Genomic DNA, 144,179 nt, shown 5'->3' on the forward strand with positions numbered 1-144,179 from the left:
AAAAACCTCAGAGGGAGACCAGGCCTAACCAGGGGATTCCAGTTCCCCTCTGGCAAAAACTGCAGCCTCTGCACAAGCTCGACAGTGCTTGCACAACAAGGCAAAATAAAAAACAAAGTTAGATTTAAAATTATCATTAATAATCTAAAAGCGACTGAAGTTTTGTAGAGTCGCCACGTCCTTCGTCAGGCATTTGTCAGGTCTGGGAATGGATTGCGCCCTGCCCGCTCCGGTAACCTTGGACTGCGTCCTGCCCGCTCTGGTAACCTTGGAACAATGAGACAAGACTGGCTGAGAGTAGAGTACTGTTCTGCACTCTTTGATGCAACAAATGCATCAGTTGTTATTGGAAGTATAGTTATTGGAATAAAGCCGAGCGACTTTTATGGTACCTAAAACCCAGGGTTGCCACAAACTAAACTGAAACATAGCTGGCTAGCCACCTAAACCAGCTTCATGGTACAGGCCCCAGGTCTTGTACAAATTCTATAGGTTGGCCAACATCTCCAATCTAATTTTACTGAAATGGGGGTGCGCATTGGAGAATCATTACATTGAACAATAACGTCTTCCTTTTACAGTATTTCAAAAACAGGCGATTATCAGACCTTGTAGTTATTGTAATAGCTTCACAATTATTTATCCATCCTATGTACTATTTATACTGGCCCCAAAGACAGGTTGACACCTCTGATAGCTGGATGGATTTCTGATGCTGTGAAAACAGCCATTAGAGGGATACAACAATATGCTATTTGGTCAATATTACGTTTAACTGCAATCTCATCTTTGTGAAGACATCGATAAGCACATAAAAACAACTTCACAACCTGTTTTCACAAACATGTCTCAAAATTCCCTCTCACTGTCTCCATCAACAGTTAGTGAAACATGTGGCAAAGAATTCTGCACTTTAAAGAAAACAGACTGGCATTCAAATAAAATCACACTAAGTGCACACGAGCGCACAGACCAGAATAACCATTGCAGAGAGCGATAGCTCTATAGTTGTATTTGTTTGTGTGTGTAGGTAGATAGTTACCACATCCGCTGCACACCCAGAATCTCCTCCTCCCTTCTCTGCTCACATAGTCAGTCTGCTTTCTTCTTCAGATCACTACCTCTGCTTCTACAATCCTTTGCCCAGTGACCAGTTTTCCCACACAAAGAGCAATGACCACAGTCCCTCGTCCAGTGTCCATCTTTCATGCAGGATTTACAATCAGGATGATCTTTTTTACGGATGTTATTGCCAATGCGATCAGATTTTCGCCCGTACAAGTTCCGCATTTTTGTCATCACTAGCTATAACTGTCTTTCAGGGTTGTTCATGCTTTTTCTCTTGTCGGACATCATGTTTCTCTTGAGCATGTACACCTGCCAGCATAGTAATGTGGGGTAGAGATGGGTTTGATCTGGGTTGTCATCTGAGTCCCAGACAGTTTTGTCCGTTCCACATGGGTTATCCCAGATATAATGAACACTGCTTAGTTTATTTTTGTTAAAATTGTATTGAAATAATAAATTGATAGGTTTGATGTCATCAATAGTTGAAAAGTAGTTTCTCTTTGGGGATCAGTATGCCTCCGGCCCTTCGGTATCACCTGCTTTTACCATGCCACAGCCATTCATCTCCAAATGTACCTCAAATCTGTCTTCTGAACTTGAAGTGGTAGAAAAATTGTCACAAATGTGTAAACTGGCATTTACAAAATTGATTGGCAGATACAAACACATATTTACACATTGTCCTAGATTCAGATTTGAATTGCAACCAGATTAAATGACCACTGCTTGGTGTCCATACTACAGGCTGCTAAATGTGACATTGAATAGAAATAAGATAATGAAGTGATAACAAGCAAAATCACTGATGGAAACAACTACAACTGACAGCTCAACCACAGCTTTTCATGGAATCAACTGAAGAAAAAGAAAAGATTAAACCTCTCGCCAGAGGAAGATTAAACGCCACAAACATTTGGTCATCTTTAACTCTTTATATTATTGAGAATTTTTTTTTATTGTTAACGTTTGGTTGAAAAGAATTGTTAGGTCTCTATCACCGTTATGGTGATCACTGTTTGCTCTAGTTGGTCAGTTTGACTTTTAACCAATTTTCTGTCAATATATGTTTAGATGCGTTTTGATTGATACGTATGCAATCATCAGCTCATTAGTTACATTATATCTTGAGTAACTTTTATAAATTATAGTCAAGCTATATTGTTATGAGTCTGGAAAGAACTGCATACGAAAGGAACAAGTTTTAAGTACACCAACCACATTAGAATCCTTTTACACTTGCCCACACACAGACTTCAAGAATCAGCAAATGCATCTCAACAATGGGGGAATGCTTTATGTTGCAATGCATTCTGGGAGTCAAGAATCAGTTTTGTATAATGCACCCACAATGCATTGCGGCATTACCATTGTGAAGATTCACAAGCTGATTCTTGATGTTTGTGTGTGAAGAACCCCACATAATTTCTACGTTTTTTTTCTCATAAAAATCTCTCAGTGTGGAAAATCACACAACATTGTGATGATCATGACAATTTGAACGACCAAAAGCCAGGTTTTATTTACACACAGTTTTAACACCATAACAAACTGTCAGAGAAGAATTTATACTAATATGTCAAGAGTTAAACTGCCCAACTAAAACAAACACTGATCACTATAATGCAGTTTCGCCAGATTAGCCTCTTGAATGTGGAAGGAAAGAATATTTTCAGCTTTGTGGCCAATAGACTAAGGATTTCTGAAGAATAACAACTTCATTGACACTTCGGTGCAGACGGCAGGCATATGGGGTTTCTCTGGATGTTTGGAACATGCTAACATCATCTGGCACCAGTTGCAAATGGCAAAAAAGGAGAAGAGAGACTGCATGTGGTTTTTCTAGATCTTGCCAATGCCTTTGGATCAATACCACATGAGCTGCTGTGTACAGCCTTTGTTGGAGGAGAGCTTCTGAAAAATGGGATGCGCCTACCTCCAATCAGATCATACATCCGGCTTACCAATGACAGGTTCTGTATAGAGGGTGAGCCCATACCAACGGTCACGGAAAATCTAAAGCCTTGGACGGTGGTACACCGCAGTCCTTAAAGAACTACTCATTCAAGACACAGTCAGTGGACTCAAGAAAATCAATAAGACAGCTCTTCCTGGGAAGCTAAAACTCTTGTGCTTCCAATTTGGCATGTTGCCACCCACTGATGGGTGGGTACACGTGTGAGGAAATGGTTTGGACTACCAAGATGCCCTAGCAACAAAGGCCTGTACGAGAAAGGAGCTCTCTCTCTTCCCATTTCAAGTCTTGTGGTGGAATATAAATGCACCAAAACAAGGTTAGAGATGACGCTCAAAGAATCCTGTGATCCCTGTTATAAGACACAAACATTAGGACGAGGTTAAGAACAAATTCATGTGCTTAAGCACGTGTTGTGAATTAGGCGGACAGTTTTCGTGGGAGGTTAGTGTGCATAAAAACGAAAAATCTACGCAATTACAGAATTAGTGAATAAGACCCATTCTCTCTCTCAGTCACTCACTCACTCACTCACTCACTCACTCACTCACTCACTCACTCACTCACTCACTCACTCACTCTCACTCACTCTCACACACACTATCACACACGCACGCACAATAGTGCACGCACGCACGCACGCACGCACGCACGCACGCACGCACGCACGCACGCACACACACACACACACACACACACACACACACACACACACACACACACACACACACACTAGTTACAGTATTTTAAAAGTACTTGTTATGTGTTTTTAATATTAAAACTGAGAGATTATTAATAAGAGAGTACAACAATGTGTATTGAGAGTTTTGTGATGAAACCTGAGTGGGTTTCTGTAACAGAGCCATTTCTTTAAAACCCTCTGACTAACATCTTTCCATAAGATCTAAAAGGTCTGTCTATGCCAGTTTCACTTCCTTTCTGCATTGCAATGTCATGCACAGCCTAAAATAGTTTCTTTCTGGTTTTGATATACCATCATAGAATTACATATGTGATGCATACATTAGAAACGTCAATGCGTGCCTTTTGAACTGGTTTCTTGAGAAAATGACACAGTTTCTCTCTGACAATTACTAGATATGTGGTAAAATGCATGGGTGGTTATGAAACAGAAACAGGATTCATACCATGCGAACCAAATACATAGTCACTTCCTAAAATTGTTGTAAAGTAACAATGAAGACTTGAGCTTGAACTCTGATGTGGATGCTTTCACTCGCTTGTGACAGCCCTTTGACAAGTAGAATCGTTTTTTTTCTAAAAGGAAGGTGCCTACATTAACTTCCTCTAATACTGTTTTTACTGGAATCACACTTCATTGTTGTTCCCTGAAGATGTGAGATTATATATTTACAATACCATAAACTGCCAGAGAATTATATGGGGTATATCCACATAAGTGTAATAGCATCCATAATAGCAAGCAGCCATTGAAATAATGTTAAGAATTGTGGATTTGAATTAATGTTGAAAACATTTGAAATTTCAATAAAATCACCATTTTTGTGATTAGTGTTTGCTTGTGACTCCTGAACCTTAATGTCAAGTTGTCATGCAAACGGCATTCATAAGATTATTGGGATCAGGCGATGATGATTGTAATTGTTAATTAAGTTGTGTTGTTAATGGGTGAATATTGTGTGATCCTACATTGTGAAGTTAATGCAGATTAAAGCCAACTATACACTAACAGAAAATAACAATAAAAGATTGTAAAATTGCTGAATCAATTAGAAATCAATAGTCAGCGTATGGAACGCAACAACGGTGACAATCAACAAAAGAAAGCATCATGCTGCAATGCAGGCAGGCTAACTCATAGTACAAAACTCATTTGAAACTTACAGCATGCATTGCAGTTAATCTGTTTATCTGAATTAGTTTGAAGACGGTCACCATTGTTGAGGTTTTTCTGATGAGTGTTGATGTCTGTGTGTCAGCAAACTATTCTGTTTATAGTGTCACAGCATATTTGAATATCTGAAATTGCAATATGGTATATATTGTTAATATGCAAAATACATTTCTGTATTAATTTGTGTTATTTCTCATCTTTATAACAGCTTAACAGCCATCACAAAAAGTAACCTACTACAGCTTAACTTTAATATACATTTCTTTATTAATGCACGAGTGTTATTATTGAACAACTACCGTAGGAATTTAAATAGGAAAGAGAATACACAATAATGGTGGCTTGTTAAAATTGCTTGATAATTTGCAAGACTGCAGTCTTGCTGGGAATGAACATACAACTTATATGCTGCAGTGAGGAAACACAGACCCTGGTGGGAGGTGGAGACAGATTTAGAGCTTAGAAAGCCCCTAAACCTCAAACAATCTTGATGATGTGCATTTTAAAGGTCGCGTCACAAGCTCTGGTGTCGTGTTATGTTACCCACTTTATTGTGTATCAAAACAACTGCGAAAAATATATTTACAGACTGAGACAACAGAGCAAGTTTGAGGAAGTAGGTTTTTCATCTTGTTTTTGCTGTATCTGCTATGTCAGATGCCTCAGTCATTTGTTTTTAGCTTTTAAACATGAACATCATTCAAAAGACCTGCTCCATTTTAGGAATTATTTTGGTATTACTTCAGCAGGGTAAGTACTTTAAGAAATAACTTTGTTTTAAAAAATAAAATGTAACTTTATTCTGTTAAATAGTAGCACATGTTATTTTATGTAACATAATAATCTAATGTCACTGAAAAGAAATAGGTCTGCATATTTTGTTGTTTTTAAGTTATAAGTCATGTGTTTTTTAATTCATTTTCATTATGCATGGTGTGTGTATCAGTTTAGTCAATGCAAAAAGGCAGCTGAGCTCAGGAAACCTCAAGCCTTATCTACAGACAATGCGGACAGCTCTAGTAGAGTGTCATACATTTTCTCTTGCATGACAAGTAACGAACTTTAAAACCCAGTTTCACAGACAAGACTTAAGACTAGTCCCATAAAAAAACGATTTTGAGCTGTCTTAAATGAAAATTATTTGCCAGGACATATCGTAAAATACTGTATGTCAGTGCCCTTGTTTTGACTTAAGATGCACATCAGTAATGTTTTTTTCAGGCATTTCAACAAAAGCGACTAAAATAGCCTAAATGAACTAAGGCATAGTCCTGGCTTAGGCTAACCCTTGTCGATGAAACCGGGCCTAAGAGCAGAGAAACATCACTAACCTCAGCCGATTCATGTGTGAAATCAATCACTTTTCTGGCACCGTCATACCTGTCAGAATTAGTACAGTAATACTTTTAGGTCACAGGTCCGCTGACCTTTCATTGTACATTGTCAACCGTGCAAGATTAAAGAATAGAGGTGACCGTACATTTAATGATAACGATGATTCTTTAACATTGGAAGCCGATTACCGACACAGTATATTGGCCGATACAATAATTGTAACATATTAATGCAACAAGACTGAAACAAAAGGCAAAAAGTGGACAACTGCTTTTATATGAAAACATTCACTGCAGAAAACAAGGAAACCTTAGTTCCCTTTTTCCCCTGAAAATCATGTACCAAGCTCACTTTACACTAGTTTAAGATTATTTTACCTTTAAACTTTTGTGTGCCTCTCTCTTCAACATCAGTGAATGTTTGCACCTTTTGTATTACCATTTGTCTCAGTTCCCTTTAGTGTAAAACAAGGATCTCAATGTACAATATCAAATTGAAATTCCTCTCAAATTTGTAAATTGTCATTTTTAGAACAGGTCAAATGCAAACATAAAAAGTTTATTTCAAGGTTCTACTGTATCTTCACTGCAAACATGATTTGAGGTTTTAGCTACCTCAGCTCATCTTCCTGAGTTAGTTCAACTAAAATGTTGACTGTTTCCTTAAAATATTGAGTTTACACACACTGTTAGCCCTTATCTGCTATTTCTACAGTAATATATTGGCAACACTGTTGCCAGCTCGTGACTACTGGAATGACTGTTTGAAGATACATCATTAAAATCTACACATGAAATCTATCAAGATCTCACCAGAAGAGAATTAAACACAAACATCATTAACATCTTGACTTCTTATAGACACCACTTTCACTTTATTTCAGTCATCTGTGTAAGATCTTTGTTAACGCTTTAGATTACGGCCCACAATGTCCCGCATAATTAAACAGAATTAAAAGCGTAACTAATTGTCAAAATAATGCACATCTACACTACATATCTGTAGGTAATGGGGAACAATTTGCAAAGTTTGGGGAATAAAGTCGGGAAATAAAAAAATATTTATACGTATTTTAAAACTAAGAGGTAATCATTTAAATAAGGTGGCATGCCTGCAGTATACTATACAACAATCTTTGTGTGAACATACACTACATTTTTGTAACCACAATGTACCCATAAATAGCTACTGTGGATATTTACTAAGTACGTGGTTCTTATTTTATTATTCTAGCAAACATTCAATAAGGGGAAATGCGTTGTGCAAGCAAAACGACACAAATAAAGCAAGCAGACTGTCTGTCAACTGTAAATTTGACTTTAGGATTACTTTTGATATGATTGATTTTTAGGATTGTTGTTTACAAATAAATTATTTTAATTATGAGATATTATTGTTATTATGAGATATTTGGATGAGTTTTAATGTGTAAAATGTGCAAAACAATATTCTTGAATTTATTGTTGCTTTTTGTCCATTTTGTTAGTTGCATTAGTTTTTCATGAGTTCATAAATTCATAAGTTGATAATTATATAATAATAATTGAGCATGTGTGATTTTTTAAGATAGGTTTAGTTAAGTTAATACAGCTGTTGAAATAGAAAGACCTGTCAAACATTTTTGAATTGAGACTCTTAAACACTTGACATACAAGTCTTGTCAATGGTGACAAACAATCAAGAATGAGTTTTGGACTATGCACCCAGCATGCATTGCAGCATGATGCAGTTCAGTTGGTTGTCATAATTGTTCAATTGTTCACATATTTTACTGGTCTAATTCCTTCTTGACAACTGTCCTACCATATGGTTAGTTTTGACCATAATGTCATCTTCCAAAACAAACATGTTTAGTGCACACAGTCAGGAAAAGTACATTTTAAAATGAGAGCCAACAGTCCAACTAAACGAAACACTGATCACACTAATGGCGACTTACAAAATTTCAGCATTTTCTGTAGATGTTTTACCTACAGTAACTGGCAACAGTGTTGCCAATATATTACTCTAGTAATAGCAGTTATGGGCTAACAGTGCATGCTGTTCAGTTTATTTAAAGTAGTTCAGGCATCTTAGATTTCTTTGTGAAGCCTCTTTTGTGAGCAAATTACACAGTTGGAATATTGAGTTAATTCAAAGGATTAAACATAAGATAAACAAAAAGGTTAAAAAAAAGGTTTCATTGTTTTTTTCAGAATTTATGCTTGGTTTAAAGAATAAAATCAGATGGATAGTTGTTAATAAAATGTCATAGAGGTTTAAACTTAATATTATTACTAATGTTGTTTTGTAGTAAAAATACAACAGCAAAAGAGAGTTTTATGTAAAGTCACCATTTAGGTGATTTGCTTTGGTAAATCTGGATCCTGTTTGCAGCATTTTGTTTACCTCCGAACACATTAGTTAAAATGCAGTTTGTTGTGTATTTTTGTGGAAGTAAAATCTGACATATGTCTGACATATAGTCAGTTGTAAACTCGTTTCAATACACTCTGTTAACATTCTTAAAGACAAACACACCCTCAAATCATTGGACAACTCTAGGACATCTGTTCATCTTCCAAACCAGAATTAAGGCTGTGCCACATACTTACTTGAGTATATTCTAATAGTAAATCTGTACTTTTACTTCGTTACACTGCGTGACGTTCCTTCGTTGCTTCATTTAAAAAAAATATGCATTATAAAATGTGTTGTTTACTTCAAGGTTGTTGTCTCTTTTTACGGGCATTCCCGAGTGATTGATTCCTTTTGCAGTCTATTCTTTTGAAAGCATTTATTGAGTCAAAACTGTTTGAATAAGTTCATGAATCTTTTCAAAAGATGTGTTCAGTTCGCTGCACGCTCTGAATCATCGGAAGCGGCGGATTACTGACTCCTCGTGGCACGAAACTGCCTATGAAGCCTGTCTGAATTGGTTTCTCTGAGCTGCCTTCAGGGCCGGATTAGGCCTCATTTTCAGCCCTGGAGTGGAGTTTCATGCCTTAGTCCGGCCCACTTTAGGTTATGACTGACTATATTAAAATAATGATAATTTAAACCTCAGAATATAAGTCTGCAAAAGCGCACTGTTCTCTACAGCCTTTTAATTCATTGTTTTTTTCAAAAATATCATAATTTCCAATTCAGTGAAAATACAGTAGCCTAAGTTTAGCTTCACAGTGAAGATTTATTAGAACAGTAAATAGCAGGACAGTATCAGAATCTATTTTCTTTAAGAATTAGTGTTCATAAATATCCAAACATTGAAATGAGGAAAAAAATCTAACAAAAACATAAAACAAATTAAATAAAAAAAGATTAAAATAAAATGTATTACACTGTCTAATGACACTATAATTTCTTTTTCAATGAAACGTCTGCTTTACAACTTCAAATATTTTTCACAAATATTAGAACATTAGTTAAATAATAAAACTATTGTACTGTTATCTGACTATTTTCACAGTATAACTTTCTAATGATTGTTTCATCTCTTTTTCCTCTGCATAAGTGTAGCTTCAAGGAAACATGGACAACCCTAAAACATTAATAAACGCCTGAGCCTCTGCAACTTTATCTATCACGGTGTCATTGTCCAAAGACATGATAATTTCTTTCTGCTGCTGAAGAGCTACAAGAAAAAGATTGATACATGAACCGTGGTTTGCAGATAACTTTGTTTTGCACGGCCGCTAGCATCTTGCAGTGCTCCTATTCCTAACTACCTTAACGTTAGCTTACCGGCCGTCTCGTCGTCTTCATTTGTTTTAAGAAAAAAATGTGGTCAGCTTAGAACATTTGGCCGCGTCAGTTTCCAGAGCTTTCTTCCTTTTTATTCAAGCCTTTTAAGTGCTGCCTTTGCGCTTTCAGTTATCCATTTTTATTTCTGACGGTTGTTCATTTTGAGCAACTTGCAGTGCCGCTGTCGGGGGCGGAGCCAGGGAGTCAAAAGATAATCATGTCTTCATTAACCTGCACGCTGCACTCTGAGTGTGGCTGCGAAAAAATATTAAATAAAAAGAGTGGGGCTGCGGTAAAATAATAAATAAAAAGATTAGGGCTGCTGTGAGTGCAGGCAGCCTAGGGAAAGCAGCATCCACATTTCAACCGTGCCATGACAACACCGGCCCTCGCGGCCAAAAAAACAGAGCAGCCCACCTTGAATTCTCCTGGTGCTCCTGATTAGCCAATCCGGGGCTGGCTTGGCTGCCTTCGTGCCCAAATGCTACCTCCCAAGTCATTGCCGGCTGCTATTTGTAGTCATAACGCTGCAAGCTTATTTTTACAAATAAAACACCATTGTCACCTTTTTCTTGTCAAAAACGAAGTCAAACGTGAACATAGCCAAAGAGTTTTGATGAGGTTTGGGAGCTTTGTGACTCTCACTCAAAGACAGCAACCTAACTGACAATTAAAGCGCGGAATCTCAGTTACGTTGCTATCTCTAAGGGAGTCGGAAAGCTCCTGAGCCTCATCAAAACAATCTTAATTTGCATTACATGGATGAACGGATGTCCTAGGGTTGTCGAATAACTTTACGGTAGTTCATCGCAGAATTTTAACTTTTCTGCAGAGTTTACCTTTAAAGGGATATTTTGGCGACAAAAACACATGGTGTAGTAATGCTTTGGTAAATAATATCCCTTTAAGTATGGCATATGAGCACCAAGTAAAGTGAACTTAAAAAAGTTTAGAGATGCCTCAGCCAACTGGGTACAGACAGCTTAGTATCAGGGTTTCTTATTCTAATTATGCATCATTTTATGTTTTACTGCTCACTTAAATATATTTAATTAATAGAGTCTGTTTGATTCCATGTTTTTGCAACAAACACATGTACATTGAGATGTGTCCTTGAGTCAAAGCAACAACATGACTTAAAGGAATTGTTCACTTTCAACATACATTTTCATGAATATTTACTCACCCCTGTGGTCATCCAAGATGTTAATGAATTTTTTTAGTCGAGAACATTTTTTGGTTTGTTTGAAAACGTTCCAGTATTATTTACCATATAGTGGACTTCAAAGGACTCCAAACGGTTGAAGCTCAAAATTACCGTTTAAGTGCAACTTCAAAGGGATATAAATGATACCAGCGGTGAATAAGGGTCTTATCTAGCAAAACAATCGGTCATTTATAAAAAAAATGGTATGCTTTATAAACTCAAATGCTCGCCTTGTTCTGTTCTGCGCGTTCACGACTTCACGTATTACGTTATTATGTTAAAAAGGTTACGCTTGACGTAGGCGGAATCCAGGACACGAAATTAGCTTTTTAAACAAAAAACAGTTAAGCGTGACCTTTTCAACATAATTACGTATTATGTGAAGAGCAAGGTTAAATTAGTAAATTATTATGAAAATGTATGTTGAAAGTGAACAATTCCTTTAACTAAGTCTAGTTCGGTAAACAAATTATTTTTTACAAAAAACGCAATCATTTTCAAGCACCACAAACAGTTTTCTTATAACAGTTTTCTCTAAAATTTGTGTTGTGCTGATATGTATAAAAGTTACATTATGCCTTCTATGACATTAATTTCCATTTTTAGGACAAATAAATAAGTTAATTATAAAAAGGTAAATATTGTGTTTAGTGCAGATGTTACCTTTATACAGGAACCTACGTGTTTATCAAGCATCTTGAAATGCCATTTTAGTGCTGAGAATTCATGACATTCATAATTACAAGTTATGATATATTTATCTATTATAAACTATTTTTTCTTTATTGTAGAGTCATGTGCTAAATCAAAGCCAGAGATTGTACACAAAGCTGTTGGGAGTTCCCTGCATCTAATGACGGATTATCCAAAAGTAAATCTTACTGACGTTAAGTGGAAATTCACTGAGACCTTTGCTGAGTATTATGAATCCAATTTCATCACAGTTAAATCCAAGTTTTTTGATGGAAGGTTACACACTAATAAGAATGATATAAGTGTTACAGTTAAAAACCTTCAGCTCAATGATTCTGGAATCTTCAGTATTATTCAACAAGGAAAAAATGAACAATTTGAAACAAAAGTAATTCAGCTACATGTGCATGGTAAGAGTAATATCTTGAATGTAATAAGTTTAATGGCATTACAACAATAATCAGCAAATACCAAATCAATGCACAAACATTCAGAAGTTAAAAAGAAATAAAACAAGGTTATATTATAAAAATAATGATATTTACATGAATAGTCATTTCATAGCGTCTTAATTTGTTTTCTGTTGGATTTTCTTGTAACAGATCCTATCGGAGATGTAAAGATTCAGAACAATGTAAGTTGGCTGCAGTCACAAAACATGTGTACATTTCATCTTCACTGTCTGGCGTTTGGCCGTGTGAATGTGAATGTGGATGCCTCCTTTCACTGGAGTGGCCATCAGGTGGGAAATGGATCACACCTGTCTTTCAATCTCACGGCAAAAGAGAGAGCCACATTTAACTGCACAGCCAGCAACATCATCAGCGTTAAGTATATTACTGAAACTGTGATGTGCAAAAAGGAAAATAGAACAAACGAGACATCAGGTGGGTTTGCTGCACAGGGGCTGTATTCACAAAACATTCTTAGGAAGAAAATTACTTTCAATCTTTGGAAAAAAATTAAGAGGAATCCAAATTCTCGAAAACAAAAGCTATTGTAAATTTACAATACCTTTAACATTAATACAAATAAATATTGTATTGAGCCAGAATCTTAATTTTAATATTGATATACTAGTGATGAGGTCTAGCTCCCTTACTTTAGATTTCATTATTAAAAACAGAGTGCTTTTTACATTTATTCTGGGACAAAGTGACTCGAAGCGGAGAGGGTCACAGACATTATGCAGTAGTAACACACAAAAAGTATTATGACAATTATAATACAGATCACGCACTAATATATAGACATAAGAATAAGAGGCACACATAAATGTAGTTTCTTGAAAAGATGAATATATACAGCAGCAGATACACAAGCAGATGAGTGTAATCTTTAACAGCATATGTAATTTATTCGTACAAAAAAAACCAATATGGTCTTAAGAAACTATTTGAGAATCGCATTTTGGAACATTCTTACAAATTTCCTATAATTTATCTTAAGAACAGTTTTGTGAATCATTAAATTTAGTTTAGTAAATAATTATTATAAATTAGCTGTTGTACTGGTAATCACTAGCTTTAGATCATTATAACAAATATTGTGACAGTGTTTATAGGATATGGTATTTGTAATAATTATAATCTGGTGTAATTAAACATTGCAGGTATTCCTCAGGACTTGTTGCTCATTGCAGTTGGGACGGGAATTGTTGGTATTGTTATGATTATTGGAATTATAGGAGCTTGCTACAAGTGGAGAAAACTGAAAGGTGTGTTTGGGAAAGTGTTCTGTTGCCAAGAAATGCTGTGCAACACTTTATTCTTTATGACCAAAATCATAAAAAAATATCATTTGGTCTGGTGTATTTCCCAGATTTACCATGACATTTCACTCACCCTCATGTCATTCCATGATCTATTGTTTTATTTTCAAATAGATTTTTGCTGATTGTTCTTTTCCATGTCATTATGGGACTATAAATAGAATGCAAAAGCATTATTAAAGTTGTCTAAACATTCCAAGCCATCCAAAAGTGATAGTTCACCCAAAAATAAAGCACCAAATGTTTGTTTTAAACCTTTAAAAATTAAGATAAACAATAGAAGCAATTAGAACAACCCAAGGGGAACAATGCAATAAAGTGCAATAAAACTGGTCTCAGTTAGCCTACCACAGTATACATAGCTAAGTACTTTTTGAAGGATAAAAGAAGTCAAAAAGAAGTAGAAAAATAAAAAGTCTGTATTAATTGGTTCCATGTTGATGGATTTAAAAAGTACTACAGAATTTGCTGATCTTGTAGCAACAGGCATATGTCAGAGAACAGACAGGCAAGGCACCGATGGACAGATGTAGGAGGTCTGAGTGGACTGTTGAGCAGGGAACTGGAACAGTGCGATAAGGGAGACAGCAAGGTGGAGATGATGAGGGCGGAGCCAAGGCAGTGCACTGACAGGGCTTCTGGGTGAAAAACAATATGGAGGAGGAAGAAAGAGAGAGCCTGTGGAGCATAAGGGTTCATGGACCACGAAGCCAAGGCGAACTCCGAGCCAAGGCGGTTTCAAAGGGCTGATGCGGCGAGATGGAGTCAAGGGCCTGGAGGACCGAGGAACGAACAGGTGGAGAAGAAGCCAGAGCCAAAGAGCTGAGTGTCGTGCAGACGGGGTAGAACTGAGGAGCTGCGAGTCAACAGCAAAGGCGGTGCATCCCATGGAGATCCAGAACGCTGGACAGGGCCAGCAGGAGCACAGGAATCATGGTGCTGGGCAGACTCAGCCATGACACAGGACCCATGGAGACGGGCAGGACCAGCGGGGACACAGAATTAATGTAGCTGGGTGGGACCAGTAGTCATGCAGGATTGGACATCAATGTGATCCGAAATGACTAGTGGAGTTGTATGTCATCCCCATAGCAGTGATAGGACAAGCCATGGTTTCGAATGACAGAACCTAGGGATGTGATGTATTTGGAAATATATATTGTATGTATAATGGTCCAAGCACTAAGCCCTGAGGCAACCTGGCATTGAGATGTTGGGACACCTCTCCAGGATACTCTAAATTACCTACCTTAGAGGTAGGACTTGAACCATTGTAGCGCTGTTCCAGAGACACCCATAGCCCTGTGGGGGATGTGAGGAATCACAGTGTCAAAAGTGGCAGATAGATCCAATAGGATAAGTACAGATGATTTACAGGCTGTCCTTGCCAGTCTCACAGAGTCCAGTGGAGTCTCGGTGGAATGACCCCAGAAGGGTATTCTGTGCAAGAAAGGAGGAGAGCTGGTAAAATTATCTAAAAGCTAAAACAGTGCAGGATTAAGAGTTTTTAACATTCTTACCAACATTCTTCATAATATCCTCTTTTGTGTTCTGCAGTGGAAATACGATTATACATGTTTGAAATGGCATAAGGGTGAGGAAATTATGACAGCATTTTCATTTTTGGGTGAGCTATCAAACAATAAAAAGCCATATAGGTTTGGAACAATATGAGGTTAATCATGGCAGACATTAGGTATGTACTGTTCTTTTAGGATGGTGTAAGGTCTTTTCTCACAGTTATTTTTTTATTCTTTTAGGAATAGGGAAGGATGAGGCTGGAATTACAGTGTATGAAGATGTAAATCATGAGTCTGTTACAAAGGTGAAACACTTGCATTCCATCCTTTTTTTCCCAGACATGAAAATATCCAAATGTGTCAAGTAAACCATTGAAATAAACATTCTACATATTAAACATAAAGGTTCAAGGATTTGTTTGGTAACTAAATCTCGTTGTATTACAGAAGCGGTCAGAGAGTATGAGAAATGGAATGTCTATTTATGAAACAGTGGATGACATGAAAGTCACTCCAAACCTGGTGAGTATTCACACATATAAACAACATTATAGCAATCTAATAATGATGATAATAAAATAATTAATCACACATTTTTGACAATTTATTAATCAAATTTAATCATTTCTATTAATGCGAGTGGCTTTAGAAATCTTATGAAATATGTAAATGCAATGTAAAGCAGGAGCCATTGCAATTGTTGCCCTTACGTGCTGATTTCAGATGTAAGAGTGTACGATGGCTAAAGCCCTTTAATGGCAACTTTCCAGTTTGACTCAAGGCAGCTGATGTCACATTTCTACTTAATGTATTTCACCTCTTGTCAATCGCTCAGAATATAGTACATACTACATTAATGGAGTTGCCTTTTACATGGTGTTGAGCTAATTGGGTAATAAGCAAACCAGCATCACGTTTCTGAAACAGTGTGTCAAGTTTACAAGGATCCCCTTGTAGAATGCATTTACTAACTAAAAGTGTCCTTATTTCCTTTGTTTTTCTGTTTTGTATGTTTCATATGTACTTTTGTTTACCGACCACGAACAGATTTATTTTGCTTTGGAAGTTTCACTCTCTATTAACCTTCAGCTCATACAAAGTACATTACATTTAATTCCTCAGGAAAGAACAAAGGACATACAAAATAAAAGGATTTTTTATCTTTTCATTTGTGCTTTGTGAAAAATATAAGATAGCACAAAGGAAAAGTTGCAATCATAATTAAGCTGAAATGTGTTTCTCGGAATTTGATCTGATGTGACCCACCTGCTTCCCTTACAGCCTCTGACTCTTTATGACAAAATCAGCTTTGACCGTCACCCTGCAGTCACACCCACCACTTCCTCTCCCTACCAAGTTGTTCTGTGAGTTACACAGACACAGACTATTTATGCTTCTTTTTAAATTACTATCTATTCATATGTATTATTTCCTTAATATGATTGCATTTAAATTCTGACTGAACCCTTGCATTTAAAGTATCTTAATATGTGCTCAAATATGTGTGCTTGGCTGGGGCTCTGAAATGCTCGCCTTGCTCTGTTCTTTGAAGCATGATCACGACTTCACGTAATACGTATTAACATTGAAAAGATCACGTTTGATGTAGGCAGTACCGAGTCAGTGTCTACAAATGTGGAGGAGGAGGACAGTTCAAAAGTTTTTGAATGATCAGTGACACATATTCAATTGTCTTCGTGTCAGTTTTTTGTTTTAAATGGTCATTTCGAGTGTGTCCTGGATTCCGCCTACGCTGTGACCTTTTCAACATAATTACGTAATATGCGATCGTGCTTCACAGAACAGAGCAAGGCAAGCATTTGTGTTTAAAGCATATTCATTTTTATTTAGTTTTGCTAAATAAGACCCTTATTCATCGTCTGGTATCGTTTAAAGCCCTTTGAAGCTGCACTGAAACTGTAATTTTGACCGTCAACCGTTTGGAGTCCAATGAAGTCCACTATATGGTGAATTATCCTGGAATGTTTTCATCAAAAAACTTCATTTATTTCCGACTAAAGAAAGAAATACATATCTTGGATGACAACGGCTGAGGAAATGATCATGAGAATGTATGTTGAAATTGAACACATCCTTTAAATCTAAGATGCAACAGCCCATGAGCACTTCAGCAATGACTGAATATTCTAACTGAACAGTAATTGTTTGACTGTTTTATTCTGAAAGCCATTAAATGCAATTCATATTTTATCCATCTGTCAACCGTGAAGAAACTTTACATTATGACTTTATGGCATTAAACATGTTCAGTTGGTGTAAGGAGTGTTTAGTGACATATTCTATGATCTCTACTTTCTTCTTTTAAATTACGATTAGCATTATTTTACTCTCCACTTCTGGTAAATGATGCTAAGTTAAAAAAATCTGGATACACAAATTGTTAACTGTAATCCTTTACAGTTTCACCAGAAAACAAAATAATCTGATTATAGATACAGATTACAATATTTTAAAACTAAATAAATCACATCTTAACATAACAAAACAGAGGGAATTACACTTAAACAAGACTTAAATTAACTTTAAACATAAACTAGATTAACTAAACTAACACAACACAGGAACACACCCAACAACCACAATGTACCAGCACAAAACAGAAGACACAAGGGCATTCAATAAGGGACCAAATCAAGAGGGGAACAGGTGAAGGGCATGAATAAATAACGAGGAACCGAGAGGATGGGAACAGAGACTAGACCGGAGAGAGCATGTGCCAAGCTAAATAAACAATAGTCAAATGAATACATGTAAATGTAAATGTAGACCAAGAGAAACATGACATGATGCGGCAGAATCATGACACATTGAGCATTACAACCAGTATTAAGTGCATCAATGAGATTCATTGACTATAACTGGAGTTTTGTATCGTCATCTTAAGTCATTACAATAGGAGTCTGGTAAATCCAGCTTTATTGGGAAAGTAAAGTCATATTTGCGACAAAGTAACTAGAAACAGGGGAACTGTCTCAGTGGTTCCCTTTCTGTCGGTCTCTCGACGTTGTGTCGAAGCCGACAGATGGGGTTCGCCCTTGAGAACCAATCATCTCTGACTGTTTTGAAAGGGCCAATGAAATTGGTGAATTAAATTTGCATGCCGGGCTCCGCCCCCGGATATCCGGGTATAAAAGGGGAGCCGGCGTGCTCATTCATTCACCTTTTGTTCTTCGGAGCCTTCGCATCGAATGACTGACAGAGCTGAATTCTTGATGTGGTGCAGCGGATTGTCCCTTCCAAGCGATCATCCCCCCGGCGTTTCAGCAGTTCCAGAGGTGTTTACTAAAAAAGATAATTTCTTAAAAGAGCAAATTTCTTCAGCGTGGCATGTCCCGCTGCTCTTGTGGTTGCGGTTCCCTCATTGAGGAGGGGGACGGACACAATGCTTGCGTCAGGTGTTTGGGGGTCCAACACGCTGAGGCAGCCTTGGTGGAGTCATCCTGCCCGCACTGCGGGCGGATGGCTATACAGACGTTGTGGTCACGGGTGGCTGCGCTCTCTCGAGAGCCGGCCACCACCTCGTCTACTTCCCGCTCTGCGACCGCGGTGGCCACGGCCCCGCCGTCAGCGGAGGCGAGCAGCTTGGGTGGCATGGGGATTTCTGTGAGCGTAAATCCATCAGCCGATAGCTCGCAGACCGTTCATGCCCCGTCTCGCTCGTCTGACCGTTCCCAGGGAGACGGTATCACACCGTCTTACTCCTCCGTCACGCAATCGGGCTCGATGCGTGACGACGATGAGATGTCCCTTGCAGCATCGGAGGGCGACCTTCTGGCATCCGACCCTGACGATTCCTGGAGATAGAGTTCAGGAAAAAGCAGACGTCGAGATGTCGGCCATGCTCTATCGGGCCGCCGCGAGCATCGGGCTGCAGTGCACCGCACCGCCCACGCCCCAGCGCTTGCGGCTGGATAATTGGTACATCGGGTCCGAGCAGGGGTCCGAGCACGGCTCCAAGCCGCGCACGCTCCCCGTACCTTTTTTCCCCGAGGTGCATGAGGAGATCTGCAAAACCTGGAGCGCCCCCTTTTCGGCTCGCTCCCGTCAAGCTGACTCTGTCGCCATCTCTTCCCTTGATGGTGGGGCAGCTAGGGGCTATGTCGATGTTCCCCAGGCTGAACGTGCAGTCGCGGTGCACCTGTGCCCGCAGACTGCGGCCACCTGGAGGTCTCGACCTAGACTCCCGTCTAAGCCGTGTAGGGTTTCGGCATCACTGGTGTCGAAGTCCTATAACGCTGCTGGACAGGCTGCCTCAGCTCTTCATGCCATGGCCATCCTGCAGGTCCATCAGGCCAAGGCACTGAAAGAGCTCCACAAGGGTAAGACTGACCCAAATATCATGCAGGAGCTCCGCACTGCCACCGACCTTGCCCTCCAGGCGACGAAGGTGACGGCGCAAGCTTTGGGTCGGACGATGTTAACACTAGTGGTCCACGAGAGGCACCTCTGGCTGAACCTTGCGCAGATGCGTGAAGCCGAGAAAGTTCGCTTTCTTGATGCTCCCATCTCGCAAGGGGGGCTGTTTGGTGACACTGTCGAGGACTTCTCGCAGCAGTTCTCGGCAGTACAGAAGCAGACGGAGGCCATCAAGCACATCCTGCCCCGCTGGGACCTGGCCGCCTTTCGGCCGTCAAGGTCCCGTGGAACATCTGCCTCCCAGCAGCCCCTCCTCAGGCGCCCCCCCAGAAGAGGACGGCGAGGAAGCGACCACCTTCTCGTCAGCAGCCGCCGTGGAAGCAGAAGCGTTCCTGACAGGCCGGACCCGGGGAGATCGAGATCGGGCCCGACCCCAGCCATTCCATCGCTGGTGGGTCGGAAAGGGACGGTCCCTGCCCCGTCCCAACATCTGCTAGGCCCCTAGCCTGCGAATCGCCCTCCCCAGGGGCGATGAAGCAGGTCGTACCTCTAGTGCCCCTGTCGCAGTCTTTGAGTGCCTGGTTAGCACTCACCAGACCGTCAAGGTGGCTGGAGAACACGATCCGTCTCGGCTACTCGATCCAGTTAGCCAGACCTCCGCCAAAGTTTCGGGGCATCCTTTTTACCTCGGTCAGAGGCAGGGATGCTCCAGTGCTGCGGGAGGAGGTGGCAACCCTTCTGGCGAAGGGAGCAATCGAGCCCGTCCCCTCGGCCGAGATGTCCAGCGGGTTCTACAGCCCGTACTTCATTGTCCCCTAGAAGGGTGGTGGGTTGCGCCCCATTCTAGATCTGCGTACCCTGAACAAGCACCTTCAAAAGCTGCCATTCAGGATGCTCACGCAGAGGCGCATCTTGATGTCCGTCAGGCGTCAGGATTGGTTCATGGCTATCGACCTGAAGGACGCGTACTTTCATGTCTCTATTCTCCCTCGTCACCGGCCGTACCTACGGTTCGCTTTCGAGGGGCGGGCATATCAGTACAGGGTCCTCCCATTCGGTCTGTCCCTGTCCCCACGGGCCTTTACGAAGGTCGTTGAAGCCGCCCTCACTCCCCTCAGGGAGAGAGGTGTGCGGGTACTCAACTATCTCGACGACTGGCTTATCTTGGCGCACTCGCGAGATCTGTTGTGTACAAACAAGGATATGGTGCTCCGGCACCTAGACCGTTTGGGGTTACGGGTCAACCGAGAAAAGAGCCAGCTCTCCCCTGCACAGAGCACCTTTTTTCTCGGTATGGAACTCGACTCTGTCTCCATGACGGCGCGACTCACTTCAGAGCGTGCACAGTCAGTGCTGAACTGCCTGAACCTTTTCAGGCGGCAACCAGCGGTCACCCTGAAACTGTTTCAGAGGCTCCTGGGCCACATGTCATCCTCTGCGGGGACAATTCCCTTCGGGTTGATGCACATGAGACCGCTTCAGCACTGGCTACAGAGACGAGTTCCCTGGAGAGCGTGGCACAAAGGCAGGAGGCGGATCGTCATTACGCCTCTCTGCCATCGTATCCTAACCCCGTGGTCATCAGTGACCTTTTTACGGACTGGCATCCCTATGGGGCAGGTCCCAAGGCGCGCCGTGGTGACGACCGACGCCTCCCTACAGGGTTGGGGTGCGGTGTGCAAAGGGCACACAGTGTCGAGGCGCTGGACGGGGGCCCACCTGTGTTGGCATATCAACTGCCTAGAGTTGTTAGCTGTTCTGTTGGCACTGAAGGGACTACGGTCCCTCGTGCAGGGCCAGCACGTACTGGTCCGATCAGACAGCACGACTGCTGTAGCGTATATCAACCACCAGGGTGGTATCCGCTCACGGCAGTTAACGCAACTTGCCCGACGCCTCCTCCTGTGGAGTCAGCAGGTGACGGAGTCTCTGCATGCCACTCACATACCGGGCGACCTGAACCAGACAGCCGATGCGCTCTCTCGTCAGTCGACGCCCCGTGGAGAGTGGCGACTCCTCCCCTGTGCAGTCCAGCTTATTTGGGTGCAGTTCGGGCGGGCACAGGTGGACCTGTTTGCCTCCCTGGACACCACCCATTGCCCGCTTTGGTACTCCCTGACCGAGGGCCCCCTCGGCACGGATGCCCTAACGCACAGCTGGCCATGGGACAAGTGGAAGTACGCCTTCCCCCCAGTGAGCCTCATTGCACAGGTCCTGTGCAAGGTCAGGGAAGAGGAGCATCAAGTGGTACTAGTTGCGCCGTACTGGCCCAACCGGACTTGGTTCTCGGAGCTAGTGCTTCTGACGACAACTCCCCCTGGCAAATTCCCCTGACAAAGGACCTTCTCTCGCAGAGGAAGGGCATGTTGCGGCACCCGAGACCAGACCTCTGGAACCTCCATGTCTGGCTCCTGGATGGGACGAGGAGATCCTGAGTGGTCTACCCCCCGCGGTGGTGGAGACCATCACTCAGGCTAGGGCACCTGCCACAAGGCGGCTGTACGCCTTTAAGTGGCGCCTCTTCTCGTTTTGGTGTTCTTCTCGCAGAGAAGACCCACGGATTTGCTCGGTTAGGCACGTGCTGTCCTTCCTGCAGGAGAGGTTGGAGAGTAATCTCTCCCCTTCCACACTGAAAGTGTATGTAGCCGCTATCACCGCTCATCACAAACCAGTTGCTGGAAAACATGTAGGGCAACATGACCTTATCATCGGGTTCCTCAGGGGCGCGAGGAGGCTTAACCCGCCTCGGCCGCGCTCCGTACCCTCTTGGGACCTGAATGTGGTCCTGGCGGGCCTTCAGAGGCCTCCCTTCGAGCCCCTCGGAGAGGCAGCTCTTTCTCATCTCACGATGAAGACGGCTCTCCTGATGGCGCTCGCATCCATCAAGAGGGTGGGGGATCTGCAAGCATTTTCCGTATCCACGGATTGCCTAAATTTCGGGCCCGGTGATTCTTACGTGACCCTGAGACCCCGGCCCGGCTACGTGCCCAAGGTTCCCACTACTCCCTTCCGCGACCAGGTGGTGACCTTGCAGGCGCTCCCCACCGGGGAGCAACCCTATCCGTGTTGTGTCCAGTACGCGCCTTGCGCCTCTACGTGGACCGCACTCAGAGCTTCAGGGGCTCTGAGCAGCTCTTTGTTTGTTTCGGAGGTCAGCAGAAGGGGAGAGCTGTCTCCAAACAGAGCCTGGAGCACTGGATCGTGGACGTACCAATCTCAGGACTGCCCGTGCCCGCTGGCAGTGAGGGCACACTCCACCAGGGGTGTTGCCTCCTCGTGGGCACTGGCTCAGGGCGCCTCTCTGGCAGACATATGCAGAGCTGTGGGTTGGGCTACGCCCAACACTTTCGCGAGGTTCTACAACCTCCGCGTGGAACCGGTGTCAGCTCGAGTCTTACAGGGTAACACCAGGTGAGACCGGCGGCCGGCAGGGCGTACGCCTGTGAAGAGCGCCATCCCCTCGTGGGTCAGTGCGCGATCATCTGTCTCCCTTCTTTCCCCTCGGGCGAAGAATAGGCATTCCATCCATCACTAAGCACTCAAGGCAGTGGGCTGGGCGGAGTAGCCTGCCACCTTTGGCGGGCCCAAGCTGAGTTAGCCACGTGTAGCTCTAACCGACCTCAGTGCTCCAGACGTAGTAACCCCCCAGCAGGGTGGTTCCGTCTAAGATTTCGTCATGACTTGGTTCCCCTTCTGGAACCCATGACCTCCCCCAGGTGGACATCCACCTTGCGGCATCCTGCACATACCTCCCATGAGTTCTTCCCTGCCGGTAAGACCATGTTGATCCTCCACTGTTTTCCCCCCTAAGGGTGGGAACTGGTCTTCGTAGCGCACCTCCCCCTTGAGGGAATAGCGCTTACCCAGTGGTCCTACGGTTCCGGATGGCTCTCGCCAATGGAGCCGTCTGAGATGGCCGAGGGCAGGGGCTACCCATCTAAAGCTCTGGGACCCCCTGTCTGCCTACTGGAAGGTTATAATTTCGCGATAGTGCTTACGTCTGACTCGCCTAGGCTGGTCAACGTCGCTTCGCTGGAGATTGTGACGCGGCTAGTGCCGTGGCGTTTTCAATAGGAACCCCATCTGTTGGCTTCGACACAACGTCGAGAGACCGACAGAAAGGGAACGTCATGCCACTACAATAGCCGTCCGCTGGAGCAGTCACGAGATGCTCTCAGGCTCCTCAGCACAAAAGGTGAATGAATGAGCACGCCGGCTCCCTTTTTATACCCGGATATCCGGGGGCGGGGGCTCAGCATGCAAATTTAATTCGCCAATTTCATTGGCCCTTTCAAAACAGTCAGAGATGATTGGTTCTCAAGGGCGAACCCCATCTGTCGGCTTCGACACAACGTCTCGTTCCCTCCATCAGGGAACAGAGGTTACATACGTAACCGAGACGTTTTGTGTCTATAAAATGTTTGGTTACATTTATATAATTACATTTACATTTAGTAATTTAGCAGACGCTTTTATCCAAAGCGACTTACAAAGAGATCAGGGAGCAATAAGCAATATGTCATTCAAAGAGCAATAGTACAATAGGTGCTAATACAAAGTTACTAGTTTCAACAAAACCTAGACCACTACCTGTTGAGAGAAGAGGGTTAGTGTAAGTTTTTTTTTTCATTTGTCTTTTTATGGTTACCAATTGTTTTTAGTCATACAGGTTTGGAATAACATCATTGTAAGTAGATAAAATAAGGTTTCTTTTTGGTTAACTCTCCCTTTAACTCACGTTAAGCATTTAAGAATGTCCCGCCTTATTATAAGTTGGGATATGACTCATTCTTGTGGGTATGCTCATTTATTGTAGTTTTTGATCCCCTTAAAGTACCAGTCAGGAAAATCTAGCGGATCCGAAGGTTGCGAATTGCAACCAATGGACTCCACCCCTCCCTTTCGAAGCACTACAGCGGCTGACACAACATGGCGCATTACATGAAAGGGACGCGCTCTGTATGTAGATAGAAATAGCCCATTCTTAGGTAATAAAAACATAATGCTGCATCATGTAATGTCTTTATACACATCTGAAGACATATTAGTTATATTGCATTTCTGTCAATGGATCCTCCAAAAAATTACACACTGGTCCTTCAAATTCTTTACAAAGCTGAGCTTCATTTAACACTTCAAGTACAACAATATGCATACAAATGTATAATAAATATTACAAATATGGAGGGCTCAAGACTTTCTGAACCGGTTCCGGCAATCGTGAGCACGGTCTGCCCATGGGTGACCAATTTTCGTGCCTTTTCGGGATCCCCCTCCTTCTATTTGTAAAAAGGGGCGTTCAAGGCATCAAAATGAGCAGTTTGTGCAAATGGGCAGGGATATTTAAGTAAAAGGCATAGATATACATTCTCCAAAGTTGGACAAAATGTTTGGCAACTACTGCACTGTAAAAAAAGATTTGTTGGTTCAACATAAATTTTTAAGGCAACCAGGTAACTTATTTTTTTAGTTACTTCAACTTAACACAATGAGACACACTCATTGATCCAACTAGTAGCTTGTTCAAACAACTAAAGATTATTTGTTACCTTAACATTGTGTTTAGTTGATCCAACTAGTAGCTTTTTTAGACAACTAAAGATTATTTGTTACCTTAACATTGTGTTTAGTTGTTCCAACTAGTAGCTTTTTCAGATAACTAAAGATTATTTGTTACCTTAACATTGTGTTTAGTTGATCCAACTAGTAGCTTTTTCAGACAACTAAAGATTATTTGTTACCTTTACATTGTGTTTAGTTGATCCAACTAGTAGCTTGTTCAAACAACTAAAGATTATTTGTTACCTTAACATTGTGTTTAGTTGTTCCAACTAGTAGCTTTTTCAGACAACTAAAGATTATTTGTTACCTTATCATTGTGTTTAGTTGATCCAACTAGTAGCTTTTTCAGACAACTAAAGATTATTTGTTACCTTAACACTGTGTTTAGTTGTTTGAACAAGCTACTAGTTGGATCAATTTAAGATTATTTGCTACCTTTACGCTGTGTTAAGTTGTCATAACTAATTTAGTTATTACAACGATCTACAAAGTTGACCTGGTTGACTTAGTCAACAAATATTTCTAAGCTGACACAACAAAAGCATAGTTATTCTGACAAGACTGATGTATAGTATCCCCACCAATCTTCATGATCACTTTTTTGCAGAACCTCAAACGTGTTTTCAGCTCCTTTGGGTAACTGATGTAGAGATAGACCCATAAGATGAGCAAAGCCCTGGGAGACATCCTTTAAATCATAAAGGACAATCTGCTCCTCCAGAACTATTTTCCTCAGAAACTATCAAGAGTCCAACATCTATGCCTTTTACAACTCCAACCTCATTGAGTTGCTAGTCAGAGAGAAACAGAGGACAAACATGCAGAAGCATTGGTCAGTTATTAATAAATCCCCTGCAAACAGGTTTTAGTAAAAATACCTAATCACAGCGGTGGGACCAAGTCAATGCTTTGCTAGTCACAAGTAAGTCTCGAGTGAGTTTTATTCAAACACATGTAGTGCCCTGTTGTTTTTCACTAATAACTTAACTGAAGCAGCACATAGCAAATGTAAAATAAGTGATGGTTTGGAATGAGTAGCAGAGGTTGTTTAACTGTTATAATGGTCTTGGATTCCTGGAGGAAGGAAGTTATTCCCCATTGACTTTAAAAACATGAGGGTTTTTAAGACACTCCAATGTTCTTCTGACTTATCTACACTCTTGTGCCGTTGAACTGTTGTATAAATGCAATATTACTCGAGAGTGTATGTAGTGTTCTTATATCTTCATATATCTCCACCGAAAACCTTGGGCCAAAGCGAGCCAGCTGGGGCTTGAGGAGTGGTTAAAGAGATAGTTCATCCCAAAATATCAAATTTCCTGTTTATTTACTCACCCCCAGGCCATCCAAAATGTTGGTGACGTTTTTCCTTGAGCAGAACAATTACGGAGAACTTAAGGAAAATGTGTAGCCCTCTGTCTGTTATATAATGGATGTGAACGGCTGCCATGCCTTCAAGAGATCTAAAAGCACATATATCCAATACAAACGTAATCCCAAAGAACCACTCCTGATGTTGCGCTAAACGCACCCGCAGCTAGTTGGCCTTCCACCACCAGCTAGCCTGATCACGATTATCTTTTGTGCATGCAGAAGCTTTCATGTAGCTCAGTGGTTAGAGCATGGTTCTAGCAATGCCAAGGTTAATCCCAGGGGATTTGCACAGTCAAAATCTAAATGTTTAGGACAATGCAATGCCAGTCGCTTTGAATAAAAGCATCTGCCAAATGCATTAATGTGCAGTAACGTTTATATTTTTTAAATCAATGTTCAAATTATTACATGAACCATTCGATTAACTTCACAGGACCTCAATATGTCACCAAGAGGTGCAGGGATTACGTTTGTGTTGGAAATATGTGCTTTTAGAGCTCTTGAAGGCATGGCAGCCATTTACATCCATTATATGAAGCACAGTGGCCTACAGATTTTCGTGAAATTCTCTGTAATGGTTCTGCTCAGGGAAAATGTCACCGACATTTTGGATGGCGTGGGAGTTAGTAAATAAACAGAATTTTTTTGGGGGAAACTATAACTTTAAGGTCAAAGGCGGCGATTATCTGAGTCCGAGGAACTGCAGCATTTGAAAATGCACATTTCCCTTTTTGAAGACAAGCAAATAACTGCATTTTAAACTCAAAATAGATCATTGCCAGCATTTCTGTAATATGCAAATCACTTTAGCCTATTTTTGTAAACAAGTAAAGGCAATGAGAAATTACATACCTCACAATTTTTGTAGAATTTAGAGGCCTGCTCTCTAACATAATGGGGAAGACCGAGGAAGACCACTTCTCTTCTACGTTGGTTTGACTTCTGCAATAAAGCACAATAACCTTAACATGCAATGTAAAATCTAAAAGGACTGAGAAATCACTTAACAATTGAATTATCAAATCTGTACGGAAGACGAGTCAAATTTTGAATTTTGTTTGAAAAGTCTCAAATTTAGATAAAATAGATTTAATATCGTTCAAAATTGTTGATTTAAAAAAGTTAATAATGATAGCTTGTAGGAAAATTGACAAAAAAAGTCTCAAGTTTTTTATAATCTTAAGACCTGCAAACTCAGAAAATGTGAAAAAGGTGACAAACAATTTAAATCGCTGTTGTAATTGTGCAATTTAAATGTCTTATTCTGAGTAAGACAATTTTATGTGTGGAGAACATTAAAGACAGACATGCTCATGCGCAGGTAAGAGTATGCATAATCATGAGGAGACAGACGGATCATTAGAGATCAAATTATAAATGTGACGGGGAGTGTGTGACCGCTTATATGAACAAATCGGAAGAGATTGTGTAAAATAAAAAACGTACCGACCTCTATACAGCCTTGTCAACATAATATATTTATTAGATGTTTATTTATTGTCTTTACTGAAATGGACAATTTGATAAATGGGAAAAAGCTAATTCCTTTGCAAATCACATCAATTAAACTAACGTTACTATGGAAAGTAGTGTGGAGGCTTTAAAATCTAATGCTTGGTTGACATTGTTGTTGACATTGTCGACCGTTTGATCGACAGAAGTGGGTCCAGAGGCAAAGTTGTTCAGAATGAGGCGAGCTATCATATGTTACCAACAGTTTGTGTATATGTCAAACGTGATACAGAATTGTTTATGCACTCCAAAAGCGTTATTTCGCCCCCGATGGCCGAATGAGTTCATATTTCTTACCGACCTTCAGGACAATGAATCACACAAGCACAGCGAGTTTCGTTTCGATCAGCCTCTGTTAACCCGGTCTAATTAGTGCTCAAAATTCATTGGCCGATGACGTCCATGTTTTTTGAGATGCGCCAATGTCATGGTATATGAGACAAAGACACACCATACCAAATAATAAGTTGATCGGGCAGACGGTTGCATAGTTATAGGCCTTTTCGAGGTCATTGCTATTATAGCGCCACCTAGTGACCAAACACCAACTTTTTTTTGTGGTGATTCCGGACTGAGGGTCTACACATAGGGTCCAAGCCCCATGAAGATAGCTCAAACGGTTCACGAGTTATGGCCATTTTTGTTAAATTGCTACTTCTGGTTCGGACGTTTTCGAGCCGCCTAGCGACCGTGAATCGAAATTTCAACTTTTTATGCATAAATGCAAATTAGCGAAAATAATTGCATACCGGAAATGCCATCAGAGTTATAAGTTTTTTTTAGTTTTGAGCCAATTATTAAATTGATGTAAAACACTTTGTTGTGCGTCAAACGGTTAATGGGTTACGAGAGCAAACGCGCTTTTCATCGCTGTAGCGCCACCTATGGCCAGACATGGCTGGTTCCGTGTATCTGAGTAGCGAGCAAGACTACTACCATCTGACCGAGTCTCAGCTCTGTCGGCCTTACGGTTTGGGCTGCCCATTCAGTTTTAGGGAAGAATAATAATGAATAAGAAGAAGAATAAAACAGACAAATGCAATAGGTTTCCGTTTCTGGTGACAGAATGGCGACTTCTCTCCTCAGATGAGCTCAAATACTCCCCTCCCCCACAGTGGTAGTGATGTCGGGTCCGATTCATTTCCGCAAACCGGCTCATTCGGTTCATTTTGTAACGGACGTGTATATTTCGGCTTTACGTCAGAACGGGTCAGGACCGGCTCTAAAGAACGATTCGTTGAGAGGCCAAGATGGCGTACATCTGTGCAGACACGTTTTGAGCGTGTAGTCAGGCAACTACGAGAATAACATGAAACTACTTCTGAAACCCAGATAAATTTGATTGATTATTAGTTTAGTTGTTCTTCTTCTACTTTGTGGTTTGTCAGGCCCATATGGGTAAGAAAAGAAACAGAGATAAAACTCAGATTAATACAGACATGGCGCCTGACAAATGCAAAAGTGTCGACGAGATGGACACAGAAGAAGAATTTGCTACATCTTTTCCATCCACTAAAAGTCCACCGGGAAAAAAGGGTAAATTAAAGATGAAAGAGTTCACTCATTAATGCAGTCGCTGAACTTACATCAAAGTGTGACGGCACATTTCAGAGAGTTGAGTCCATGGAGAAGGTCTTGGAAAGTACGGCTTCGTCTATTACCTCTCTTTCTACCACCATAAGTGATCTGTTACGTGAGAGCATGTCCCATAAAGAGAAGATCCTGAAACTCGAAAAAAATGTTGCTGTGTTGCAACAAGAAAATAAGCAACTGAAGGAGGTGTGTTTGGGGATGCAGAACTACAAAAGAAGATGGGATCTCAGGATTTACGGGGTAAAGGAAAGTAATCCGGAGAGTACCGTTACCACACGAGATCAAGATCCTCTCTAAAGTGTCCCCAAAGATTGCGCACAAACTTCCAGATGTCGTGGATTCGGTTCATAGACTGGGACAGCCGGGAAGAGGTGATGGTCGCCCCAGAGTGATAATTATTGAGTTCGCCATGCGTCTTTATCGAGATACAGTGTGGAGAGATGCCAAAACAACCACTATCTGAAGGAAAACGGGCTACACATCAAAGAGGATCTGTCTTCGGAAGAACGAGCCGCAAGAAAAAAAGCATGGCCACTGGTGAAACGTGCGAGAGAAGAGGGTAAGAAGGCCGGCTTTCGAGGAGGATTTGCCTACATTGAAGGGGTGCGCATTAGTGTTCCTGACATTACCTGAGCGGATGGTGCCCGTCAGCAGTTTTGGATACATATCGGAGTCAAAGCAAGTGTTATGACTGATGTAATGTTTCATGCTTTCTCAGTTTTCTCTTTCTCCAAAGGTACTTGTTCTATACTGGTTCAATTTTTGTAACGGTGGATTACAAGTTTGGTAAATTCTAATTAATTTCTTTAAATGTTCGAAGCATTCGTGGCGCTGTTAAAAGGAAAGCTATATTTCTTTTTGGAAGACATACAGAAGCTCAAATACTTTTTTTTCAAGAGACTCATTCTTGTGACTCTGATTCGAATTTTTGGAAAACCCAATGGGGAGATTATGCGATTTTTAGTCATGGAACCAATCGCTCAGCAGGTGTCTCAATTTTCTTTAACAAATTTAAAGGCAGTGTTTTGGAGTCTATTCGTTCAGATAATGGAAGATGGATTATACTGACCGTTAAACTGGACAATTTTCACTTTATGGATTTAATACTCGAGTACACAATTTAGAAATGTTTAAGAAGATTTGTGATACAATAACAGGTTTAAAGAAGAAGTATAAGGATGGATATGTAATTATTGGTGGTGATTTCAACGATGCTCCAGACAATTCTGTTGATCGCTTTCCACCCAAACATAGTTCACAAATTTCAGATTTATTTGATTTCATAACTGACATATTACAAGTTTCTGATGTGTGGAGATATTTGAAATCCAAATTGCTGTGATTATACTTGGAATAATAGCTCTTTTACTTCAAAATCAAGAATCGATTACTGGTTGATTTCTTATGACTTCAATCAACTATGTTTCAGAAACAAAATATAATTGTGCCCCTCTATCAGATCACAAATTGATATCAATCTTTTTTGATGGATGTAAGAGTAGTATTATTCATGGATACTGGAAATTTAATAACAGTCTACTTTCTGACAATTGTTTTGTGGAACAAGTTAAATTGATAGCAAATATATTTGAAAATAATACTTTAAATTCTGTCCAAAAGTGGGAGTTATTTAAGTTTAAAGTCAGGACAATTGCTATGAGAAGAGGTAAAGAATTAAAGGAAAATAAACTTAGGAAGATTACAGAGATAACAGAGCAACTTAATACTTTAATTAAACAAAATACTCTATCCGAAGATGACAAATCTAAATTATATCTTCTTAATTTAGAAATAGATAATCTATATATAGAATTAGCTAAAAGTGCTTATGTGAGGTCAAGAGCCAAATGGTTTGAGGAAGGGGAAAGAAATACTAGTTATTTTTTTCTCTTGAAAAAAGAAATTATACAAGAAACTCTATTTCATCTTTGACTATAAATGAAAGAATATCTAATAATCCTTCAGATATAGTTTCTTTTGTGTATTCCTTTTATGAAAAACTTTATACTTCCCATTCTGACAATGAAAAAATAAGCACTTATATACAAACAGTTAAACATTTTGTTCCAACAGTTTCTAATGATTATAGTGAATATTGTGAAGATGATATTTCCAAAGCTGAGATCTATAAAGCTCTTTTTTTAATGAAGAAAGGAAAATCCCCTGGAACAGACGGGTTAACTGTTTAATTTTATTGTGCCTTTTGGGATCTGATAGAAAATCCTTTATTTAGCATGTATAAAGAATGCTTAGACCAGAAAGAAATGAGCATAACAATGAAACAAGGTATTATCAGTTTAATTCCAAAACCAGACAAAGACCCCTTGATCATTGACAATTGGAGACCAATAACATTATTAAACATTGATTATAAAATTTTAGCCTTAGTTTATGCTACCAGATTAAAGAGTGATTTAAATAAAATAATTGGAGAATCTCAAACTGGTTTTATGGCAAAGCGTCATATTAGTTCAAATATTAGGCTTATATTGGACCTGTTAGATAATAACCAATTTATTAATTCAGATGCACTCATTTTATTCCTTGACTTTTACAAGGCGTTTGACACAATTGAACACCAATTTTTATTAGAGTTTACATGCATTTGGTTTTGGGAAAAAATTCATTCAGACTGTTAAAATGTTTTACAAAGGCATTAATAGTTCCGTTATATTACAGAACAATACTTCTAGAAGATTCTCCATCAACAGAGGAGTGAGGCAGGGTTGCCCAATTTCCCCATTTTTGTTTTTAATTGTTGTGGAACTATTAGCGATTAGTATAGTTAAAAATCCAAATTTACATGGTATAACATTTAATAGAGAAATAAAAATCTCACAATTGGCTGATGATACAACGTTATTTCTAAAAGATAAGACTCAAATTAAGAATGTAATCGAATTAGTTCAAGCCTTTTCTGATGCCTCAGGTCTCCAGTTAAATATTACAAACTGTGAAATTCTTCCAGTACATGATTCTTCCGAACATTCAATGTTTAACATTCCAGTGAAAGAATTGTCACGGTTGTGTGGACAGAACCCAAGCGCAGGCAGCAGAGTTAAATAACAAAACTTTATTTAAACGAAGACCCTCGATGGGGAAAACATTAACTAAAACAAGACAAGAATGTAAACTAAAACTTTCCACAAGGGGAACAAAACAACAGGGTAATAAGAATAATAAATAAACTAGAAGTCCACAAACTTAGAACAGGAACAAGATAATCCATGAACAGGTACAATCCAACAAGGTGACTTCAACAGGGATGACGATAACATATAATGACAATGAACCGACAAGGGACAGAGGGAAAACTGGGGCTTGATAAAGGGAAACACTAACAAGGACTGATGACACAGGGAGAGTGGCCACAGGTGACAAGGATGAAACAGTAAGGGAAAGCTAACAGGAGGATTGCACGAGGCAGGTGAGGGGACTGAAACACTAAGGAAAAGATGGATCAGGGCTGGAGACAAGACTAACACTAATGGACCGCTAACCGGGGAAACAAGGGGGCGGGACTAAAGGACGCGACACTGGAGAGAGACCATGGCTTCTTAAACCAAAACAATGCTCTTTCTCCACACAAAACACATGGGACTGACATGATCCTGCCACAAGACTCGAAAACCAAGACAAGGAGAGGCAGGATCATGACAAGAATATGTTAAATATTTAGGAATTTATATATCTAAAAATTTGACAATTAGACAGCATCTCAATTTTAATAACAAGATTAAAAAAACAAAAATGATTTTTGACAATTGGTTAAGAAGGGATTTATCTATTTTAGGCAGAATCTTATTAACAAAAGAAGAAGGTTTATCCAGATTCATTTTGCCTGCGCTGTCTTTATCTGTTCAAGATTCTACTGGTAAAGAAATTAATAGATTATTAGTTGATTTTTGCTGGAAAAATAAGCACCACCATTTTAAAAAAACTTTATTAGTTGGAAACAAATCTGAAGGAGGTTTTGAAATGTCGGATTATGTAGACATGAAAAATACTTTTAAGATTAATTGGATCAAAAGGTGTGTTATTGATACTGATTCAATCTGGTCTTTTATTCCACATAATATATATGCAGCCACCTGACTTATTGTAAAGTTGAAAATAAAGATTACGATCTCCTTATAAATGGTAAATACATTTTTGATAAAAAAATGTACTAACAAAGATATAAGACAAGTATTTAACGAACAAAAGAGAGTTACTCCAAGAGGGAAATTTTTTCTGGAATTCCATTTTAAGAGATGTTAATTGGAGAAAAGCATGGCTGCTCCCTTACAAATTTTGTATTTCTAATAAAGTAAGAGAAATTCATCTGAAGATCTTACACAAAATATGTCCAACTAATATGTGGCTTTCTAATTTTATGGATATTGGGAAAGAATGTTCCTTTTGTAACAACTGTGAGGAATCTTTCAATCATTTGTTTGCTGATTGCCTAAGTGTAAAGTCATTTTGGAAAGATTGTTTTTTTACTTTTTCAGTTAAAATTAATCTAACGATATCACTGAATGTGAAAGAAATGATTTGCTACTTTGAGAATGATGATAAAAATATTCAACATTTTGTAAATTTTATCATCTTGAATGGCAAATTTTTTTTTCTTTAATCATCTTTAGAGTTTATGTTACGCATGCCTGTTTTTTCTGTAATGTTATTTACATGTTCTAAATAAAAAAAGAACAATTCTTTCAAGACTCGAACATCCGTTTATATTGGTACCGTTCACTCATGCGTGTGATAAACAGTTCCCGATCTCATTCATGAAACATGAGCAGTACACATTTTTGAGTAAATCGTTTGTAATGGATTCACAATGTGTAGAAATCTAAATTAGGAACATTTATTTGCACCTCCACAATGTTTTCTAACCCGTTATATATATAGTTCCCATTCGCACAATTAATGGCTGCAAACATTATTTTCACTATTAAATCATGTTTCCCATTTTACGTTATTACACTAGTTTTCATTCGTTTTACAACAAATATGAACAAATATTTAGTTACTAAATTTGAGAAGAGTACAGTTTAAACATGGTATTATGCTAAGGCGTGATTTGGAAACTACTTTGAGACGACGAACACTCTATTGGGTGAACTTATAAACTCTTTGAGACATTCAAAACTTAAAATTTGAAGTGGAGTGAACAAACTTAGATAGTGCAAGCTGTGTCAACTTAAAAAAATATGTTGAAACAACTAAATATTTTTTTACAGTGTGTATACCAGACAATTTTAACAGAAATTATTTTAATATAAATATGTGCCATTAAAAACAGTTGAATCGTTTTTTTTCGTTTTTAATTCAATTAATTCAATAGAATGTTTGGCCATAACAATATGTCATCAGAGTTTTACTGTCATATAGCCTACAATCTAGCTCTTTATTCCAAGGGTGGTTTATTGAATTAAGATCGATGAATAAGGAGGCCATTAAACTATGCCATTCACATATTTAAATAAAAGAGCTGCCATGGTTAATTGATTCAAATAAACATTTACAGATCAACAGTACGGTTGTAAACTGTGGCCATTATAAGACAAGTAAGATCCTACTATCCCGTCAGACTGCTCTTCTAAGCCACGCCTCCTCCAAAACACATGAACACGCTGATAACAGAATTGTTATCTGCGCAAGCAGGGTGCACAAGGAAAGCAAAAACAGAGTTTGACAGACATACCTCGAATGCAATGATTAGACAAACATATTATGGTCCTACCCCTTCCACAAAATATATAAAAGTATATTTATGCCACGTTACCAAATGGTTGCTATCAGTGTGCGAATGGTACCAGCATGACAAACATGTGTAGAAAGAATCGCAGACCCAGCTTTTAACATTTAAATAAAGTTTGATAGACATGAAGAGGACCATTAGTGCAGGTAGCTTTCAAGTTTCCTAGGAAAGACGAATCATAGTTCATATAAACAATATCAGATGTGTCAGCAATAGTAACGTAAACGTTAATGTAAAATATTATGTTCTCACCTTTACAGGCATATAGAAAAACGAAAACCAAAGCTGTACATATAATCCCTAAAACGACCATTGAAGCACAACTGCAGTCTTTGGTCAACTTGGGTTCTTCTAGAAAAAAGAAAACAATACAAAGACATGTAGATGGTAAGATGTAACAGAAGGTTACTATTGGATATCTTCAGTTTACACAGCATTTAAAAGACTTCAGATTATCATTCTGAATTGTTAAATAGACACACCTGTACATTTCGTTTTTATCTGTTGTGTCTCATTCTGTTGACCAGTGGATGCAGTGCAGTTGAAGGCCATGTATTTGTTTACACTTAATGACGTCCAAAGAAAAGACTCTGTTAGGTTTGTGTTTCCTAAAATGTAGGATCCATTAAACCCCTCCCAAAATGTCCAAGACAACTGGACATTTTTATCAGATAGATCACATTTAAGAAAGATGTGACAGTGGCCATCCTTGAAGGAATTAAAAACTTGATGGATGTTCGGCTTCTTGAGTCGTTCTGGAAACAGAACATGCACTATATCAATGACTAGAGTTTTCAACTGGAACAAATCCTTTAATTTAACAATCATAAGGAACAACAGCTCAAAACATGTTTAATTTAAAATACTCACATAAAGGCTACTCTAAAAAATGGTTTAAAGAAATTTACATTTGGAGGATAAAAGAGAAGGCCTTGTCACCCATAGCCCTTGAACATACATATATCAAATCCTCACCTTGGACTCTTAGATGGACTTTGCTTTCTTTCCGATTATTTTCTGAGGTTACCATTTCCACGGTGTATATCATGCTATCGTCCATTCTCAGATTTTTGATCGTCAAATCTCCTGTTTTGTTGTTGAGCTCAAGTCGTCCCTTGTGTCTAACAAACCTGTCTGTGTGTGTCTCGCCATTCCTCAGAATCGCAATATAAGTTGTGTTAGGATAGATGGACCACTCAATTTTGGTAAGGATCCAAGACTGGTCTGCATCAGATTTTAAAACAACTGACTTTCCGACATAACCAGTTATATGTTCATCACCAAGCCGCACTATAAAAAATACAAATGTGGACAGTTACTAACCTTGCTTACTTACTGTGTGCAAGCAGCATGAAAAACGAACATAACCGTCACTTCACAGAAAAGGGAAATAATATACTTCCAATGAAGTAAAATTCAAATTCTCTTCTTAGAAGTTATTGATTTTTGTGTGTGGTAAGGTCTTTGCCTTTGGATTTTACAATTACAATCTTATAAAAAATTACAATCATACTATTTAAGACATTTTATTTCCACAATGCAAAGTGGTAACTAATCAACCAGAAAATCCACAGCGAGTAAAATGTGTAATATAAGAAACGCTTCCTATGTCAATTGCAAAAGTAAAACCAGCAAACCTACCTTTTTGAATGCACAGAGCGTAGATTACCAGAACTATTCTGCTTAAACTCATTGCTACCGGGGTTTCTAAATAAAGCACAAGTACTTTGACTTTAAAGTCGTTGGGCCCCTTATCCAAAAATTGTTAAATACTTATCTAAAGGAAACAAGAAGTGAAGACACGTGTTTCCATATCCTGTGACAAAGTACGCACTGTGCGGGTGAGAATCCACGCGACACGGAACACTTTAGGAGAAGCATTAATATTTTAGTGGTGGTTTTAAACATACATGCAGAATAAACACATTCAGTCAACCAAATGAATAAATTAGCTTTTTTAAACTACTGGCATATTGTTGTTGCTACAGCCATTAAACGTAATGACGTCTGTCACAGAAAGGTGTTAAACGTTCACATCCCCCACTTTACCTACACTCGAGTCGTCACAATGCAAGTGTAAGAAATTCTATTCTATTATCTGAAAATTTAATAAAAGTTTATTTTGCCAACATAAATATGTTGGTCTTGAGAATATCGCTAGTGTGATCCAAACATTCACATTTAGAAGATAAACATTCAAACGCACAGCCTCTGACTTCCACAAAAATTAACATCACATTGACTAACTAAGTTTTCTGCATGTCTCAGTGAGCTAAACTAACTGAGACAGGCAGAAAACGTAGAAACCAATGAAATTGCTGAAAGATGCCACAATATATACCCCAATATACTCCGCTGTGAAATTGTGTTTAGCTGAGGATATATGCATGTTATGAGAATAAGATATTAAGATGAATATACATTTTTGAGTTAACTATTTCTTTAAATGCAAACCTTTCAAAGACATTTTTGTCATGTAGAAATATATTTAAGAATCCCTGTGAACGGCTAACTCTTCTTTGATTTGATCAACTAACTTAAGGAGTCAGATCATTGCACTGCATGCAGAAGTGTACAATTTCAGCTTCAATTGTAAGAACCTAACTTTAGAACATTACTCTGAATGACACTTTTGTGTGGGGTATAAACACTATGAGTCAGACAGGTACCATGGAAGCAGACTAGGAACATAGATAGAAGTGTGACTTCTCCATTTTATATCTACGGTGCTTTTTTCATGCAAAAATGTTTTCTGTAGAGCTGAACACACGACAAACATGTTTTATTAAAGAAGCCCAATATGTTTACTAATAGACCATATCATATGACGCGCATGCCTGGATCGCAGTTAACTTCCGATTTGTGTTGGTTTATCAGTCTTGCTATTACGATTTACTTTTCATTGATTTTTATATTATTTTATTGTATAATAATTTTATTAAATTAACAAATTGTTGCATTTTGTTGTGTTAACCAAACAATGTTTTGAGTAGGTCCTGTAGTTTTGTCGCATTTAAAGAAACCATGTTACATTGAGGTCTAGCTGTTGGGCTTGGTATCGCAGTCTAAATATTGGAGTTAAGTTTAGCCAAGGTTCTTCTCTTTTTATCAGAAATAATCTGAATGCACTCTATTATTTGCACATGTGTACCGGTTTCGGAAGTTAAGGGCAGTCCACAAACACGCGCATGCACATTAACGCTAGTAATGCTACTAGCATGACACAAAGGTCCACTTGGTTGCAACACTTTGCACATCTGAAAGGCTTGAAAACTCAGCTGTTCATGAGAAAAAAGTATACCTAGTCCTTACCAAAGGAAAGCTATTGGTTTCCTTGTCAGTATATCACATCATGAACCAGAAGTGATTTAAAGTTGAATAGATTTATTTAAAAACGCTGCAACATTTTAGTTTTAAAATGATCAATTGCCAATAGGTTTTCCACGCAATAACCAAAAATCTGTTTACAAACCATTTTTCAGGGAAAACCGTTAAAAGATTAGCTTAGCTGTCATACAAAATGATAAAAAAGAAACGTTACAAAAACTACAAGACTGCTTTGCCAACATGCATGTATCAGGCCTAAAAATAAACACCAGTTTTGAAAAGCTTAAAGCAACCTACACAATTCCAGGTTGTTTCGTATAAAATGAGAAATATTTATGTACAAAATGTAAGGTGAAAAACTACAATGACCCAAAGCCGGAGGAACCAGTTAAGTACATTGGACTTTCCAGTTCAACTGCCCATAAATCTGAGGTTGATTTAAATCCAACCAGCTACTCGTGTGCATAGGTACAGCTCGAATGAAGGCAGAAGTATAACAGTTTGGCACACATTCATAACATACACAGCTGTATTTCTGTAAGGTTACATTTGATTGGTCGTGTGCGACAGACTTACACTACATATCAAATACAACTGGAATAAAAAGACGCACTGTAGGGACAGTGTCATTGCTGGTATACACAACCACTTTTCAACAGAAACATAAGTGAATGATATAAAGGCCTCTTGATTTATAAGAATAAAGACAAGAACTGCAACAAGAAACACACAAAGTCTTAAAATTACATTCCCAACAGATACAAAGCTCTATGCCGAGTAGAGTTACAAACATACATGCCATTGTGACCCCCAGTTGTACACAGTAATAAAACAGTAAAGCACTTGAGTGTTCTACATTAGCTACAACCTTTATCGATACATTTACAGTGTTTGTATCACCTTTGAGTGACAATTACGGGGTTTTAAAGGTGTTTCAATTGTTTGTAGTGTAATAGGCAGCCATGTTATGGCACCTAGAATTTTTTATAAATCGCCGGTATTGTGCAGTAACCCCTCAGCACCAATGGGAACTGATATATGACATCATATACGATAAACAATTCACAGCAGAAATGCATATGTGTTAGTCAGTCCAGAGACCGTTTAAAGGCAGTTCAGAGTTTAAAAAAAATACAAGAGTCATTTAAAAGATGTAAAAGTGATATTTAAAAGTAAAAGTGGTTCTCTCCCTCAGTCCTGCTATCTTTTTTTGTACTGCCCTTAGTATGGATCGGCCTCAGTTCCCCATTAGTGTTAGTCCTCTTGCTTTCATTTTCTTCTCAAACAGAGGTTTCAGACTGAAGCCGCATGACAAACTTGTGGCTCTTGGGATCAATGAACTCCTCTCCCAGGTTGAGAAAGGGGAGGGGTGTCACAGTGACGACCAGAGCAAAATCGAGACGACGAAGGGAGAAAACCTGCCCCTGGCGCAATGCGGATGTCACTGGCTCCTCGCTAACCAAAGTCCACTGGCGCCCTCTACCATTTTCTCGCTGATACTGCATTGTAGGGCCAGGGGTGAGGTAACGTTCGAGAAAAGCCTGATAGAAAGATGAAGAGAATCAAGTTAAAATTCTAATAAAAAGAAAAATGCAATTGGCTGAATGAATGTTTAAATGTATGTTTTAGAAAAACAATGTTCAAAATGGAATGCTACCATTTTGCGTACTGCAAAGTGTAAGTAATGTACTAACTGTTTTGTTTTACAAAGTTTGTGAACTAGTATGCATGATGCAAAGAACATTTAAAACCGTAAGCAATCCAATTTAGGATTAAAATGTAATTAAATTAATTTGATTCTATTCCAAATAAATCTAAAGATGTATTTATTCACCTTCGGTGTCATGTTGTGGGTAATGCAGAACTGCAGATGAGCAATGATGCTCTCCATGCTGTGGTAGGGTTGCTGTCGTGTGGTTCGCAGGTATTTCTGCATGGCTCGTGCCATAGGGGCAAAGATGGCTTGGGCTGCCTCCCGAGGGTCCATCACCTCACGGGGATGCTTGGGCGATGATGCAGCCTCATCGTCCTGAAGCCTTTTGATATGTGTGAATGCCTCCTCTACTGCCACCACCAGTCTGAAAGGCCAAACACCTAATGTTAGTAAATGTTCTTTGCAATGGCACGCACAAATATTTATTTTATAATAATTGCTGGACTCTGACCTGGCTTTGCGCTTTCGGACCCTGCGCTCCATCTCCGCCTCCTCGTAGTAGTATTCATTATGAGAGTTGTCTCTTCTGCGGGCGGCAGCGGCGATCATAGCACGGGACTGACCCGTTGAGTTATTGGTACTATTCTCTGTCGAAGAAAAATAAACATTAATATTCAATAAATATGGGTTTGAAAAACAGAGGGGGGGGAGGGGCAAAGAAAAGCAAGCATGAAAAATTCATGCAAGAAAAAAGTTTTGCACCTTCTCCAAGGGAGTACACCTTAAATCCAGACATCTTTTTAGAGAGGATGGACTTGGGTAGATTAAGTAAAGCGGGGTTGTAAACAGGAAAATCAGTGTAGTAGTGATCCAGAACCCACACTGCTGCTCGCTGGATGCTGAGAATAAAAAACATAATTTATTTACATTATAATATTTACTCTGAATTTGTAAGGCGAATCCATTTAACTACAGTACAGACAGGGCACTGCGTTTCCCCATGGACTATTATTACGGACGCACAGCTCGACATGTTTTTTAAACAAAGAAGAAGCTGCAGAATAAATTACAGAAAAATAAATAAAAAAGAGGCTTTTATTTCAGCTCTGACAACTGTGAGACTGTGACAATATGACAACATGAACTTAAACTCTCAGAGTAGCTCTGGAGATGATTTCAAAACATTGATTCTACCGAGTGAAGCTATCAAACACACGCTCAAAAATAAGCGTCTTCCTACGACCTGCCAAAATAAAAGTCTGGTCAACTACAGAAGATTTATGTGGACAAATACATATACCAACTTTGAAAAATTACAACGAATTAGGCAAACTAAATGCATCATGCATATGCTGAAGTTTCGATTGATCGAATTGACTCGATTGATATAGAATAAGTGAATACTCGATTACTAAAACAATCCATAGCTACAGCATTTCGTTCAACAGAGATAAAAAGCAACACTTCACTCACTGAGCAACAGATCTGTTTAATAGGGATGCAACAATACACCTCATCCCACGGTTTTCGGTTCGGCTCTGATAGCTTAGCACATTGTATTTTCATTGTTCCATGCTTATGAGACCGGAACAGTAAAACGTTTTTAAAAAAACTATTTTTATTGAAATTCTCTTTATTTAACTTGACTTATTTTATCATCTTTAAGCAAAAATCAACTGGTACAAATTGCTGGGGTATTGAATAAATGCAAAGATTTACACTGCCATCGCACAGCAGATTTTGGTTTACTGTTCATCAACATGTTAGAAAAATAAGCTTCTTGAAGAGGTTTTGCACAGAGTATTTAATATAACGGAATGCCAAACTTGCTATTGCTGTAATGGAAATAAACGTGTGGTGTGAACGGTTACATATTATATTGAGTATTGTGGCATCCCTACCTTTTTAGTATGGCAAAATGTGTTATTTTATCAAATAATTTTTTTACCACAAAAAAGTGCTTTTCACAAACATACTCACCTAAGATGACCCACATTGTAGAAGCGGCTGGCTCCGTCAGTTGTACGCACCACTTTAAGGCAGAAAGCCGGCCTAAGGTGCCTCACTTCCAAGAGCACCAGAGCCAAATACTGGATAAACAACAGTGCATCCACCAACGAGACTGCGTAACCCACTATGCCTCTGTAATCCCGTTCTCTCGGCTCCAGTACCCTCACACCATAGAACAGCCAATAGGAGGCCACGAAGAGGAACACCAAAGCCATTAGGAGGCAGCGGAAAACAAAGAAACGCGGGAGCGTAGCACGGGAAGGCCGGAAAAACAGAGCCCAGGAAGAGATGAGTAGGACAAGGAGTTTAAAGGCGAGAGAGACGTAAAGTCCTTCGCAGGGGGTCCCGCAGGGCTCCAAAGAGTCACGCCACAGCAGCTGAGGCAGCAGGAGGAAGGCGAGAGGCGTCAGAAGGGCAAATAAACCCAAAATGCCACTCAAGATGGGACCAGCAAAACGGCGACATTCCAAAGGCGAAGAGTCCTCAAGCTCTTTGGATGCCCGAGTGAGGTCCTCATTGGAGACACTGTGCTCAGATGTACCTGTAACAACGGTGGTAGTCTCACCCCAGTTGTCATCCTGAGGAGAAACGAAAAGATAGTGAATATAAGTGCAACAGCAAGAGGGAAAATTACAAAATAACGTTGAAACCTATTTTATATAATCAAATAATTGATGGTGCAAAATGGGTGTTTTGGTGGAAACACAGCTGGGAGTTTCTGACATCAAAGGTAATGATTGCATCCATGTATCCACATTTTTTTCCCTTGGTCCGAGACATTCTCTATCATACCAAACCTAACTTTGGTTGAGGATGTGGATTACCGGTAACAATGCTGCAAATTTGACTTGTTTCTCACACAGATATATAGCAGTACCAACCCGGTCATCTCCACGGGTTGACTCTGCATCTAGCAGTGGTTCTCCGGGTGCATGGATAGTAACCGATTTGTCTCCTCTGCTACTGCCTTCTCTGCTTTTAGAGCGATGCCGGTCTCTCCTGTCCCTAAACAACAACGGTCAATGAGAGGTCAGGGTACATAATGCAGAGGCAATATATACAAATGATACAAAGGCATCATATTCAATAAAACATAAATATAGCATTAAAGGACAGTTCACTTTAGAATTAAAATGGAATTGTCATTTTCTATAGTCTTTTGGCCTGCACAAGTTTTTCAGGTGCACACACCCATGGAGCAGCAACTAATCACATGACTATAATTTTGAGCTACAGGAAAAGGTGAAAAATACGGATTTTGGTCTAATTTGAGATTTACAAAAAAAAGAAAACATTGCCCTTGTCTCGCCAAGACGTAATTAAACATCTAAAATTATCTTTATTTGTCTAAGTTTTCTGAGAGATGCACCTTCCTAATATAAAAAGGATGCGTGTCAATCAGAAGCAAAGCGATTGAGCACTTGATCTTTTTGTTTTTCGGTATTAAAACATGCAGAATTGAGAAAGTAAACTTTGGGACTGATGTTAAAAGAGTTATTGAGAAAGTAAGTGCAGGTCCTGATTGATGAGAGTTATAAGAGCTCAAAAAGAAAAGAAAAGTGTTATTAGGAGCATCATAAAAAAGAAGGCAATACAGAAGTAATTTGCGACATATTAATGCATTATGAAGGGAATTGATCAGTCTCTAAAATAATTATTAAATATCAACTACAACTCAACTACCAGAAACTACAGCTTCTGGACAAACTTCAGACGAATATCAAATCCAACCCAAGTGCCTTTCTCACTTAGAAGGTCAGAGCTCTTGAAGCGGAAATTTGAAAGAAAGATTGGCAACTGTCTTTCATAGCATAGCAGTTTCGATCAGACGGGTGAACTGAATAATAAATATCAATGCCATTTTCTCTTCATCCAAAACACTGCTATAAAAAGGGACGAAAGGGTTGCGATACACAATGCTTTTCACGGGCGCAAACATGGTGTTTAGAACGTCTGATTGTGGTTGGACCAAGGACCGAAAGAGACGATGCTGAGTCTGGTTGGACCAAGGACCAAAAAAAGGCAATTCTCTTATTTTGATTGTGGTTGGACCAAGGACTGAAAAAAGACAATGCTGAGTCTTTAATTTTTATAAGGGATGCACTGAAAATGAAAATTATTGGCCAATAAAAGCCGAATAAAAAATTTACATTAAACCAATTTTTTCACTATTGCATAACCGAATGGTAAAAATTTGCTTTTATATTTTGTCTTGCTTTTCAATATTATACAATATAAAAATATTTAGCCTAAAATAGCTTATATGAGGCCTATAACTGACTGCTGAAAGAATGTACTGTACTCTGCAACCCTATAACAAAACACTTAATTAAAAGCGTCATGCATCACTATAAGATAAAAATATGAATAAACGAAAACTGTTGGATTATTATAGGCTACGCTGCAAAATGATTTCAAGAAGAAAAAATAAATTATCAATCAAAGAACAATTTGGGTTTAAAACTACACGTGTATATGTACCTGTGCTTGCGAGAACTGCGGGAATGGGAAGACTTGTAAGAATAGCCAGAGTATTGCGACTCGTTGTCCATGTCTGGGGCTGTTGGGCAGGGTTTGTGGACCCCAGCTCCACCCCTGGAGCGCTCTGTGGTTGCGCCCAGCTGAGTTTTGCGCTCGGAGATGGATTTAGATGACAGGGTCAACGGCAGCTTCAGTAGTTCAACCTTACTCCTGAGAGAATCTATCTTGGAGGCTGAATGACTGGAGTGTATTGATCTGCAGGAAAAACAAAAGCCAACAACGCAACAATTGCTTGATTATTACAGGAAACTCTACAAATGCATTGCAAAAGTGTATAGAAAGTGAATGGTGTGAATCTTCCACAAAACCAGTTAAGCGTAAGCCCAGCCCCTTGACAAAAAAGACCACCCCACAATGTCTATGATTCGATTTCATCGATCAGCGCTATAATGCAACTGACCAGTTACTTGTGTGGTCCAGGTTTGATTCGCCTTGCATAAACGATATGTGCCGAAATAATACCTGGGAGATAACCAGTTCTGTAAAAGTATAAATAAATCATCCTGCTACTTAAAGTTGACAGAAATTTTGTCCATGGTTTGTCCGCGTTTTTAACTGAAATGGTCCAACATTTAAACAGTTATTAAAACAAGGCAGTGTGATGCACTATATGTTACACCAAGTAAAAATTAGCAAAAATCTAGTTTTTATAATAATAATACACACTTATATACACTTTATAATTAAACACTTGTTAGTGACTTTTCAAATATTTTGATTATTTTATTGAAAATAAATGCCTTTACGATCTGATATGTGATGGGAAACGTATTGGGCCAAAGGGAGTTTCGAACCTGGGTCTCTAATCTCCAAGCATCGAAAAACATTAAACATTCAAAAAACAGGAAATAAAGAAAATGCAACACAAATAAATATGTGCAGATTACTTGTCTATTTATAATTTGAAGATAATATTAGAACCCATGGAAGCTTTTCTGTGTTTTATCGATGAAATCTATAGATACACGAGTCATGGCGGCATGGGTGTGGTTTGCGTGAACTCGTTTTAAGGGAAAAATACACATCAGTGAATGCAGGAAAATTGGGTTGGTTGCGAATTCCCACTTTTGTAAAAAATGTTTTTATGGAACAGACACTTGCAATATATGTATAGGGGGCCAACGTTTATATAAAAACTAAAACTCTTCACCTTTATGTACTTGAAGTAAGTACCAAGCATCAGCAGATACTCAACATCTCAGATCAGGACACAGAAAACTTGATCGGGACATCTCGTTTCATGAACAAGGCTTTTTGTGTTAAATATAAAATATGAATCAAAGTTGTCATCATAATTTAACCTTTTCAAATCATGTTTTAGTGACAGATAAGCGCACTTAACAAAAAGCTTTTAGTAACGAAGCTCCGCCAAGCCCCCCTGCACTAGCTTTCATATCCTTCTCAATCTCCATAAAACACTCATTACTCAATAACACACACACATTCTTCAGCCGCCGCCTGTCATCTCCACGGCAACTGAGCTTGGCTGTTACTATGGGAATGAATACAGGGGCATGTATGAAGGGTCAATGGGGGGGTTCTCCGTTTCCAAGACTAAAGCTAACCTTTACACATCAAACCACCTATGAAAGCTGATATTAACGGATTCTTTTTTATTTATATTACATTATGCCTCTAATTCTAGACTATTTTGTTTTTGCTCATTCCTAAATAACTGCTCGATTTGATTATCCCAATGAAGCACCACCACTCTATTTTTGCATTTCACCCTCTCAGACTCCCGTCTTAACAAGAATCATGTGAGACGCAAAGAGACAGACAGCGTTTAAGGACAAACAAACACACGCCGTCTCCGTGTGTGTGTGGGCTGTCGGGACTTGTTTACAGAGCTGATAAGACCATCAGTGACACCATTTGTCCAGGAAAGAATTGGAACATGTGTCACCCATCAGTCTGAGGTCACAGTCCTTCAATTCAAACTTGAGACATAACACTTGGGTGGAAAAGTCTTTTTGTTTAGATTCAAGAATTATTGATGTAACAAAAGCAAATCTGAATAATTTAATTTCTTACGGTTTCATCATCATTTAAAGATCGTAAATATAAAGAGATGATCACATGTACCTCCAGCTGTGTCCTATTTGAGAGGAAACTGCTGGTAAACACTTCAAGAACATGTGTGATGTACTCTCAACCATAAAGAATAACAAACATACATTTGTCCAATTATGTCATTTCTAAAGTTATATCCGATTTCACTGTCTGCCATTTCAAAGTAGGCATCACCATTCAAATAAACCTAGGACACGTTTGGCTATTTTTTCTCTATAAAACTTCAGATATGCGTCAGCTGTAATGCTGTCTAGGCGTGGCATCTGTGATTTATGAACCAAGACACCAGTCCCAGGTGTGTATTCTGTCTAGAATATACAGTTACCCTTTATTTAATTCTCATCCGACCTATTTAAAAAAAAAAACATAAGTGAACGCACATGCTCAGGCTCTCAGACCATAAATGACACATTGCGCGTACAAAGTAGAAATTAAAAGATTAAACGTTTGAGAGATAAAATATGTTATGAAGCTGAAAGGATTTTCAAAATGCGCGTCCATTGAGTATTTCCAACCAACGCTCGGGTTACGGTCTCCTTGGTAACGGCACGGGGGACATCTGAGCTCACCCAGCTGGGCCTCGGGGCCTCGGACTGGCAGCGTCAATCACGCACGGCTGACACGCGCAACACTTCAGCCACCTCACCTACGACAGTTCCAGGCTTTGGGGCCTCCGTACGACGACACCCAATGTTGCAAAGTAACCCAGATACAGCGAATACACAATATAAAACACGTTTAAGCCAACTTGTCCGTGCTGCACGTTAAATAATGAACGTACTTACTGACTAAGAAAAAGTTGCTTCAATAGTGCAAGAAGAACTAAACACGCCGTTTGCATTTATGCGACAAGGTAAAGCGAGAGTTCCTACAAGATCGTGCTACGGTTTACACAACGAGATACAAACAGTTACAAACCACACCAATAGGTTGAAATTATGAATCTATACTAGGACCATTTTCTTAAATAAATTTTATTTTGTTAACCCCAATAAACGTTCAGAAAGTTACAATTGAACAATGCTTTTAGGTGTGGAATGAAGGAATTGCTATATAATTTTCACAAGATCTACCTGCACCTCTGGCGTTGTCCAATAACCATCCATTATTAAATAGCTTGTGTATAGATATCACGAACGAATGACTTTATTAAACCGTCCTTATCAACGCGACTGTTACGAACTAACCGAATTCTATTTGACTAGAACAGTGAACATGTAAATGTCGCCCGGACACTGCTAGCTCCACATTAAACGATGACTCGAACGATTCCTCGAAACGAACAGCGTCGAATCGATTCACTAAACGAATCTGACTTCCTAAAGGTGAATATATCAATGCACAGAAACAGTCAAACACTTAAAACGAAACACAGTCGAAGCATCCACAAATACGTGTGGCAATGAACAAATGATATAAAAACGCCGTCCGGGACGACGAGGCGTACCTTTTCTTTCAACGGGTGTTTTGAGGCTGGACACAAAGGAGAGTTCGGGGGAAGCTCTGAAACACACCAGGTTCATCAAACCTTCACTCGGCTGCTCGGTTTACAGTTTTAAAAGTCAAGCAAATCCTAGAGGATAATTTCCCACAAGACACATTGCACGTCCGTAACCCGCTCTCTCGTACTTCAATGTTGCTATTCTACTTCAGAGCGATTAAATCACTTACACAAACACCCGAATTGGATATTAAAGAAAAACGTTAAAACAAATTACGTGTCTGATACTTTCGCCATCTCCACGATGCTCTCCACTTCTGCATTTTATTCAGAACAATAATCCATACGGTGAAATAAAGCTTAAAGAATCCCTCGTTTCATTGCAAACTTACAGTATGCGGACGAGCAAGATCCTTCTCTTGTTTTGAGTGCTCCGGATGGATGAATATGTGATGTTTTCTGTCCCGCGGGCTCTAATTCTCGTGTTTTTTTTTCTTCACAGAAACTCGCATATTTCCGTTTCCATTCAAACCTGAGCTGATACACGCCCCGAATGGACGCCCGAGTCGACCCTACCTCCCCCACGTTCCTGCTCCGCCTCTCCCGAATCTCACAATAGCGTCCGGCAGCAGGCCCCCACGATATATCTCCAATCTCCCCCTCCACCACAACCCCTAACTACACTAGAGCCAAGAAATGGACACAACACTTCAGAATGTCATTGCATCTCGTAAAAAAAGGAATCGAAGGAAGTATAATTTTCAATGCAAAGCACACACACATATTTTTAAACATCTTTAATTTCACAAAACAGTCTTTTAACATGCGTTTCTGTTTTCCTTCTGTGCATCTAACAACCTCCTCGTTTTAAAAAGAGGGAGAGAAAATAATTTACACATCTTCTGTCGTTCGTCTTATCTACAAAAATAAAAATTCAAGATACGACTAGAGCTTTACAGAAAATAAACAAACAGGCTGCGAACGCTATATTACATGAGTGAATGTACATACAGTAGTTTGCACGAGTGATTTTTTTTTCATTGTGCAGCATACTTTTACAAAATGTTACAGAGTAAATAAACATGGAACGTGAATATTACAAGAAATAAAAAGCATGAAAACAGTTTGGAAGGGAATATAAAATGTCCATTTCTCCACCTGAGTTAAAGAATAGTTAGCCTCACAAGCAACCATCCTAGAATTCAATCCATGTTAGAAGCTCTCTCCAGTCACGAAAACAAACAAACGATAAAACCAAGAAACAATAAAAGCAAAACTTTAGCAGGTTAGGTTTACATGTTAAATACTTACAAATATGTTTGTTTCCAAACGTAGTTTAAAGTTCCCGATCCCTTCATTTGTTCCAAGCACCCATTGAGCTACTACTGAACTATGGAAAATAGGCAGTGCGTGAAAAAATAAAATAAAAATCACAGTTGTACACGGGATACGATATTTTAGCTTGCAGGTCATATTTTAGATTTCATAAATATGAGATGATAACAGGAGTCAGGTCCTGTTCCAGTCATGGGCTGTGCTGTGTGATAACGGTTAACCTCCAGGAAACAGGTGTGTAGAAACATACTTCATGTAGAAACATACAAATATTTCACTTTTTTATTTCTTCCATAGCACAAAGCCTTCATCTTTTAGTTTTTTTCCTTCTTTCGCAATGTTACTCCGTGAATTACAGGTGACATCCTACCTGCACCTTATCACTTACAAAGGGGTCCCAGTGCAATATAATGAATGTCAAAGCATCACACAATGACCAACGGCCAGTGTTGATATTTTTATGAAAAAATATTTGAATGATCCAAAACTGGTGCTTGTTTGAGATGAGAAATCGATTCAGCAAGTAAAGTGCTGTGGGTTCCTTCAATGTCTTCACGCTCCCGTCTTCAGCCATGCTTTTTGTTACGTTCCACCTTCACTTCACTTTCCGTTCCTCAACCATACATTTGCAACTACTTCAATTCCATTTTCTTGCTTCAGTGCGTTCACAGAATTCTCAGTTTCCTTCATTCTTGACCTTCTCTTTCTGAATGCAGGCCGGAGGTCATCTGTCTTCAGTCGTGAATTTCTGATAAACTCAAACACATAATTCAACCTGGTTGTGCATTAAGGTGCAAGGCATGCTGGGAAGGGGACTACAGGATGGAGTGCAGGGCACACGTGTCTGTGCGTGTAAGATGAAGATCCTCAAATGATCCAACGATAAAACGTCAGAACCCAGTAGACTGGATTTCAGGCCGAGACGATTCTGCTGAGATGCCCTCTTTGCCTGAATTTGTGAACAAGCAAATCATACATGTTGAAATACAACACATGGATATGCCCAGACAGAAATGTGCATTTCTATTGCCGTTACATTGTGCGGGGTAGTCATATCCCCTGGTAAAAATCCTGCCTTCACTTTTATGTTCACCAAGGACAGACAAATCACTTTAAGTATGGCACCATGCTAGGTGTGATGCAAAGTAGCAAAGATGACCTCACCATTGCCGGCTCCATGGTCTAGTGATGATTTTCTGACTGCTGCGGGAGACGTCTGGACAAAGTCACCTGACGCTTTGTCAACAGGAATTGGCTCGCTTAATTTCTTCAGGAGTTTGTAATGGTCGGCTTCAATGTTCTACAAATCAAAAGCACCAAATCAGGAAAAAAAAGTCTTTCAGACATGAGAATTGATGTACTTTTTACAACGTGTAGGCTTTATATCGTTTCCATGTTTAAGTGCGTTTTACCCGAAGATGGTTTAATTTTCTCATGAGCTCTTCAATCGTGTGGAAGATCTCATCCACATTCTTGATCACGTGGTGCTGGGTGCTAACTTGTGATTGACTAAGCCCTTCTCCGTGACCAAGGTTGTCGGGCAGTGATTGGTCTTTTGGAGAGAGGCAAGGAGTCTCTTGCTCTTCTTCGTCCAAAAAGGATGTTGAGGACAAGTTCTGAATTTCATGGTTCTCAGGTATGTCAGCGTCTTTGAACTCATCAGTGCTGCTTTCATCTGTCAGAGCTCGGTCTTTGGGCATTACCAGATAAAACATGTTCCCTGGAATGAGAAATTCAGATGCGTAATCCCATAAATCGCGGCATTAACACACAGTATTAGCATGCCTGTATTCTGCCCATTTATTACTGATGAATGTGTTGCGATGGTTCAGCATATGAGGATTATATTTTGGCGAATAACTTGTAAAATATCTTTTTATTACACAGGCCATATTATCATTCGGTTTTTTTTGTAAACCTGTACCACGTAATGTATATATAAATGTAAATAAATATCTTTATTTCCTTGTTTATATATTTTTATTCCTTACTACTTAATTCCATATGGAAAGAATGATAAAAAAGTGGTTTTATTTCATGTTTTAAAAGTACAGTCACAATGTTGACTGTCAAACGTGTCAAAAATGTACAATTTCAGCAGATTCTCCTTTTACAAAAAACATGCAGACAGAAAAAGAAAGAGTGACGGCATTCATATAATTCAGGGCCGGTTTTCAAAACGGTGTAATATAATCCGGGACAAGATTTAGTTTCAATCAAAGGAGACCAAAAACAATCCTATGAAGTTTGAGACAAATAGCAATTGGTTGCAGAAAACCGGTCCAGAATGCATGTCCCAGTGTAATATATAATACTGTATATAAACCCCACCTCTTTCTTCAGAGGATTGGTTGGAGGTGACATCATCAGAGATGTCCTCAGGAATAGAAGAGCCCACACCCACAACTGTTTATGAAAGAAAGGGAAAAGATGTGTGTCGAAGTGAAAGTAAGTTTTGTGCAATGAGACAGTGAGTAGAAATGTTTTAGCTAACAAATCCGTGTAGAGTATTTGTGCATGTATTTATCAGCAGATAAAATAAGCCATAAGAACATGTCAGATGTGTCCATATATGAGAGAGGATTGTTGTAGAGCAAAGAAAAAAAGAGAACGTGTGTTAAAAGAAAATATCACACAAGCTTAATCACAGCAAGTTCTGAGCACATGCAAAGAGACAGAAAGAGGGGAAAAGATCAAATAGACATTTCTTTATCAAATTCAAGGTCAATTTAAAACACAATTTAGAAAATGTAATATCTGTCATTAATATTGAGCTTAATTGATTGGTATGGTAGATACTGATACGATCACCAATATATCATTCATCTCTGCTGAGAAACATTCAAAATGTGAAGATTAATGTTCTCATTTTGTGTTGCATCCTTAAACGTATTTACCTTTTCTTACAACCTGAACCGGAGGTACCACCACCTCTAAAGGGGGAGCATCTATATGGTCTTCCAGCCATTTGCTAGGGCTCTCCTTAAGGTCCGGGTCAGAAATATCTGGCCTTCGCCTATCTGCAAAAGGACTTTCATTGGTGGCTGTTTCATTAGTGGGTGTGTCATCTGAATCCTGACTCCACCCATCTTCAAGATCCCTGAAGATGAGCTGTCGCAGGTTCTCCACTAAAGAAAATGAGGAATGAAGGAAAACCATTAACCGAGGAATCTAAGACGATTGCATTTGATCAAGTTTCTATTTCTGCCGTTTCTGTTGTCTGACTCTTGATAAAGAACAACATTAACATTTAACATTATCCTTAGCCTAATTTGGTTAGGGCATTAACACAGTAATCCTACCATCTTGAAGAGCAGCTTCTGCAACACCAGCTTTTGTGTGGAGGTAACCCTCCCCATCCTCATGAGGACAAGCCTCAGACTTGTCGATTGGTGTGACAGAACATTCATCATCACTAACCGAGTCCGGTTCCAGAGACACAGACCCCTCAGATAGTGCAATGTCTAAAAGGAGTTAAAAATGACTTTTTCAATCATTTAAGCTAAGTAATAACATTCAAAGCACATTTATCTTCTAATGTAATAAACTCTAAATAGAAAAATTTGATTTCAAATGAGACCCTAGCTTATAGATGGCAGACATATGGCCGACATATCAAAGTTGCTCTTACCTAATCGACTGGTAGATGAAGGCACACCCGAGGACCTAAAATAGAGTCAAAAGGAGACAAAAGTCATCCGGCGGTGTGTTTTGACAGGTATGAATCGATCATATCATGTCCTGGTTAAGTGCTGACTTACAGTGCTGGAGATGGCTGTTTGGTCATGTTTGCTCCTTGAGTGGCTGAAGCGATTGTCTTTTCAAGCAAGTTTTTCCAGCTGTGGCACAAAGTAATACACAGGAAATCATGAGATTATCAAACAATTCCTTTTATTCTACAATCATTTATGTAAATGTATTAAAAAAGTCTGCCTTTTCTGCCTTTCAAAGGCTGATTTTACACGCGGCACATGCTACCACTTAAATAATAGAATCTGTTTGACTTACATGTTTTTCTCGGAAGACGTACCGGCCACCAGCTCGTAGATCTGGCTCTCTGACGTGCTTATTACATACAGAGCCTTATTGTCTGTGGACATCAATAAGTTAATAAACTATGTGCTAAGTTTATCCGGATCTAATGTACGTATTTCTAAGGGATAGTTCACAAAATATTACAATTCAGTCATCATTTATATACCCTCATGAAATTCAAAACCTGTACATGACTCTTGTGGAACACAAAAAAATATATTTTGTGAAATGACTGAGGGGTTCTGTGCCCATACAAAGACCAAGTAAAAAACTACTTAAATCTCACCTGTCGCTACTGGACGGACAAGGGAGGAGTCAAGACGGACGACAGGGCAGAATGGAGTTTTGGGGTCTGTAGCACCAACCCCACCCACCGATCGTGATGGACAGCGAAGGATGAGCCGGTCATCTGGACCCCTTTGAAGCAGCACCAAGAGATCTGACAGTAACAATGCCTGGATCTCTGTGACATTAATATACACACACACAAAAATATTTTTTAGCAGAAGTAGATATATTAGGGCTTGTAGTATATGCGTGCATATTTTAGTCTACATATACTACAGGGCTGTCTAACGATTAATAGCGATTTATCACATACAGAATAAAAGTTTGAGTTTACATTATAAATCCCAAATTAATAGTCCGTGGGTATGTATCAATACATGCATATATTTAAGAAAAATAAAAAAATTTATAAACATTTATATGTAATTTTAATTATTGGTAAATATATAAATCCATATAAATATTTCCTAAATATATATACACATTAATGTGTATGCGTTTATAGACATAAAATGAATGTGCGCAGTTCACAGCCATATATTATGTAAACACAGACTTTTATTCTGGATGAGATTAATCGTTTGACAGCCCTAATAAATAAAGTGCCATCCACTAATATTGGCACCCTTGGTAAATATGTGCACAAAGGCTGTAAAATCAATCTGCATTGTTTCTCCTTTTGACCTTTTATAAAACAAAAGCTTCTATATTTAAGTGGGGGGGAATATCACATTATGAAAAGAAATCTCTAATAGACCCTGGTCACAATTATTGGCACCCTTAGAAATTCATAGGAGTAAAATATTTTATAGTATATTCCCATTTTCTTAGCACACTAGACTAGAAGCTTGATGTTGTCCAGTCATGACTTCTTGTTACATACAAGAATAAATGTTAGTAACACAAATCCCAAACCCCCTTAATCATTCATCACAATGGATAAAACCAAAGAATATAATTCTGATGTGCATTAGATTTTGGGGTCGGAAAGCATTTAATAAAAATAAAGGAAAACTGCACCTCCATCACCACAAGTTGTTGGGACACTGTTCCAAGAAACAAATCTTCTGCTTTCATGCAAAAACAAACTCCACCATATTAATCTGCCATACTGAAACTTCAAGCAGGACTGGGGTCTATGGCCATATGAAATGAAAAATAATGTCTTTGACAGCAATAACACAAGATAGATTTGGTGCTCACAGGGATAAAAAATGCCCCATGTCCCCAGTTAAATTTGTCGCCAGATCTTTATTGTGGTGAACCTACATTTATACCAGAGGTCGTTGAAATGGCATCATGTTTTATATAAAATACCAACATATAAAATATCTAAACTTGCTATGCTAGAAATATTATAATCGGTCGTGGTTAGATCTTCCATCAGCACATTGGTTCAAAATGAAACCAAAAAAATGTTACACTGAATGCAAAATCAAGATCCTGCCATTGTCATCCCATGAACTGAAGATAAGAGAGCACCAACATTTGAAGGATCTTAAGAGATTGGGAGATGGAATGGGCTCGGATGACTTGCCCTACATTCTCAAACCTCAAAAGACATATGGTGGTTGCGAAATGTTGAGTACAAGGGCACCAATTATTATGACCAGGGTTTATACGAGAACCCCCCCCCCCCCGACTTCAAATTGTTTTACTTTGATGAAATGTTGGAATTTTGTAGATTTGTTTGTATAAAAGATCAAAAGGAGAAACAATGCAGATTTGTTTTTACGGCCTTCTTTGCTCATATTTACCAAGGGTGCCAATATTAGTAAAGGTCACTGTGTGATAAAGTCTTAAAATAATATTCAAAACGGTCATAGATAATTTAAACATTGCATGCATTTTCTTATGCCCTAATATGTTAAGTTCATTACTGACTGCACTTGGTTTTTACCAATTGTTTTGTCTCTGCTGACTTTCCATGTGAGAGGACCCTCATGGATCATTCTCTTAGTGGTGAGGTCCAGATTCTACAGAGGGTTAAGAATAAAAAGGGTAGGAGACATTAAAGAGAGGCAATAAGAACAATATGACCCTCTTTAACGAAAATATATAACATTTTAAGTATGGGTGATTGACACAGACAAAGCATATACCTTAAATTGTGCTGCAACAGGATTAGCGTGTCTTTCCAGGGGCGTGAGATCAAGCCTGCGCTGGTATTGGCTGAGACATTGCCTGTGCTCGGTCTCCCTGACGACCTCGTTGACCGCCTGTAGTATCCCACGGCAGCACGACTGGGCTCTCTGCAGCAGCTGCAGGTCAGGAGAACTCTCTGCAAATACAGATTCATGAAAAAAGTATTTTTTACAAGTCTATTACAATTTAAGAAAGTATGTTCTATGGGTTTGAATCGACACTAGGAAGAGCAAAGCTTGGATGAACCTTTTTTTTTACCAAAGTTTGTTTTAGGCCTAGTCCACACGTACAAGTTTTTTTTATAAAAGAGTTTTTCCTTCTTTGTTTAAAAAAAACCTGCTACATAGTGCTGTCATAGCATGCCAAACCAACAGGTGGCGATATAACCCTGACCATAAAGCCGTGTTGGCCAATCAGAAGCCTGGAATCTGACGTCAAACAAATGAGATAGCGGCACGAACATTCCAACGTCATAAGGAGAAATCTGAGTTTCTAAATATCTTTTTTCAAAAAAAGTTTGGTTTCAATGACTGCTTCCGGCGTTTTCGTGTTCGTGTGGACAGGGCCTCAGATGTGTCATTAAGTAATTCAATGTTGATATGTCTTTAAAAACAACACAGTTAGACACAGCCTTTTCACAGAGTGAAACAGTGACTTTCGAAAAGTCACAACCAGCTTCTAGATTATGTTTTCGGATATAAAAATCTTGCTTATATTTCAAGTGTACTTCATAAAACATAAAAAAAAAGCAGTTTGATTTGAAACGAGGATAAAATAGGTAGTGATGTGTGCACTTACCCTCTGTGTGCTTGATAATGTTATCCAGAAGCAGTGGATATTTAGTCAATCTCTGCATTTCAGAAACCAGGAGATCTTTCAGCTGTAACCTACGGCAGTGTGGACTGGCCTCGCATTCCTGTGAGCGTAACATATTTGTGTACGAATAAGTGATTTATTTTAACACATTTTACATTGTTATGCATTTCAGAACACTCTTATAGAAATCTACCACTAAATATCCATTTTTGTGTGAATGTTTAAGGTGGCTCGTAACAGCATGGTGCCTAAAGATTCCCAATTCTATTGTACTTGACCATTTGTTGAACAAGGTGTCATCAATACAATGAAATGCATTACCTGTATTAGGTGGGAGAATCGGGGGTCTTTGCGCTGTTTGTTTTTGATCAATTCCAGCGCTTGACTCTGTTGACTGCACAGATGAGACACCTGCTCCTGAAACTGGTCCCCTGCCTCCCCCTCAAACTAGCACACAAACAAACACAATATGAACAATTAACAGCGCAATCTCAGACCTCACATTTCTCATCTAATTATAAAAGCAATCTAAAAGTCAAACACATCTGAGTGAGGACACTGGTTCTTGATTTCACAACAGAAACTTACTCTGGCCAGCATGAGGTCTCCGATGCCCTGAACAATGACAGATTCCCTGCGATTCTTCATGGACTCGCATAAGCTTGCTAAGATGGAGAAGTGACACAGTAAGACAACGTGTCTGAAATGATCACTAAACAGAATGAATTCAAAAATTTTTCTCACCATGTAGTTCATAGACCTGATGCAGGTTCAGGAAGATGCAGGAGAGCTCCTCTTGACTGAGAACACTCTGCATCTTCTGGAAGAACACCTGATCTAAAACCCTAAGCGTCCGCAGATGAGACACCTCAGTGGTGAACAGCTCTATGACACAGAAAAGAAAAAAATTTCAATAAATGGTCTGGGGAAATTCCATGCAAATGTCAACCTAGAGTTTATATACATGGTTTATATGTGAAGTCTCTCTTAAAGTTTTTAAAGCATTTTGTTGTTTTTAAAGCATGATTGTCCATAGTCAGGTAGGTAAATTGTCACCTCCATAATGGCATTGTCACATCTATGACAGTCCAGCTATCTCCCTGGGAATCAAACCCAATGCTGCTAATATTGGATTGGATTGAATTTATTGTCATTACACACAACAAAATGTGCAACAAAATGTATTTTTAGAAGAAGATAAAGCATAACATGTTGAAGGTGAGGAGAAAAACATGTACACAATACACCATAGACAAGACTTGCAACAGGGATAAGTAATCCAGTTCCGACAAGCAGCCATCTGATCCTGCTGCCATGGTGGCGCCGTATACAGACCCGCTTGTCAGGCTGGCGAGTCAAAGCGACGGAGGCGATGGATCTGGGGATGGGAGACCGCCCTCGAGTGCAGCCTATGTTTGTGTGTGTGTGTGTGATAGTCTGTGCAGGTGTTTCAGTAGAATGGGGGAGGGACGCAAGAGCGAATACAATCATAGCTCAACCAGTTCAGCGTCAGTAACACTTTTCATGGTGATGCTGCAAAATTCACAGATTGGATATTTTGTGTGTATAGCCGTAAACAAGAGTACAACAGTTTTGTACCGTATATGACAGCTTGTCTGTCTATTTCACGTGAAGTTAGAGATGCCAGCACGTGTGTCTCCACTGTCTCCTGCCAGTTATGAGAGTCGATCACGTCCTCTTCCAGAGCGGGGGCATCGGGAAGCAGTGCCACAGGAGAGTCTACGCTCCTATAGACACAGAGATAGATGTTTGACAATAAGGATGAGAAATGGATTCAGAACATGTTGTGGACAAGCAAATGCTGTATTAAGTCACCTGCGGCGGGAGCGAGGGGTGTAAGGTGGTGTTGGATTCTCCAGGGATCTGAAAAAGAAGGTGGGTTGGGTGATATATCATTCATGATTTTTCAGTATGATTTTAAGGAAAATGTAAATTGTTAAGTATAAAGTACTGTAATGAGCCCAAGTTTATAATGTCCTTGTTTCTGTTGTGCATTTCATGTGGCGGCGTGTTTTGTACCGAGCTGAGCTGCTGGACACTGAAGACGAGGCGCTGTGATGTAACAGCCTCAGACCCGGCGCTTCCCTCTCCTCGCAGTCCTCCATATCAACATCACTTCGGGAACGAGGAACAGATTCTGCCCCTGCTCCACCTCCTCGTCGCCGCCCCTCCCCCTGAGCTTTTAAAGACTCGCTACGAGCCAAACGCACCAATGTGGTTGGACTGAGAATAAAGAACACATATAAAATAATGCTTATTTATGCGCGGGTAATAGACTGCTTCAAACCAGTACATTTAAAAAGTGTGTAAAGGGATACTTCACCAAACCATTTTAATTCTGTCATCATTTACTCACCTTCGAGTTCCAAATCTGTATAAATGTCTTTGTTCTGATGAACACAGAGATAGATATTTGGAAGAATGCTTATAATCAGACATATTTTGCCCCCATTAAAAAAAAGTAGTGGACAAAAGGGCCCTAGAACTGATTGCTGTCCAACATTCTTTAAAATGTCTTCTTTTCCCCCCAAAAAAGTATTTTTCCTACAATGGGAGTGAATGGGGGGCAAGATCTGTTTGGTTATAAACATTCTTCCAAATATCAGAACAAAGAAATGAATATAGATTTGGAACAACTCGCATTCTTTTCGCATTTTGGCTGTTCGTTTGCCAAACGTTATGGGGGACTGAAAACTTGCTAAAAATGGGTCTTTAAGTTCAAGTTCGTAAAAACTACATTGTAATCGTATTTTGTCGTGTAAACGTCAAAAGCGCAACTCTGCGAACACGCTGATGTAATGCATATTATTTGTTCAGTCAATAGGCATGCACAAGTATACCCAAAACAACAAAGGCGGCATGAACTATATGCATATGCGTTTTAACAGCAAATATTATGACTATTATGAGAGCTGTATACAAAGATAAGGTAACACAATAGGTGGAAGCTAATAAGCAATTAGTTGCTATTACTCAGAAAGCAACATTTGTAAGGGAAAATGCCATGCGGCAACCAATAATAGTAACAGTAACTGAACATAAAGTGTGACATAACATTGTGGTATGAAGCCCTTGGCATTTGCCTCTATGCGAAAGCTAATCGAGGAACCCCGACCTAAAATATACACTTCTAGGTTCAAATTGATTCAATACATTTTAACCTAAATGCTTCTCCGTGTCATAGCAAAAAGCACATACCTTTCCATGCTGTCCTCCCCAAGGCTGCTGGAAGACAACTTCTGTCCGTCACTTTCTCCGTCTTCAACAGAGTCTGAATGACTCTCAAACTGCTGAATTATGTTTTTCACGTTGCCTGGACGAACTACAAGAGAGAGACGTTGTAAACCAAACTTTCCAACGCTAATATAAGACACGCTGCTTTAAAAAGGCCATCAAATTATTTTATATACAAATTGGATACGTCTTTTCTGTCACCTTGAAACTCAAAGCCATAGCTACATAGCTAAATAGTAACTACAATCTAATTCTGATTTCATGGTGTCTTAAAAAACACAAACACTTAATTGAAAAGGTGGAAATGAAAGGGGCGTGTACCTTCGGTGGGGGACAACGGAACATGGAATGCTGGAGAAATAATATGAACAAAAATATGAGATAAAATAATAATATTTCAGATAAACAATTTTAAGTAAAATGTCAAAAAGAATTATGATACAAATTAATGCTATGGGTTTAAATAAGAGGTAAAACAACATTTGGCCCAACAGTGAGGTCTAAAACAACTGTTTATTTACTCGACTGAGATGTATTCCTGGGCTTCCCTATGTACTTCAATATAGGATTTCTTTTCTTATCTTCTCCATCCTTCTCCCTTCTTGCACTGCTCAGCTGTGAGGGGTAAAAAATGAGATTGTGTCAAAGAAACAGAAAAACACTACTGTAGACTGGGTAGAAAATATTCCAGAATATACTGAAAACATATATAAGCACACATTATGTACATCACTGACACATCTGTGATAATGTGCATCACCTAAAATGTACTGACCTCGATTTAAAGTGCTATATTTGTGCAAAGAAAATGTTCAAAGTATAGAAAATAACTTTCAATACTTTGCAAAAAATTCTAATTCATTTAATCTCTTCAAGTGAACAGATTAAGAACTACAATGTACATTCAGTAAATACAATAAAGGCTATACAAAATCAGATATGGATATAATATTGCAGATGATCATCAGGTGCACTCAGTATTACAATTTTATTTATTATGACCTCGAAGGGACTTAACCAGATAAACACTATGATCTTTTCTGACCTTTTTAGTTTTGGGAAAGAATGGAAGCCACTTCTCCTTCTCCGAGATTAAGCCGGGAAACACTTTAGAGTCTCTTAGCTTAATGCCCGAGTGTCTTAGATACAAGTGAACAGCAGATGCTAACGGAGAACTGAGAGAGAGAGAGATTGAAAAAGTAACTCAATTTAAAAAATGTAAAATACAAATAAACCATAAAAATATTCTTATATAAAGCAATACTGTATTTTGTTAAATTTGTAAATTTGTTAAAGGGATAGTTCACCCAAAAATGAAAATTCTATCACCATTCTCAGATTGTTCTAACCTGATTATGTGTAACCCGAGTATGAATTTCTTTGTTCTGCTAAACAAAGAGGAAGTTATTTGGAAGAATGTCAGTAACCAAACAGATCCCACCCCATTGACTCCCATAATATTTATTTTCCCTACTATGGCAGTCAATGTGGGGTGAGATAATTTGGTTACTGAAATTCTTCCAAATATCTTTCTCTGTGTTCATCAAAACAATGAAATGTATATAGATTTTGAACAACCTGAAGGCGAGTAAATGATGACAGAATTTTCATTTTTGGGTGAACTGTTCCTTTAATAAAGACAAAGATGAGAGCTTCCTACCTTCTCTCTTCTTCATGTTTTGACCTGTAAAGATATAAAACAAATGTAAATAACATTACACACACATCTAAAGTACATCACAATGTCAAAAACAGTATATATACATCTTACAGATAAATGTTGTGAGGGTCCTGTAACACGTTCTTGAGGTACACCTCATGCTGTGTGCACAGCGGTCATGTGACATATTGCACTGCAACAGTCTAGGTCATGTGAGAAGGTCGACACGCTGGGGTGTGTCACTCAAGACCGGACCTTTGTAACTCTTTATAGAGCATTTTCTAAGTGTATTTCCTTATCAACTGATCTGTGTGCAAGTTGCTCACACATTAGGCACTTTTCTATTATTAAGGTGTGAGCGTGTTTATAATCGTAGCTGTTTGCAAATTAACCATTTTTGATAACAATATTTTCAAACCGATGCTGTAACATGGCAGGGAAAAATGCAGGACGGGACATTAGTTCCTCAATTGGAGAAAATAACGTATATGAGAAGACAGGAGGAAGGGGGTACAAAATAAAATGGCAAGGTGACATTAGCCGAAAATAAATAAAATGAAAATAGGAAAGCAAGTTATTACATTTCTTAAAAAGAAACATGGACGTAAACTGTTCAAAACAAGACCAGGAATGTGTAATATAATATAATAACTAATAGAAAGTGTTGTTTCATGCTGACTTTATCCATTAAAAAAGACATATACAAAAACATTCTTTAAGAACCTGAAACTTAGAAAACTCACAAGATTTCCCACAGCGCAACAACCTGTTTCTCCACCACCTGTCTCTCTTTCACAGGCTCTCCATCTAACTGCTGCAGGTCAGTCTCTCCAAACAGAGATCCCAAACCCATCGTCTGCTTATTCCTGCAAAACACGGGTTACATATCTATTTAATTTACAATACATACTTCAAAACAACAGACGCTCCACCTCCAAGATTAAGCCAGGATAAGGAGACTTGATCAAAAAGTTTGCAAGGCTAGTAAATCAGGAGAACATTAACTCATTTTACTCAAAACAATAAATGTAAAATGGTCATTTTTCCAGTGAGAGGAATCACAATCTCAATCTAACAGCTAGTGCAATATAATACTAAAAATCCAGTATTTATTTACACGTTTAAAACTGTCCCTGTAACGTTGTTGAATATACATTTTAACCTATAGATGGCACTAATGCATGCTACAAACAAAAAATGAAAATAAAATGTCCGGTTGCTCTAAAGTTAGGTGTGCTGGCAATTGTGGATCAGACGCTGACAATATTGCATTATATTATTGTACCCTTCGCTTTTATATAATTCAAGTGAAAGAATCTGAATTCAAGTGGACAAGATGAAGTACCTGTAGTCTTGAAGCTGGTCTTGAATATCTGTAAACACCTGCTGTTGTAGTTCAGAAAGAGGCCCTCGAATGTCCTCCTGTGCATGAAGACGACTCTCTGGACAAATAAGTTTGTTTATTAATAAAACTTCATAACCTCACTTCTTGTCAGGAGATTGTACAGTAAACACTATATGCAGATTGTTCAGGGCTTTCGACACCATATGAAACCTTGAGTTATGTTTATTGAACAACACAGTGCACACTTTGAAACATTGCAGAATCTCACCTATATCTGTAAGGAACTCCTCTCTGACTTTAATCTTCAGAGGCTGAAGGAAATCAAAATGATGTGTGTTAGTTCAGTAACATTCTGAGAGGTGGATGACACAACTAGCTCTTTAATAAATCATTTTCATTATGACCCAATACAATACAAACTGTTAACAAATAAACAGGTTGGGAAAATTTAAAGACGTCTGCATAGAAATAATTTTCTTCAGAAATCTGTGGGATCTGGCATGAACATATAACATGGTTATGGAGATGGAGATACTCACAGCATCATGGTCCAGGAAATGGGAGCAAATCTGAGGAGCGAGGGAGCGGGCGTCTTTTGGGCTTGAACCCAGATATGCCTCCACAGACAAGTAAAACAGCTAGCAGGATCATAAACATAGAAACATGTTAATTTTCCTATGTATTAAACCACGCTTACTTAAAGGGATATTTCAGAGGCAAAACAAAAGTTTCTCTCACCCTCATGGCATCCTGACTGAATATGACTTTCTTCTTGAAGAATAATGCAGTCAAAGTTATAATACCACGTATCATTTTACTTCCAAGCGGTAGAATGGGAGTGAATGGGGTTTGACTTTGTGAAGCTCCAAAAAGCGCATCCATTCATCAAAGAACTGCTCGACACGGCTCTGTGGTCTTAACAAAGGTCATCTAAAAGCGATCTGATGCGTTTGTTTAAAGTAAATATCCATATTGATAGTGCTATTAACGTTGATGTCTAGTTTGTGTCATCCCTCTGCTGCAAGTGAACCTGAACCTTGTTTTTCCGGCAAATTAAATGTACATTTATGCACTTACGTTGCATTATACCATACATTTGTTTCTAAGTATATGCAATCCCCTGGGATCGAACCCACAACATTGGCATAGCTAGCGCCATGCTCTAACACTGAGCTACAGGAAAGCATAACAGAATGACCGTTACAAAAGCTCTCGCGCAGAGGAGACTGCATCCTATCTAAAAAAAAAAAAAAAACGCCGTTTGCAACCTGACCTTACGTCATCATTTGACAGAAAAACAAGCCTCAGTAAGTGTATAAACGCACATTTGTGGCATTAAGGGTCGCTCTCCCCCAGCTGACTCAAATCAGGCAGCTGATTCAAATCAGGCAGTTGATTTACGTTGTATCATGGGAAACATCTGATGTATACTCAAAATCAGAATACATTGATGTTAAAAAGTAGTGAACAAATGTATGGAATGTGTTGTTCACTCAGAATTCGGACAGCACTACAAAATGGCGGACACCGGATATAGTGCACTATTGGAGATATGGGTGAATTCAGAACCAGCTTGTGTGAATGGCCAGTCACAGTGCAACAGTGAAAAGAGACCACACTGGAACAGTGTCGCGCTGCGCCACGTTACGAACGCTGTTTAAGCGTCATACTCCGGTAATGCAGTATATTAAAAATTAATATCATAAGAAAAATGCCCACCGGTATTCGGTTTGAACCGGTATAAGGCACAGCACTACGTGGTATTATAACAGCGACTGCATTGTTGCCTTGAGGGCGAGTAAAACATGTGGAAATGTTGTTTTGCCGCTGAAATATCCCTTTAAGTTTCACTTCAACCATTAGCACATTTTGACTAATGGATTCATTTCTGACAATTGGCTACACCCATTTCATTTCAGACTTGTTTAGAATAAACCTGTGTGCATTTCCTTTTATTACTAGAAATCAGCATTAGAATAAATGAAGACAGGTTTAGCTTGCCAGAAACTTCACAAATGAAAGATAAAATCTGCAGGTTCAGTCTCGCTTTCACTTCCCCGAAGCTGCTTTGGTATCTGGTTATGAATTGAAGCCAATAATGACATTTGTAGCTGGTTTGATATAGAAATATAAAACCACCTTTTAAGCTTTAATGTGTCACTATATATCCACATTGTCATGTTAAACATGAATCTCACACAAAATCTTTCTAAAACACATAGACATCACAAAAAAAATGGTTAATGAGCTAGCAACTACCAGTGGGTTGGGATCCAGAAGTTGACCAAAAACATATCTCATAAATACAGTCATGTGTGCCGGACGACTTTTCAGCAGCTCTATGTCCTGGAAAGGCCCATCAATCTTTAAAAAAAGGAGAGAAATAAATATATATTTTAGTATAGACATTAATCTAAATGTTATTTCCCAGTAATTCCTTTCTTAACACAGCTCTACCTCATTTATCATGTATTCATCATCATCCTCCTCTTCTTCCTCTGGTCCAATGATCTGGGTCTTTCCTCCCTGTAATATAGAAGACAATTACAATCTAGACAAAGATTTGATAAAACAAGTCATGAAGGAAATGACCGTCTCACCATGTCAGTGGTGTTTGTGTCAGACTGTCTTTGGTGCAGGGGATGCCGGAGAAAGGTGGAAGGGGAGGAGAAGGGACTCTCACATGCCTAATCAGGGAGGAAGAGGAAAGGCAACAATTGGGCACATGGGTTTGTTTTATTTTCCTAAAGAGTTTGATAGTCTTATTTAATTAATACTGCATATAGGAATGTATTGTGTGTCTGATATTTGACCTGTGTTTTGACTTCCATAACCTTTTATGTTTTACTCAGTAAATGTTTTCTTGTACAGCTGCTTTGTAACAATGAAAATTGTAAAAAGCACTATATAAATAAAGCTGACTTGACTTAAAGACTTGCAACAAGCTCTACTCCAGCTACACAAACTCATCTCATTTATACACAGGAACAGAATGTGGGTTAAACACGTGGCCTTTAAAACAGTTTAAACTCACCTCAAAATCTCCTTCACTGGAGTCCATTGATAACCGGCCTGTCCAGGAAACAGTTTGCGCAACCAAATCAATAAAATGAGATTAATGGTAATGAATCACTTTTATCAGAGCAGAAAAATGTGCTTTGTCAAGGCCTGATCTTATTTTTTTTATTAAACTACTAATCATCCACTGACCTTCGCCAGCCATAAGATAACTGGCAATAACCTCTGATCGCGTTCCATCCTGAAACAAAGACAGTCATTTATAACAAACGCTGCAAAAAGGAAATTCTGAATGCTAAAGTAAGCACTGAAATGTAAGAAATATGATACCACATCTCGCTGAATCTTCACTCTAACTTGATTCGCTCTTCGTTTGGCACTTTCTATTCGCTCCTCCAGGGAAGGGGATGGGTTACGAGACTGTTCCTCCAACAGGTTCTGCAAAAGTCATGGGTGGAATTGGCCCCGTTTCAAACTTTTGAGAGCAACTTCCTTATCTAGTTTCTACATAAGCCACAAGAAACAGAGCCGTTTTTTCGATTTAGAACACAGTTAAGCTGATACCTCTAGTTCTGCCTCTTCTTGCTCTAACATCTTTCTGAGGATCTCTGTTGCATGTTTTTGCACCTCAGGGTCCTATAAATTAAATACAATAATGATTAAAATGACAACTGTGTTGGATGTTTTTAAGTTGTTTGCTGTTCAACACAATGGAATATTTGGACCCGCTCCATCTCGAAACAATGGTGGGTAGGCCTACCTGTAATGGTTTGGGTCCTGTGATTCTTTGGGTTGGGGTGCTGCTTCCTGTAGGTGGCGTTGGTGGAATTGGGGGAGACACGGCTTCACCCACCGATGCTGTCTTGTGATTGGCCAGTAGGTCCGTAGGAAGGGGTTGAAGGGGGAAAGGCCCAGCTGAAGGCGGGGGGCCCTGCAGAGTCAACGCCACATACGTCCCAGCTATCATGAAAAAGGAAGTTTTATCTATTACTGTACTGATCCACTCTGTCGTCGCAACTTTACAACAAGGTGTTTAACTACGATACTCACATTTGATAATTTTTACTACTTCCTGATGAGACATGGATGAAACCAACGAGCCGTTGACCTGAGAGGGAAAATAAAATAATGACAAGATGGTTACACTTCTGGAATCAAGTGAAGTATTTTTTGGGGCTTTTGTTCAATCATTACCAAACTAGCCGACTGGTTTTCCAAATTGTTAAATATATCCTGCTAGCATTCAAACATCAATTATATATTATAATGTGAAAAGGTGACCTTCGGAGAGTGAACTGAATCAGTTGAAACATTCAACCAACACATTTAAAGTGGAAAATGTCAATACCTTTATAATTCTGTCCCCTTCCTGGACCCCAGCCTTGACCGCTGCTCCACCTTTAAAGTAATGAAGGAAGAAAATATGATAATAGTATTAACGGCTACAATAAATATATATGTATATGTGTGCAGCTTGTATTAGTTTTCCTGTGCTATCAGAATTGGTATTGAAATAAAGTGCATGTGTGAGTGCAGTTACCTGGTCGAACATTCTGCACGAGTTTGATCCTCTCCCCACACACAGTGAAGCCAAACCCCAGATTGTCCCGTTGAACAACCACACATCTTTGGACTAGACCTGTCCCTGACATTAAGGCACAATGTTCTGTAATACAATTCCATAAAAAGACACATAATAAATGATATATATAATTTTTACCTGTGTTCTCTGTGGAAAAATCTGACAGCGCCTCTCTTTGCTGGCCAAGGGAGGACCGGCGTTCGGAATCCCCCAATGTCAAACTGCTCAACCTTGACAAGAAATGAACAATGATGTCAAAACAAAAGGGAGAAGATAGAAAATAGATAGAGTCAGAACATAAAAACAGACCCTTATTGGCACCCTTAGAAATTCTTATGAGTAAAATATCTCTGAAGTATATTCCCATCGATATAATTTTTTTAAAGGTGACTAGGAACATGTCATGGAGACTAACAGTTCTTGTTTCACAGGAGAATAATATTAAGTAACTCAAAGACAGCAATCCTACAGCAGGGACAATAAGAAGTATAAAGAAATATCAGACAAATGGGCTAATGGATTTCATTTGCCTAGATCACTGGCCACTGTCTATTGTGGAAGACGGAGGGTTTCGGCGACTCATGTTCTATTTAGATTCACGTTACACTATGCCAGGGCGTAAATATTTCACAGATGTGTGCCTGCTGCAGTAATACCAAACAGTGTTTACATATGTCGACGGCCTTATGAAGGACAACATAACATCAATTGTTTTCTCTTGTGACATTTGGAGTGCGAGTGTATGTCCCATGTCCATGTTGAGCCTCACTGCGCAGTTCATTAATCAAAACTTGGAACTACAAAAAGTTTTTCTACACTCTCAAGAGTTTTCAGGGTCACACACCGCAGAGGCTATTGCTGCGCATTCACTCCAGCTCGCCGTGACCGAGGGAATTATGTCACAACGCAGCATCACTGATATGATCGCCTCTGGAAGACGCATCGTCGGTCATTTCAACAATAGTTTGGCTATAGCCTTTTTTGTTCCAGTTGTAAGTTTAAAGTCTAAAGCTAAATTTTAAGACGTTTAGATGTTCTGTCTTTAACTTTATTTTAAATTCTACAGGAAAGTTGTATTTGTCAAGCCCTAAGCTGTTCCCAATAACCAAGCACAGGCTGCTAAGTTAATATGCTGAACATGTTGCTTGCAAATAAATACTCAATTTATGATAAGTTGTCTTCTCTTAATTGTAATACTTAATATACAATGTTGTTAAATATAGTTTAATAAATAATGCTACATGATAAATAGAAGGCTTTAAATAGACCCTGTAATCGGTGATCGGTATAGGGTGATACAGCTTCCAGTAATCGGGGATCGGTCCAAAAAATGCTGATCGGAGATCCCATAGAAATATGTTGGTTCAAAACAAACATTCAAATCCACAAAAAATTTGTTACTCTCGGATGTATTCGGTTTGTATTCTCAAACCTCAACAGACTGAAAAGAACACCCTCAAGCTATTTTTCTAATAAATTGAGGTTGCGGGGTGTATTAGATACAAGGGTGCCAATTACTGTGCCCAACATGTATGGAAGAAAACATTTACAATGTGATATTCCCTCAAATTGTTTTAAAATGTTGGAATTTTTTGGATTTTTTAAAATAAAAGATCAAAACCATGCAGATTAATTTTTACAGCCTTGCTCATATGTACCAGGGGTGCCGATAGTGGAGGGCACTGTATCAAACTAATGTCATCAAAGAGCCAACAACTCCAGGGGGACAACCAAGACTAGGTCTAACTCTCCTGAAAGACCTTGGGAATGTACTAGAGAGGCGTTGATATGACTCTCCAGTCATCTATACAAGATCTTGACCCAAAATTAATGTAATTCCAGACTAAACTAAAGGCAGTCTAACAAAACATTAAATGTGCATTTTTGTACCATTATCTTATATTAAACATTCTTTAACATTGACAATGGTCAACTGGGTATGGTAATCAAATCACGGCGACTATTTGTAAATAAACCGGACTTGCCAAAATATTTCAGTTAATATCCAAGTACACACGAACAGACAAAAAACTAAGAAAACTCACCAAGCAGCAAAAGGACTAAGAGGAAGCATGTAAAAGAGAAGCAAGGAATAACTATGAGAAAGAGAGAAAACTAAAGACAAAGAATGAAAATTAAGGAAAACATTCAACAGGGGGACAGACATCACATAAACAGACAATCTTTAGTGAAAGACTTTTACAGAACGAATACTATTACTATACATTTTTAGACACCTTCAATTCTTTCTGGTTCTCAAACCTTAGCTGAGTGCCATGCGATATTCTACCAGTATCACCAGGGAAACCGCTTCACTGTTTGTATCATTCTGCCACTAAACTGGGGACTTATGAAACTAAGTAAAACATGCATATTTGGCAGTGTCTCTTAAGGCTTTTTTTACTTCTGCCTCTACGCCCTAGGCAACGCAACAGTTTTCATTTATACTATCCGTGTCGACAACGCACAATTGCCACTAGGAGTCAGTGTCAACAGGTGTGTCGCTTGGGTAACCAATACAAGAGCTGAAGAAGAAGCGTTTTGTTGTGTATGCTGTCTGAGAGGCATTTAGCAGTGATAGATGCAAGTAAACAGTCTCTTTTGCAGCTTGAGTTATTAAATACAGAAAAACACATCATTTAGTCAATTCAATCAGAAGTCAATCTGCTTGGGAAGGGCCAATTCACAGCTGTTAGAGAAGGTGGCGGTATGCATGTGAAAAAATTGGCTGCGACCCTCCATACAGACAGAGAGAGAGAGAGAAAGAGAGAACTTGCTATTGTAAACAAGTGCCTGTTTACTTTAAAAATCAATGGAAAGTACAGCAAGTGCAATGGAAATAACGTCCTTTCAAGAACACTCGTTCATTCACAAGCACATTCTGTCTACTTTTCTCACTAATAACTTCACTAAAGCAGCATGGCGCTAATTTAAAAGATGTGACGTTTGGGATTAGTTGCGGAGGTTTGTTTAACTGCTATGCTGGGCTCAAATTCGTGGCGTAAGAAAGTAGTTCCCCATTTCCCTTAAAAATCAGGTGCTTTAAAGACACACCGATGTTGTTTCTGATTTATCTATACATTTGCAATAAAACTCTCGTATGTAAAAGTGCTCTTTATCAGCATCCGTGCTTGCCTGCGGCCTCCTGTCTATGGCCTAATCACAGCCGTGCTGATATAGAGTACTAACACATATTTTGTATGACGCTGTTGTATTTTAAATCTTTACTTACTTTCAATATGGTCTATTCCCATACTTTGATTGGAAATATATACATATAACAAGATTTTACAAATATTACAGTTTTTACCACAATCATGTCAATAAAGCTACGTCTGCAACGCATACAAATGTCTTGCAAACATCACGTTTGCTTGGAATTTTCAGTTTTGTTTTATCGCCCTGAGCAGTCATACCTGGACAGGTGAGTTTGTTTCTTAATGGCTGGCCTGCTGTCACATGATGACGCAAACAGGAAACGTAGACGCAGGAAAAACAAGTGAACGGAACGAGAGAAAAAGACATTGAGACAGAACACACAGACAACAGTTCACAGTCATGCATTACAAACAGAGGCGCACAGATAAAAGACACACAAATGAACACATGGTGGTCATAAAAAGATTGATAGACGGACAGAATTAAAAATGAAGGCTCCTTCGTCTGTTTATGTGCCATAATTCCTCAAGCAACCACAAACACTGCTTTAGAATGGAAACAAGGAAACTTAAAAGCCCTTTTCATTGAAAAACTGTACAAGATCTGACTGATCTTAGAGCTGAGTGTACAAAAAGTATACATTCTATCACTGTATTCACTGTAAACATCCGAAGGCTGTCACTGAAACAATAGAATACAGTATATTTACCTGTCCAGAGTAGAGGTTGGATGTCGAACACTCATGGCTGCAAACCGTCAGAGGTTTGTCCAATTGACTTTTGTAGTACAGTGTCAGTTTGAGATCATGTCAGTAATGGAAGGTCATTTGTATCTTTTTGCACTCCTTTAGTTGGGTTTTATCCGATCACCACTGCAGTGGTCAAAGTCTCATCCGGTAGAACAAAGCGGTCATCCTCATCATTGTTCCGTATGATCAACCAACATGTAATGGTCAGTTAACCACTATAAATCTTCTCAGTTGCTTGTGTTGCGGTAGTGTCATCTAAACATTCTCTGAGTTGCATATAAATATACAAGTAAACCTTTCTGTATTACCCCTGGTGCTTCAAGTTTACCGAACAACGATTAGGGAGAAATCATCTAACCAGCCTGCAGTGGTGTCAAAATATTTGCTTCAACTGCAAATGTCACTACAATGCAAAAATCAAACCATAGGCTGAATAGCAGGATGCATACAGGCAGGCACACAAACTAGCACAGTGTTAGAGGAAATAAAGTGCATTAACTCCAATTAACCACAACAATTAACAGCAAATCACAGTGGTGACAGTCACATAAATGCAGCTGCTTACACAAGAGCTATCCACAGCCATATCCACAACTAAACACCTGCAATAATGTATCCATAGACAAATCCATAGATTTCAGTGTTTTAGCGACAATCACCAATGGCACACTGCAGGCCGAAAATAAATATTAGAAACGCGATGTTTCCTGTGTACGAGAGGCCGCAGGGCGCACATCACCACCACCGCCGCCTCGTACGGTCAGGCGCCGCACGCTAGCTTGACTCCGGCGGCTGCGGGCTTTCACCTTCACGCGCGTGCGAAACAACGCCGGAGCGCCGACCAATTCACAAGATCCCTGACGCCCTTAAGGTACGATCAAACTCCAACGAGATGCTTTTGTTTTGGGATGTAATTACTAGTCGCCTTTTTGCGGCTTCACACGCTTATTCGGTGGCTAGCGAGATTCATTTGATCCTTAAATAGGTCCGTACGGCTTGAATCCCGGCCTGTCCCGTCTTAATGGATGCGTCTTTTTGGATTCCTGCTATATGGACCTTTAAGGTTGATGTTCATCTATTGCTTCCCAGAGTTACGTGATCTGCCGGTCTTTGATTGGTAGTGATATTCCAATGTTCAAGCGTTCGCCATTCTGGAATAAAACCATCATCCTTGGTTTAATGTTTGGGAACTAGGAAGGCAAACAGACTCTCGATCGCCCTCTATCGGCTGGATTCTGAAACATTCTCCCTTTGGTGCCATTGTCCAGTAGTTGGAGAAAAAAGGCAAAGGCGTCATTTTAGCGTGCCTGTATATTCTATTCACCATTAAACTTACTTGCTTGTAAGATACGAATTTAAGACCATTGACTCATTTACGAAAACAAGTAGTTCCTTGACCGGGAATCGAACCCGGGCCGCGGCGGTGAGAGCGCCGAATCCTAACCACTAGACCACCAGGGACTTCCGGTCATACATGATATAACAGAGAATAACAGGACAACATCTTACTCTGAATGATTGTGTGATGCAAATTTGACAGGTAACAGATATTAACAGTTGGTGGTTAAAATACCCACGTGAGATGTCTCTTTCAATTTGTAAAGCATTTGTTTTATTTATAGTGAATGAAGTCAGGTATTAAGTGCCATTTTCAGGATTGTCACATCAATAAGAAACATGAAATAAAGAAACTATTCCCTTCTCCATTCATTGGGTATTATTGCTTCAAGATTGTAGGATTTCTGTGAAATAAAATGCACAAATTTGTCGTCTCGCAAAAAACGCGTCCTTTTTTGTCACATCCATAACGCATGTTTATTTCCCTTTTTAGAAAGTGTATATACTACATTTCTAGGATGTTTAGACTCTATCAACAAGGGTTTTGGTCGAATATAAACCGATATGGTTCAATTCAGGCCTATTACATTCTGAGCATTTTAATGTCACGTCCAACAAGTTGGAATTGATGCATTATGACATACAGTAACAATTCAACAGCACACTTTTTATGTTAATAAATTTAACTTACAAATACTTTTTTAACATCAAAAGTCATAAATGTTTAGTTGTATTAAATGCACAGGGAACAAACAATTGTTGGCATTACATACAATGCAAAAATAAACTATTGTTCAGGCCGTGCTAGCTAATGTATGTACTAATGTTGTAAAGCAAATACAATCGTATTCCAAAGTGTTACCAAAGTATCTATTTTGGGCAAACCATGTAGACCGTGAGGACAAATTGTAGGAGAAGGATATTACCTTATTTGGACGTAAATGGGCGTGGAGGATTGAAGTGGGTCCCGTTAAGGAAGAGAACATCTGGACAGCGTCAGAGGAAAGTAGCACGTTAGTAGCAAGCATAAAGTGAAAATCTGTATAAGGTATGTCTGCATCGGATGTTTTCATATTTCATGTTGGGTCGTGGGCTACTGAAATGCGTGTTATCTGTAGCCTATGTAATATAATTAAAGGGGAGTTATTTTCAATCACACCTTAGCCTGTGGAATGCGCGTCATACCGTTAACGTTAGTTGTTTTGTAACAATATCTTTATTTACAGCGTTGATACATGTACTGAAGTCTGTTTATGCGTTTTAAATTCGAACATCTCCTCGTAAAAAGACGATTCTCATCACTGCGGCCAACTTCATTCTGAACCACCAAACCCTGAAGCCCGACAACAACCACACCCTCACCGCATCCGTTAGCCGAACTAACTCGTGTGAAGACAAACGAAGATATCTTCTAACATTACGCAATAAAAAAACAGAATACCCCAATTCTTTAAAACCCTGCCAAATAGAGTCTCTTCACGTCTACGTCTTCATGTTTTGTTTTGATAGTATAATGTGTGAAACGTGACAAGGCATATGGTTTGTGTTAGATAGGCTAAATATCTTTATTTTGAGTTTAATCTGTCCAGTAGTTTAACACGGAGCCACCAAAATTATTTTCTGTCTTTTGTGAAACACAATATGGCCGCCACAATACCTTATTTTGCAACACCTAGAACACATACCATTCATTTGGTAGACATCTGTAAATTACTCTGGATTTTGTTTTTCTTCTGCAAAATATTTCACTTTAGGTTGCACATAATAAAACAGCCTGCATGCACACTTTATAAGAACTGTAAATCTGGCCAAATGCTGTTAAATGCAATACAAATGACAGTATTAAAATAATGCATTTAAGAAAAAGAAGAACCGAGCATCAACCTGCCTTGCAAGGAGTTGAAGAGTTCAAGCTCCACAAATATGAGTTCTCCTTCTGCCATTGAACCCTGTTCACAAAGAAGTGCTTGAGAACTTTCTTAGAGTATGGTGTTTACAAAATCCGTGACTGGAGGATGTCAAATTTGTTAGCCAATGGTATCTTTCAAATAATGTTGCTGTCCGGTTTAGCTATGTTGATTTGGATGGTTCGTCAGCCTCTTCTTTGTATTTACAATCTTTTTTCTTGGCAGGTTCACCTGAAGCTGAAAAACAACAATCATATGCCTATGAATCATGCCGCTGGTTGTCTTTCAGCCTTCCCGTCTCATGTGGACACGTCTGGCGGCTTTAGTGTTCACATGCGTGGCGTTTAGCGTGGCCGCCCACGGTGGCAGACTCCCTGAAGGCATGGGCGAATGGTGTGTGTTCTGCTGGGCATTCAGTTTCGCTGGCACCCTTCTGGTGTTGCTTGTGGAGCTTTTGGGTCTACAGTCTCGTGCCCCTGTGTCCTGGACCAATTTCCCTATTACCTTTTCTTGCTATGCTGCACTCCTTTGCCTATCTGCCTCCATCATCTTCCCCCTCTACTTCCTTAAAGGCAGTCTGAACCAAGAGATGCGGGACCACAGAATCGCCTCGACTGTGTTTTCTTGTCTAGCCACCATGGCTTACCTGGTGGAGGTGAGCCTGAGACGGGCACGACCAGGCGAGGTGGCTGCGTACATGGCAACAGTCCCAGGCCTGCTGAAAGTGTGTGAAACCTTTGTGGCCAGTGTCATATTTGTGTTTATCAGTGACCCCGTTTCATATAACAGTCACCCTGCTGTGAAGTGGTGCATGGCTGTGTACTGCATTTGTTTCGTGATATCAGCTGCCATCGTGATATTGTGTGTTGGGGAATGCACAGGGTGCCTCCCTTTCCCGTTTGCACGTTTTCTTTCTGCCTATGCTCTATTGGCTGTTGCAATGTATCTCACTGCCACTATTATCTGGCCAGTGTTTAAGTTTGACAACAGTCATTCTGGAAGTTCTAGCCGACCAGACCATTGCCGTGGCACACAGGGGCTGTGCTACTGGGATAAATGGGTCGCCGTGGCTGTTCTCACGGCTCTCAACTTCCTGATCTACCTGTCGGATCTGGCATATTCTGCCCGACTGGTGTTTGTCACTTAATGAGAGACAGATATCTGAAGAACAACCCATGTAATCTTTTCACTGAGATTGACGTATTTTAAAGCCAAAGATTTGTGCACTGTACTGAAATGACTTCAGGTTCATAAGCCTTTCTCTCAAGTGTCTAGAAAAGAGGAGGAGGAAAGTAACCAGTAAATAAGATGGTATTAATGAGAATTTAATGTGATTTTTAGATGTTACCTTACTGTGCAATTTCTTATCATGAAGCCTTATGACAATTACTGTAAAAAAATGTCTGTATCATGCAAACTTGAAGCTTCAAATTTGTGACATGCTTTATTGTTGACTGGTGACCTCAAAATAGCATTTCAAAAGGTTTTTCATCCAAAACCAGTAAGATTTTCTTTCATATTAGCATTGAACACAAAGAACACAAATAAAGATTGATATGCTGTTACATCCATGTGACAATTGTCATATTCTGTTCCAGCTCATGATTTACAATTGACATGAGGTTTTCAACAGTTTTGTTTTTATATTTGAAGGGGTGATGATGAGAGAAATACATTCTGTAGATCACACAGGCTTCCAAAAAAAATTAATTCAAGTTTATCTACAGTGAATGTCCCAGGCTTGTCAATGCTGAAATGCATGTTTTTAGTACATTTTTGCTTAAAGATCAGGCCATGCCAACAAGTTGCTATTTTTGTAAATTATTTTTGGGCTGGTTAATTATTCAGAAGTCAGAAGTGACACTATTGGAAGTGTGACTTGGCTCATAGTTTGCCGTCTCAAGTCAACTTTATTTATATTGCGCTTTTTAAAATTTTCATTGTTACAAAGCAGCTGTACAAGAAAACATTGACTATTGGCAAAACATATACGGTTATGCAAGTCAAAACACAGGTCAAATATCAGATATATCAGATATACATTTCTATATGCAGTGTTAATTAAATAAACCTATAACATTCTAGAAATTTATAATTTTGTAGAGTCGCCAACACACACACACATCTGTCTGATATTTGACCTGTGTTTTGACTTGCATAACCTTGTATGTTTTGCTTATAGTCAATGTTTTCTTGTATAGCTGCTTTGTAACAATGAAAATTGTCAAAAGTGCTATATAAATAAAGCTGACTTGACATGACACACACACACTGCAAAATTGCTTCTAGAGATTTGTAGTATTTAAACTTAGGCACTACCTTTGATTGGTCTTGACATCAGTTTGTCCCAACTTTTTTGGCCGACCTTTAATTTCCGTTCCTGTCACTAAACAATAAACAGGAATGTACCGGTATTAACACAAGTAGGCCAAAATCCTCCAAAGATTGACCAACCCCAGCATGCAACACATGTGAAGTAGCTTTTACATTCTATAAGGTCTTTTCCAATAACAATATCATTATAACATCTAATAGTGTAAAGCATTCTTTTTGTAATTATTTTCTTCAATTGCGTATATTAAGTAGTGACAGTATTAGCGAGGCAAACATGTGTACAATTGTTTATAGTCTACTCATGCCTGGATCAACACACGGAGAAACAAATAATTTAGCCACTATAAAACATGGTCCCCGTACTTTTACTATAGTAAATCAAATGGTTGATTTTCATAAGGGATACTGGTGGATTTAGAAAAAGTATACAGGTGTATCCTTCTTTCACATTCTAAGGGGTTGGAGCTAAGAAAGGAAAGGAGGATACACAAAGAAGAAATGTTCAATAGTCAGTTTTCGGCCAACAATTCTAGTTGCTTATTTGGCTGGAAAAGAAGAATTTAAAGTACTGTTTCAATTGTTAGTTTGAAACCTTATCCCTTCATCCACGTGTCATGTATACGCAGTATTATTTTTTGAAAATTTAGAAAAAAATGATAAACGTCACTCTTTTAGATTCACTCTTTTACATTCATATTAACATATTAATTATACATAAATGTTTAATCATTATTAGATGGATAAAAACTTGTAAACTGCATATCACAATGACAGTTATTGCATTTTGTGTATTAAGGAAACAGCACCAAGATACAGTATGTGTCACGGCCGTTGCTGGTGCCTCGGCTGTCCACCTTAAAGTACTTTGTGTGTTCCAGGACTTTATGTTACTCTGTGGAAACTCCTTAAACTGCATTTGTTCCGCTCCCTGTTTTCTTGCCTGCCGCACTTAAACAAAATGATCCCCCATGGTCAACTGAACCAGTTGACAATCACAAGACACAAGTCATTATGGGAAATAGAGTCTTTACCAAAACACAGGCAGAAACACAGAGCCAAATGGCGCCCTCAGGTGGAGATTAAGGCGCCAGCAACAGGGTCTGACAATATGCATTGATAATACTGCCACGACTCTTATCCATGTGTTTTAAGATGAACATGCTGATATGCATTCGAGTTTCCGTCTTTCTCTGACATCAATTAATACTTTTATCAAGTTAATTCAAACAGGGGACCGTGGCTGGGAAAACCTTTGGAGGTTTTGGTCTTCAAGTATTGGCTGGCTCATGGACTGTCTTATAGAGTGACTGCAAATGTCGGTCAACAGTTAGTCTTCATGTCCACAGTATCACGGCTGAAATAAAGGAAATTGTGAGGAAGGGTATAGTCACAAGTTACCCACGGAGAGATCAGCTTGAATGTATTGGTCAAGGCTTTGCCCATTCGGCAAAGCATGATGCCTTCCGCAAAGCATTTGGATGGATGGGTGCCACATTGTAATAAAATGCTAAATTTAAATGCAGGCCATATGTCATGATAAAGGGTGTTTTGTAAATATTATCATTGGTTATCCTGGATCTGTGCACGGCACAATGAATCTTCAAATACAGTCCAATCTACCTAAATGCTGAGTTCCCACCTCAGGGGTATTTTCTTTTAGGTGATGGGGGCTACCCCTGTCTGGAAACACCTGGTGCAATAATCACGGCATACAAGATGCCACAAGGGAGAGTACCATGAATATTTAACCATCATCATAATAAGGCACGTGTCCTTGGTATCATGAAAACAAGGTGGAGATCCACTCTCTTCAAAGCTCTGGAAGTGGAGATCTTCTGTACAGGTGTTGTGCTTGCTTGTGCATTTCTGTGTGGTTTAAGTGCACTGCACTTTGGCATTTTATAAGACATGGGAAAGACCTGTACTCTTACTTCCTGTCACATGCACGCGCTCTCAAGTGGTCCAGACTGATATTTGGGCTGCGTCCAAATACCCCACTTGTGGTCTTGACCACATGAGAGCGCGTACACGCGACAGGAAGTGAGATCGCAAGTATGTCCAATGTCTTTAAAACACCAAAGTGCAGTGCCCTTAACGCACACTAAACCCACACTATATTGAATCAGGGCTAAGTGTACCCATCATGCATCACGTTCTGGATATATCATGAGACCTTTTGCTAGGGTCTCGTGAGATGTTGCAGAAAGCTTTCCAGTGTTAGTTATACTAGTACTTTGTTAAAGTTATATGACTATGTTTGGTCAACATGCGTTTTCTTTTGTTTTTGCTTTTTTGGGTACAGCTGCTTTGATACAATACCAATAGAGCACTAAAAAATTATACGTGATATTACATATGATTTTGTTGTAAAATGTAGTTTTCATGATATCTCATGCTGACTTTAAGGATAATCATTACTGAACAAAACGTCCACCAATTCGTCACACGATTTCACTGCAAGTTACATTACACTGACATCTAGTGGTAGATCTGGTAAAGTGTAACGTGGCATAAATCAGTATACTGTAGTTTGCCAGTCCAATTTGATTATGAATCATCCGTTTAAGATGTTAAACCAAATTCTAGTTCGGTGTGGTGTCAATGTTTTTATTTAACTTCCATGATACATGGAAAATGAACAACTGGGCAAAATGATTTACCTTATGATGTGAATGCGCACATGAAAAACTCTTATTGTTATGTCATGTTCTTAATATTCTTTTATACTTGTATATGTTTTGCTACTCCATGTATTTGACAGTCTTGGCAGGGTGGTGCAAACATGTACTTTCCTGATTATCACACCCAGCTTATAGCCTAGAAACAAAACTAAAAGAACTTTTTTATAATGTATAAGTTATTTTAGTTTGGTTTCTCTGCAAGCTGGTTGGTTATATTATGGATTGTACATAAAACAGTAATACAATACAAAATGTGTGACATAAAACCCCAAGTCATGATATTTAATATTTGTGTTTATTATACTGTAGTTTTTTCAATGCAATGATATGTTTCGAACCACATTCTTAACAAGAAATAGACATAAGTAGAAAAAATTGTTTATTCTATTGGTCTACAACAATTCCTTTTTAAATCTTGGAAGCAAGTACACAATTTGCAAAATGTCATGTTATTTTAAATTATATTCAAGCAGACAAAATAACCAATATACTGCCATTTTAAATAAAAATGTATTAGGGTCAAAATCAGGGATTGTTTCTTCTTGCGGCTCCCATGGAACATTCTGTCAACAAGAGGGTGTGAACGATCTGAAGTAGGAGGGGCAGAACTATGTTCAGAGGACTTGTATTTCTAGTAATTCTGCTAAAACTCATCAGTAGTAGGAAGTGATTCATTGTAAGGGTGTAACACATTAGCACTTTGCTAACATACATTTATAACAACTGAGGAGTACAGTAACTATATTTTAATAAATCTGATGCTTGATATGATTGTAGTAAAATACTTACTATTAGTTATTGTATAAAAATTTTTTTATTGTATACATTACAGTGCCTTCTTACGAGAGAAAACAAGAATATGGGAGGTAAGAAAGTAACGTAAAGCTATTGTAAAATTGACTGTAGATTTATGTTTTTATGCTTTTAAGTTTATGGGGCAGTTTCCCGGACATGTTTAATCGCAGACTGAAATGCATATTTGAGCTGTCTTCACTGAAAACATCTTGCATTGACATATCTTAAAATATATCATTGTTTTCTCTTTAGATGCACACCAGTCATGTTTGTAAAAAATAATTGAACTAAATTCATGTCCTGGCTTAGGCTAATTAATGTCTGGGAAACTGCACCTACTGTATATGTAGTTTATAAGACCATACATTTTATTATTTAAAAGAAAAGTTCTTTATTAACAATATTCTTCCAATAGCCAGTGAGTCTCAACCAAACAAAAGGATAGTTCTTCTTGGGAAAACAGGAGATGGAAAAAGCAGTGCTGGGAATACCATTCTTAAGCAACAAGTATTTGTGAGTAAAGCTTCACCTGAATCTGTGACAGCGGAATGTGTGAGCGGTGATAGGAAAGTCTATGGACAAAAGGTCACAGTTATTGACACTCCGGGAATCATGGACACAGCTCTCGATGAGGAGATCATCAAATCGGAGATCATCAGATCTGTGATCGAATGTGCTCCCGGACCTGATGTCTTTACCATTGTTCTGAAGGTGGGAAGGTACACGGCTCATGAAATGAAGATTGTGGATAAAATTGTGGAATATTGTGGAGAAGACACATTTAAACATTCAGTAGTTTTATTCACTCACGGTGAACAACTCGAGGGCCAAACCATTGAGGAATTTGTGAAGCTAAGTCCAAAACTACAGGGGCTTGTGGATAAATGTGGAGGGCACTGTCATGTCATTGACAGTAAATACTGGACGAAACGTCATGTGGGATACAAGAGCAACAGGGTCCAGGTGAAAAATCTTCTAAAAGCCGTAGAGCAGAAGCTGAAAGACAATGAGAACAGCTGCTACACCAATGAGCTCCTACAAACGGTGGAGGAAGAAATTCAAGAGGAGATGAAGAATATCAACGAGGAAAAAATGGCTCCTGAAGAAAAACGAGAATTAGCAAAGAAGATTGTTCACAAAAAACTTTTGGTTAGACTTGCAGGAGTGACAACAGGGACATTAACTGGTGCTTTCCTGGGCGTTGGTGTGGCAGTGGCATCGGTTGTGGCTTTACTTAAAGCGGCAAGCATTGCGGGAGCAGCAGCGGCTGCTGGAGCAACAGGACTAGCAGCAGGAACAGCAGGTTCAGGAATTGCTGCTGGAGCCACAGCACTAGCAGCAGGAACAGCAGGTTCAGGGATTGCTGCTGGTGTCACAGGAGCTGGCGTTGGAGCAGCATGTTCAGGTGTTGCTGTAGGTGTCATTTTTGGAGCAGCGGCGCTCGCAGGAGCGATCGGAGGAGGAGTCACTGGATACAATGCAGTTGAAGATGGCGATTCAGTTACAGATGCAATAAGGAATGCAGCCAATCTTAACTATGATAATGCAAAAGCTGTGTACAAAAAGGCAGAGAAACACCAACACAAGCTCTTTAAAATGAAGTCGAACTAAACCTGATATAAGTTAAATAAATATATTTATATGTACTGTATATAGAACTTATCAAACATTCTTTTGAAATGTATTTGTTTTACTACCGTTACAATTCATTACTTAAATCCACATTATATTTTATTCTAATTCTAACATGATGTTAAGTCACAGATTCTTGAAATAAGGCAAAACTTTACAATAATATTCAATTTGTTAACATTAGTAAATGTATTACATACACACTATGTATTTAAGCATTTATCAATTAATAGATTAGTAAACAGATACCTCAGATACAGTGTTAATGATTCATTTTTTATACTACATAAATAAAAATGCATGTTGTATAGATAAGCTATATAAGCTGTAGTCTCAGCTAAAGTATTATGTAAGGTAACGTTTTATTTCCATTCTTTTTTCCCCTTAAGAATTGGCATCTATTCCCTCCTAAAAGTAGTCGCTCACCCCCAAATAATCCAAAATGGACTCACCTTCAAACCAAAGTTAATTGATGTGTGTATATGGATCTGTTGTGTTCATTTGTGTATTTCTGTGCATTCATCGGGATTTATTTTGCTGTGCGTTAATGTGTGGGGTTTTGATACCGTTTTCATGTATTATTATCATATTATAAATGTAATTATTTTATGTAAGTACATATTGTAAATCAATGATTGACGTATTTGTGAAAGTATCAGGAATTTTTGAAAGCATTACTAAAATAATGAATAAAATGAATCCATTTTGTCATTTGTATTAATAACATTTAATCATCTTTAATCCTATTAATGAAAGTGACTGTAAATGGACATTAAATGCATTAAAAATAAATCAAACAAAAACATTTATTAAGTCGCATCGTGGCAATCAAGGCTGGTAATATCATGATACTTTACCCCAAATATTTATCCATTAAAAATCCAATCACAGGATTGGGAACAAGAATGTACTGTAGGTTATATTGGTTCGGGAAAATAAGTAATTAAATATTAATTTCCACAGAAGTGCACTAGAAAACCTATACAACCTTTTCTCATTGATTTTCATCAAAGTATTTAAATACAGGATCCATTTACTGCACTCAGGCCCACTTATACCACCACAATACACTACAGAACAGTTTCCCCCCATACCCACAACATCATTAGCCACTTTACACTGGTGTAAACAAAACCAAAAGGAAAATTGCCTGACTAGAAGTGACATTACCCCAATTAATGGATGGCACCTGATATCCCATTTAACCTTTAGGTGATCTGAAACAATTCCCTTTGTGACCAGGATCCTCATAATGATGAAATGAAAAAAAAAACATTCCTACCTAAGAAAAAAAAAACTAAATGAAAAAAGCATACATAACATACAAAATAATAGCCCCTCTCTATCTCTCTCTCTGTACGTACGTACACGTTTGCTCAAGCATCACTGTGTGTAAATCAGGTCGCTGATTCAGAATATGGAAAGGGGAGGAAGCTGTTTACCAAGATTTGTGTGCCTTACTGGAATTGTACATGCATACGGCTGTGTTGGAATGTGCTGAAGAGTGATTTGAGATGTGTCATTGGCAGGTCTTTCGAAACAACCCTAAAGATTGACTGATAAGGTACGAGAAAGGCAAGAAAGAAACTCCACCTCTTCGGGCGAGCCTTGAGACAAAGATAGACCAATTGATAACTGTGACATGAGGCAGGACAGAAGACGCTACAGCTCTCTCGAAGGAAGGCATAATCTAAAATGAAAAGACATCGACAATTACATTTACACCACCAGGAAGTAATCACCTGCGGTCTATGGAGGAACTAAAGCAACTGTAAAAAAATATAGAGAACATTCCCAGGGGGTAAGCAGGAGCTTACAAATCTCAAAAGGTAAGAATTGTTTCCTCTAGTATACATTCATACGAGAGTGTATGGATCAAAATAGCCTGTAATGTGACATTTATGATTAATTATTAACAGTGATAATATGTTTGACTATTGAACACTGAGTGTAATAAGGATGTAAATTGTCTGTCTGTGGGTTTTTCATGGTCATTTGATAAAGCAAAAATAAAACAGAGCAGACCATTTCATTCCCTTATGACTGCGTCATCATAACACCTTTACCAATATAATAAAACATTATGTCAGCAGGTTTATGTTTATTAGGATTAGCTTAAAATAGTATTCTGTACTCAAGTCTAGTTTATTTTTATAGCACTTTTACAAATAATAAATAACAAAAGCCCTTAAAAGTGATATGAAACGAAGGTGAAAAAAATCTAACGTACGTTTAACTTAAATTCATGTTATATCCACATGTGCTGTATGTCCGTGCACATCACTTGAATATTCTCATCTGTGTAAAGCATGCAAAAACATGCCTCTGTCTCTTCCAAGCCTGTGTGATACATCAGTCTGCAGAAAAAATGCATGCACAGTTGACTCAAATGGTAGATTAGTTCGGAAGAAAACAATGTTTAATACACTATAGTTACATTTGTTGAATTTTAGCTTGGCTGTGTGCGGTTTTCAAGCTCTGAATGAAATGTGCGACTGCTTTCACAGTACAAATAATTTTCATTCAAATTGTAAATCTCTGTTTGAATTCAAAGTCTGGGGGCATGTATGCATGTGTGATGATGAATGTATTACTCTGTTGTGTTGTCACCCGGGACATGTTTGCATTTGTTGATGGGTGTGAACTGGTTTTTGTGTGTGTCTGAGGCATTTGGGTCAGCTTAAGTCGGACTTGCACCAGACAAAGGCTTAATACAGTCCAAACACTGGCCATGTTGGAATGTCGGAATGTCAACCCAAGCATGTTGAACCTTTAAGAAGTAAATCTCATTGCCATCCAGCCATTCACAGTTCCTTATCCTATATTTGTAATGGTTTGTTTGGATAAAGGAAGGACTGTGAACGATTTCCTAGTCAATTCTGTTTACGCAATTCATGTCTGATCTCGCAGTGAGGGAGTTCTAGGTGGAAAAACTTGCTACAGTTATTGCACTTAGTCTGTCTTTTTTTCCCCCAAGAACACCCCCAAGCTATGCTCCACCATAAACAGTCATATATAGCAGTATCTACAAAATGCCTGTAATGGCACTGATCAGGCTACAAATGATTTCTTTATATAAAAATAATCATTTCAAAACAAACACATGAAAAAATATGAATAATGCAGCCACTATATGTTAAACAGTCAACTTTTGTAAAAGTGTAAAGCATAACCTTTCAAAATAATTTTTGTGTTGAAACTACATCCATTCTGGTTTTGAATGAGATGAGGGTATGTAAATGTTGACAGAACATTGGTTTTGAGTTTAATCATTTTAGTTTACAAAGTAACTTTGTATTAGCACCTAATGTACTATTGCTCTTTCATGACATATCGCTTATTGCTCCCTGAACTCTTTGTAAGTTGCTTTGGATAAAAGCGTCTGCTAAATGACTAAATGTAAATGTGAAATGTGCGATAATATTCATGCTGTCTCTGACCACCAGTCCTGGCTATCTACCTCATCACTGAACGATGAGTAATTTCACAGCTGAAACTTCCGGTGACAAATAGTTAAATCAAACGATGAAGGAGTTGTCTCTTTCTATTTGATATACTTCTCATTTTAATCTGTATAGACCATCTTTTTGAGCAAACAGTCAACATCACTTATAACAACACAAATCTACACTGTATGTATGACACACAAAAAAACTTAATGGAAAAACCTGAATAAAAAGGAACTAGAACATAAGCATCTAGCAGACTCTGACCCTATTTGTACTTTTAATGAGTCCACAAGTACCTAAAATGCGCTTGTAGTGCATAGGAAATCCAAAAGGCATCATGGTTCTCAAACAGATATTGAAGGAGGGGAATCTCCCTCACCCACATCCCTTTCATGGCTCTGTGCAGATGCACTTGATCCTTGTTCCCAAAGGCAAGCCTCCTGATACAGTCCTTGACACCCTTATAGGTGTCCCTGGAACACAAGAAAGTAGCACAGGTATATTTGTAGCAATAGCCAACAATAGTTTGTATGGGTCAAAATAATTGATTTTTCTTTTATGCCAAAAATAAGTAAAATATCAAGTAAAAACCATGGCACACGACTCACAGTATCCATTTCAAATTCTGGTATAAGTTTGAGTTCACCCTTTTTATTCCTCAGGTTGCGCACATTACACAGCAGCGATGGCAGAGTTGGCCTGTTTCCTCCGCTTCATAACCTCTGTCTTACCCCCTCCTCTACCTTTTCAACGTTGTCTCTGCAGCCTTTCCACATTTACGGGGTTTGCCGTCTTGCCATCGATACCCCCATGGTTTGGATTGCGATCTTAGTAATTCCTTGTGTACGTGGGCCAAATGCTGTGTTTTTGCTCAACTAGAGGTTCAGAGTCAGGCTATAGACGAACATTTCCTGTTTGTCCCCATGAAGAAAAGCCGAAAATGTAGTCCCCCCCAAAAAACACAATTTTGCAGTGTTTACATAAAATGAACGCACAAACAGAAACAACAGGGGGATTATTAATCGCACATTTGCTGTAAACATAAAACTATGCTGCACCACAGTTGTCCAGGTCGTAGACAAGGCAGCGCCAACGAAGTTATACTAAAACCTAAGCTTCTGCTTTTCATGTTCTCTGATATGTTCTTTTTCCTTTGAATTTTGCCTCGTTTTCTATATATATATCTCTGTCTCTCTGGTTCCTTACCCACGGAGTTGTAAGGAGTTTGCTGAGCACCTGTATTTTCAGGCCATGTATAAAGTACCTTATGGGTTTAATTTGGTTGACCTGATAGAAGATCTGGTTGACAAGGTAGTATGACGAGAGTCTAGGTTTAAACACTTCCAATATTACTTTGGTGTAACAAATATTCTGTATTTTTGTTAGGTAATATGTATTTTTTTGCCATTCTAATGCGTTAACTAATGCACCATTAGTAATTGCTGCCGGGGGGTATGGTATTGTTTGAAATGTCCTATGACTTTTACTTTCAGATGTGTTTCTATTTCCTTTTTTTCAGATGGCCTACAACCACACTGACCTCCATGTTTCCTCTCCTCTTCGGTCCTTTAACATGTCAAATCAACTTTTCTCCAATACCACCAAAGGAACGGAAAGAGTTATCGAGTCAATTATGAGCAACAACGGCGGAGCCGTTGCCGGCGCTGCGATCCTTGGCCTTGTGTGTTTCCTTGGTGTCCCTGGAAACATCTTCATCGTCTGGAGTATTCTGGCTCGAGCTCGTCGGTTTTCCATCACCACACTCTTGATCCTAAACCTAGCTTTTGCCGATGGATTCCTCATGCTGCTTACGCCTTTTTTCCTTGTTTACTTAATTAAACGCAGCTGGATTTTTGGCCTTGCACTGTGTAAAACTCTGTTCTACCTCTGTTGCGCCAACATGTACGCTTCAATATTTCTGATAATGCTAATGAGTCTGCACAGGCTGGTTGCTATAGTGTGGCCAAAGCGTGTTGGTGCCTTAAGCAACCGCAGGGCAGTCCTGAGGTTGCTAGTTGTATTGTGGATTCTTGCACTGGGACTCTCTGTACCCACTTTATTTTTCAGGATTGAAAGTGATTCAGAAGGTCAGATAGTGTGCGACTGTAAACACTCGAAACCACAATATGTGAGTTTAAAGACAAATTACTCATTGAATATAATAACAACCGTCACTACAGCAATAACATTTAAGTGTAAAATGCATTCATAATGTGTCATTTATTTCAGGCGGTGTTGCAGTACTGTATGGAAACTATGCTCGGCTTCTTGTTGCCATATGGGGTGATCATAAGTAGTTATGTGTGTATCCTGCGAAAAATTCGCAAGACCAGGTTTCGTAGACGCATCCGCAGTGAGAAACTCATCCTGGTGATTGTCGTCTCCTTTGGTCTTTTCTGGCTACCTTACCACGTCATAAATATGGTGCAGGTGTGTGTGTCATCATCTACAATTAGTAAACCGAATATAACAAGCAGGGGTTAAGAATATACGGGGCCTTTATACTACGGGTTATGCCACACTATGATTGATTTGATTGGCCACATCACGTGACCAAAAAGCTGAGAAAATATGATTCAGCTATGAATGTATATTTTAACCTATTCATCAATATATCACTGTAATTCCATTCAAGGGAACCATGTTTTGTTTGCGCAGGTCACTGCTGCTTTATATCCAGAAGATTCGCTGACAAAAGTGAGGTAAACAAACACTCTCAGACACATACAACAAAATGACCAATGCAATCTACCAAGAACAACACAAATAAAATAAATATAAACTCGAGACCACTTATAAGTAAAATACTGGAATTTACTGAAAATGAAAACTGGACCGACTGATCAAAAATAAAAAAAGAGGATTTGCAAAGATTTCACAAAAAAATCGTTTTCATTTTTAGACAACATAATGTGTATGCCCTTCCTGAGGTGTGCTTTTGGATTGGTCTCCTAAATTTTCACCGGAGATGTGTTTATTCTGACTTATTATTTGTACTTTTTTAAACTGTGACAATGTGAGCATGTTGTTCTTGTCTTATTAAGGAAGTGATTTGCTTTTCCTCTGACAGGCTGGATAAAATTTGGACATCATGCCGGGCCCTCACCTCTACTGTGGCGTTTGTCAGTAGCTGCATAAACCCTGTTCTTTACACATTTACTGGAAAGTCATATATCCGACAAGAGGGTCTCGCCTTCATGGCACGGCTGTTTGAGGCCACGGGGCTGGAGTCAACATTGAAGATCCGGCGGAGCAATCAGAACAGTCGAGATCGAGAGAAAGAGACGGATGAAAAAGAGAATTTGAAAGACAAGGATATGGATTCCACCATCAGCGCAATTGCCAACTTGAGTATTAAAGTTGTCCCACTTGGAAATGGGAAGTGAGACTCTTTGTGGAAAATTTTACGTTTGTTGACAGCGTTGAACCAGCTTTATGTATTTCAGTGTGATACTTACATTTGTATCAGTTACTGAAAGTACGTTTACACGAAAAAAAAATGTCTCCGCTGGTTGTAGTGGTGGAGTAAATCTACTTTTTGCTGGAGAAAAGATAGTAAGTATGTCACACGGCACATGTAGCATGGAGGCCGCCATTATTGTTTGTGAAATACTCGCGCATGCCTACAGACTGAACTCGTAATACGCATGAGTATGAAGTCATCATTTCTGGAAAACGCCGCCTTCAGAGTTTACACGGAAACGATAATGCCGTTAAACCCGTTTTCAAAGGTTTGCGTTTACAGGCCCCCAAAAGATTTCAGTTGAAAACGGTCTCGTGTAAACAGCCTCTGAATGTATGTAAGTTAGACTGAACAATGCTGTAACATGGTATAAAAGGACAACTTGCACTTTTGTGAAAGATGGCTCATGATAGTTCATCTTGGAGTTTTAGAAACAGGATAAACTATAGAGTTGGGAGACTCATGTCCAGACAAGTGGTGAAAGACTAAAGACTACTAACTGGATAAGGGCTAAAACTGCCAGAGGGTATTCATGTGGTGACTAATGGACTAAATCAGAAACATCACAACTGTATGAGAAATTCACAAGAACAAAATGAACTAATCTATGGATCTCTGAGGGTCACTACAAGACATGGAATATATTTTTATAATTATTCAGAATGATCTCATTCTAACCCTTGACTCACATCTCTGCCCACAAGAGGGGGCCACACAACAGAAGAAAGGGATGAGAGGAAAATTAACCTTGTTAAAGTAAACAACAGTTTGTAAAATTTCAGGATTTGTGATTTAAAAAGTTTGTTATTTGTTGATGATGATTGGCTTTTCAGAATAATTGGCCCTGTTGGTTTATAATCACAGTAAAACACTTTTTGCTTAAAAAACCAAGGCAAACTACAAAAGCGACTTTGAAATATAACACAGGAATAAATGAATGAGGTAAAGTTCAGTTATGTGAAACACAACATACATTAAGGATCACGAACAATTTAGGGTAGTTTACTAATTTTTTATTATAATAATGAAAATTGCTCTAAATAATCCACAACAATTTAACATTTGAATATTTTTTATCATCTTTGAAGTAGCCAACCTTTGAAGTAGACATTTTAAGATGCTAAGATGCGTCTATTTTTCATTGAGAAGTCAAACATGTCACTACCTTTTTTGAAATAATAGTTATTTTGTAAAAATAAGAGAAGAAAATAACTTGACATTTTTTTTCTGTTTACAAAACTAATTTAGTTTTTCTTTTCGTTTTCTGGGTGTGAAGTTGCTTGTTGGTGTTTCTACAGCTGTTGCTTTAATATTTTTGGGTGGACTTTATGTCTGGCCATAGGTGAGTTAACGTAGGTATGACATATAAACCAAGATAACCTTCTATTTGGACAAGAAAATAGGGTTCTTGTCACTGCGGTGTAGGAAAACTTAATATTTACTTAAGACTTATTGGAATCAAAAACAAACACATCTTTAGTAAAAGCCAATGAGATTTAAAATTCCAAAAATTTGAACAGTGTGATTGTTTTTAATTCGCTAAATTAGTCCAAAATATTAATAATTTTCTTACATACATCTTTTCATTTTCCCATTAAAGTCTTACTTAACTGCATGCATGAGCAGACCTGAAATCCAAAATATGAAACGTAAATGTACCCAGGAGCACCTGTATATACATGTTTCAGTACAGTGTCAGCATGTTGGACACAGTTTTGATATCCTGATAAATTGTGTTATTATTAATGTAACTGCGTAATTATTATGTACAGATTGTAATTCAATAAAAGTTTATCTGAAAGAAAAGGAAACAAGGATGTTCACTACTCAGTTTTTTCATCATGTCAGTTATGTGAACACCGCCAAATTGTGTAAACTGAACATTGAGTCAACATTTCAATGTATATGAACTAACACTGTCTATGATTATATCTATATGAAAGGTGTAGTGATTGATAACCCCACCATTTGGGGAGTTGTTGGTTTAGCTAAAAAGGGCATTAAAGTACTATATATAATTTATAGTACTGATCAGCAGTCATTGTGACCTCATCGACTCTAAAAAACATTATCGTCTGGTTGTGAAAATAATGCACATCTACAAATTACAAGCAATTGGTGGGATCGGTCACCGTTTAAGGGATAAACACAGTTAAGTACAAAGGCCTCCAGTGAATCCAGGTGTTGGCGGGTGTCCTGAACTGATCTTAAGCGCATGAATGTCCCACCCTCAGAAAAGGACAAATTTGGTGTGCATTTATCAAAGAAGAGCTTATTTGGCTAAACTAAAGGTCTCAAGTCTTTCTATTAGGGCCAACTGGGACTTTTCATGTATCCCCTGATGCTATATGCTTCCAATAATGATACTTTCATGTCTTGCCCATGAAAAGAAAGAAAGTGTCCTGATGCAGTTTGTTGAGGCTCCAGTTGATCTTGGCTGGATGTGATCAGAGAGAACCAGTTGATGCAGAGGGTCTGTATCTGGAAACACAACGCCGCAGCCTGGCACAAACTCAGGGGTACGGGTGAAGAGAAAATAGAGATGTCATGAGCGTGGAGGGAACAAGGACAGAGGACCCAAGTACATACAGCAGGTAAGAGGCAAAGGATTTTAATCAAAAATACAAAACGAAAACCCACGAGGGGTAAAGCAACTGAACAGCAAGGGTAAGAACAGGAAGGGTACACAGGAACATAGACTGACTACACTAAACTATACAAGACTAAGTACATCACTAGACATAATTGCAGTTAGAAGTTAGACTTTATTAGTGCACCTGTCCTAAAGGTGAAACCCCATCGAACTCTGACTGAGGAAGACAATGAAGGAAACCCCTGGAATTTAAGGAACCATTTCAGCTTTAAGACATGATTATGGACGCTGTGCAAACTAGCATCTTTTAAAAAAAATAGTGTGTAAGAATGTAGAGGTAAGATAAATAATATATGTTTAAGTAAGGCTTGTAGCCTTGTTGCATTGGTAACTAATAAGTTTGGACAGTTTAGTCCAAACAGCATTAGTGCATAATGCTTTATTTTAAGTGTTCAATCCTGTTTTGGAGACCCACGGTTCACTGATGTGTCTGCACCACATTTATGCAGTGTGTATGGAACAGAACTAAACAACTTCTGCTTTAATGACATATTTAACGTGCATCATATGTCTCTCTCTTTTGTAAGCATGGTGCAAGAAAGTCACATAAAAATATTCTTGCTATTGCATGTTGTAGCGAGGTAGGCGGGACGAGAGCCGGGATGTGAGGCCTAGGTATCACGGAGGAGATTGTGGAGCATAAGAGGACGATCGACCGGACCGTCAGTGAGAGAGGACAAGGCCTGGACTTTATGTTGTGTTGTGTTGTTTGTATATTTAATTAAAAGTATTTTCCCTTGGCCGGTTCCCGCCTCCTTTCTTCCCTTTTATTGAACTTCATTACACTGGTGCCGAAACCCGGGAGGAAGGAGGGACATGCTGTTGAAGAGCCCTCGCTGCCGAAGGGCATCACAGTGCCGAGGAGTTCGGGCGGCTGCCCGAGGCGGTGGTGCTAGTGCAAGATGAATCGGCTGGGACGGAGATGGGATGAGGTGGGATGGTGGCCTAAAGGAGGGAGCGGAGGGGTCGTCGCCGTTGGCTATCGGCCTGAATACTGTGTCCAACAACCATGAGGGTGAGGAACGTCTCGGTTACGTCTGTAACCTCGGTTCCCTGATGGAGGGAACGAGACGTTGTGAGAGACTGACTGGGGTTTGATCTTGAGAACCTACCTTCTCCGAGATAATTAATTAATAAAACGCCAATGGGCTTGGCGAATGGCACGCGCACGCCAGTCTCCGCCCCGTGCATACGGGTATAAAGGAAGATGGCGGCGGTCATTCACTCACCCTTTGTACTGAGGAACCTGAGAGGGCACTCCCGTTCACTGCAGTGATTCGGTGCAGCGTTGTGGCATGAAGTCACAACGTCTCGTTCCCTCCATCAGGGAACCGAGGTTACAGACGTAACCGAGACGTTCCCCTTCAGTCGGTCTCTCGACGTTGTGAGAGACTGACTGGGGATCAATCTTAAACGCCACAGCGCTTGCACCGATATCACGACCTCTAGCGGAGCGACCCTGACTGGGCTAGCGAGTCCCAGAGTGCTACCGCGAGACGTAATCTTCCAGTCATATAGTATTGGTCATACCGAGAAGCCTCTACTGACGGCCTCACGGACAGTGGCGTACGCCTCTAGTAGCGAGGAGCTGTCCGGAGCCGAACACTGGGGAAACACTGCTCTCCTCTTAGAAGAGTGTGCTACGGAGGCCACATCCTACCCGGAGGGGAGGTACATGTGGAGACATGACATGGTCTCCCCGGCGGGGAGAACAACATGCGGAACGGTGTTAGCCCGAATAGGGGGACAATCCAGGTGGGATTACCACCGGCGGGGAGGTCACAGATTCACCAATCGGGAAATCCTGAGTGAGGAATTCAACACACGGGACGACCCAAAGGGGAGTCACTACGTATGGGGCACTAGTCCTAATACAGGGGTCTGCCTGAGCAGGGATGACTCTACCTGTAACGGACCTGGTTCTAACAGACGGCTCCGCCCAGTCTGTTACCAAGTGCAATGCTTAGTGATGGATGGAATGCCTATACTTCGCCCGAGAGGGGAAAGTAGGTAGGCTACAATAGCGCACTAGTCTCACCTGGTGAGGGGAGAAGGCGCTTTCGCAGGCGTACGCCCAAACCAGGAGCCCACCCTAAACGTTGGCGGCGTTTAAGGGATGTGCTGCAACTGGTTCCACGTGGAGATTGTAAAATCTCGTGAAGGTACTGGGCGTAGCCCAACCCGCAGTTCTACAATGTCTGCCAGAGAGGCGCCCTGTGCCAGTGCCCACGAGTGGAGTGGGCTCTCACTGCCAGCGGGCACGGCGATCCTGGGATTGGTACCCAGTGCGCCACTTCTGTTTGGAGACAGCCCCCCCCGGGTGCCGTCTCCCAGAACAGACAAAGAGCTGCTCAGAGCTTCTGAGGCTCTGTGTGCGGTCCAGACCGAGGCGCAGCGCGCGTACTGGACACAACACATAGAAAGGTTGGGTCTTCCTCTCCGGAGGGGAGCGCCTGCAGGTTCACCACCTGGTCCCGGAAGGGAGTAGTGGGAAGCTTGGGCTCGTTGTCGGGATAGGATCTCAGGACCACGTGAGAATTACCGATCCCGAGTTCCAGGCACCTTTGGGACACAGAGAATGCCTGTAGGTCCCCCACCCTCTTGATGGAGGTGAGCGCCACAAAGAGTGCATCTTTCATCCGACTGAGGAAGATAGGCAATACTTAGGGGCTCACCAGGGCCGTACCAAGGCCCTGTAGGACCCCATTAGGGTCCCAAGAGGGTACGGAGCGCGGCCAGGGTGGACACACCCTTCTCGCGCTCCTGAGGAACCTGGTGACCAGGTTGTGCTGACGGGGATACTTACCTGCGGGTCAGCACTGATCCGATCAGGCAACTCCGCGGGTTCTCCTCCCGGGGAGAACACCAGGACAATTGGCGCCACTTATAAGCGTATGACCGCCTAGAGGCGGGGCTCTAGCCTGTAAGACAGTCTCCCGGACCGCTAACGGGCAAGCCCTCGTCCCGTCCAGGGGCCAGGCATGGAGGTTCCAGAGGCCTGCGTTGGGGTGCCACAACGTGCCCTTCCCCTGCAACGGAAGGTCCTTCGTCAGGGGAATGGGCCAGGGGGGCTGTCGTCAGATCTACCAGATCCGAGAGCCAGGTCTGGTTGGGCCAGTATGGCACCACTCACCAGAACCTGATGCCCCTTTCTCTGACCTTGCACAGGACCTGTGCAAGGAGGCTCACTGGGGGGGAAGGCGTACTTCCGCTTGTCCCGCGGCCAGCTGTGTGCTAGGGCATCCGTGCCGAGGGGACCCTCGGTCTGGGAATACCATAGCGGGTAATGGGTGGAGTCCGGGGAGGCAACAGGTCCACCTGTGCCTGCCGAACCGCTTCCCACATGAGCCGGCTGCACGGGGATGGAGTCGCCACTCTCCGTGGGGAGTACACTGTCGAGAGAGCGCATCGGCTGTCTGGTACAGGTTGCCCAGAAGAAACGTGGCCCGCAGGGATTCACCTGCTGACTCCCAAGGAGGAGGCGTCGGGCGAGTTGTGATAACTGCGGTGAGCGTATGCCGCCTTGCGATTGATGTACGCTACGGCAGTCGTGCTGTCCAACCGGACTAGCACGTGTTTGTCCTGCACGAGGGGCTGGAGCCTCCTCAGTGCCAGAAGGACTGCCAACAACTCTAGGCAGTTGATATGCCCACGCAGTCGGGGACCTGTCCACCGACCCGATACTGCGTGCCCACTTGCACACCGCACCCCACCCTTGCAGGGAGGCGTCTGTCGTTCCCACGACACGCCTCGAAACCTGTCCGAGCGGGACCCCCGCTCGGAGAAAAGGTCAAGTCTGACCAGGGTAAGAGAGTGCGAAGGCACTGAGGCGTTACCGTAATCCGCCTGGTGCCGGCGTGCCACGCCGTCCAGGGAACCCGACTCTGTAGCCAGTGCTGAAGCGGCCGCATGTGCATCAACCCGAGAGGGATTACCCCCGTCGAGGACGGCATGTGCCCCAGGAGCCTCTGAAAATTCTTCAGCGGCGTCGAGGGATTCTGACTGATCAACCTCAGACAACGCAGCACTGACTGTGCACGCTCGTTGGTGAGACGTGCTGACATACGGACAGAGTCTAGTTCCATACCGAGGTAAGAGGTGCTCTGCGCGGGGGAGAGCTTGCTCTTCTCCTGGTTGACCCGGAGGCCTAGACGGTCTAGGTGCCGAAGCACAAGGTCCCTGTGCGTGCACAACACATCTCGCGAGTGTGCCAAGACAAGCCAGTCGTCAAGATAGTTTAGCACTCGCACGCCTTGCTCCCTGCCAGGAGCTAAGGCAGCCTCCACTAGCTTGGAAAAAACCCGTGGAGACAGGGCCAGACCGAATGGCAGGACCCTGTACTGATTCGCCCTTCCCTCGAACGCGAACCGTAGGAACGGCCGGTGTCGGGGGAGAATAGAGACGTGAAAGTACGCGTCCTTCAGGTCGATTGCCACGAACCAATCCTGGTGACGTACCGAGCCCAGGATGCGCCTCTGCGTCAGCACTCTGAACGGCAGCTTGTGCAGGTGCTTGTTCAGGTGCCGCAGATCCAAAAATGGGCCACAGCCCCCCGCCCTTTTTTGGGCACGATGAAGTACTGGCTGTAAAACTCGGACGACATCTCGGTTATAGGGACGGGTTCGACCGCACCCTTCGCCAGAAGGGCGGCGACCTCCTGCCGAAGTACGGAAGCATTCTCTCCTCGCCCCGAGGTGTACAGAATGCCACGAAACTTGGGGGGGGCGCCTGGCGAATTGGATCGAGTAACCGAGACGGACCGTCCTCTCTATCCAGTGTGACGGGCTGGTGCGCTACCAAGCGCCCAAGAACCGTGACAACGGGACCAGAGGGACAATCTGCCTCACCGTGCCGGGGGAGGCTGGTTCGGTGGCTGACAGTACGGTCACCTCGCACAGGGGGGACCCCCAGGGAGGTTGACGGCTCTGTATGTTTACCTGCTTCAGGCGGCCCAACGCAATGTCCGGAGGAGATTGCGGTCGGCGGCCCGATCCATCCCATACACCGTCTGGACGAGAGTGTTGTGGAGGAAAACCCAGGGGAGATTTGTCTCTTTGAGAGTATGTGGGCGCCGGACCCTGAAAAGGGCCCAGACTCGATGGAACGCGGCAGGCAGCGTCCTTTTCCGATCCGGCATTGGAAAGGCCGGGATTCGGGCCCAGTAAAATCTCCCCCTGGTTCGTCCCGTCAGGGCCGCTTTAAAGAGCCTCTTGGCGGGCTGCTGACGGGGAACAGATGCCCTCTTCCGCGGGGGTCCACCTCTGGTGGGTCGTCCTCTGGGAGGTTCCTTAACCGGAGGGCCGCCGCGGGAGGGCAGGGCTGCTGGGAACCAGACTGTGCCCGAGACCATGCCGACCTGTTGGCGGGCACGTTGCCGCGTGGCAGGATCTGTTCGATCGCCTCAGTCTGCCAGACCGCGGAGAACTGCCGTCCTCCACGGTATCACCAAGCAGCCCTGCTTGCGAGATGGGCGCATCCAGAACCGACGTTCTGGGCGCCGCTCACCTGCGCAAGACTAAGCCACAGATGCCTCTCTTGGACCACCATTGTGGACATCGACCGACCCAGTGCACGTGCCGTGGCCTTCGTCGCTCGTAGCGCGAGGTCTGTGGCAGTACGTAGCTCTCATACGAGTTGGGTCGAACTTCCCGTCGTCCAAATCCTTCAGGACTTACCTGAAAAACCCGGAGGACCGCCATGGCGTGGAGAGCGGAGGCGGTTCATCCAGCAGCACTGCAAGTCTTCGACGAGTGTCGAAGAGCTTACGTGCTCTGGATGGGAGTCTAGATCGAGCCCCCCCCAGTGGCAGCTGTCTGCGGGCACAAGTGGCCCGCGACTGCACGCTCCACGCGGGGAACGTCAACATAGACTCTAGCCGCCCCACCAACCAGGGAAGTCACAGCCACAGAGCCCTCCGGCCTGAAACGCGCCAAAAGGAGCGCATTCCAGGACTTGGCGAGCTCGTCATGCACCTCCGGGAAAAATGGTAACGGAGCGGGGCGTGGCTTTTGACCACGCCCCCGAAACCGCGCATCTAGCCGCGAGCGTTCCGGCGAGGATGTTGTTACACCCTGCAACCCGATGCACGCGGCTGCCCGGGAAAGCATGGCCGACATCTTAGCCCGAGTCTCCTCCGGAGCTCTCTTCCGCATCCGATGCCAGCAGGCAGCTGTCCGACGCAGCGACAGAGATAGCGTCATCATCCGTGTGCGAAGTCTTACCACTATGAGACGGCAGTCTGCCGCTCGTAGGGGACGAACCAGGTGAGCGTGAAGAGGTATAGATTGTCCGCGAGCGTGAAGCTGACGGAGCGACATCTATCGCGTCCCTAAATCACCCCCACCGCTCGCCAAAGCGGTCAACCTCGCCGAAACGGCAGCTGAACACGCCTGGGAAACAGACGGGGTGGTGGCAGCGCTCGAAAGAACGTAGCCAACCGTGACCGCAACACCCTGATTGCTATGTCCGCACACACGGGACATTGCATCAGTGAAAACCTGCCTCAGCATGCTTGAGCCCCAAGCAAGTGACACAGGAATCATGGCCGTCAGACTCCGGGATGAGTCTGTCGCACCCAAGGATACAGCTACGAAACATGCTCGTAGCCGGAGGGACTTACCTCTTAAGGTCTGTAGCCTTCTGCCGAAACGCCCAGGGGAAGTCCACCGAAAGGAGAAGTCCGCTGCTCCGCGTCATAAATCCAGCAGGTTTTTCTCGAAGTCGAGTATCGCGTGTAGCATCAGCAAACACACAGGTTCCGAAGAACAAAGGATGAGTGAATGACCGCCGCCATCTTCCTTTATACCCGTATGCACGGGGCGGAGACTGGCGTGCGCGTGCCATTCGCCAAGCCCATTGGCGTTTTATTAATTAATTATCTCGGAGAAGGTAGGTTCTCAAGATCAAACCCCAGTCAGTCTCTCACAACGTCGAGAGACCGACTGAAGGGGAACAGGAAACAGGGGACCCGCTGCCAGCTGTCCTCACGCCGGGGGCCATCGCCAACCGCCAGGAGGCAGATAGGGCCGTCCCCCCGACGACCAGTTCCACGAGGAAGAGCCTCTCGGCTGGGCTGAGGACTGAGCGACAGCGTGTCGGGGAACCAGGGGCTCCCGTCTATGTTCTCTCGGCTCGTCGGTGCATACCCCCAGGCACTGCCGACGCAGAGACTGTGTCCCGGGGGGGAGTAGGTACAGTCTCGTGGTGCCCCCGGCCAGTAAGGGGTGATGGGGTATGTGGTGAGGAAGGCAGTACGAGAGCCGTGAGGTGGGCTCGGTGGCGTGAGTGATAGTTGCAATCAGCTGTGCGTGCAACGTTCCTGCATATCTCACAGAGAAGATCGGAGTTTAAATGGACGAGCGGCAGGACTGTTGATGACACAGAACCAGGCCTGGATTTTATGTTAACTTTGTGTTTGTTTTAGGGCCGGCAGTCTATCGTGAGGTGGCTGCCGGTCTTTTACTTCCGTGTTTATTGTTTGTTTATTTTTGATTAAAGAGTGTTAAATGTTCGCCGGTTCCCGCCTCCTTCTTTCCCTTTTATGGATCTCATTACACAAAAGCATCACCAGCCCTGCTGTAAAAATTACCGTTTGCCAGATCATATTGTTGAAAAGAACAGCAAACAATGACAAGCCCAAAATAAACCAACAAATTTACACATTTAATAACATTTACATTTAGTCATTTAGCAGATGCTTTTTAAGGCAAAAAACACTTAGCGCAACTGTTCACTTTATTAACTATATAATGTCTCTGCAGCTTCATAAGAAAAGACTGAACAACAAATAGGAAGCTCTTAAAAATATGTGAACATGACAACAGCGCGAGAGCGAGCTGTAAAGCTCTGAACAATATCAAAACAAAGCATCTCTGTCTGTATTTTAGTCAAAATTGTCTCAATTAACCAGTCTCTGGCCTCACTTAACCAGTCGGTCCAGAAGGTCCTGAACTTATAGTATCTGTGTGACTGCTCGGCTCATGTGATAAAGATGTTTCCCCGACATGAACAGTTTTCTGCATGTTTTGATCACTGATAGTTTTACACATCAGTTTTACACCCAGTCTATTCTGTAACGTTGGTGATATGCAGAGTCAGGGTTTTTTGCACATTCATCTGACAACAGGCACACCCAATTTTCTGATGCACATCGCTTTTCCGGCTACGCTATTGATTTGGCAACCACCAGTGTCTTTATTTTTCTTCGCAATGTCAGTAAGTCTGTTTAACTGCAAAAATGTCGAATCCTGCTTCTTTCTGAATGCAGAAACGCGTTATGTCTTTACAACGTGCACATTGTTTTTATAAGTTAAAATAAGGACAAATGCGTTAAATGTTTAAAAAGTGAAAACATGGCCCAATTTGAAATCAGCATTTTACTGACATACGTTTGTGAAGCAGCCCGGTGTAAAGTGACTTAATCTGGGGTCTCATGTATCAACGCTGCATACGAACAAAAACTTTGCGTATGTCAGTTTCCACGCTCAGGGTTGAATGTACCAACAGTGAAATCAACATGAGAATGTGCGTTCCTCCACGGCAACTTCATGTCTGGCGTATGTACAATTCTCATGGTTTCTGTACGTTGGCGACTCATTTGTGAAAGTGTTTTGCAACACCACCTGTGGGAAACATTGCCAATAATTTTTTTTGACATACTATTGTCGCACGGCTAAGGTTTTATGGGAATATTATCTCCATTATGCAAATAAGAATATAAAAGCATGTGCAAATTGATACGACCCTATAAGCCTAGTCATATGGCAGCGTTAGCCTTATTAGTGGATAATCCGAAGAGAACGATTGAAACCACAATGATTTTCTGGTCAATGCTGATGACTGCATGGTTAATAAGCCAATTTAGGCTCCCTATAGAGCCATGCTCTCTAAGTGCTGAAATTCTATCAAGTAATTACACAGAAGTTAAACAAACATTTGATGAATTTAAATTACATATTTGTAGTGAATGAGCTTGCTCACTTTTCTGTCTCATGCTAGGCCTATATTTCAAAGACAGCTAGGTGCACAATAACTCATCTTTAAACCTCATGTTATGAGAAAAAGTCTTTTAGTAAGAACAATGATCAATGATGCGCACTTGCTTCAATATTATTGGGGACACTGCTGTATGGATTCGGTGGTCGGAACGGTCCATTGTCCAGTTTGAATAGGTCCAATAAAAATAGCTAAATGATTTGAGCCTAATCCTTTCTTGGTTTTGTGTCCTGTGTTGTTTTTGTCGAACTCATGGGGAGCCGGTTTGACAGCTGTGCACGTGTTCGGTGTCAACGTCATTTGCCCTGCCTTCTGTGTCTCCGACAGGCTTTCCCCTCACCGGGTTTTCATCATCTCATCACTCGCACTCCTGTAACTCGTCCCCATTAGTAGCCGTCTCGGCTCACTCATTAGTTTTCACCTGTAGCTTGTTCCCGCCGTTTAGGTTCCCTCTATTTAGTCCCTCCTGTGCTCTCATTCTTTGTCAGATCGTTGTGTGTGTTAGCTCACATTCCTGGCCCTTCTTGTTAGTTATCTTGTCAAGTTTTGTATTTAAAAAGTTCTTTAGTAATTCTCCTAGTCTAGTTTCCTAGACTTAGTCTTCATTCCCTGATTTTTCCCTTTGCTTTCAAGTTTTGTTCTTGTTTTGCCCTTCAGTCCTTGTTGGTGTCTCAGACCTCCATGCTCTTCTCACTACTGACATCTCTCTACCAAGTATTCACCTTCTCTCGCCTGAACCGGCCAGCGGGTCTAGGCTCTCCCCGCCGTGCTCTTTCCCTGTGGTACTGTTTCTCCCGGATTGGGTCTTCTGCTTTTTCTCCCGAGAGCTTTGTCGGGTCGAGTCTTCTCCCCGAGGTCTCTCGTGGTATTGAGGGTGCTGCTGGCCTGGATCTCCCGAAGTGGTGTTTCTGCTCTCCCGTAAATCCCGGTGGATCGAGTCCTCTCCCCTCCAGGCTAAGTGGTCGTTTCTCAAGACTGGTGTCGTCTGGTGAAATTGTTGGATTTGCATTAATAAAGATCTCTTGTTACAATAGTGGCGGCGTGCATAGACGCAGCGGCTCAGAGCTCTTCCTTTTGGTGCTTTTTTATTCATTATTTCAATTTTTGGTGTATGGCTATTGATCGGGATAGTATCTTGCGGGGCAAGCAACATTTACAGCCGGCAAGATCTGCTACAAATAGGATTATTAAGTAAGCGGGCTATAACAGCAGAGTTTCTTCGCTACCATGACATCCCGGCGGATATAGCCTGAAGCCCCGGCTCTCCCTGGATTATCATCCCCGCAGGAAGGTGGGGTAGGCGACGTCGGAAGAGGAAGCGAGGCTCTAGGGCGGATGCGCTAGCCAGGCTAAGGAAGCAGCCACACAAGCCGCCGCTCCCGAGTATTTTTCTTACTAATGCAAGATCTCTTTAATTCCAGCATATACCCCTCTCAGGAAAAGGGCTCCTACAATTACCAAAATTGTAAAAACCTGGCCTGAAGGTGCTTCCCAACAGCTGCAGGACTGCTTTGAGTCAACAGACTGGGAAATTTTTAAACGGATTATCATCCCCGCAGGAAGGTGGGGTAGGCGACGTCGGAAGAGGAAGCGAGGCTCTAGGGCGGGTGCGCTAGCCAGGCTAAGGAAGCAGCCACACAAGCCGCCGCTCCCTAGTATTTTTCTTACGAATGCAAGATCTCTTTAATTCCAGCATATACCCCCCTCAGGAAAAGGGCTCCTACAATTACCAAAATTGTAAAAACCTGGCCTGAAGGTACTTCCCAACAGCTGCAGGACTGCATTGAGTCAACAGACTGGGAAATTTTTACACACCAGAACCTGAAGCAGTACACAGCAGCGGTCTTGGGATACATCGAGCACTGTACAGACACTGTCACTGTGGACAACTATATCAGGTCTATCCCAACACGAAGCCCTGGATGACAAAAAAGGGTGCGGTGCCTGCTTAGGGAAAGGGACATAGCCTTCAGGTCTGGTAATCGGGCACTATAAAGTGTTGCTAGAGCTGACCTGAAGAGAGGGATCAGGGATGCCAAGGCTGCCCAGAGGAGGAGGATCGAGGACTGCTTCCAAAGTAACTAGCCCAGGCAGGTGTGGAAGGGGGGCCAGCACGTAACCAACTACAGACCCAGCAACCGCTCACCCACAGACGGTGATACCTCACTGGCAGAGGAGCTGAACAACTTCTTTGCCCGTTTCGAGGTGGAGCCAACGGGGACCACCAGAACACATCCACCAGGCCACAGCTGCCACATCCTCAGGGTGGAGGAGCACGATGTCAGGCGTACGATGAGGGAATCTGAGGAAAGCTACTGGTCCTGATGTTGTTACGGGACAGGTGCTGAAGGACTCCGCGGGTCAGCTGGCAGGGGTCTTCACCAAGATCCTTAACCACTGCCTCTCTTAGGCAGTGTTCCATCCTGCCTAAAGACCTCCACAATCATCCCAATCCCGAAGAAGAACACCATCAGCTGTTTGAATGACAACCGTCCAGATGCACTCACACCTATAATAATGAAGTGTTTTGAGAAGCTGGTTCGGACAGAGCCAATAGGTCCACAGAGGATGCCATCGCCACAGCTCTCCACTCGGCTCTATGCCATCTGGAGAAGCGGGGGAGCTATGCGCACCTGCTCTTTGTGGACTTTAGCTCTGCATTTAACACCATCCTCCCTGACAGACTGGTGACCAAACTGTTAGATCTGCGAATACCTCACACTATCTGCCTGTGGATTAATGACTTTCTGTCCGATCGCCCACAGAGGGTGAAGGTAGGTCGCTACTACTCCTCATGCCTTAGCCTGAGCACCGGCTCTCCTCAGGGCAATGTGTTGAGTCCACTTCTTTACACCCTTTACACCCATGACTGCACCCCTACCCACTCCAGCAACACCATCATCAAGTTTGCTGAAGATACCACCGTGGTTGGGCTCATCTCTGGGGGAGACGAGTTTGCATACTGGGAAGAGGTGGAGCAGTTCTCAGTGTGGTGTATAGATAACAACCTGGCTCTGAACATTACCAAGACCAAGGAACTGATTATTGACTGTAGGAGGAAGAAAACTGATATTCAGCCACTGTTCATCAATGGGGAGAGGACCACTAACTTCTGATTTCTGGGCGGTCACCTTAATGATGACCTGACCTGGACCACCAACACCACTGCCACCATCAAGAAGGCACATCAGAGACTGTACTTTCTGAGAATTCTGGGGAACGATCAACTTTCAGAGGAAGTGTTGGTGTCCTTATACTGCTGCTCCATAGAGAGCATCCTCACATATTGCATTTGTGTGTGGTTTTCCAGCTGCACAGTCGCAGAGAGGAAGGCGCTCCAGGGGGTCGTCAACACGGCCCAGAAGATTATCGGATGCCCTCTCCCCTCCCTGGATGATTGGTATAGTTCCCACTGTCTCACGAAGGCTAATAATATTCTCAGAGATCCATTTCACCCCGGACACACTCACTTTGAACTGCTGCACTCAGGCAGACGTTATAGATGAATGAAAACTCGGACAAATAGACAAAAAAATAGTTTCTACCCCAGAGTCATAACTGCACTGAACAAAATAAAGATCTAAATATTTTGTTATTATCTACATTACACTTATTGTGCAATAGGAGGAGAACTTGTAGAAATGTGAATGTAATTGGGAATTATTATTATCATTATTTGTTTTTTTTCCACCTTAAGGGTTTGCTTCTTTTCAATTTCGTTGTGCTTGTACAATTTCTTATTTAATTTTTTATTTATACTTTATTTAACCAGGAAAAGCCCTTTGAGATTAAAAATCTCTTTTGTAAGGGAGACCTGGCCAGAATTTACAACACATCATTACATACGTACAAGACACACAAAAAAACCATGAAAATAAAACAAATAAATTAATAGAACAATTTGAAAGCCAGTTTTGCACTTACAATGAAAAGCTTTGCAAGCTTTACAATTAGTAATAAATATCAGCAATGCATGATAGGCTGCATCAATCATATGAAGGCATTGAGCAGATGAATGCATATATAATATATCACCATAGTCCAGCACAGATAAAAAAGTGGGTGCCACTAACCGTTTTTTAACATTAAAAGAAAAGCACAGCTTATTTCGAAAATAAAAACCCAATTTTAGCCTCAACTTTCTCACTAGACAGTGAACATGAGGCTTAAATGATAGGCAATCATCAATAACGATACCAAGATACTTATAAGTTGTAATAGTCTGTATTTCACGTCCGTCAAGAGTAATCATTGATGGAACATTCAGTGGTCTATTTCGAGGGCCCGTGAAAAGCATACATTTGGTTTTGTCTGCATTGAGCACAAGTTTCAGCTGTAGCAAGGTGTTTTGGACCACAGTGAAGGCATTCTGTAAATGCGCAATTGCTTGTTTAAGAGAGGGTAAATAACTGTGTCATCTGCATAAAAATGAAAGTTTGCATCGGAAAAATGCCGATTAAGATTATTTATATAAATAGTAAATAAAAGAGGGCCTAACACAGAGCCTTGTGGAACCCCTTTAAGGATTGGTAAAATACCAGATTGAACACCATCATGCTTAGTGCACTGGGTTCTGTCACTAAGATAGTTTGAGAACTAAGAGACAGTATTCTCTGAAAACCCAGAATTAAGAAGCCTAATCTTTAAAACATCATGATCAACCGTGTCAAAAGCTTTTGACAAATCAATAAAAAGTGATGCACAGTGCTGCTTCTTGTCACGAGCAACAGAGATGTCATTTATCACCTTCATTGCAGCTGTGATGGTACTAGGTTTTTTTCTAAAACCTGACTGAACTGGGGATAAAATGTCCTATACATGCAAGAAGTCTTTCATCTGATCACTCACCAGGGATTCAAGCATTTTGGCCACAACAGACAAATTAGAAATTGGCCTGTAATTATTTAAATTTGACGGGTCACCCCCTTTCAATAATGGACAAACAAATGCAGATTTCCATATTTTGGGAATAGTGTTGCTCTCTACGGTAAGATTAAAAAGATACGTTAGAGGCTGTGCTACACAATCAGCAGCTATTTTTAAGAAGTAGGGCTCTATAAGATCAGGTCCTGGAGGTTTTTCTGGAGCCAGCCCTTTTAGGGCTTTTTGAACATCAGCCACTAAAAATGGAGTGAAATTAAAGACACTTGTAGAGATACATCTCTACAAGGTGTCACAGTATAAGGACAAGCAGTGTCAAACAAAGAACCAGACTGAATAAAATGCTCATTAAAATGGTTCAATATCTCCATCTTGTCATGAACTACTACAGACTCTTTCATAATAAAAGAAGGAACAATAATACTATCTTTGTTTAAAGAAAGTAATTTTATAGCCTTCCAAATTTTTCTGGGATCATTTAAGGTGTTAGTAGTGGCTGACTTTCTTAATAAAAGAAGAACATTAATTTCTTAACTGCCTAAAAACAAGCCAATCAGACGAAGAGCCCGTTTTTCTTGCTTTGGCCCAAGCTAAATTGCGGTCATGAAGAATATCTCCAAGCTCAGAGGAAAACCAGGGATTATCCCGCCCCTTAACTCTGAATCTCTTTAGTGGGGCGTGTCTATTTATTACTTGCAAAAAACTATCCCGGAAAAAGATCCAGGCTGACTCCACATCGGGGATCAGCTCTATTCTACTCCAATAACAATTAAACAAATCATGGCAAAAACCCTGTTCATTAAATTTTTTGAGATTCCTCTTACATATTACGTGAGGTTTACATTTAGGCATCTTAGTATTCCTTATAGCAGCAACAACGCAGTGGTCACTTAGGTCATTGCAAAAAACACCAACAGCAGAAAATTTGTGCGGAACATTAGTCAAAATTAAATCAATTAAGGTGGATTTCTCATGGCACTTAAGATTTAAACGAGTGTGAGAATTGATTAACTGTGTAAAATTGACAGAATCACAAAATGACTTAAATTCATCTGAACAAGGCTTCAGCCAGTCCCAGTTTAGATCACCTGCTAAAATAATTTCAGAGTAGTCCAATCTGGATAAGAGTTGAATAAGAGTCTGCAATGCTGTACTCAAGGCAGAAGGAGGCCTATAACACCCAACAACAGTAACATAATAGCCCTTGGCCAACTCCATCTTCACTGCCAAAAATTCCAGCTGCTTACCGATTGATTCTGAATAGACTAACTTCACATTAAATTTAGATTTGACATAAATAGCAACTCCACCACCCCTCCTTAGTCTATCAGCACGAAACACATTATAACCACCCATTCCAATATCCATATCAGCGATTGATTTTGTCAGCCAGGTTTCAGATAGCACAACAATATCTGCATCTGTTAAATTTACCCAAATTCTAAGCATTTTGGGTAACAAACTGTGAACATTAAGGTGAATTACACTCAAACCAGACATGGATTTCACATCAGATGGCAATGGAATACACTGCAACTCAGGTCCTGGATTTGGCTGCACATTGCCAGATAAAAGCAGCAATAAAAATATTAACCATGTCTGTTTACCATCAGTATATGAAGAATCTGTAGAATTTTTAAAATGAGAGTCCCAGTAATGTCTGTCATTAAATGCAAAATAGTCATTTAAAATCAAAAGACTTTGAAGTTGAAGAATATCTCTGGGTAAAAACCAGAATAAAATTTAAGTCCTCTGCCAGCTCTTTTGGCATTTGAGGGGAATGCACAAAGGCTGAACAGTTGAATCCATAGGCTATGTCCAAAGAGCCACAAATGTTGAAAGATGTACTCACCCAGAATAAATCACTTGATCTTAGATTCTGCAAAGACAATGAACAAAGCAGCATTAAGAGAAGAGCCATGTTAGCAGAAGATGTTAGCAAAACCAGGAGGAGCTGACAGGGCCGCAGGATCAATGTAGAGCCTGGAGATATTAGCTGGGCTGCTAAGGCCTAGAGAGGCTAGCAGAACCTCAAGATCCAAGTAAAGCCTGAAAAGGCTAGCAGGGCCTCAGGATCCAAACAGAGCCTAGGACGGTAGCTGGGATGCTAGGGCCTGGAGCCTGGACATGGTAGCTGGGCTGGAGCTGGGCTAGAGAAGGAAGATGGTAGCTAGGCTGCTGGGACCTGGAGCCTAGAGATGGTAGCTGGGCTGCTAAGGCCTGGAGAGGCTAACAGGGCCTCAAAATCCAAGTAGAGCCTGGAGATGGAAGCTGGGCTGCTAGGGCCTGGAGAGGCTAGGAGGGCCTCAATATCCAAGCAGAGCCTGGAGATGGTAGCTGGGCTGCTAGGGCCTGGAGCCTAGAGATGGTAGCTGGACTGCTAGGGCCAAGAGAGGCTAACAGGTCCTCAGGATCCAAGTAGAGCCTGGAGATGGCTTTTCTGCAGCAAAGTAGTCCATAATGCAATAAAAATTATTTCATCTAAAAACCAATAAAGTCAAATCCTGGAATCTGCTAAAAATTTTACTCCAAATATGAGCATAAAAGCAAACAATTGAGTATAGACAAGGGGACAAACACACATCAGACCATACATGGCACCATCTTGGATTTTGACAATGACAATAAAGATATTCAATTATCCCCGCATCTGAGTCTCCAAACCTTCTTGTGTGTGTGTTCCGGTGTCTTGACAGAACGATCTGACCACACTGGAGACCCAGCGGGGATGTATCCTCTACCCAGCTCAATCCAACAACAGGGAACCGGCCTCGGACAGCAGGCCAAAGGGTTGAACGTAACGGCTCAAGAATTTGTAATCCTCATGGATCAGGTCACGGACTTAACTGCGCTGGTCACTGAGTTATGGCAAGAGCTCGCTGTGATCCATGCTTCGTCCAGTCTTTCCTCACGTGGACCGCATGCCGACTCAGAGCCGCATTTCAACAGCCCTCCGGTCTTCAGCGGAGAGTATATAGCCTGTCGTCCTTTCCTCTCTCAGTGTGTTCTCGTGTTCTCCCTCCAGCCACGCCATTATGCCACCGAGGAGACAAGAGTGGCATTTGTCTTAACTCTGCTGACGGTTCGAGCACGTTAGTGGGGGACTGCCGTGTGGGAGGCGCAGGCTCCGTGTTGCCACTTGTTTGCAGACTTCCAGGCCGAGGCTGTTCGACAGGTGACAGCCCAGAGTGATTCCTTGACACGGTTTAATCTAACCGTCATTCCTGTTCCCATTCCCGTTTCCCGGTCTCTTCTGCTATTTCGGATCCAGTTCGGTGGACGGAGTCAAACCGGTGAAACTCTTCTCGATTCGGGGGCAGAGGGAAGCTTCCTCGACCCCACCACCGCTGGCCGGTAGAGGATCCCAATGAGACCTCTCGTCCAGCCCATCTCGGTCCAGACGCTAGCAGGGCTTCCCTTTGTCACCATTACTCACGTCATCCCTCATGTAAGACTTTTTCTTTCTGGGAATCATTGTGAGAGTATTGAGTTGTACATCCTCGACTCCCCCAATACCCCCTCATATTGGAGCATCCTTGGTTGTCACAGCACAATCCTCACATTGATTGGGTTAAGAAAACTGTTTTTTTGCATCTTGTCTGGGCGCTGCCCCGTCTCCTGTCTGTGTGTCTTCGGTGTTACAGGTCGATAGCCCTGACTTATAAAGGAGTATCACGATCTGTGTACTGTGTTCAGCAGGTCATGAGCCACCTCTCTCCTTCCGCATCGCCCCTACGACTGTCCCATTGACCTCCTTCCAGGCACTTCTCCGCCCAAGGGACGTCTCTACTCTTTGTCCGGTTCTGAGAGAGATGCCATGGACAAGTATATTCACGAAAGTTTGCAGACTGGACTCATTCGCCACTTCTCCTCCCTGGCGGGTGCAGGCTTCTTCTTTACCCAGAAGAAGGAACGGCTCTTTGCGTCCCTTCATTGATTATTGAGGGTTGAATGAGACTACTGTTAAGAACAAGTACCCCTTGCCTCTCGTGTCAATTGCCTTCGAACTCTTGCAGGGAGCTCAGGTCTTTACCAAGCTAGACCTACGCAATGCCTACCACCTGGTTCGGGAGGGGGATGAGTGGTAGACGACATTTAACACACCTTCGGGACATTTTGAGTATCGGGTTCTCCCATTTGGTTTGACCAATGCTCCTGCCGTCTTCCAGGGCCTCGTTTTGTCTTTTTTTACCTGGATGACATTCAAATTTTTTCCCACTCTCTCCGGGAACACACCCGACACATCAGAGAGGTTCTACAGCGGTTATTAGAGAATCAACTTTTTGTCAAAATGGAGAAGCAGCCCCAAACAAGTTCCAAAGAAATTCATATATATTCATAATAAAGGCTCAGGGTGCATCAGTGTCAGTGCGAACTATCCATCGACATTTAAATGAAATGAAACGTTATGGCAGGAGAACCAGGAGGACTTCTTGAGTAAGCCAAATTTTGGGTCGCAATGTAGGGCCAAGTGTCAGAAAGCTTGGTTTGCAGGACAATGACCCCAAACATACTTCAAAAAGCACCCAGAAATGGATGGCAGGAAAGTTCTGAAGTGGCCAGCAATGAGTCCAGATGCACATACGTAAATTCTGAAGGGATTTTTGTGCAGGTACTTGTGTAAACATTTTGTGCGTACGCAAAACCTAGCTTTTGTGCATACATACACCACAGAGAAGTATGAAATCTAAGGAGTGTTTGATAAATTAGGCTCCTGATATCTTCTGCACATTCCGTTGAAAAATAATAGAGTAAATAAAGACTTGGTGGTTTACAAAACATTCTAGTAGTTCACTGTAAGTAGTACAGCATTAAAACAATGGTGGAGAGTGTATAAACTCAATGAGGGCGGAGACAGCAGAGTCCATCAGCAGTCATGGGCAGGGCTTAATCAATGTGATGTCAGAATACTGAGAGAATGCCAACAGTTCATTCAAGAGGACTGTTAAGGTTTACTGAGGATCTAACAAATAAAAAGAATGGGTGGATTCTTTTCATTCTAGGGTGGTTCTGTACACACACTACTGACACACAGTTATGTTCAAACAGCATTTAAAGTGCATTTTTGGGGATTGGGGGCTCTTTAAATATATACATCTTACACTGATATTCATTATTTGGGCGATTTTAAATTAACAGTTTGATTGCTTTGTTAATGCAGGAAAATGGACAATTAAATTGTTTTAACATTTTATATTCTGTAATTGTAATTTAATTGAGAAAGAAAAGTATTATTTTCAATAGTCGTAAAAGGCAAAATCGTTAATGTACAAAAATAATACACATAGTAAAGTAATGACTCCTGATTATGTATACAATATGAGCAGTTTCGAAGAAGCAGTAGTACACAATTTAAATCAGTGTGCTGTTCGTTGTTCTTTCCTGTTTAAGGCAACTAGTTGTTTCACAAGTGTTGTAATAAAGAGGAAGAAATTGCATCACAAAAAAGAGCCTCTAGTACAACTCATTTTACTTGCCTTCGTTCAAGCCACTATAACATTCCTGCGAAGTCTTTCTCATTAAGGTATGGCGATTTATTGTGCATACATGATCTGTGTAGTTTACTTTTTGGCGGACTATTTACAGAACATTTACATAATCTATGTTGTGTTGCGGTGCATGCATTATATGCTATATGCCATGTGTTAATGTACATAAATATACGTAATACATTTAAAATATTGCTAAAACTTCAATAATAGTGTACAGCCTACTTTGAGACTCATCATAGGTCAGACTGGAAAACTAAGTGAACCCTTAAATTTGCTGATGTTAAACTCTAAGTACTTTCTCAGGTCTACCAGCATTTGTTTTGGATTCTTACATAGAACTGCTTAGAAACTTGCTCAGAAGCTAAGTTATTCTTCTTGGTCTCCCACTCATTGGTAGTGTCCATGTTTCTTCTATTTCTAGATTATGGTCCTCACAGTTTTTGCTGGTGCCCCTAAACCCTTTGTGTGAAACTATCTTAACACTCTTCAACTTTACGTAAATTAAACCATTATACTCAGATATGTTCTGAAAGCCACAGCAATTTGTTTACATATTACAAAATATTTATACATTTATATATATCTATATAGATATATATATAATATTGTTGGAGAGTGTGTGTTTATATGACACTGCTATTGAATTTCCTCTTCTATTTGGATAAAAGTGTCTGCGAAATGATGTAATGTAAATGTATTACAAAAAATGTGATAACCTGAATTGGCCAATATGGTCTTTTAACTGGAAAGCAGGAAGTCATCCAAATAAAACAAGCACCATAACAAGAAAAATACTATCATTTTGCAATAAGTTTAGAATGCATGAAAGGCATTCCCCCCCTCAACTGTATGTCACTGAATCCATTTTAAATTGTGTTAAAACCATATAAAATTTAGTTGGTTAGAGTGGTGGGAATTTCGAACAGCTTTTTTTTGTAATTTTATAAGTGGCATTGTGCTGACAGATGTAAATATCGAGTTGCTGTAAGAATCAGTTAGTTGAGTGGCTTGGGGATCAGTGCTCGGAAAAACAGACAAGACCACTCAGAGTGAAGTAGTGGTAGTCTTGCACTTGGCAGTGTGGTTCTTTCTCAATAGGCCTATAACAAAATAACGTTACCACATGGGTGAAACATCCTGTACTCAATGTGCTAAAAAAACATTTATTTCAGCAGGAAAAAATAGCAGTGCGGAAACACCAAGTACTAAAAGCCAATATCTATACCATCAAATCACTAACAACCATCTCTACTGTAACACCAACGCAACAGAGTAAGACTAGAAGACATGAAAGTCATGTTCCAACACAGTTCACTGGAGCACTAAACCCCAGGTACAGCGTTTCAGAACACAGAAGGTCGTAATCTTGGTTGCACCATGTAGATATTGAGAATTTTTATGATATATTTAAGGAATAAATTAAACTATCTGTTACTCGCCATGCAAAGCAAGGGAAAAAACGGAGCGGATCCAAATGCAGTATAATCCTTTAATTAAGTCCAAGGAAAGGGTACCAGAGTGTATTCTGTGTAGATCCGAAAAATTATTCCGGAAAGGGGACCTAGTAACATTAACAGGATCAGTCCCGGAAAGCACCCTGTGTGAACAAAAGGCAGAAACAAGGGCGTAAAAATAGTGACGGCTATAATAAATCGTAAATCATTTGGCTATACAAACAAATATAGTTAAGCGATAATTTTTTCCGTTCCAAATCAAAAATGAAAATATAGTCCTAATCTTTGTCTTTAGCGTAATCATGGATGAATGCAAGAGTACTAATCACCAAGCATAAGGTCAGATAAGAGAATTCTCAGGGTATCTTCCGTTCATTCCATATCTGTTTTCAAATAAAAAACGGAAAATGGAAAAAACTTTCCTTTTTTAATTTCTTTCACAAAAGGAAAAATGGTTTTCTATATGTTATTTAAACTGGGAAAATTAAATAAAGAAAATGAAATTATGAATAATTTCGTTTTTTTCAAACATGAGCTACAGCACATTTTTTGCAAACATTTACATTTAGTCATTTAGCAGACGCTTTTATCCAAAGCCACTTACAAAGAGTTTGGGGAGCAATAAGCGATATGTCATAAAAGATCAATAGTACAATAGGTGCTAATACAAAGTTACTAGTTTGAACATAAGCTAGACCCCTACCTGTTGAGAGAAGAGAGAGGGTTAGTGTACTTTTTTTATTTCTTTTTCATTTGTCTGTCAAGTATTCACAGAAGAGGTGGGTTTTAAGTAGTTTTTTGAAGGTTGTGAGAGATGTGGTTGACCGGACCGCGTTAGGAAGAAAGTTCCACCAGGAAGGAGTTGTGAAGGAGAATGAGCGGGAAAGGGATTTAATGCCCATTACAAGGCTATGATGGCTATGACATGTGCAACAAACAGGTACACATGTCACCAACAGGGGGAGCAAAGACGCTGCAAAGGAGCTACAGTCATTCAGGTCAATTTACACAAACTGTTATGGCATTAAGCAGGACATGCAGACGTGATATTTAGCAAGTGAAAAGTTAATAACCGTATATAAGAACTAAAGAACATATTTCTGAAATGGACAGCTCTGGACATGACCGTAGTAAATATATAGATTGCAGGGCCGTGCACAGACATTTTGAGGGGCAGTGGCCTAAACCAAAAAAAGGGGCACCAAGGGGGTGGTTGCTTGTTAACACAAATTATCCAGTTATTAGAAAATATACAATTAAAAAAGAATTCAGCACACGCTCAAATACATTTTAGACTTTATTGTAGATGTTTTGATAGAACATACTCTAACCAGGGGTGTTCTTCACACCACTGTCCCTGAAAAGAACGTACTTGTTCATTGTACCACATTGTACATTATATTGTGTTTTTTTTTTAAATACGCAGGATCTGATGGATTTTGTAACTGAAGCAAAAACTCAAATGCTTCTGGCTTTTTCTCCCTTGTGTACATGGCTGTGGCTGCCTCACTCTCCATTTCTTCCTGTCTTCCAAATTCTAATAAAACAGAAATATTACTTATCGGAACAAAGACACGCAAACTAAATATTTCTGATTATAAACTGAAAGTTGAAGGATGTACTGTTACTCCAACTCATACTGTAAAAGATCTAGGCGTTATATTAGACAGCAACCTGTCATTTCGAAATCACATCTTAGATAAAAACAGCCTTTTTCCACCTAAGAAATGTTGCCAAATGATGAAATATTCTATGTGTTGCTGACGCGGAGAAGCTTATTCATGCATTTATGACCTCAAGACTTGACTACTGTAATGTGCTACTTAGTGTTTGTCCTTCATCATCAATAAACAAACTTTATTCACTTATAAAGCCTTAAAGGTTTAGTCCTACCTAACAGAGCTTCTATACAACCCATCACGCTCTAAGATCTCAAAACTCAGGACTTTTGATAACATCTAGAATAACTAAATTTCTCATACGTAGCACCTGGAAACTCTAAACCTTCCTGATATTATTCGAGGATCAGACACACTCGCTCAATTTAAATCTAGATTAAAGACACATCTTTTCAGCCAAGCATTCACTTAAAGCAAATATGCAAAATAAACCACCAGGAGACTGCTGACATTAGATATTATTTACTAGGTGTTTAGGGATGTACCGATCCGATACTCTGGATCGGATTTGGCTCCGATCCATACCTTTTTGAATGGATCGGGTATCGATCATGCGCGAGTCAGCACAACCGATCCAAATCCGATACCAAATTACCAGCAATTGTTGAACGGGGAGCTGTATTTAAGTAAATAGAAAACGTTCGTTTATTTTGAGAAAAATGCATTTACTTAAAAATAATAATTAAATACTTTGAAATTTATTTTGCGTAATGGCCCGACAGGCGAGTTTAGTGGGGAGACCTTTCAGGACCCAACTTTATGCCTATATGGAAATTTCAGCGCGTTGAAGATGTCGCAGATGTGGAAATATTTCACGCTTGAAACAACAGAAAGCAGCACAGCTGCCAGTGTGTAAGTACTGTTGCGCGTTACAACACGACACATTTAATCAAACATCTTCAGAAGCATCACGGAAAAGATCACGAAGAGTTTGTACAAGTGAAACGCAAAAAGGACGAATTAAAGCACCAAACCTTGCAGGAATTATTTCAAAGGCAAGAAAAACTTCACAAAGACGACAAAAAAAATCTGTAAAAATCACAGCAAAAGTTGTGGAATTTCTTGTACTAGATAATCAGCCTCTCTCTGTTGTGGAAAATGTAGGCTTCCGTCGCCTGAACCGCGTTAGTTTACCATCGCGTAAATACATTTCTGAAACAGCTTTGCCCGAGTTATTTTATAGTGTCGTCGCATGTTGCGGATCAGTTAAAAGATGTAAAATCTTTGAGCTTCACTGCTAATATTTGGAGCTCCGACGTGTGTCCCATTCCCTTTTGAGTTTAACCGCGCATGGGATGGATTCTGGTTACGCATTGCAGAGTGCTGTGCTACATGCTAAAGAGTTGCGAGGATCACACAGAAGCAGTGTGATTTCAGCTTCAATCAAAGAAATGCTGGATGGTTGGAAAATACAGATTGTCATTTGGATGACTCCATAGCTTGATTAAATGTAATTTATTTCAATTATAAGTTTAGCACAGTGTTCTTAATAAAGATGTCCGTCATACTGTGTATATTATTTATCTAAGTTTTGATGTATTTCATGAATATGCAAAGCTTGACTGATAAAAAGCAGATAAATTTAATGACTGTGTGAGTTACAGACATTCTAAACCTTAAAAGGTCAACAATAACTGATATCGGATTTGGATCGGTATCGGCCGATATTTGAAAGTTCAGTATCGGAATCGGATCGGCAGAAAAAAACTGGTATCGGTGCATAACAAGTTAAACTATTCATGTAGTGTGTTTTACCTTTTTTTGTGTTTTTCTTATTTCCCCCTGTAAAGCAGCTTTGGAACAGTGCAGATTGTGAAAAGCGCTATGTAAATAAAATTGAATTCAATTCAATTGAATTTATTTGGCTGATGCTAAATGGGCTCTCCCTCACTCTCTGAGCCTGCCTCTGCCTCATCTTCAATGGAGTAATAAGTAATAGACATTTAATTTCATATTAGCATTACAGCATTAATCTATATAGCCTACTATGCTAATATACAACTAATTTAGAGCCTATGATGTGTTAGTCAGAACTAAGACAAGTGATTACAATGGGTAAACTGACAAACTGTGTCTGCTAACTGTTCTAACTTCTATTTGATTTACCTGCTGGCTTGCTGGAGCTTTGAATCCATGTTTGCAGTGTTGAACTGCCTTTAGCAGCCTCCCTTCGCTCTTTCTCTCTCTGTATCTGTCTTCTTTTTTGTGAAGGCATTGTTGTACATTGTTTTTTGGGGGGGATTATCTACAAAGTGTGCCAACAACAGGACATTATTTAAATCTGATCGTTGAGTACAATAATTTGATTAGACAAGCAGCTAACTTTAATTCAAAAAACGCGGATATGTTGTACAAGTTGTTAGCACTAGTAGAAGACCAAGAGCAAAACATTACTGACATACAAAAAAAATAATAATACCAAATTACAAATTTTGAAGATTCAACCACTGTCTCTTGCATAACCGACCTGTTAATGCGACAGCTTTCGTTAACTGTCGTGTTCACTCTCAGTTTCAAGAGACAGAGACACTGTGAATGATGCTGCGGAGCGAGCGGGAAAACCTGGAGCGTAATAGTGGAATCAGCGGAATACTTTGAACGGAGCGGGATGGGAAAAGGGGCACCTCGGTCGACGAGGGCAGAGGGGCAGTGGCTCTAGCCACCGGGCCACCCCCCTGTGCACGGCCCTGATAGATTGCGTATATAGCTTGCTGTGTTTCTGTCTGTGTGTGTGCCTGTCTGTGTGTTGTGCATGAGGGTGTGTTCAGTGAGTCAGTGTTGTCAGCGTATGGGCTTGCTTCTGTGCTTGTACGTTGTGTCTGTTTCACTTTTTTGCTCTTAAATTTCTAAATTTCTAAACATTTTATGGATTCATTGTAAGTATCATGTTTCATGTACACCTGCTTTGTGAACATTTTTAAAAAGTTGAGTTTACCCGCTATTTGCTTGAATGATTTTTGTCCCGCGAAGCACATGCATATGTTCACAGTACACCAGAGTACCTGACCGCTACCTCAATTTATAGGCAATGAACATTTAATCTAAGGGTCCCGCGGGAGCCGCAGTAATGCAGACCTCTAGTAGACAGTCCATTAATACAAACCCTTTCAGTTTGCATCAGACGTACTGTAGAATATTAGTGATCAATGCTATAAAAAGAAGGCTTACATTTTTTTTAAAAACTGGCCTTAGACGAGACATATTACACTCAAATAGAGTATTCAGAGTTTTCAGCCTTACCTTTCCTAATGAACATATTTGCGCCCCCTTGCTTTGCAGCGTCTTTGCTCCCCCTGTTTAAAATAACACCTTAGTGTTTATTTGTGTTTTTTATAGAATTATGTGCAATATGCTTTAGGTCCTATTAGCGGGTTTTTCACTCGATCTGCTTGATCTTTGTCACAATCGTGGAGGAAGAACCCAATTGCAGGCAGGGTGAAGGGGTTAACAAAACTTTAATATAAGTACTGACAGAAAACAACGGCCACGATGGGGAAAACACTGATGGGACTAAAATACAGACTGGAAAATAAACACTTCCCACAAGGGCGCAAAACGAACTAAATAAGAACAATGACACAACGTCTTAAACACAGGGATGGTAGACAACAGGCAGAACCTGAACACGAGCCAGGAAATAGGTACAACGAACGAGGACTAGACAATAGACAAGAGGGCATTAAGAAGGGAAACTAATAAAGTATAACTAACAAGGTACAGGTCTGGGTAATGAAACACTCAGGGGAAGCTAATTTGTTTTAATAAAGGATAAACCTATTTTTAAACTCACATTGTTGTACATCAAAATATTGAAAAATTATTATACCGTGCCTCCATTACAACCCTCATTTCACGACAAAAATAATGCACAGTATATTATGCCACCTTCACGGGATGTGTGAGAAAGCAACCGCACAGATCCCAGAAAATCACTGGCAGTGTGATCTAACGATCCCGGGACCATTTTCCGGAAACATTTTCTGTGTATTTTCCGGGATCTCTATGTGAAAAGGGCTTTAGTCTTGAGCAATTCTATCAGTCTCTACCCCTGGTACTTTCGTTTTTTTCTTTTAATTTTGCAATCTCTTTCAAGTTGGTTCGAGTAAGTGTAATTCTCTACCCTAAGTGGATAAACATGTTCAGTTGAATGATATTTTTTCTCCATCTGCATAACCCTGATGGTATTTGTGGTAATTATTCAAATAAACATTGAGTTTTGGCTACTATATACAATATTTTGAGAGAGAAGGCCTTATTTCTGAATAATCTGTCAAACACACTACAGAGACGCACAAAATTAGATAAATATTTTTTAACATTTAGGCATTTGGCAGACGCTTGGCGACTTACATTGCATTATCCTATACATATTACATAGGTATAAGAAATCCCCTGGGATCGAACCCACAACCTTGCATTGTTAACGCAATGCTCTTACCACTGAGCTACAGGATGGTGAAATTTTATACAAATGGTGAAAATTTATAGTGAGTTCATTAGTGAGCTTTTAAAAATACATGTGCTGTACTGATGCAGGTACTGCTTGCTGCAAAGTGTAACACAATTTATGAGAACACTTACCGCTGAAATACAAATACATGTGTATTAGGGGTTGAACGGTCTCAGATTTTTATTATGTGATGAAACTATTATGTGATGAAAGTCGCATCGACGTCAACTAGTCGATGATGTCAAGTCAAGTCAAGTCAGCTTTATTTATATAGCGCTTTTTACAATTTTCATTGTTAGAAAGCTGCTGTACAAGAAAACACTATAAGCAGAAGCAGAACATAAAAGGTTATGCAAGTCAAAACACAGGTCAAATATGAGACAGACTATAAATTCTTATATGCAGTGTTAATTAAATAAGACTATAAAATTCTAGCAGCCCCCCCCCCCGGCCAGGCAAACAGTGAAAAACAGTATGCAAACAGTGGCGAGGAACCCAAAATGGAGGAGAAAAATCCTCAGAGGGAAAACAGGCCTGACCAGGGGATTCCAGTTCCCCTCTGGCAAAAGCTGCAGCCTTTCCACAAGCTCGACAGTGCTTGCACAACTAGGCAAAAACAAAATCATTAATAATCTAATAGTGGCTGAAGTTTTGTAGAGTCGCCACGTCCTTTGTCCATGTGATGATGTCATTAATAAATCAAATAAGAGCTAGGAAATGTTTTACAACAAGATTTTATGGGTGTGGGCAGTAAGACACCCGTGTCAACAGGCTGTGGGTGAATAGTGGACTTCCGCAAAATAGTTTATATTATATCTGTGGATGCTGTGGATTCTCAGAAGTCTAATCCTAAATACAACTCTTTTGAAGTCATGGTACTTGATGCATCAACACCTAATACTAAGGACAAAACATCTTTAAAATTTATTCTGGCTATTGTATATAGGCCTCCAGGGCACCACACAGATTTTATTAAAGAATTAGGTGGGTTCTTATCAGAACTAGTACTGGCTGCAGACAGAGTCCTTGTTGTTGGTGACTTTAACATTTATGTAGATAATGATACAGATTCTTTGGCTTTTATGGCTTTTAATGGCTTTTAAAGACACTCTTAACTCCATGGGCGTTAGTCAACATGTGTCAGGACCTACTCACCTTCGTAATCATACTTTAGATTTAATATTGTCTTACGGTATGAACGTGGACGACGTAAAAATCCTTCAGCAGAGCGAAGACATTTCGGATCATTATCTGGTATCATGCTTGCTTCACTACCCAATGGTGGCAAATCAAACTCCAAGTTACAAATATTGTAGAACAATAACTTCGACTACAAAAGGTGCGTTTCTTGATAATTTGCCTGGATTGTCTCAAATCTCTAGCATGAGTAATAACGTTGAAGATCTTGACTTTACCATTGAAAATATTAATGCCACCTTTTCGGAAACACTAGACATAGTTGCTCCTCTGTGCTTAAAGAAGATTAAAAATGACAGACCGACACCGTGGGATAATGAACACACTCAGGCTCTAAAGAAAGCGGCACGAAAAATGGAGCGCAACTTTAAGAAAACTAAATTAGAGGTATTTCGTACTGCCTGGAAGGATAGTATTTAAAAATAAAGGAAAGCCCTAAAACCGTTTAGATCCGCCTACCTTTCATCATTAATAGAAGAAAACCAGCATAACCCTAGGTTTTTATTTGACACAGTGGCTAAATTAACCACAAATAAATCGTCAGCGACTTCTGATTCTGTATACCAGCATAGCATTGATGATTTTAGCAGTAACTATTTCACAAATAAAATCCAAGATATTCGAGAAAAAATGATAACTATGCAACCAGAAGTGAAACCCGCTGAACAAACGACTAACTACAGCGCCTCTAAGGAGAAATTACGTTTATTTTCTACTATAGATCACGATGAACTCTAAAATCATTAGATCATCTAAATCGACTGCATGCATGCTAGACCCTATACCTACAAATCTTCTGAAAGAGATGCTCCCAGAAATTATAGATCCTCTACTTAGCATTATTAACTCATATTACCTTACTTACTTACCTTTCTTATATAAAGTTCTGGAAAAAGTAGTCTCAACTCAAATATGTTCCTTCCTCCAAAGGAATGAGATTAATGAAGATTTCCAGTCTGGATTTAGAGCACATCACAGTACAGAGACTGCTCTGATTAGAGTTACAAATGATCTGCTTATGGCGTCTGACCGAGGTTGTATCTCCTTATTGGTGCTGCTAGATCTTAGTGCAGCATTAGACACTATTGACCACAGCATGCTCCTACATAGACTCGAAAATGATGTCGGTATTAAGGAAATAGCTTTGAAATGGCTTAGATCTTATTTATGCGATCGTTTTCAATATGTAGCAATAAAGAATGAGGTATCACGCAAATCGCAAGTCCACAGGGCTCAGTCTTAGGGCCTATGCTCTTCACATTATACATGCTACCTCTAGGAGATATAATAAAGTGACACTTTCACTGTTATGCTAATGATACGCAACTTTATATTTCCTCGAAGCCTCATGAAACACAGCAATTCCATCGAATAGTGGAATGCATAGTCGATATAAAAAAGTGGATGAGTAGCAATTTTTTACGGAAAAAACTGAAGTGAATACTGAAGAATACTGCTTAATTATCGATGGATGTTCCATAAAACTCTCATCTTCAGCTAGGAATCTTGGCTTTATATTCGATAGTACTCTGTCATTTGAGAACCAGTTCGCCAACACCTGTAAAAATGCGTTTTTCCATCTTAAAAATATATCTAAACTACGTCATATGCTGTCACCATCAGATGCAGAGAAGCTTATACATGCCTTTAAGACATCAATACTAGATTACTGTAATGCACTATTAGGTGGTTGCCCTGCAGACCTATTACAAAAACTCCAACTGGTCCAAAATGTGGCAGCTCGAGTTCTTACACGTACAAAAAAGTATGAGCATATTAGCCTGGTTATGTAAACCTTTCACTGGTTACCAATAAAGCATCGCATACATTTTAGAATCTTGCTTATTACCTATAAAGTCTTGCATGGTTTAGCTCCTCACTACTTGAGAGAACTTCTCACGTATTACAGTCCATAACGTGCACTACGCTCTCAGGTGTCAGGTCAGTTGGTAATACCTAGATTTTCAAAATCAAGTGCAGGCGGCAGATCCTTTTCCTATCTAGCGCCTAAACTTTGGAACAGTCTTCTCTGCACTGTCCGGGAGGCAGACACACTCTGTCAATTTAAATCTAGACTAAAGACGCATCTTTCTAATCTAGCATACACTACACTATCATAATATATATATTTCAAAGATCTAGGCTGCACTAGTTAGATCAACCGGAACCAGGAACACTTCCAATAACAACTGATGCATTTGTTGCATCAAAGAGTGCAGAACAGTACTCTACTCTCAGACAGTCTTGTCTCATTGTTCCAAGGTTACTAGAGCGGGCAGGATGCAGTCCAGGGTTACCGGAGCGGGCTGGGCGCAATCCATTCCCAGACCTGACAAATGCTGGACGAAGGACGTGGCGACTCTACAAAACTTCAGCCGCTATTAGATTATTAATGATAATTTTAAATCTAACTTTTTTTATTTTGCCTTGTTGGGCAAGCACTGTCGAGCTTGTGCAGAGGCTGGAACTGGAATCCCCTGGTTAGGCCTGGTTTCCCTCTGAGGTTTTTTACTCCTCCAATGGAGTTTTGGGTTCCTCGCCACCATTTGCATACTGTTTTGCACTGTTTGCCTGGTCGGGGGGATGCTAGAATTTGATAGTCTTATTTAATTAACACTGCATATAGGAATTTATTGTGTGTCTGATATTTGACCTGTGTTTTGACTTCCATGACCTTTTATGTTTTACTTTATGTTTTCTTGTACAGCTGCTTTGTTAAAATGAAAATTGTAAAAAGCGCTATATAAATAAAGCTGACTTGACTTGACTTGACTGTGGACCAGGCGGGTAAGGAAATAGAAAAGTACATTCAGATTAATTGCGGGTGGATAAGATCAGTCAATAATTAAGCAAATATTAACTACATTCTCTAAAATATGAACGTGTTGTAAATGCATTTTCGTCAGGCAGACAGGCACTAATTTGCAGACTCTCAGTAAAAAAGGACGTCGCGAGAAATAGAGGCAAAACAGTGTCAACTGCACCGTACTTGGCTCTGATGTGGAGTTATAAGTAAAAGTAATGAAGCTGTTTATTTAATAAAAAAAGGTAGACAAACCTGGGCAAAATCAAACGTTTGTTTAAAAAATGTCTATTTAAAAGCAGACTCCTTCCAAGTCCCTGCCGAACCCGTCCTGCCCTTCCCTAGAAAATGTTTTGGGGGATTCCCTCTTGCGGAAACCCTCTAGGCCTCCCGAGCTCCCGGCGCCTCCATGGCCCCTCTGATCCCTGGTGCCAGGAGTACCATCCAAGAGGCTTTCCGTCCTGTCCCGTGTTTCTTGCACCAACCTTCAGGCATACCGCCATACCCAGTTGTTACGGTATAGGCACGAGGATATGCCTCCAAGAGGGAGGGTAATGTCACGGTTTTCCACCGTCTCTCCTTGTGTTTTGCCCTTGCACCCACGCTCCTCCATGCTCCCGCACCTGTTTTTAGTGTATCTCTGCAAGCTTGCCAAACTTCCCTTGCATTATATAATCACACTCTTAGGCATGTGAAGGCTTTTTAACCACTTAAACAATTAGTTGCTATGATGCTTCAGTGTAGATAGACTGCTGTTAGCTGTGGGACGCGGGAAAACACACACCCAGGGGGAGAATACTCAGAGTTCGGAAGAAAATCCCAGGGTCGGAGCCCTCTTCCCGGACAGCACGCCAAATATGCATACTCGTGAAACACTGTTGTCGTGTAAACAAATGTCAAAATTGCATACAAAGTTTACAGTTTTCACTTGAAAATGGTGTCCTCTAGCTGGGGAACTACAGGACCATGACAAACATACTGTACACCTTAACTTTCTTTAAAAATCATATTTAGACTGACCACCAGCTGTGTATGTCATACAAAATATGTGTGCACCAAACACCTATAATAAACATACACGCACCTAAAGGATTATTAGGAACACCTGTTAAATTTCTCATTAATGAAATTATCTAATCAACCAATCACATATCAGTTGCTTCAATGCATTTAGGGATGTGGTCCTGGTCAAGACAATCTTCTGAACTCCAAACAGAATGTCAGAATGGGAAAGAAAGGTGATTTAAGCACTTTTGAGTGTGGCATTATTGTTGCTGCCATACAGCCGTATTTCACAATCTGCTCAATTACTGGGATTTTCACGCAAACCATTTCTAGGGTTTACAAAGAATGGTGTGAAAAGGGAAAAACATCCAGTATGCGGCAGTCCTGTGGGCGAAAATGCCTTGTTGATGCTAGAGGTCAGAGGAGAATGGGCCGACTGATTCAAGCTGATAGAAGAGCAACTTTGACTAATATATCCACTCGTTACAACCCAGGTATGCAGGAAAGTATTTGTGAAGCCACAACACGCACAACCTTGAGGCGGATGGGCTACAACAGTAGAAGACCCCACCGGGTACCACTCATCTCCACTAAAAATAGGAAAAATAGGCTGCAATTTGCACAAGCTCACCAAAATTGGACAGTTGAAGACTGGAAAAAGGTTGCCTGGTCTGATGAGTCTTGATTTCTGTTGAGACATTCAGATGGTAGAGTTAACAGAATTAGAACAAGGACCTTTCATGCCTTGTCATCACTGTGCAGGCTGGTGGTGGTGGTGTAATGGTGTGGGGGATGTTTTTTTGTTACACTTTAGGTGTTTTGCCAATTGGGCAACGTTTAAATTCTACGGCCTATCTGAGCATTGTTTCTGACCATGTCCATCCCTTTATGACCACCATGTTCCCATCCGCTGATGGCTACTTCTAGCAGGATAATGCACCACGTCACAAAGCTCGAATTATTTCAAATTGGTTTCTTGAACATGACAATGAGTTCACTGTACTAAAATGGCCCCCACAGTCACCAGATCTCAACCCAATAGAGCATCTTTGGGATGTGGTGGAACGGGAGCTTCGTGCCCTGGATGTGCATCCCACAAATCTCCATCAACTGCAAGATGCTATCCTATCAATATGGGCCAACATTTCTAAAGAATGCTTTCAGCACCTTGTTGAATCAATGGCACGTAGAATTAAGGCAATTCTGAAGGATAAAGCGGGTCAAACACAGTATTAGTATGGTGTTCCCAATATTCCTTTTTTAATTGAGTGTATATTTGACCAAATAAGGCAAAAAAGTGTTTTGAAAAAGATATTCAAGAAATCTTATAAAAATCAATATATCATATTTCTTTGCTGAAACACAAGCAAGGGAGGAGCCTGGGATTTTCATAGGGCTGACCTATTATTTTGTAATGGCACAGAAAATATCATTTTACAAACAAAAAAGGCGCATATCTAACCATAAAATATTTTTTAAATATAATGATCAATAACTATAATGACATTTACCAAATTGTTGAAAACTGTATTTTACTCACACTTCTGACGTGCCTTCTGACTTCTAATGCAGGGCACTTCCACAAACAGGTCTTGACGTGAAGGAGGTATTGGAAGCCATCGTGCTCTTTAACGCTTAATATGTTTACAAATAAAAAAGGCGATTGCATAGGTTATTGCATTGGTACAAGCAGAGCTGTTAGCCAGCTGGGAGTGAAAAACGTTTTAACTAGTCGTAGCGGAGCCGATAGCAGCTAACATAACAGCTAAATGAGACATCTATGATGCCTTAAAAATTATCAAATAGGGCTAAAGGTCTCTCAGGAGATCGGGAGTAAATCAAACGTTGAATTGGGACGTGCCTTTACGCCTTGGGATGCAGTCTCCGAAGGCAGCACTTAGCTGTCAGACGAAACCTGTGTGACTGTCAGGACACGCCTCAGTCTCCGTAGTGATGTGAAATGTCATATTCAACTAGCAGCAGCGATGACAGACCGTGCATGTGAAACAGTCCAAAGAAATCAACCTACATATAATTTTTTACAGAAATATGTTAGAACCGATGCATCGTGATAGAAATGGCAACTTTAACCGATGTTCAACCATTTAAATCGATGCATCGCATTGTTACCTTTTATGCCGATGCACTGATGCAAATCGATGAATCTTCCCATCTGTATTACATTCACGAGGCACATTTAAAACAATGCCACTGATTACTACTGTGTGTCATGACTTATGTTAGTTTCAAGGTCTGCGAGTTATTTTCCAAACATGACCATGAACATGATTACAGTGGGTCCTCAGGTACTATACCTAGATGTCCAAAAAACAAATATTAGCAGGCATTTTGTCCATTTATCAAGTAACTAAGTTACTTTACTCATTACTTTGAAAAGTACTCTGATTTCATTTTGCACATTACTTCTAAGAGTGTAACCAGTTTGTTCTGTGAAAGAACAGCGTTCTAAAGGTTTTACCAAAATTTTACATGTGGTGGTGTCATGGACATGCATAATTAATTGCCAGTCTATTTGTGAGTACTTATCCATCAAAACAGTGTCAAAACAACAATAGTGGACTACAGGATTTGTTTGTGCCACTCATTATACTTATATATTATATTATATATTACATCTATCTTGTTTGTTATTTCTTATTTCCTGATAAATCATGTTTTCTTGAGATTCTTCTTGTTTGGCTAACACTCTTTAAAAATTGTTTGTTCAATTTATTTCCACAGCAAATACAAGAAGTGACAACAACTTGCCAAACTTCCATTGATAACATGGCCACTCTTGTTACCATGAAGACCGCAGTCTTATCCAGACCGTCCCCTAATTCCACTGTGCTGACGCCTGTTTCCACACAGCCCTTCTCCCTGTCCCATCAGATCGGGATTGCTATCCTGGTTCTCGCCTTTGTCTTTGGTTTTCCTGGCAACCTGTTTGTAGTGTGGTCAATTTTGTGCAAAGTTAGATCCCGTTCTGTCACCTGTTTGTTGATTTTAAATCTGGCAGTGGCTGATGCTTTAGTACTCTTGAGCGCTCCACTGTTTCTCAGGTACCTGGCTGGAGGGAAGGGCTGGGAGTTTGGATCTGCCCTGTGCAAGACTGTCCATTATCTGTGCTGTGTCAACATGTATGCATCTATTTACCTCATATCCCTGATGAGCCTGGACCGCTGGCTGGCTGTCAACAAGCCGTTTCTGTCTCAGAGGTTGAGGACCAAGAACAGACTCTTGCTGATCATGTTGGGCATCTGGATGATGTCTTTTTTAATGGCTTTGCCAATGCCATTCTATCGGTTCGTATTATATATTTCTTTTAATCAGCGAAACTGTTTAATTTAAGCAATAAAGCATATTGGGTATATAAACATGTCTAAAGGGGAACAATAGACTGATTTCACTACGCTGCCATGTTGAAATCTAAAACGAGGCAGATGTGGGAAGAAAACCAGAAGGACAGATAGACTACAATGGTTTGGACTAGCATTGGGTGTCCGTGACATGAATAAACAAATTATCGTTAATCGTTTATAACAATGTTAGATTGGCTCTGTGTACGCGAATAAAACCCATTAATGGCATTTTAAACAGTCACTGATATGTGATGTTACGGCTTAAGTGGTCAAGAAAAACAGTTTGTGAGACATGCACCCTATATTTATATTGTCACATTTAAGATAATAAATTGTTTTGATAACTCCAGGTTGGTTATTCAAACCATTGCAGTCTATCTGTCGTTCCGGGTTTCTTCCCACCTCTGCCTCACTGCTTTCAATTTCAACATGGCGGCAGTGTGAAATAAGTCTATAGAAGTACCTTCATAAGAATGAAATGCTGTACTCAAAATTAAATGACAGATGGAAAAAACTGGTATGTTTGAATGCTTATTAAATGTAAAACTGGAGTGGTTTAGTAATTTTTTCCTGGACTGTATAACAAATATTGCGTAAAAGATTGGAATAACATCTTTTACGCTACATATTTTAGTGTGGCTCCAGAACTGTTTTTGATTTTGATCATTTTTATGTGCCGTTTTGATTCATGATACCGTACATCATATTTCTCTGTTCTCATGTACCTTTTTCTCTTTCATCACCACCAGTTCCCTCCTACAGATTCGTCCCAGTGTGCCAATATATGTGTGTGTGCTGTTCCATTGGGAAAGTGTGGGGCATGAAATCTTTCAGTTCTTTTCTGAGACCCTGTTAGGTTTCCTTCTACCCTTCACATTCATCCTGGTCTGCTATATCTCAGTGATATGTAGGCTACGTAGTGCCATGTTCCAGCGCAAAGGAAGAGGTAGCATCTTGATCCTGCTTATCATTGGTGCTTTTACCGTATTCTGGCTGCCATATCACCTCATCAATATCCTACAGGTATGCATAATACATTTTTTCTTTTAGTTACAATCTAAAGTAGTGAAAATACCCTGAATATTTCAACAGATTTATCAGAAAATCTTGTTTCTAAACTTTTTATCTTCTAAGCTTCTAACAGCATACACTATGCATGCATTATTTTTAAATTAAATTATGTACAACAGATAAATATGATTGATCGCAATTTGAGCTTTGACTCAACTAGGGATGCCCAATATTATTGACACGCAGATATTTTCGGTCGATATTGGCGTATAAATTAAACAAGCCCGATATAGTGGCGGTGCAGGTTTTGCGCTTAATTGGTTTGGGGGGAAAATCAAACACTCGGCACTTAAGGGCTCTGACTGATGCTAAACTACAGCAAAACGCTATGGGCCATTAAAACGAGTGATAGCACATATTGTACTATTGCTCTTTGTATGACATATTGCTTATTACTCCCCGAACTCTTTGTAAGTCGCTTTGGATAAAAGCTTCTGCTAAATGTAAATGTAATATATTAGATTATTTCTCAATGATTCTCAGTAAGTCTGTATGGAAAACTGACAGATGGGGTTTGACTTGGGAACCTATCATCTTCTGACTAGTTTTGAAAAGGCCAATGAAATTGGCGAATTCAATTTGCATCCTGGACTCCACCCCGGATATCCGGGTATAAAGGGGAGACAGCGTCCAGCAAGGTGGATACTTACCTGGAGGAGGTCATGGATTGCCACGAAGGGAACCATCTGATGAGGATAATACATTTCGTTGCACTGTACTTGTATGTGTGTAATGACAATAAATTGAATCAAATCAAATCAAAATATGTCAGACTGAACGACCCTGTTGGGGGATTACTACGTGTGGGGCACTAGGTCCGGTCAAAGCTATGCGTGTATAAGCTGATACCCGGCCACAGGAGGCAGGGCTGCTCCGCCCAGCACGCCGCCATGAAGTGCTTGGTGATGGATGTAATGCCTATTCTCCGCCTGGAGGAAGATGAGGAAGAGCAGCCTCTCCGAGCGGCTCAAAAGGGGGCCTCTAAAGTCCTGCCAGGACCACATCAAGGTCCCAAGAGGGTACTGAGTGCGGACAAGGCGGTTTTAGCCTTCTCTCGCTTCTCAGGTACCTAATGATCAGGTCATGCTGCCCTAGAGGCTTACCAGCAACTGGTTCGTGATGAGCGGCGATGGTGGCTCCATACACTTTCAGTGCGGAAGGGGAGATATTACTCTCCAGCCTCTCCTGCAGGAAGGACTGCATGTTCCCGATCAAGCAGTTTCTTGGGTCTTCTCTCCGAGAAAAACACCAGGACGAGAAGAGGCGCCACTTAAAAGCATACAGCCGCCTTGTGGCAGGGGCCCTCGCCTGAGTGATGGTCTCCACCACCACCAGCACTCAGGATCTCCTTGTCCCATCCAGGAGCCAGACATGGAGGTCCCAGAGGTCTGGTCTCGGATGCCACAACGTGTCCATCCCCTGCGAGAGAAGGTCCTTCGTCAGGGGAATAGGTCAGGGGGAGTTGTTGTAAAGAGCATTAACGCCGAGAACCAAGTCTGGTTGGGCCAGTAAAGCGCAACTAGTAACACTTGATGCTCTTCTTCCCTGACCTTGCGCAGGACCTGTGCAATGAGGCTCACTGTGGGGAAGGCGTACTTCCACTTTTCCCGTGGCCAGCGCTAGGGCATCTGTGCTTAGGGGGGACTCGGTCAGGGAGTACCACAGCAGGCAATGGGTGGTGTCCAGCGAGACAAACAGGTCTACTGCACCCAAATGAGCTGGACTGCGTGGGGGTGGAGTCACCACTCTCCACCAGCACGTGCTGGCCCTGCACGAGAGGCCGTAGCCTCCTCAGTGCAATTAGGACAGCTAACAACTCCAGGCAGTTGATATGCCAGCGCACGCCCGTTGAATACAGCACCCCAACCCTGCAGGGAGGCGTCTGTTTTTACCAGGTCCCTGTGTGTACACAACAGATCTTGCGAGTGAGCCAAGATAAGCCAGTCACAGAGATAGTTGAGCATGCGCACACCTCTCTCCCTGAGGAGAGTGAGGGCGGCTTCCATGACCTTCGTAAAGACCTGGGGAGACAAGGACAGACCGAATGTTAATGGCTGGGGGAGCTGCAGGATGGCCATGGCGTGAAGAGTGGAGGCAGCTTGGTTGCCACCAGAGTTGACACCAGAGATGCCAAAAACGTACATGCCTTGGATGGGAGTCTAGGTCGACCTCTCCAGGTGGCCGCCGTCTGCGGAACTAACTGTGGACTCGGAGGAGTACAGGATACGCCATTTATCAGTTGATAACTTAAGACAGCGCTGAATATTTTCCAATCTAAAATTGTCCACAATACACAATTAATTCATCATAAGAATGTAAGACGAGCCCATTCGTTTCGCTTTAACACTATACACAATAAAATATATACTTTTTCATACAAAATGACATGCACATTATCTGTTGGTTCAAAGGAATTCAGTACTAATTTGGTCTAATTCAGTACTAATTTGGTATTAAGAGTTTTAACAGTCTCTTTACTTAGCACTTAAACTTCGCTGTAGGCTCTTCCTCTCTTTAAACGATGAGCAGAACCAAACCACTGTCACAATAAATGCATAGACAGGTAGTATTTTAAAACTATTTTAACACATTTACACATACTTACAGTTCTGTACAAATATAAACACATTTATGCAGTTTTTCCAAAATTTTAGCACAGATTTAACAAAATTCTGCAGGTGCCGTATGACCCTGCTATTGAGTAATGTAATGAAAATAAAACTGTACATTGTCCTTTTATGTGAGTTAAGTCTATTTATTATCAAAGCAGTAATACAGCTATTTCGAGGAAAATCTTCAATAATTGCATTGCAGGCTGAATAAAGGTGTGCCCGAGAATTTTCTGCCTGTGCTCTTAAAACTTTCAGTCAGGGGCTACAGTGCTCCAGTAAAAAAATGTTGTATTCTAAATATAAAGGGAAAAATGCACAGGATCTGGCGTGATCTTCCTTTGCTGCGCATGTACACATAACAGACGAAATCTACTCAAAGTTTTATAAATTAGTTTTTTTTATTCTCCAGGTTTGTTCAACCTATTTCATGCAAAAATATTCTTATTAATCAACTCAATATCCAGGTTTTCTCAAAAAGATCCATCATAGACCATTTTATAAAAGTCTTTATTTTAGATTTGCATTCTCTTTAAAATCACCTCTTACTGTTTTTTTTGCTATCGTTTGTATATTTCTTACAGGTAATTGGTCTAATCCAGGGCTCATCTTCTCTTTTAAATGCTGCAAAAGATGCCCGTCCAAACGTGACTGCGTTTGCATTTCTCAGCAGCAGCATCAATCCAGTTCTTTATGTTTTTGCGGGCAGCTCTCACATCCGTCAGGCTGGTCTTGGCTTCATGGCTAAACTGTTCGAGGCCACAAACTCTGAGTCCACCCGCAGCACAAGATCCAGTCGTGGCTCTAATGCAGAGACTTTAGTTTTCAACAAGCTGTCCATTAAACTTACTCGTAAAGGGGACGAGGCAAGAGCTGAAACCCCTGGTGAAGTGCATAGCAGGGATGAAATTAAATCTCTGACCACACTGCAATAAAAGTGTTTATTGTATTGTTATTTCTTTATATTTTACTGATATTTTATGTTCGCCAGTAAAAAGTTGACCATTGCATAAGAAGTAAATTAATTTCCTTTTTGCAGAAATATTGAAGAAATAGCTTGAAAGAATGTTAAAAATAAACATGAAATACCCTGTTAAATACTGCAGTTAAGAGCAGTAAGAAGTGTATATGATCTTAAACTCTTTCATTCAGTATATCTTGCTCTTCTTTTTTTAACAATTTACTGTAATGTGTTAAAGTAGCCTTGTTTGTGTTTGATCTATATTATCAGTGTAAAAGTATATTGTACTTATAATTAGTATGTTATAATTAAAGAGCCAGTTATTTGGATTTTCTCAAATAATCTTTATTGCACATAGTTTTCCTTCAATGTTATCACAAGGGCAAGGGCAAGGGCAAGTACAACGACCAGAGCAGGACACAAAGGGAGAATAAACAAAACGAATCCACACAGGACAGAAACACAAGGGCATTAAATAGAGAGACTAACAAAGGATAATTACAAGGGACGGGTGTGGGTTATTAAACACTAAGGGTAGCCGACTAACGGGACAAGACCGACTGGGTGACATACAAAAATCAACAACACATTGTAACCACTAACAAGGGTAAACAGGTCAGGACAATCAAAGGGTTGGGTTGACACAATAAATGTAATAAACACCTATTGTACTTTTGCTCTTTGTATGACATATCGCTTATTGCTCCTCGAACTCTTTGTAAATCTCTTTCGATAAAAGCGTCTGCTAAATGACTAAATGTAAATGTAATAAACATGTGGGGTGGGAGAACACATGATTCCATAGGGGGGAGTCCAAAAGGACTTGGGCTAGGTGTGGGAGTTTTAGTCTGAGGGGGTGCTCTGGAACTTGGCGTCCTGGGGGGCTTGGCCAGGGCCGGACTGACCGCCGACTGGCGTGCTGGCAGAACCGGGCAGGGTGCCGAACTGAAGGCCAGCTGAGTCACGGGCTAGAAGGGTTGCTGGCAGGGTGACTTGACTTAATTAAAAATGAATGGAGACAAGACAATCTAACATACATTAACATTTATATTTACATTTAGGCATTTGGCAGACGCTTTTATCCAAACATACATGACTTCATAGCACGGGTAATCCAACAAGGGCAAGTACCGACGAAAAAACAAAACAAATCCACACAGGACAGAAAACACAAGGGCATTAAATAGGGAGACATACAAAGGATAATAACAAGGGACAATTGTGGGTAATGAAACACTGAGGGGAAGCTAACGAGGAATCGAGACGGCGGGGCCAAAGACGAGACCAGAGAGAATGCTTATTATGTCATGACTGACAATAACAGGTTTCTCTCCACAGAAAACATGTGGCCCTGTCATGATACTGCCACTAGACTAGGAAATTAAGACATGAGAAGGCAAAACCATTACAATATATATATATTGTATCTCAAAATAATTTAATACAATAGTACTCTGTCATTTGGGAACCATGTCGCCAACACCTGTAAAATTGCTTTTATCCATCTTAAAAATATCTCTTAACTACATCATGCTGTCACGATCAGATGCAGAGAAGTTAATTAATGCATTAATGACATCAAGACTAGATTACTGTAATGCACAATTAATGCAAGCTTATTATAAAAACTCCAACTGGATAAAAAATGCGGCAGCTCGAGTTCTTACACGTACAAAAAAGTATGAGCATATTAGCCCGGTGTGGTTAGGAAGGCGGGACGAGAGCCGTGAGGGGTGGCCGGTGGTGTGAGTGAAAGTTGGAATCAGCTGTGCGTGCACCGTTCCCGCATCTCACAGGGGAGATCGGGAGCTTAAGAGGACAAGATGCAGGACTGTTGACGAGAGAGGACCAGGCCCGGACATGTGTTAAGTCTTTTACTTCCATGTTTATTGTTTGTTTCATTTGATTAAAGTTTTGTTAAATGTTTGGTGGTTCCCGCCTCCTTCCTTCCCTTTTATGCAACTTCATTACATTGGTGCCGAAACCCGGGAGGAAGGAGGGACATGTTGTCGAAGAGCCCTCGCTGCTCGGGCAGCGCGGACGAGGGACGTCTGCCAGCGGCTTCCCGAGTACACTGATCATAATCTGTTTACTAATTTGCATTCTTCGTGGTCCACTAAACAAAGATTAACTCGTTGATGTCTATTTCTTCAGTCATATGCCCTTGACATTCGCCTGACCCAGTAGTGGCAGATCGGCTGTTTAGAACCAGTGTGTTATTTTGTTTCATTTGGTTCTCTTAAACAGGATGTATTGGGCTCGAGGTTGCTGGGGACAAATTAACATGAAATCTTACATGGTGGGTTCTATCAGTAGCAGTTATATGTGATTTTGGAATAAAGATATTTTGGGTTCCATAAATGAATACCTTCAAGAATTTTTAAAGGGGGAGGATGTTACGTATTTGTTTTGGTTTGCCTTTGGTTTGTTTTATTTTGAAGGGGGCCTCTATTGATTGTCAGGAGTGTTTACACCTGGATGAGGTTGAGGACAGCGCTCTTTTAATCAGCTTTCATCCAGTGCTCTGGGCACTTCTGGAGTTACCCGATTTCCGGAGTGCCGTTGGCTTCATGTTTGTTTTGTTCCACGGCTTGTACCATTGCTTGTGTTCCTTTGTTCTTCGTTGTTTAATTTACCTGTTATTCTCATATTAATAAATTGCTTATTATTTCAAATATTATTTAGCATGTAGTTTCCTTCTTTGTTACGGCTTAGAGCCAGCTGTGACAAACCCCAAAACATTAGTGAGCCACCAGCAATAGCTAGGTCGCCTCGCCCTAGCCAGCTGTCAGAAAACTAGTACCCGTTGGGCAGAGGGGCCACAGTCCGGTTAGAGTATATCAGGCTCTAAGGTAGGCCCTGATTTTAGATTACCACAGTTGGTATAATCCTGCCCACATTTCAATGTCTGAGTGAATGTTTCTTTTTCGATAGATACTAGCTTGATGGTGTCCATGTTCATGGAAACCTGTTTCCATGCACACTTTGAGCCTTGGGGACAGGATCGTTTGAACTCCTGTCAGTGGCTGCTGCGAGCTGCCAATGGGCTATCAATTCCATATATGGGCTATTTGGAACTCGATGTTGAGTTATATGGTCATGTGGTACCAAACTGCAAAACATTGGTTGTTAAGGACCTTCCTAGTGATGCAGGTCTTCAAGCCCCTGGTATTTTAGGGATGAATGCACTGAGTCAATGCTACCAAAAGTTATTTGAACAGCACGACCCCGCAACAACCAGGGCTTGACAAACGCCGTAAACTGCCCAAACAGGGGCTAGCTTTACTTGGCCAGTGGCAATGGTTTGTAGAACGTGATCAGGTTCTGTATAGGAAGGTAAAACGCCCTGATGGTAAGGAGGAGAGCTTACAGTTGGTCCTGCCAACAGCTTTAAAATCAAAAGTTCTGTGTGGAGAAGTCCTAACAAAACTATATCATCCAGCTGGTAACGGCCAATGTGAACAATTTATTCGTATGCTCCACAACCTTCCGAGGACCATCCTAGTATCAAAGAAATGGGACTGGGTGTTGTGCCTACCTTAGGTGCTGTATTGTTATAATTGTACCCCACATCAGACAACAGGAGAATCCCCATATTCTCTAATGTATGGACCAGAGGCACAGTTACCTGCAAACTTTCTGTTGAGCCGAATATCTGAGTCTATATGTGGGGGTGTGCATGAATGGGTCTTGGAGCACCAGGCACGGATTCAGGTGGCCCTTGAGGGGGCCCAAGAATGGTTATGTGCTGCCCTTTCTGAGCGTAAAGATCGACATGACCAGTTAATCCAGGATGCACCACTGGTGAAATGGCAATTGGTCTACCTTTATAACTTTGGGGTGCGTGGATAACATACAATAGTTAAAATTAATATTTAGCACTTACCATGTTTCTCAGTAAATATATTTTACAAGGTGGTGTTGACATGAAATTGTCACCAGATATCGTTAACAACCAAAATAATCCAAATATACAAAGAAAAGAAAAAACGAATAAATTCACCACTAATACTTTGTACAAAAGCCTTTGTTTGTAAAGTTAAGTCAGGTGATTGGCTGATTGTGATTGATCTCAAAGTGCTACAGGTGCGCATAAAAACACTAAAACACAAAAACAGTCCAATACAGTATCAAAAATAAATTATATTAAGAAAATGCAATGCAAAATAAGTAGGTCTTTAATATGTTTAAAAACCTCTAAAGACTGTGGTGCCCTCAGGTGGTTGGGGAGGGAATTCCACAATCGAGGCGAACTTGGGGACCTGGAGTTTGTGGTTGTTTCTCAGAGGAGCGGAGATGTCGGGTTGGATTATGCCTATTGATGAGTTCTTTAAGGTGTAATGGTGCACTGCCGTAAACACACTGATAGGTAAGGAGACAGATTTTATACTCAATCCTGAACCTAACAGGAAGCCAGTGAAGTTTATAGAGGATGGGTGTGATGTGATCAGTTTCACGCACCCTTATCAGTCTCTGAAGGCTGGTTCGTTCATATATTCCTAACTGCTCTGGAATTTTTCTGAGTTTATTACTGTGTATGTGTAAAGTAACTGTGTGTGTAAGACTATGCATTACGGGTAATAAATAACGCAATGTACAGAGTAAAAGCAGTTTACAGATGTTGCTTTGGGTGAAACGCAGGTGGTAGTATTAGATGCACGTGGTAATATTACACTATAACACAGTTTCGGTTCATAGGAATTAAGTATAAAAGTTATGAGACAAATATGTTTAATATTGAAGTTTGTACTCATGTAATGTAAATACAATTTAATTTGACCGCAAATGGGATTTATTCTGTTATATTAAGTGAACACTTACAAAATGTAGAATGAATACAGAAATACTTGTTAATGAGAGATAACAGAGAATACAGTTTGGAGAGAAAATGTGTGCTTATGGTTTAAGATAAAACTGTGATAAGTTCATGTTGAGGAAATATGTGATGATACATTTATGTGGAAATGTACTTTTGAAGAGAATGTGACTTCATGTTATCCTATTGTGGATATAACCTGTTTCTCAATAGAGAGCAACCAAAGATAACAGTAATAATTCTTGATTGCAGATATAAAGTTGAAATGAAGTTGTTAATAAAAGATATTCCTGTTGAAGGGAAAAAGAGCAACAGTTGCCCTGCGTCACTAATAACTGTGTCATATTTCCAATTGTTCCAGAGCACTTCGACCAGGAATATCAATATATATCTGCTAGCGGACCCCTGGCCGGGGCCCGTTACAGTAATATTGCATGGATCAATAAAAAATTATGATTTACAGGTGAGGTGAACTTTTAACATACAAACACAGTCCCACGCACCGCTGCCTTCACTGTGTGGTGGGTGTGTTGACGGACTTGGTGCATTCATCTGTTCACACCAGCACCAAGTGGATTGAATGTCATAAGCAGAGTACAAAAGGTGACATCTGCATATTTGCCATTCTTTGTTATAAATGCAGTTTACATAATATGATGGGGGAGTGATACAAGACCCTTTCCCATTTAATATAAAACGCTTTGTCTGCGTTCACCCGTTACCTCAAGCAAAATTTAAGTTCACACCAATGACGGCATATGTAAGAAAGCAAACACTATGATGTTTCGCAAAGATATGTGTCATTCATCATGATGTGCTGTTTTATTTTTCTGCACCTAGTTATAGGGATCTAACGGTAGTTTTGAGAGCCCAGGGAAGACGATGGGCAGATAGAGTTACTGTAGTTCAGACTGGTGCGGCTGCTCTGTTATTCATTGTTCTGTTTTCCGAAGAAACAAAAGTGTACCTAGAAGCTCGTTTTCAGATGTGTCTGTATTTTTGTTATTAATTATAAATATATTGTGGATGTAATAGATGAACACGCAGTCATGCACAGGAAAGACAGCGCCCGTACTAATCAGAATGAATGGCAGGGAAAAATATCAAGTTATTCCTTCTACTAAATAATGATTCAGCGGTTGATTCAAGCATTTATCATATGGATTTGTGGCTGTTGTTGTCACTATGAATTATAAATGTTGCAGAATGATTGATTAATGTGAAATGAATTTGAATAACAATAACTTTATTCAGAAAGACGTGGAAGAAAACGGAAAACTACCATTCGAATAGATCTAAGAATAGCCAAAATGGCAAAGACTCAGCCAATGATGAGCTCCAGGGTCAAAGAAATTCTGATGTTACCTGTGAGTACTTTAACAATAAGAAGACGCCTATGTGAAGCCAAGCTATCGGCAAGAAAAATGCATCGCTCTCTGCAAACAAGATTCACAGAGCACATAATTCAACTCAACCTTTCTGATCTGTTGCACAAGCCTCTGCCACCAATGGACATTCTCAAGAAAAAATGGATGTAGAGAAAGGTAAAACAAATATTGGGTAAAAAATCTAAATACTTTTCAGCACCACACCACACAAAGGACCCAGGAGTGTAGAAAGGACTTGGAAAAGAGCCAGGCAAAAGGTTTAAAATTGGCCAATCATTATCGAACTGCAAATAAACTGTCTGTTGAAGATGTGGTAATACTGTCATTAATGTAAACATTTAAAAAAGTATACTACATCTAATTAATGAAGTTAAGGAAAAGTAATTAAAAAAGTGAATGTTATTGTGGGTTGACATGTTATGGACAAAACCCTCCACAAATGGTTGTTGCCATCCCGAGGTCCCCTGATCAGAAACTGGAGTATATGGTGCATCATAAGGCGTTCCAAACATTAAGGGTATTTGGAGAGGTATATCTATTAGTAATAAAATATGAATGCAAAATAGTGTAAATGCGTTTCCAATTTTCAAAATGAGCTCTTTTCCACTCATCACGCACACCTGGTCCCACTCTCCGGTTAATTTACACACTACTTAGGTCTCGCCAATTCGGAGATATTTCTAGTCTCTGGCTTTTTAAAGTACAAGCATAATCCATCACTACACACCTTTTCTGGTTTGCATGCCGGTCGGAGCAGCCTGTATTCCAAGCCAAGAATAGGTAGAGTTTCCCTCTCAAGGTGAACCCCTATACCTGAGCTAGTGCTCCACACATAGTGACTCTTCCCCCTTGGTTCGTCCCATCTGATGTTTCCTCTCATTTGGTTCCACTGTTAGTGAACCTGTGACCTCCCCTCAGTGGATTCCACCGCTTATGTGCACCCCGGGTTGGGGCCCCGCACTACTACTTCCCTGAGATCTCCCCTCTGGTGAAAACATGTACGTATTCCACATATTATTCTGTCTGGACACAATGTCTTGTTCCCTCCATGAGGGAATGGAGGTTACATCCGTAACTGTAAAATCTGCTTTAACTATCAGCTCTACTAGTAACTCTCTGACTATTTATCCTAACTATATTTTAAAGTCAATTAATTAATTTAATACTATATAATAGGAAAGTTTTTTTTTAAACCTCAGAGATCCTTTTCCTAAATTCGTATTCTTGACTGCTCCCTCTGTCATGCAAAAGACATGGGAAATGTCCAATTGGGCCATTGAACTGTGCTGAAATAATAGGACTAGGTGTTATAATCCCACTAAGCGAATCGGAACAATCTGGTCAAAACCAGTGACTGCTGTAAAAGGGCAGCTAACAACCTGGGAAGACCTGGAGACAGCCTGGAGAAACTGCTGGCAGGAGGGAAAGACCCCACTGGGGCAGACATGGGGTAGCTACACATGTCAGCAGGATCCGTTATTATAAAGCTTATTGGGTCCACCCATCTATGTCTACGAAAAACACAAAAGGAAGAATACCCCTGAAGTCTGCAAGAGTGGGGGCGCAAGATGACTCTTCGAGGTATCACATGGCCACAGACCTAAGAATATAAATGACAATGAACCAGGAGATCAGCACAGCAGAAGTTTGAACAATAGGACAGAAAATACAGAGAGGTATTTGCAGCTGGACAAAGGTAACACCAGAGAAAGGTCTTAAAATCCATCAGGGCAGGAAGAAGTGCATGAGAGAGCTTAGCGAGGGGCCTCACATCGACCAATACTTCACAAGAGGTAGGGCTTATCAGTCCGGTGAAGCCCAGTGGAAGGACAAGGACCACAGCCGTCCGTGTATCAGAAGCCCAGACGAAACCCAGGTATAAATTTACCAGCAATCAGAAACCTGGAAACTACCCAGCCGAAGTAGAAAGGAAAATGGATGGAAGACGACCCCAGATACTTTGGGCAACCATTGAGGCACTACAAGGTGATATTAAAAGTTACCTGGCTTCGCAGCGAAGAGCAGAGAGCTTGAGAAAGCAACATAACAAAAAAGGAGCTAACCAGGACCACTTTCTACAGGGATCTTTACAAGTGTGTCAGTAGCATCTTTAGCTAGGAGAAAACTGGGACCCTTAAAGTACCTATAACAGATCTTGAGGAACACCTATGGAAAACATATTCTGTCAGTCAGAGGCATGAGCCAAAATAACATTCCAGAGGACATGACACAAATTCAGCAACCAGAACACCAGATGGACACAAAGTCCCCTAAATTAAGTGAAGTTGAGAGTGTAGTAAAACGGGCAAAATCAGCTTCAGGTCCTGGACCCAACGGTATACCAAACAAGCTATACAAGAAAACCCCTGGGCCCGGTTTTTCAAAAGTAATCCACTAGGATTTTGGATAACGGATTGGATCAAATCTTGAAAATGTGTTTTTCAAAAGAAAAAACGGATTACATAATCGGATTAGATCACGTAATCCAATCTTGGTTTTGATCCGGATCAAACCTTTAGTTTGGGTTTTTCAGAACTTTTTTGTAGGATTTGGATCACTTTGATCCAAAATATCTGGATTAAACTGATCCCATCAGAAGGGTGGATTCAGCGTGGATTTCATGGCCAAAATGTAATGAAAACTTAAAAAATGTATCAAATAATACTATGTTTGGATCATGCAGTATCTTACAAGATATCCTTTTTATTCATAAGGTTTTAATTTTATTTGTTCATCCGTCAGGCTACAGTGATTAGGTAGGCTTTAATGTATTCAGCCTTTCAGTATAGGCCTAGAGCAAAGTAGAAATAATCCTCCAATCAGCTGTCAAAATTTACCAAAAACAATACATTTGATTCGGTCACTAATTGATATATAAATTCATCACAATCGAAAATATTTTAGTTTTTAGAATATTTATTAGTGATGCATGCAAGGATTACAGAATAACCAAAAAAATGCAAAGAATGGCAATCACTGATTTTTGAAATCAAAACAAATCCAAATCAGAAATAGTGTCTAACTATTGCGTCCCTTGTTGCACGTCCTGTTTGCTCGTTCTGGCAGAGGAACAACTGACTCTGACCAAACTGCAGCAAACCAAGGCCAGACTTGAGATCCGCCTCCTAAAGGCTACGCTCAGACAAGGTGGTCTCTCCACATCAGAAGAGGAAGTCTGAAATTATTGTGGAGTATTTGACATTAAGTCTATTTTTTTAATTCAATATATCTATACTTGATACTTGTTATAAATATCCTCAATGTACAGTGTTTGTGTTGTTGGTCTCAGATGAGCGTGTGTGTTTTCATTTAAAAAAAAAAAAATGTATACTGATCCCACACTGGCTATTCTACTTACATATCTATAGTTCTACATTGTGATTTCCTATCCTGTTTGAGCACTGGTTATTCAGATTTGGTGATCCTGAAAAGTTCCTATCCGGATCAGATTGATCCAATCCGATGTTGCTTGAAAAAACTGGCTCCAAAAGTAAAAAAAGGATTACTAAATCCAGATCAATTTTATCCGGATTAAACCTTTTGAAAAACCGGGCCATGGGTGTTGATGTACCTTTGGAGATTAATGGCAGTGGCAGGAGAAAAGCATGTGATACCAAAGGTCTGGAGAAGGGCAGGAGGCATACTCATTCTCAAAGAGAAAAACTCAACTACTGAACAGTTTCACCAAATTAGCCACTTGAATGTGGAAGGTAAGATATTTTCAGCTTTGTGGCCAATAGACTCTCAAAACTGTTTAGAGCATATTTTTAGGATCTCCAATTCTGTATTACCACACAGTAAACTACCACCACGTGGCAACAGCTGGAGATTGGCATAATGGCAGCACAATTTCACCACTGGCTTTCACAATGTCAATAATAATCCAGGCAACGTGTTGGGTGGTTGGAGGAGAGCGTTTGAAAAATGTGTTGCGCCTACCTCCAATCAGGGCATACATGGATGACATGACAACCAAAGCATGTACGAAGCAGCTGCTGGATAAGCTCCAGGAGAACATTAGTTGGCCACAAATGGAGGTCAAACCCAGCAAATCCTGCAGCATTTCTATTGTCAAGGACCGGGTTACCAACGACAGGTTCTGTATAAAGGAGCTCATACCAACGGTCACAGAATCAAAAGCCTTGGATGGTGGTACACCACAGACCTTTAAGATGTCAAACAGTTGGAACAACTTAGGCAAGAGACAGCCAGTGAACTCAAGAAAATCGATGAGACAGCTCTTCCTGAGAAGCTTGTTGCCACGCCTGATGTGGCCAATTTCAATGTATGAGCTCACAGTGTCTCACGCCAAGGACCTGGAAAGATTGGTGAGTACACAAGCTACCAAGATGCCTTAGCAACATAGGGCTGGACGGGAATTGTTTCAAGTCTTGTGGAGTTATATAAATGCACCAAGATATGGTAAGAGATGGTGCTCAAAGAATCCTGTGATCCTTGTGTAAGAGATGCTGCTCCAACAGTAGCGACAGGGAGGAAATGGAACCCAACAAGAGTGGTAGGAGAGGCAAAGACGTTCAATTTATAACTATTCCACTCTGTTGTCATACATCTATGCGCATACAACTCTCCTGTTTCACTTCTACTGGTAGCCACACCCATACATAATAATTACAGAGCCCAATGCAGTATAAGCCAGTACTAAAACAAATTAATAACAATCCGGCAACCAGTCCATTACATTTGATACAATAGTTAAGAAACAAGCACAAATGACAGACAAGCAGGCAAAGTAATTGCACTTTCTTGACATTACATATGTTTTTTCATATTCTCCTGTAAAGCTGCTTTGGAGCAATGCACATTGTGAAAAGTGCTTTATAAATAAAATGCAATTTAATTGAAATAAAAACATGAAAGAGCATGCCAGACAATTCTTTTTTTACAGGCATCCCAGAACAAACTCCAAAAATTCAAACATTATAAACAAAAGGAACCGGTTCAAAGGCAAGGCAGACAACTCAAAGGAACAATCTACAGACTCAGTGAGCAATACCCAAAGGTTATTGTAGAGAGGCGAAAACAACTCTTCCCTATTAGAAAGCAGATGATAAATGGAGGGGGAAAAGCAACAATTACAGTGAACTAATTATACATTAATGGACAATTATATCATGATGATGACATTATCCCCTGAATGTTCAGAATCCCTGCATTCTTTGGTTAAATAATGCCCGATTGATATTAACATGTCGTGATCTTCTTCCTTAACACAAGCCTGAACTCCAGAGTTCTTGCCGCTCATGACGGATGCTCCATCATAAGCTTGTCTGACCAAATTGTCCCTATATTCCAGACCGTATTTTTCGAGGATGTGTATTATTTTGTCTGCCAACCCTGCAGCATTAAGATGCTCAGCAGCTTCAGAATGCAAAAAGCTTTCTTTCACAGCTCCCCTGTAGTAATACCTAAGTACTAAGGTCTTTCTTTTTTACATCTTTGGTTTCATCTGCCACATGAGCAAAGACTTTACTCTCTTTGACCTCACTGATAATAGTGGAGCGCACAATTTCTGCTAATGTGTCCAACGTTTCATTTTGGATTTGGTGGCTTGTGTATTTGGCATTACCCGTTTTCAATTTCTTTTTCACAACTGTGTCATGAATACCAAAAAGCTCTAACATAGCAAGGAAGTTCCCTTTGTTGCCTGACTCCACTGTCTCTCTATGACCCCTTTGTGCTATGTTTTGTGTTGCAGTTAACAGTAAAACTTCAGATACACTTTAAATAGTCATGTTTTTTTTAGTCATTTAGTCATCAAAGATGTACCGTTTTTTTGTTGTGTCTCAAACATTTTCAATGCTAACATAGCATGAGATGCAAAGCCTCCATCTTTGAACATAGCCTTTTTAAAGTTTTTATAGCCCCTATCAGAAGTGAAAACTGATTCAGTGTTTGGAAGGAGAAAGTTCCTGGGACCCGTTTCAGAAAGCAGGGTAAGTGCAAACTCAGAGTAAGTTAACCCCAGAAAACGGGATACTCT

The 144,179-nt window shown here is 40.5% G+C and overlaps 8 protein-coding genes across 18 annotated transcripts; 5 read left to right on the forward strand and 3 right to left on the reverse strand.

Annotated features, from left to right (window-relative positions):
- Window positions 1-5,310: 5,310 nt before the first annotated feature.
- On the forward strand, window positions 5,311-48,995 carry LOC306894823 (uncharacterized protein). Of its 2 annotated transcripts, none has more exons than XM_079457651.1 (8): window positions 5,311-5,666; window positions 11,973-12,284; window positions 12,477-12,761; window positions 13,487-13,591; window positions 15,406-15,470; window positions 15,613-15,687; window positions 16,447-16,529; window positions 17,062-17,443. In XM_079457651.1, the coding sequence occupies exons 1-8, from the start codon at window positions 5,606-5,608 to the stop codon at window positions 17,078-17,080; spliced, it is 1,005 nt and encodes a 334-aa protein (XP_079313777.1). In that variant the 5' UTR covers window positions 5,311-5,605; the 3' UTR covers window positions 17,081-17,443. The 2 variants fall into 2 exon arrangements, with proteins under 2 accessions (XP_079313777.1, XP_079313776.1); XM_079457650.1 differs by lacking the exon at window positions 17,062-17,443 and adding an exon at window positions 48,881-48,995 and having other exon boundaries at window positions 5,406-5,666.
- On the reverse strand, window positions 24,258-37,337 carry LOC306894973 (SLAM family member 5). 2 transcript variants are annotated; one of them, XM_079457845.1, is made up of 6 exons: window positions 36,974-37,140; window positions 36,308-36,622; window positions 35,815-36,087; window positions 35,585-35,683; window positions 27,331-27,420; window positions 24,258-25,895 (listed from the first exon to the last, which is right to left on the reverse strand). In XM_079457845.1, the coding sequence occupies exons 1-5, from the start codon at window positions 37,023-37,025 to the stop codon at window positions 27,404-27,406; spliced, it is 756 nt and encodes a 251-aa protein (XP_079313971.1). In that variant the 5' UTR covers window positions 37,026-37,140; the 3' UTR covers window positions 24,258-25,895; window positions 27,331-27,403. The 2 variants fall into 2 exon arrangements, with proteins under 2 accessions (XP_079313971.1, XP_079313970.1); XM_079457844.1 differs by lacking the exons at window positions 24,258-25,895; window positions 27,331-27,420 and adding an exon at window positions 32,644-35,494 and having other exon boundaries at window positions 36,974-37,337.
- vangl2 (VANGL planar cell polarity protein 2) lies at window positions 38,698-49,030 on the reverse strand. 5 transcript variants are annotated; one of them, XM_079457194.1, is made up of 9 exons: window positions 48,771-49,030; window positions 48,385-48,440; window positions 44,805-45,059; window positions 43,205-43,328; window positions 42,294-42,901; window positions 41,076-41,212; window positions 40,825-40,960; window positions 40,494-40,737; window positions 38,698-40,200 (listed from the first exon to the last, which is right to left on the reverse strand). In XM_079457194.1, exons 3-9 carry the CDS (start codon window positions 44,873-44,875, stop codon window positions 39,940-39,942), a joined length of 1,581 nt encoding a protein of 526 aa, XP_079313320.1. In that variant the 5' UTR covers window positions 44,876-45,059; window positions 48,385-48,440; window positions 48,771-49,030; the 3' UTR covers window positions 38,698-39,939. The 5 variants fall into 5 exon arrangements, with proteins under 5 accessions (XP_079313320.1, XP_079313321.1, XP_079313319.1 ...); XM_079457195.1 differs by having other exon boundaries at window positions 48,656-48,797; XM_079457193.1 differs by lacking the exon at window positions 48,385-48,440 and having other exon boundaries at window positions 48,771-48,998.
- Window positions 49,031-49,095: 65 nt separating this feature from the next.
- arhgef11 (Rho guanine nucleotide exchange factor (GEF) 11) lies at window positions 49,096-72,980 on the reverse strand. Of its 4 annotated transcripts, none has more exons than XM_079456849.1 (41): window positions 71,726-72,980; window positions 67,996-68,087; window positions 67,816-67,920; window positions 67,624-67,673; window positions 67,326-67,383; window positions 67,036-67,235; window positions 66,840-66,911; window positions 66,606-66,713; window positions 66,468-66,516; window positions 66,292-66,329; window positions 65,858-65,944; window positions 65,715-65,783; window positions 65,517-65,621; window positions 63,797-63,895; window positions 63,526-63,568; window positions 63,258-63,354; window positions 62,656-62,778; window positions 61,913-61,936; window positions 61,298-61,427; window positions 60,774-60,867; window positions 60,574-60,603; window positions 60,217-60,340; window positions 59,038-59,241; window positions 58,834-58,881; window positions 58,597-58,745; window positions 57,742-57,882; window positions 57,586-57,662; window positions 57,319-57,444; window positions 56,980-57,097; window positions 56,139-56,317; window positions 55,937-56,012; window positions 54,035-54,211; window positions 53,722-53,803; window positions 53,475-53,552; window positions 53,345-53,379; window positions 53,016-53,177; window positions 52,611-52,841; window positions 52,045-52,119; window positions 51,126-51,433; window positions 50,878-51,013; window positions 49,096-50,662 (listed from the first exon to the last, which is right to left on the reverse strand). In XM_079456849.1, the coding sequence occupies exons 1-41, from the start codon at window positions 71,758-71,760 to the stop codon at window positions 50,604-50,606; spliced, it is 4,293 nt and encodes a 1,430-aa protein (XP_079312975.1). In that variant the 5' UTR covers window positions 71,761-72,980; the 3' UTR covers window positions 49,096-50,603. The 4 variants fall into 4 exon arrangements, 3 of the variants coding, with proteins under 3 accessions (XP_079312975.1, XP_079312976.1, XP_079312977.1); XM_079456850.1 differs by having other exon boundaries at window positions 67,816-67,914; window positions 71,726-72,935; XR_013786684.1 differs by having other exon boundaries at window positions 49,168-50,662; window positions 52,045-52,369.
- A 1,072-nt stretch (window positions 72,981-74,052) lies between these two features.
- Window positions 74,053-76,827, forward strand: myadma (myeloid associated differentiation marker a). The gene is made up of 2 exons (XM_079458067.1): window positions 74,053-74,150; window positions 75,235-76,827. The coding sequence occupies exon 2, from the start codon at window positions 75,278-75,280 to the stop codon at window positions 76,154-76,156; it is 879 nt and encodes a 292-aa protein (XP_079314193.1). The 5' UTR covers window positions 74,053-74,150; window positions 75,235-75,277; the 3' UTR covers window positions 76,157-76,827.
- Window positions 76,828-80,614: 3,787 nt separating this feature from the next.
- LOC306900334 (GTPase IMAP family member 7-like) lies at window positions 80,615-83,234 on the forward strand. Its single transcript, XM_079467171.1, has 3 exons — window positions 80,615-80,700; window positions 80,857-80,890; window positions 81,235-83,234. The coding sequence occupies exons 2-3, from the start codon at window positions 80,884-80,886 to the stop codon at window positions 82,428-82,430; spliced, it is 1,203 nt and encodes a 400-aa protein (XP_079323297.1). The 5' UTR covers window positions 80,615-80,700; window positions 80,857-80,883; the 3' UTR covers window positions 82,431-83,234.
- A 701-nt stretch (window positions 83,235-83,935) lies between these two features.
- On the forward strand, window positions 83,936-91,171 carry ltb4r2a (leukotriene B4 receptor 2a). Its single transcript, XM_079462739.1, has 5 exons — window positions 83,936-84,280; window positions 87,420-88,028; window positions 88,130-88,330; window positions 88,559-88,602; window positions 88,971-91,171. The coding sequence occupies exons 2-5, from the start codon at window positions 87,420-87,422 to the stop codon at window positions 89,284-89,286; spliced, it is 1,170 nt and encodes a 389-aa protein (XP_079318865.1). The 5' UTR covers window positions 83,936-84,280; the 3' UTR covers window positions 89,287-91,171.
- Window positions 91,172-111,347: 20,176 nt separating this feature from the next.
- On the forward strand, window positions 111,348-132,312 carry ltb4r (leukotriene B4 receptor). 2 transcript variants are annotated; one of them, XM_079468295.1, is made up of 4 exons: window positions 111,348-111,415; window positions 126,714-127,276; window positions 128,083-128,356; window positions 131,598-132,312. In XM_079468295.1, exons 2-4 carry the CDS (start codon window positions 126,759-126,761, stop codon window positions 131,946-131,948), a joined length of 1,143 nt encoding a protein of 380 aa, XP_079324421.1. In that variant the 5' UTR covers window positions 111,348-111,415; window positions 126,714-126,758; the 3' UTR covers window positions 131,949-132,312. The 2 variants fall into 2 exon arrangements, with proteins under 2 accessions (XP_079324421.1, XP_079324422.1); XM_079468296.1 differs by lacking the exon at window positions 111,348-111,415 and having other exon boundaries at window positions 126,500-127,276.
- The last annotated feature ends 11,867 nt before the right edge of the window (window positions 132,313-144,179 follow it).

This window comes from Barbatula barbatula (genome assembly GCF_947034865.1).
Source record: "Barbatula barbatula genome assembly, chromosome: 1".
Classification (NCBI taxonomy): Eukaryota; Metazoa; Chordata; class Actinopteri; order Cypriniformes; family Nemacheilidae; genus Barbatula; species Barbatula barbatula.

What these genes read in the sequence shown, in the direction of transcription:
- ltb4r (XM_079468295.1), top strand. Translation starts at nt 126,759, where the DNA reads ATGGCCACTCTTGTTACCATGAAGACCGCAGTCTTATCCAGACCGTCC. An exon ending in TTGCCAATGCCATTCTATCG is followed by an intron (nt 127,277 to 128,082) that starts GTTCGTATTATA and finishes CATCACCACCAG; the next exon opens with TTCCCTCCTACAGATTCGTC. An exon ending in ACCTCATCAATATCCTACAG is followed by an intron (nt 128,357 to 131,597) that starts GTATGCATAATA and finishes TATTTCTTACAG; the next exon opens with GTAATTGGTCTAATCCAGGG.
- vangl2 (XM_079457191.1), bottom strand. Translation starts at nt 48,039, where the DNA reads ATGGTTATTGGACAACGCCAGAGGTGCAG. An exon ending in GGACAACGCCAGAGGTGCAG is followed by an intron (nt 45,060 to 48,010) that starts GTAGATCTTGTG and finishes TTTTTCCTGCAG; the next exon opens with ATCAATACACTCCAGTCATT. An exon ending in CGCAGTTCTCGCAAGCACAG is followed by an intron (nt 43,329 to 44,804) that starts GTACATATACAC and finishes GTTGTTGTTTAG; the next exon opens with GGACAGGAGAGACCGGCATC.
- myadma (XM_079458067.1), top strand. Translation starts at nt 75,278, where the DNA reads ATGCCGCTGGTTGTCTTTCAGCCTTCCCGTCTCATGTGGACACGTCTG.
- arhgef11 (XM_079456849.1), bottom strand. Translation starts at nt 71,760, where the DNA reads ATGAGTGTTCGACATCCAACCTCTACTCTGGACAG. An exon ending in CAGCAGAGACAAAACAATTG is followed by an intron (nt 54,212 to 55,936) that starts GTAAAAACCAAG and finishes TTAATGTCACAG; the next exon opens with AGATCCAGGCATTGTTACTG. An exon ending in ACGTCTTCCGAGAAAAACAT is followed by an intron (nt 53,553 to 53,721) that starts GTAAGTCAAACA and finishes TTTGTGCCACAG; the next exon opens with CTGGAAAAACTTGCTTGAAA.
- LOC306894973 (XM_079457844.1), bottom strand. Translation starts at nt 37,025, where the DNA reads ATGAGTTTAAGCAGAATAGTTCTGGTAATCTACGCTCTGTGCATTCAA. An exon ending in AGTCCATCTAAGAGTCCAAG is followed by an intron (nt 36,088 to 36,307) that starts GTGAGGATTTGA and finishes TTCTGTTTCCAG; the next exon opens with AACGACTCAAGAAGCCGAAC. An exon ending in GATAAAAACGAAATGTACAG is followed by an intron (nt 35,684 to 35,814) that starts GTGTGTCTATTT and finishes TCTTTTTTCTAG; the next exon opens with AAGAACCCAAGTTGACCAAA.
- ltb4r2a (XM_079462739.1), top strand. Translation starts at nt 87,420, where the DNA reads ATGGCCTACAACCACACTGACCTCCATGTTTCCTCTCCTCTTCGGTCC. An exon ending in ACGTCATAAATATGGTGCAG is followed by an intron (nt 88,331 to 88,558) that starts GTGTGTGTGTCA and finishes TTGTTTGCGCAG; the next exon opens with GTCACTGCTGCTTTATATCC. An exon ending in GATTCGCTGACAAAAGTGAG is followed by an intron (nt 88,603 to 88,970) that starts GTAAACAAACAC and finishes TTCCTCTGACAG; the next exon opens with GCTGGATAAAATTTGGACAT.
- LOC306894823 (XM_079457650.1), top strand. Translation starts at nt 5,606, where the DNA reads ATGAACATCATTCAAAAGACCTGCTCCATTTTAGGAATTATTTTGGTA. An exon ending in TTTGGTATTACTTCAGCAGG is followed by an intron (nt 5,667 to 11,972) that starts GTAAGTACTTTA and finishes TCTTTATTGTAG; the next exon opens with AGTCATGTGCTAAATCAAAG. An exon ending in CAAGTGGAGAAAACTGAAAG is followed by an intron (nt 13,592 to 15,405) that starts GTGTGTTTGGGA and finishes TTATTCTTTTAG; the next exon opens with GAATAGGGAAGGATGAGGCT.